This window comes from Magnolia sinica, chromosome 13 (assembly GCF_029962835.1).
Source record: "Magnolia sinica isolate HGM2019 chromosome 13, MsV1, whole genome shotgun sequence".
Lineage (NCBI taxonomy): Eukaryota > Viridiplantae > Streptophyta > Magnoliopsida > Magnoliales > Magnoliaceae > Magnolia > Magnolia sinica.
Window position 1 is genome coordinate 61,069,789 of NC_080585.1, and position 131,828 is coordinate 61,201,616.

The 131,828-nt window shown below is 41.1% G+C and overlaps 1 protein-coding gene and 1 long non-coding RNA gene across 4 annotated transcripts; one reads left to right on the plus strand and one right to left on the minus strand.

Annotated features, from left to right (window-relative positions):
* Positions 1-9,657: 9,657 nt before the first annotated feature.
* On the minus strand, positions 9,658-13,568 carry LOC131223806 (uncharacterized). 2 transcript variants are annotated; one of them, XR_009160704.1, is made up of 4 exons: positions 12,823-13,568; positions 12,525-12,625; positions 10,864-11,675; positions 9,658-9,904 (listed from the first exon to the last, which is right to left on the minus strand). It is a non-coding gene; the product is annotated as an uncharacterized LOC131223806 (long non-coding RNA). The 2 variants fall into 2 exon arrangements; XR_009160705.1 differs by lacking the exon at positions 9,658-9,904 and having other exon boundaries at positions 10,740-11,675.
* A 14,375-nt stretch (positions 13,569-27,943) lies between these two features.
* LOC131223807 (uncharacterized) lies at positions 27,944-105,075 on the plus strand. Of its 2 annotated transcripts, XM_058219316.1 has the most exons (9): positions 27,944-28,199; positions 28,330-28,392; positions 28,476-28,531; positions 52,614-52,707; positions 52,878-52,938; positions 64,249-64,330; positions 86,603-86,658; positions 89,597-89,660; positions 104,777-105,073. In XM_058219316.1, exons 1-9 carry the CDS (start codon positions 28,062-28,064, stop codon positions 104,838-104,840), a joined length of 678 nt encoding a protein of 225 aa, XP_058075299.1. In that variant the 5' UTR covers positions 27,944-28,061; the 3' UTR covers positions 104,841-105,073. The 2 variants fall into 2 exon arrangements, with proteins under 2 accessions (XP_058075299.1, XP_058075300.1); XM_058219317.1 differs by lacking the exon at positions 89,597-89,660 and having other exon boundaries at positions 27,945-28,199; positions 104,777-105,075.
* The last annotated feature ends 26,753 nt before the right edge of the window (positions 105,076-131,828 follow it).

Sequence of the window (131,828 nt, forward strand, 5' to 3'; positions counted from 1 at the left end):
GATGCAATGCAATATGCAGTGCGAATGAAATAACCAAGCTAGAGTGTGAAGTCAGGATATAGTACGTAGTATCGCAAGGTATGGGATCCATCATAAGGGACTTCTATCCAAACCAATCACATACCTAAATTTAGATAGTCAAACTCAATGTGGTAAACTCCTAATCTCAGGTTAGTCGTACGCCCCAACTGAAATCCTAGTCATTGCGAGGGTACACATAACAAATTAGTTGCACACCACTAGCCTGAATGGATAGTGAATGAATGAATGAATTGGTAAAATACTGAGTATGCAACTCTTACTCAATAAGTCCACATATCAGTACCATACATCTCTGGGATCATCACCAAAGTTTAGTACACCCTACGCCACCTGCAGCCCCATCAAGCGCACAACTGGGTAAGTGGAAGAGCCCTCACTATCCGCCTACCAATATCGGCCCGACTCGTCGATAGCAGACCCATTTATGAGATGGTCAGACTCAGTCTAACATTGCCTACTCCCTCGGGCAGGTAAGGCTACACTCCCTTCCAACCGACCACAACACAGTAGGAGACGCGACCTACTGGTTTACGGCCCTCATGTGCTCATGTATTTCTACTCGGTCTAGATGTTGGAGCATCCTCTGGTACCAAAAAGGTTTAGGAAATTTCACCCAGGGACATCTATAGCACCCCATGTAGAAAAAAAATTTCGGTGTCCCATCTGGCCATCCACAATATGCGTATAGAGGCTACGGCCCTAATGTCGTTAAGGCTTACAGTGGTCATATCACAAAATACGAGATGCATGAGTCATACCATCCAGTCGTGCATTAAACCTGCGCGTACCGCACGCTCATGTGGGGCAACTCCATTTCACAAGGAGTCTCATAGTAAACCAACCCAATGGCATATGCTATGATCAATCGCTCCTCATAACAAGCATATATATGATGCATATAGACATGTATCATGATGTAATAAAGTACATAGGCATAATTATCTGATAGGGCAGACAACAATAATCCACAATTGACCATCACCAGCATATCATATATAAAGAGTAGGAGCTAAACGACATGCCCCTTCTACAACCATAGGAGTCTATGTGGTATGTCTTATGTTAGATTAGCCTCCCAAAGCACTAATATATCATATATCCCAAGACGGGGCCCACTGGAAGGGCGACGGGTCTAACCCATACATTAAGATAGGCTCTACATAGTAGATATACTAAATCGGGTACCACATATTCTCCCATATACGGCAAGAGGCGGTGTACTAGTGTCAAGGATAGACCTCACACTTGTCCCAAAGAAGTAAATGAACGGTGTGGACGATATATACGTGACACCGAGGTCCTAGCAACTAGAGACAAGGATAAAATATGTCTCATGGGGCGAGTCAAGTGAGTATACAATAAGTGGGCTTCCTCACTCCCTTTATCATGACAACTGGGCTTTCCTATGATGGCCTGATACGAATACAAGGTGGCCATTAGTAGGATGCACACATCCAGGACTACGTAACCCTACAAACAATCCTACTCATCATCTACGTGGGCCCCAGGTTTGGGTTTCTAAGCTTGGACAAACACATGCATCTGGGTGAGCCACATTCTTTATGGAAGGCTCGGTACGAACACAAGATGGGCTCCAAGGCTTGGGTGGGCCTACAGGGTATGGTGGAAAGCATCATTATCCAATGGGGGCCCAACGGATTGAGATAACCTAATTAAGGAAAAGATGAGTAATATAATCATCAATGGGGGCCCAATGATTTGGGTTAGCCCATTAAAGGGAGATGAGAATGGGCCTAACAACGGGCCCTAGGGAGAGTTACAATGTGGACATTTAACCGTCATTGCTCTTACAACGTGGACATTAAACCATCATTCCTCCCAAGGCATGGCCCATTTAATATCAACTAGGAACATGGATGGGCATCATAAACATCTTTACATACATCCTGGTGGAATCACACATCACAATGGGCCTTATATACATCACCTTGGGCCTCACACAAGGGCTTTATATACATCGCATTGGGCCTCACTCATGGGCCTCATACAGATCAAATAGGCCTCATACTTGGGCCTCAAATACATCACAATGGGGCGCATCACATGAGCCTAATACACATCATAATGGGCCGCATCACATGGGCCTAATACACATCACAATGAGTCGCATCACATGAGCCTGATACACATCACAATGGGCCACATCACATGGGCCACAAACAAATCATAATGGGCCTTACCAGATGGGTCACAAATACATCACATTGGGCCTCCTAGGGCGACCCATAATCCAGCAAAATAGATGGGCCAAAAGTACAACATATACCTCAAGGTGGGCTTGCAAGATGGGCCTTAAATACGTCATATGTGGATCCACGGGTTGAACAGTGCTGATAAAACACGTACATCATGTGGGGGCCACAAGGATGGGCGGTGTGAATATACAACACATCACAAGGTGGGCCCCACCCATCCAGAAATTAGATGGACGGCGTGGCTGAAAACATATACATCATGTGGTGGGACCCACCATCCTGTAGTGTGGACTGTGTGGATATAGAATACATACATTAAGGTGGGCCCCACCCCCACACGTGCAGCACGTGTGGGGTGGGCCCCACACTACAAGAAAATGGGGTTTTACCTTCAGCTCAAAACTGTGGCTAAAAAGGTTAAAAACTGAGGCTAAAAGCCTTTAGCCATAGTTTTGCCTCAGTAATCCAAACCGAGGTTGAAACCCCCGTGACTAAAGGCTTTAGCCTCAGTTTTAGCAACCGAGGCTAAAATAACTTTTATAGCCTCGGTTTTTCAAGTGAGGCCAAAAGAACCTTTTTAACTTCAGTTTTGTCAAAATGAGGCTAAATCAAAATTTTAGCCTCCATTGTTTCTAACTGAGACTAAATCCAAATTTTAGCCTCAATTGCCTCCACCGAAGCTAAATCTATTTTTAACCTCGATTCTTAACAACTGAGGCTAAAGCCTTCAGCCACTGGAGTTGTAGTCTCAGTTTAGGTAACTAGGCAAAACTGAGACTAAAGATAGATTTAGCCTTCGTTGGCATCAACTGAGGCTAAATTCAATTTTTAATATCATTTATCAATAATTGAGGCTAAATCTAGTTTCTATCAACAAAAGCTTATTATAATCAACCAATGATTAAACCTGTACATGTTTCACCCATTTAACATCCATCAAGACAACAATCAACAAAACAATTAATGGTCCTATTTAAAGTTTTCAGAACACACAAACTGCCACATAGCCTTCTACATGAACTGTTTCAGTAAGTGTCACGCCCCGAACCCGGAAATCGAATTCACAGGAATCCCGATCGCCAAATCTAGTGCCGACAGCCTCCGTAGTACCCCATTCTCGGCTCCCAGCACTCGTATGCCCGGTTCCGATCCTGAGATCCTATAAGAAGGATTTTCAACATGAATTTGTCTCATAAGAAGCATAATCACAAGTATACGCAAATCATAAGAACAACATCATCACTACATATCCATTAATATAATCATTCGAGTACAATATTGAAAAGGAAATACATGCATATAATAAAATCTCCAGAAGTCAGCTACATGTTCCAAGCTCCACGCTGCTGCAACCTAACATCACCTGCACGCATCTATTGTGTATAAGCTTATATAAAGCTTAGAGGGTGATGTAAGTGTGTGCACAAGGTAAGTGCCAAGTAAGCAATATCAGAGTAATCAGCGTAAGCGAAAATACTAACAAGCCCATAAATCATACGCTATCAAAAATGCTAGCAAATTCATAAATCATACAATATCAGAGTAATGCGAAGACATGCTAATAGACCCATAAATACCGTCAACCTTATCCAGGCTATGCGATGCAAAAATATATTAAACCAATATCATATACTGAGGAAGCAATATACATCAGCTATGTAATGTGGAGATAGTAAGCCTAAATACTATGTACTAAGGATGCAATGCAATATGCGATGCGAATGAAATGACCAAGCTGGAGTGTGACGTCGAGATGATAGTACGTAATATCGCAGGCTACGAGGTCCACCATAAAGGACTTCTATCCAAACCAGTCCCATACCTAAATTTGGATAGTCAGACTCAACGTGGAAAACTCCTGATCTCAGGTTAATCGCGCGCTCCAGCCGAAATCTTGGCCATTGTGAAGGTACACGTAATAAATAGTTGCGCGCCACCAGCCCGAGTGAATAGTGAATGAATGAATGAATGAGTATGCAACTCCTGCTCAATAAGTCTACATATTAGTACGGTTCCTCTCTGGGGAATTACCGGGGTCTATTACACTCCAAACCAGATTGTTGCTCCATCGCGCGCAACAAGGTGAGTGGAAGAGACCTCACTATCCGCCTGTCAATATCGGGCCCGGTTCGTCAATAGCGGACCCATTCCTCGAGCTAGTCAGACTCAGCCTAGCATTGCCCCCTCCTATCAGGCAGGTAAGGTCGTAGCCCCTTCCAACCGACTACGACAAAGTGGGAGACGAGCCTAACGGTATACGGCCCTCATGCGCTCATGCATCCACTCGGTCTAGACATTAGAGCAGCCTCTGGAACCAAGAGGGTTTAGGGACTTTCACCCAAGGATATCTATAGCACCCCATATAGAACAGATTTTCGGTGTCCCATCTGGCCATCCACGAAATACCTATGGAGACTACGGCCCTGGTGTCGCTAGGGCGTACAGTAACCACAGTACACAATGCAAGATGCATGAGTCATACAATCCAGTCATGCATCAATCCTGCGCATACCGTGTGCTCATGTGAGACAATCTCCGCCTATCAGGGAGTCTCATAACAACCGGCACTATGGCATATTCAATGATCAATCATATCTCATAACAAACATACAGATGATGCGTATGGGCATATATCATGATGATATGCTGTCACATAATCATAATCGGTATCCATAACCGGTATCGACAATCAACCTCGACAATATGGACATTTAACCAACATTACCCCCAAGGAATGACTCATATAGAGTCAAACATATAATGGATTCATGGCCTCACACAAAGGCCAAATATACAACACCATGGGCCTTACTAAAGAGCTTAACACATCACGATGGGCCTTTCACATGGGCCTAACATACATTACAATGGGCTACATCGCCTAACCCTTAAATGCATCATAATGGGCCTCATCACATAAGCCTCATATACATCACATTGGGCCTCGACAATCGGAATCGGTATCGACAAACGAAATCGGCCTCGACAAATGGAATCGGCCTCGATAAACGGAGTCGGCCTCGATAATCGGAATCGACAAATCAGTCACGTCAATCAGAATCGGCAATTGGCCACAACAATCGAGATCGATCGATAATCAGAATCGGCAAATCGGTCAGGTCATTCGGAATCGGCAATCGGCCACGATAATCGGGATCGATAGATAATCAAAATCATTAAATCGGTCACGTCAATCGGAATCGACAATCGGCCACGACAATCGGGATCGATCGATAATCAGAATCGACAAATCGGTCGAGTCAATCGGAATCGGCAATCAGCCACAATAATCAGGATCGATCGTTGATCAAAATCGACAAATTGGTCACGACAATCGGAATCGGCAATCGGCCACGACAATCGGGATCGATCGATAATCAGAATCAGCAAATCGGTCAAGTCAATCGGAATCGGCAATCGGCCACGATAATCGGGATCGATAGATAATCAGAATCGGCAAATCGATCACGTCAATCGGAATCGGCAATCGGCCACAACAATCAGGATCGATCGATAATCAGAATCAGCAAATCGGTAAAGTCAATCGGAATTGGCAATCGGCCACGACAATCGGGATCGATAAATAATCAAAATCGACAAATCGATCACGTCAATCGAAATCGGCAATCGGCCACGACAATCGGGATCGATCGATAATCAGAATCGGCAAATCGATCGAGTCAATCGAAATCGGCAATCGGTCACGACAATCAGAATCGATCGATAATTAGAATCGGTAAATCGGAATCGGCAATCGGCCACGATAATCGGGTTTGATTGATAATCAGAATCGGCGAATTGGTCATGTCAATCAAAATCGGCAATCGGTCATGACAATCAAAATCGATCGGTAATTATAATTGGCAAAGCGGTCACATCAATCGGAATCGGCAATCGGTCATGATAATCGGCCTCGATTGCTAATCGGCATCGGCTTATACAATCGACCTTGACAAATTGAAATTGGTAATCAGCCTAACCAAAGGCCTAAGGGAAGTTCACAATGAGAACTTTCAACCATCATTGCCCATTAATGTGGATATTTAACCAACATTGCTCCCAAGGAGTGGCCTACATATAAAGCCAAAAATATAATGAGCTCGTGGCCTCACATAAGGGTCATATACACATCAAGTGGGCCACATCGCATGGGCCTCGAACACATCACATTGGGCCTCGAACACATCACATTGGGCCTCGCCCACAGGCTTTATAAGGGTCTCATACATCGAGTGGGCCGCATCACGTGGGCCTTGTACATTACATCGGGCCTTACCAAATGGGCCGAAGATACTACACAATAGGCCTTACCGAATGGGCCGGGAATACATCATAATGGGCCTCATCAAATGGGCTGAAAATACGTCATAATGGGCTTCATCAAATGGGTCGAAAATACCTCATAATGGGTCCTACACATGGGTCTCATATGCATCAAATGGGCTATGTATCTGAGCCTCGAATACGTCAAATGGGTCACACGTCATGGGCCTAATATATCACAATGGGCCTTATCTTATGGGCTAGAAATACATCACAATGAGCCTCACTCATGGGCCATATATACATTATAATGGGTCGAATTAAATGAATCAAATCAAATGGGCCAAGTCAAACGGGCCGAGTTAAATGGGCCCAAACCAACCACACTATTCATTTATAGCTAGAGATCATTTTAAAGCATTATCCTAACAATGAATGAGATCAAAAGATCATTTGGACTATATCACAAACAGCCGTGGTGATAATGATTCCCATGGTTAAAAATTTAGAATGCCCGCCATAGCATTTATTTCCCATCCAAACTGTTCAAAAGGTCACAAGGACTTAGACTGGGAGGAAAAAAAAAACAAATATTATATTGATTCAAAATTTCTATAATCCAAATGGATTTTAATGGTAGACATTCAACGCCTCTGTTTCTGCAGTATTATTTCTGCAGTGTGGTCCACCTGACAACTGGGTCTGTCTCATTTTTAGTCTCAAGCCTGGAGGCAAGCTTGCCAGTTAGATGGACAGTATGGTTGCAACACATGCATCATGATGGGGTCTAGGAGCGTGGCCCATTACCACAATTGGATGGACGGTTTAGATGGAATACAAATTCCAGCGGTGAGTCCCACCGTCCAAACCTCTGGATGGTGAGGATCTGCCCTCACATCAGTGGTAGCTGACGTGGATACAACTGCTGTAGGTACGGTGGTCCACCATAATACTACTAATATAGTATATATTTATATAATATAATATTATATATTATATATCCATACAATGATAAGGGACTGCCCAAACTCACCGTCCAGAGTGCAGATGGCATATTAAAGGTGGGTCCCACGAAAGAGTAGCCCACCATATAGCATTTTTAATATAATATATATTATGTAATATAATATTATATATTGTATACTACACAAAGGACAGGAGGCTGCCCAACTCACTGTCCAGATTCAACTGGACGGTGCAGATAATATAATAAAGGTGGGTCCACGTAAGAGTGGCCCACCATAGCATTGTGTAATATAAAATATTATATTATATACTAATATATATCATATAAGTATATATACACGTGTTGTGAGAGGATGGGAGTGTCAGCGTCCAGAAGACTGGACGTCCCTCCAACGGACGGTCTGGATCAATAGCACATATATCAGGGCATGGCTCACCGTCCAGCAATCTGGACGGTGTGGACCAGCCATTCATCACGTTGGATCCAACCGTCCATCAAGGACGGTGGATGTAACACATATATCACAGTGGCTCCATACATCCCGTATAAGTGTTGGGGCCCACCTCAGATGGACGGTGTGGGTGAAACCCACTCGTCAGTGCATGCTACACAACATCGTCCAAATGGACAATGCAAATAAAAATTAATTTCATCAAGGTGGGACCCATGCAGGGCCCACCCTGCTATATATACATTTTAGTCATTTATTACTATTATTATAATTTTTAAATCAAGCTGTTGCTTGTATACCCAGGACCTGCAGCTGCTGGACAGTCAGTCCAACAGCATGCCGCAAGAGATGGACGGCGTGGGTGAGCTCCATACGTCAGGTGGGTCCACATGAGCATGGCCCACCTTCTGATCAGGCTCCTATATGCGGTTTGCCCTCATCCGGGTCTGCCAAAGGCAGCAGCAAGGTGGGTCTCACAATCGGTCGGTGTGGACCATCATACATGCTCATGGTGGGCCATCACCAGAGAGAGAAAGATAGAGAGAGAGAGAGACATGCGATGGAGATCGGAGTAACGGAGGGACCTCGCCACTATAGGTCCCTCTTGATACAGCACATACATCAAGATGGGTCCCACATATGTGGGCCCTTAAATCATAAATCAAGAAAATAAATCACCCACCTTTGATCTTCTCGGACTCCTTCCACCGATGCACTCTAGAGCTCCAAGGGGTGAATTTTAACGGTTGGGATTAATTTTGGAGGGTGGGATTGAGTGGTAGGGAGTGGACCACACCTAGTCCTCTCATGGAAGCCATGGACGTTGGAGTTGCTTGGGAGAATGAGAGAGAGAATGAGAAGAGAGAGGTGATGTAGAGAGAGAGGGGAATGGGGTGTGATGGGTGATGGATGTGTACTTAGTTGTAAAGGAGAGTTGACTTTAGGTGAGAGGGATGAGTGTTGGTACTTGAAATGATGTAATATGGTAGTTGATTGATTGATTTGATTAATGAGACATTTCTCTTGGGATTGCAACACGCGGTGTTTTCCTCGAACTGAACGCGGACCCACATCTCCTAGCCCGGGTATCGCCTCGGCGAGCGAGACGCGGCGTCGGAACCACGGCGACGATACGGTTGCAAGGATATAGGTCTCGCGTCGAGCCGACTCTGGAAAATGGGATACGACTCAGGGTCGCGGAATTCGACCTGTAGGACCGCGGAAGCCTATGGAACAATACAGGCTAGGATACGGGCCTCACAGTAAGGTCCCCTTCCACGTGACTATTTTCTCTCGGATCGGATCAATCGGTAGGTTTGTAACCTGAGCAAACATCTGCTTAAAATACTCAAATGTAAGTTTCTCTCTGTTGGACATTACAGCCAAAGGAGCATCATTTCCCATTGAGCCAAGAGCCTCAGTACCATCTTTTGCCATGGGCAACAACAGCATCTCCAAGGCTTCTACAGTGTATATGAATAAGGAAACTCAACAAAAGCAATTTCACCCATCAACAATAGAATAATGAGAAAACATTTTCCCATGATGCTAAAGCGGCTAAGAATTGTTGCTATTTTAATGAGAAGAGAGTACTAACTCACAATGTCAAGAGACCAGTTAGTTGTCCACCAAATTGGCCACCCAATTCGCCCTGAAGTCGATTGCAACTCACGTTTCTACACTCCCCGCCAATACCGCTGCTTAATTCTCAGGTTTCCGATATAAATTCTTAATAGAATTAAACAAAAAAGGTGCCAAACTTACAATCAGTGTTCGAAGTATTAACAAATCTTCCAAGACAATTGTTTAGTCATGCTAAAATGACGTTGAAGAGAAAATATTAGCAAATCTTCCTTCCTAACGTAGCGATTTTCTAAACTGCCTGATCATATCTGCAGTAGTGCCAGTCCCTGCCCTTCCGGTACAAGAAAGATTATGAATTCATCTTTTCTAGGCCATTGCTACCTATAAATAGTTACATACAGATCAAGCACAGAAATATGTAGCCATCATACCAATCGACTAACTACATTTTGCACAAACATAGAAAGTAACATTTAGGTGAATGCCAACAGAACACCCAACTGCAATTAAATTGTGTCGTATGACATCGAACCTACCAATTTAGGTAAGAAAATATCCATTAGGCAACATGCATTCGAATTACATTTCGGCAACTGCCATTATGACAAGAAAATCCAATGAAACATTCAATCTACCATTTGTCAATACATAATCACTGAGACTTTACCCTGATTTGAGTTTAACAGCTATATTTAAGTACTGATACATTTTGGTTTACTAAAATAACAGGAATGGAAAATGAAAGAAATTGATAAAAACAAAGCCGAAATGTGGGAGTTACAACAATAATTGGATAATAAAATCACCACCTCAGTGCCATCAAAATTACAATGACCAAGAAACAGGAAAAATTGGATTCCTGTTGCAACTAATCTTTATCTGTGAATTTACAGGAAAGAGTACACTGACATTGCCAAGGTTTGGAAGATTAGACTGTCAATAAAGGGAGGGACAGAAGGAGAGACCATCTAAATTGTAGACAGAGATAGAGGCCTGTTGGTGGTGACATTCACCCAAATCATAGAGAAAAAAATAGCCATGTTGAAGGTGACATTCAACCTAACTGTAGAGAGAGAGAGAGAGAGAGAGAGAAGAGACAAGGTTTGTACCAAAGATAATTAGTTATCAGTAATTACCCACAACTACAAACAGGGATGACAAATATAGATGAATTCCTATACTATTTGTGATATTCATATAGTCACCATTCTACTATTTGTGATATTCATATAGTCACCATTCAATGTAACGGCAACTTCATAGGACTCAGTTGCATATCAGCCAATATTTTAGATTCTCACAGAATATTGTTAAGAAAACATGATTCGAGAGTCCCTCACCTCGGTTATCCAGTTCACCATTAGCAGCCGCTGCTGGAGCACGACATCTCCGTACTCTGTTGTCGGGCCGTATTCCTCGGCATAGTCGTGCCGATACTCGTGTCTCCTCTCCCTGTTCCTGAGCTTTTTGTAGCACTCTTCATGCTCTTCATTTTCGAACCTCAAAAGCTAAAAATTACAATATCAATTTAGACAATATAAATACAAAACAACTAAAAAAATTAAGAAATTTTATGGAAATTGAAGATCTGACCATAAATTCGTCAGAGTATTCGTCTTCAATTCCATCAAACGCTCCAAATTCCAGACGCGAGCTCGACCTCAACAACCGCTTCGTGAATTGTAAAAACAGCGAAAAACAGACCGACAGAGTGGAATTACAGCCAGATGTTTCTGAATCAACCGGTGACTCTCCAGGATCGACAAAAGCGACGACTGAGAAAACTCGACATACTCTCCGTCTGAATTTTTACAGCGACTGAACATCTCTGACCATCCAATTGTCGCGAGTTTTGCAGCTGAATGGAGACTGCTGCTCATTATTTGAGCTAACCATCTCCCTTTTAGGCAACTAATCAGATGACTATGAGTCTGATCGAGTTACATTCTGAGGTCCAGCCATCCATGATCCATGTGGTAGCCACCTAGCTGATAGTCTCGGTTGCCCTACACAAGTGCTCTCATTTTTCAGGCCACTAAAAGGATGACCATGACAGGCAATCAACTTGCTTTCTGAGCTCTGGCCATCCACAATCCATGTGGTAGCCCATCAAATTGACAATCTACATTAACACACATAAATGTCAGGCAACCTACAAAAGTAAAAGAACATGAGAAGAAATCACATTATCAATATGTAAGGACTATCTCATTTTAATTACTTCACCCCATGTATGTATGAACTAGAAAATCCAAATCAAGAAGATGTATGTACAAGAAAGGGGTTTTCTAACATCCACCATGCAGGTGAACTACATTAATGTTCATGAGACAACATGCTCATTCATCTGGACCATCCAATATCAGTTTGCTTCTTGGATAAGGCTTGCGATTCATGCAATTTAGATGCCTCTTAACTATCCGATCAGTGGTCTTTTGTGGATCCTTATTGAACAGCCAGGAGTTGGGTGAATGATAAATATGATAGTCCAGCAATTGCCACATTCAGGCTACGATCCATCAAGAGGTGACCTATGAATTGGACAATTAAAGCTTGAAATACATTCGCCCATGTCAACCCAATTTTGACGCATCAGCAAAGCACAAGGAAAAAAGAAAAAAAAAAAAAAAAAAAGAAGAAGAAGAAGAAAGAAAGAAAGAAAAGAAAAGAAAAAGAAAAGGAAAAGGAACAAACAAACAAAAGAAAAGTTCCATTGGATAACTTCAATCAAAAAAATACTACATGGCTAGTGATGACTAGTCTAGGTTAGGATAGTTAGCATTTTTTTTAAACGAAGGATTAGTATATGTTTTGGTTCTACCAAACAGACCATAAACAAATGGAATATCATTCCTATGACATTTCTATCATCCGTATAACCGTTTATGGTGTTTCACTTAGCCAGTGCAAAATCTATACAATAAAGATATAAGAGCCAGCCTGTCCTTTACATCCTCAATTCAACTGAATGGTAACACAATGATAATCCCATAAGACTTACCTGACATTTCCTGGCAATGCAATAGAACTTTATCAGGTATCACACTCTGGAAGACGAACTGAAACCCACTCCAAGCTCATGAAAACCCACACCAATCTACGCTAGAAAAAAAAAACAATAGAAGCAACCAAACAAATGTTCAAATGTTAATATTATAATAATAATAATAACAAAATCAACACAGCTGTTGAATGACTAAAAAAACCAAAGAAAAAGAAAAAGAAAATAAAGAAACGAAAAAGAAGAAAACAAAAACAAAAACAAAAAAAAATGCCAAAATCCACACGTCTTTTTGTACCGTTTAACAAGAGCAGGTCATCCAGAAGAAACATCACACTTCTTTTCTTTCATCAGTTCTTTTCTACCGAAAATTGTGTTTTTATTTTCTATCAAACCAGGGGTTCCAAGAAAATTTTAAAAAGAAAAAGAAAACAAAGAAAAAAAAAAAATTTGTTTTCCACAGATCCAAACCTACATCTTCCAATCCAGCAAAAGATTCAAACAATAGCCAAAGGAATCAAACATACCTCGTCAAAAATTTCATGATCCAGCAAATATTGTGAACAATCCAACCCCGAACCTGCATTTCTCAAATGATTACTCAGATCAGCTCACCATTAAATAACCATAAACAGAAGGCATTGTAGTTGTTAACTCTCACTAACTCTTATAAGATTGGATGATTCTTGGCAATGAATGCATAAAAATGGTTTAGCTGTGCGTTTCCTTTTTTAATCAATGTGTCCTTATGCAAAAGCATTATCTCAAAAAAAAGTAGAAAAAGAAAGAGCATATCCATTGGGCGAATTCAAAGCCAAATTTCAAGCAAAAGTAAATAAGTATCACGACATCAACAAGCATCCCAAAAGGCTAATTCCTGCAACCAGATATTGGAGCTAAACCTACAATACAGCAGTAGTAAATCATTCAAATGTAGTGAAAATTTAAAACACTACTCAAATCCTGGCTACATTTTCTTAAACTTGGAAATCACATTATAAATTTTGCTAATTCTATGATTTTTTTTCCGTCAAAACAAATACAACAGTAAAGATTCATATATCCCATCCTACAACAAGATTGAAAAATGAAAAATATTCCATCAAAGAAGATCTGAAGCTAAATTCCAAGCAGAAACAGAGAAAAAAATACCCTAATTCAAGTGTAGAAATCAGCAATTTCCGAACACAAAATCCTCCAAACCCGCGCTTTCTTCCCATTACTAGACATTATCTTTCCAGAAACAGGAATTGCATTAAAATTTCCCAAACTCCCGCAAAATCCATTGAAATCTCGGCATTTGAATCCTCTAAAAACCGAGAAGGAAAAAAAAAAGCAAGTGCAGATCCGCATTTAAGTTCTCAAATCGAAAAAATCTCCTTTAAAAACGAGCAAACCAAAAGAAACGTTTCACAAAACCCGAACCCGAGAGCAGAAACCCCGATTCAGGAGCTGAAACCCGCAAATTAGATCTCAAAAGTTAGAGAATCTCCACAGAAAAGGGATTCTGGGCTAACATCCGATCAGAAAAGACAATTGTTTGAAAGAAACCTCTCAAAAACAAAATTCTGAGAGTGGAATCGCCGGTTCCAGAGCTGAAAGCGGAAATTCGTCAGAAAATGCTCCAAACCGGTTCAGATCCGCATTTAAAGATGTCAAAATGCGAGGAATCTCTGCCAAAAAGAGATCCAGAGCTAAATTTCGAGCAGAAACGACGAGAATGCGAAAGATACCTCTCAGAAAAGCAAATCGAGAGCTGGAACCGATTCCGGAGCGGGATCTGCAGCAGAAATCCTTCAAGAACGAAGATCACAGGCTCTAAAAGAGGAAAGGTTAGAGAGAGAGAGAGTAGGAAAAGGGAGAAGATTTTTCTAATTATAGGACGTCCTTTTTAGGTTAGCATTTTATCAAGGGTTTGAGCAGTGGGATGTTGAGAAGCGGTGGACTCTCTCTCTCTCTCTCTCTCTCTCTCTCTCTCTCTCTCTCTGTGGAGAGGAGATTCGAAGCTTCCAGCGCTTTTGATTTATCAACGCCGCTCTATTTCGTTTCTTTCTTCCGGTGCTTTATATGTACGTGTCCCTTTTTTCTTTTTTTTTTAATTAACATTTTCTAGAAAAACCGCTTTCAGCACGATCGGGGTACTTGGACTTAAACGTGTAACCCGGGGTAAACAGAATCGCCTGCTACCCCAAGCTCTGTAGGCCCATGTAATGTTTTTGTTATATCCACTCGGTCCACAAGTTTCATCATATTATTTTATTTCATGTTAACAAATGATAGAGAAATAAAGAATTCAAATGGGCCACACCAGTAGTGATTGAATTTTCACCATTTAATCCGTCTTCGAGCGGCTAGATGAGTTTTATATTAGTATGATGTTTGTGTTTTTCCTTCATCTATTCTGGATTCACCTTATGAACGGATTGGATGGAACATAAACATCATGGTGGGTCCCAAGATGGTTTGAACAGTTCATGTTTCCATCTCCACTGTTTTCTGTGGTGTGGCCCACTTGAGTTTTGGATATCCTTCGTATCTTGTACCATGTACTAAGATGACCTATTGAGACGGATGAATGGAGTGGATATAAAACAAACATCACGGTGGGCCCACACATATTTTGGGGTTATTGGGGATTCCTGTGTAACATCAGAAAAGTCTCGTCCCAATATCGGGTGGATGATCGCAGAAACCGCTGAGTTATTAGGAGGAATGTGGGGAGTATTTAGGTTCTGTAGTCCGCACGGTACTAAAGTAATGAAATCGGATTGCGTACTTAGTTACTCACTGTGCTCTTATGGTACTGAGTAAACGCTGGTGAGCCTACCGTGATTTCATTTGGTTTATCCATGCCATCCATCCATTTTTTCAAATCATTTTAGGGGTTGAGCCCAAAATCGAATCATGTAAAAAGCTCAAATGGCTCATACCACAGGAAATGGTGGAAGTATTTATTTGCACCGTTAAAACCTTTCCAAGGACTCCAATGATGTTTATTTGTCATCCAACTTGTTAGTAAAATAAAAAAAAACATGGATTAAGTGAAAACAAAAACATCGGCTCGATCTAAAACTTTTGTGACCACCAAGAACTTTTCAATGGTAGATGTTAAATTCACACTGTTTCCAATGGTGTGGTCCACTTGATCTTTGAATATGCTTCGTTTTTGGACTAACCACTTAAAATTAACTAATAAAATGGATGGACAGAGTGGATAAAATGCATAAATGACAGTGGGCCCCACAAAGTTTACTCAATACGCTAAGTGTACGGAGTTACTCAGTACGCAATCCACTTCCTAAAGTAGTATACTTTTAGCCTCAGTTTCTATGCAACTGTTGTTAAAAAGTTGACTTTTGGCTTCGGTTTCTATGCAACTAAGGCTAAAAAGTAGACTTTTAGCCTCGGTTCCTATGCAACTGAGACTAAAAAGTAGACTTTTTGCAACGATTCTTATACAATTGAGGCTAAAGAGTAGACTTTTCGCCTCGGTTCCGATGTAACTAAGGCTAAAAAGTAAACTTTTGGCCTTGGTTCCTATGAGATTGAAGTAAAAGGTAGACTTAATGCCTCGGTTCCTATGCAACTGAGGCTGAAAGGTATACTTTTCACCTCGGTTCCTATGCAACTGAGGCTAAAAGGTAAACTTTTCACCTCGGTTCCTATGCAACTGAGGCTAAAAATTAGACTTTTGGCCTCGGTTCCTATGCAATTGAGGCTAAAAATTAGACTTTTGGCCTCGGTTCTTATGCAACTGAGGCTAAAAATTAGACTTTTCGTCTCGGTTCCTATGCAACTGAGGCTAAAAAGTAAACTTTTCGCCTTGATTCTGATGCAACTGAGGTTAAAAAATAGACTTTTGGCCCTGGTTCCTATGAAATTGAGGCTAAAAAGTAAACTTTTCGCCTCGGTTCCTATGCAACTAAGGCTAAAAGGTATACTTTTCGCCTCGGTTCCTATGCAACTGAGGTTAAAAGGTAGACTTTTCGCCTCGGTTCCTATGCAACTGAGGCTAAAAATTAGACTTTTCGTCTCGGTTCCTATGCAACTGAGGCTAAAAAGTAAACTTTTCGCCTTGATTCCGATGCAACTGAGGTTAAAAAATAGACTTTTGGCCCTGGTTCCTATGAAATTGAGGCTAAAAAGTAAACTTTTCGCCTCGGTTCCTATGCAACTAAGGCTAAAAGGTATACTTTTCGCCTCGGTTCCTATGCAACTGAGGTTAAAAGGTAGACTTTTCGCCTCGGTTCCTATGCAACTGAGGCTAAAAAATAGACTTTTGACCTCGGTTCCTATGCAACTGAAGCTAAAAAGTAAACTTTTCGCCTCGGTTACTAAGGAATTGAGGCTAAAAAGTAGACTTTTCGCCTCGGTTCCTATGCAATTGAGGCTAAAAAGTAGACTTTAGCCTCAGTTTCTTAACAACTGAGGCGAAAAATGAACTTTTAGCCTTAGTTCCTTAGCAACCGAGGCTAAAAAAACATATTTACCCTCCTTTTTTCAACTGGGGCTAAAAAATTATGGCTAAAGGCCTATTTTCTTGTAGTGTCACATGCTGCCCAATGGGTAGACAGTGGGGATTTAAACCCATACATCATGGCTAGGGTCCACACGTCCCAAAATGGAAGGATGGTATGGATATACAAATACATCACGGTATGTCCCACAGCACCATGAACGGATAGTGTAGATACAAAATACATACATCTAGGTGGGCCCCACCCCTCACATGTGCAACACGGTGGGGTGGGCCCTACGTACAAAACAGATGGATGGCTCGAATATAAAACACGTACATAGAGGTGGTCCCACCATCCAGTCCCCTGGACGGACGGCCTGGATATAAAATACATGCATGCAAGATGGGCCCCACTCCCACACGTGTAGTACGTGCGGGGTGGGCTCCACATCTAAAAAATGGATGGGTGGTATGGACGGTCTAGAATAACACATGCCTCATGATCAGACCCCTGTCTGCTGACGTTAAACAACTGCTATATATCTGGGGCCCACCGTCCAGTAGGCTGGACGGTGTGGATATAACACTACATCATGGTGGGCTTCCACTATCCATAACTGGATGGTGGATGGGAGGGATGCAACACATACACCCGGTGGGTCCACACGTGTGGCCCACCAGCTTGTATCAAGCTGATATTTGAGTTTTCCCTTCATCTGGGCCTGTCAGGACGGACAGGCAGCAATGCGGGCCCAATTCAAGGGGGGCATGGATAAAATACATGCATCATGGTGGGCCATATAATTAGAGGAGAGAGAGATAGAGAGATGTGTGTGTGAGGGAGGAGCTCCGCCACTATGAGCTCCTCTCAGTTTACAACGCATACATCAAATGGGTCCCACCACAGCCCTCAAATAAAAATAAAGGGTGGAATTCCCAATATCACCCACTGATTTTACTCCTTCTTGGCTCCTTGGAATGCTAAACTCCTTACTTCAACTTTGATGGAGGATGATGGAGATTGAAGGGCTAGGATGAGAGATGAGAGGGATAGGAAGTGGGCCACACTTAGCTCTCTTGGAAGAACTTGGATGTCCTCTCCTTAGGAATTGCTTAGAATGGACGGAGAAATGAGAGAGAGAGGAGTAGTGTGTAAGAGATATGACATGGAAAGCATGGGTCTCATTGACTTTTTGGATGAGAGGAATGGACTAAGCATGGGTTGCTTTGACTAGTTAGTGGGAGAGGCATGGGTGAGTGATGGGTTATACTTAACTTGTGATTGATTGATTAATGTGATAGATGGTAGAGATTCTCTTGAGATTAGCAATGTGCGGCATTTTTCTCGAAATAAATGCCGGCTCACAACTACTAGCCTGGGTATCGCATCGGAGTGCAAGTCGCGGCATTGGAACCGCAGCGAGGACGCGGTCACTAGGGTATAGATTTCGAGTTGAGCCGACTCAGATCTACGGGATGCAACTTAGGATCGCGCGTAAACACCAATTATAAGTCGCAGGTTACTGGAATCAACAGGAAGGATTGCGGAAGTCTAAGGAACGGTACGGGGTAGGATACAGGCCTTACATCCTAACTGTAGATGGTGAGTGAAACTTTGATCTAACCATATAATTTACAATTCATGGTAAGATCCGAGTTTAAGGGCACATGTACTTCCTAGCGACATTGTAAGATGTTCAAACTATAAGGTGCTGACTTTTCCCATTGGGCTTTCCTCTTCCATATTACCTTAAGTGATAGTTCAATTTTAATTTCAGCTGATAATTGATATCGCTAATTCATGATTACTTATGCTAGTTATTGAATCTGATTTTTAAATTATATGCTCAACATTTATCTTGTATGAACATTTATATGTCGTACTTGTATATCTTCTTATGCATGTGGATTGTTTATAGATTGCTTATGGAACTTGAATTGCTACATCTATTAGTGAAAAACCTTACTTATATATATACATCTAAACTTGGAATGTAACTTGACTGATTGTGATTTTCATGGACCCTTGACCTAGTGAATACTTTTTCTAATGGATTAAATGGAATATTAATGTGGGCTTATCATTCATGGATTGTTGTGCCTATGTGGCTTTTGGGGTTGATTCATTTTTATTGCATTGATTTGATACTTTGCCCATGTGGCTTTGATTTGATATTTGGCATTTATAGCTCAGATTTGATAATTACCCAATGTGACTTCAATTGTATATTTGCATTAAGTGGCTTGATTGATTATTTTGGTGTAACTATGCGATGGCAAGTCGCACTTGTTAAACTTTGATTGGTCACTGGTTAATGATGATACCATTAATTATCCTAATGTTGGGGTCTCATGAGCTGGGGATGGTGATATGAGATACTATGCCCGAGCTGTCGGCTTATGTTGGGTGACCAGCAACTCATAGTGACCTTTGAGCTTTCTTAAATTAGATGCTTCTAAATTTAAATAATAATGGTTAGGCTAATCATGCATTCATGACATTTGGGCGTTATCGAGTGCATGGTCAACTGTTTGAAAGATCAGTGCACTGTTCAAATGACCTTTTTTGCATTTTGAATAAGCCGACTATTTAAAAGGCACATTCCCTTACATGAATGGACTGACTGTTTAAAAGGTCTATTCTTTTACATGATCGGGTCGACTATTTGAATGACTTGTTCCCTTTGTAAGTTAAATGAGTCGACTGTTTGAAAGATCCGTTCTCCTTCAAATTGAATGAGACGACTATTTGAAAGACCAATTCTTTTGCTTAAATGGACTGACTGTTTAAAAGGTTCATATTGTTATCGTGAATGGGTCGATTATTTGAAAGACCAATTCCCGTGCATGAATAAGCCGAGTATTTGAAAGACCCATTCTGTTGCATGAATGGACTGATTCTTTGAAAGGTCTATTCATTTGGTCAACTGGATGTGCATCCCAGTTGATGTGCATTCACGCATACATGCACTTAAATAAGATCACATCATAGATTATTTTGTATGTTTTCTTGTTAAAAGTATGCTTGACTAATGCGGTGGTGTGTAATCTTGAGGGGAATTCACACTGAGCTGGCCACTCATCCTTTGATTATATAACCATTCAGGTAGTGCAAGTGGTTTATGTGATTCTCATGTTTAGGTTAATGAGGAGCAAGGTACAAAGTCTACCTAAGAGTTGCTGCGTGATCTTGCAGTGCAAGACTAGTTGTTCACAACCCCAAGTGTAGGGTCGCGATGTAGTAATAATCTCGGTAAGACCGAGGTAGACTCCACAGGGAATGAACCTTGTACGTAATCTGAAAGTAACTAGAAGTAGAACTAGAACTAGAAAAAGATGTAATCTAAATCAGGAGAATGTAGGAGAATAATGGTGAATTATTAAACTAAAACTTGTAAAATTTAAAGGTGGGAAACTAGGGTTTCCAAGGATCCACTTGTAGAGATCAGGGAGATCTATGCTTGATTCATAAACACAACTGGACTCAAAGTCTCATCTTCATCCAATTGGAAGATATTTCATTAAAAACCAATTCTGAACTTCCTTTGATCTAGTCCTCGATAGATGAGAGGTATAAGAACTAGCATTGATTCCATCACAAAACCATGTCCATGAGACAAAGCAAACAACAGAATTTACTAATCCACAGACACTCTGAGATAATTATGAAGATTAGAAGGATTCCATCATCCAACCATGTCCAAGGGGTGATGGTGAACAATAGGGTTCCTAATTTCATAATCACAATAATGCAAAGAACATACTCAAAGCTATCGCAGATCCATTTTAATTTAAGTCACAACAAACCATTAAAAACTAAAAGCTTTCCTTATAATCAAACTAGAAACAAAGATAGTTCAACTTAAACATGAATCAAAACCATAGAAAGCATCCCATCATGCTACAAGCTTCACCTCTTAGCCCTAGCTAAGAGGTTTAGCTAAGAATAATCATGATTAACCAAAATCTCTTAAGAAACATTAAAAGAAAAAAAAAACGAAAAAGGAAAGAAAACACCAGTCGGCCGTCCACGCTCTCTCTCTCTCTCTCTCTCTCTCTCTCTCTCTCTCTCTCTCTCTCTTCTCTTGCTCCTCCACATCTGATAATACCTCTCATGTCCTTCTCTCCCTCTCTTTATAGTCAACATAGGTCGGCTGAGCTTATGCGCAAGGAATTACACAGCCAGGGTAGGAAACAGTCTGCGCAGCGAAACCTCTTGCGTTTGGAACAAGTTTTCGGGGCGGCTGAATATCTCAGCTCCTGATTTTCTCCATGGATAGTGTTTGTTTTGGCCTGGGCTCCATCTAAACAGTTAGGATTGGCCATCTGATCAAAGGTGGTGCGCTACAACATCCCGGAATGTCCGATTTTTTCGGGCGGGCGTCCCTTACGCACAGCGAGCTACGCTGAACCCGGTGGGGCCCACTTGTAGTGATTTTTTGGTGGATCTGGGCTGCTCATTAGCCTCGTAGGGTCGATCAGGCCACGGGTAGAAGTTTGAACCATATTAGAGTTTTGAGTGGGCCACATCGCTGATCAACGTGGTGTTACCTTCTCCTATCGTTGCGAGCTTGTTCTTGTGCATGGCTAGTCCCAGCGGACGTACGTGCGCACGGAGAGGAGAGAAATTCTCTCTCAGTTTTGGAAAGTCGAGTCACACCGACTTTAAAAATCGGGGGTTGAGCAGGAGCCCAACTCTCAAGTTCCAACACATCGCTTATGCAACATAGATAATGATGATTAAATGTTGTCCGTATTAGTGTATTAAACATGAGTGAGATTATACCAAATCAGCATATCATACTCCAGAGACAGTTAAGTTACACAAGCGGAAGACTGTGGTAGTTGTATAAAACATATAAATGGATGTAAGTCCCCCAGAGTATGAACATGTCACCAGGTCAAATAATTACATGTAAAATTCCCAAAATAACAAAATGATAAAATGTGATATCATCTATCCATATCCCTGTAGCCTCGATGCGCAACTTTAGGTCTACATAGACCCGCTAAAGAGTTGCATGTAGGAGAACTCCTCCTCATCATCATAAAAGTCAAGCTTCATCTCGTAAGCCTCGACGTCACCTGCAACTACAATAGAGTCTAGTTGGTGTTTAAAACACCGTCCCAGAGTGGGAGTGAGTGGTCAACTCAGTGGAGCTATAAGGCAAATGTTAACATGTTATCAATTCAGTCAAGCAGTAATGATAAAGGAGTACAACACTCATATCATAAGTACTCTTATTAATGCAAGAATGGTATGTTGTAATGATGCATGTCCTTGCCTACACTCCCTCAACGACATCATCTCACGATCAAGCATGACAAACTCCCTAAACGTGCGCTTACTCGCCAAAGCACATGCAATGCGGTGCATGGTCGTGTTAGCCAAGTAATTTATTTAAGTTTATTCATACAGCAGACTCGGGAAACTAAGGTACCTCCCTTTATATCGTTTACCTAAACGATGATCCATCTAAGGTCATCAATCCTAGTTAATCATATACGATAGGCAAGTCTAGGTCACTACGGAAAGGCTCGTCACCTCAGCATAGGCCTAGTTTATACTCAAGGTCACTACGAAAAGACTCGTCACCTTAGCATAGTCCTAAGGTATACTCGGGGTCACTACGGGAAAAGCTCGTCACCGTAGCGTAGGCTGACAGCTCGAACACAGTATCCCATACCACCGTATTCAGCTCACGAGTTTAGGTTGCTCATTGGTCACTATGGGGAGGCTCGTCACCCCAGCGTAGGCCAACAGCTCGACCACAGTGTCTCATACCACCATGTCCAGCTCATGAGTCTTAGTGGATCGAGGTACCAAGGTTAAACGAACTTTTTACTAGTGAGTTTAGTACCTTAGATTCAAGCAGTAGCGTCCATACATGGTGAACATACATTGGGCCAATCGGGTTGCTTGACAAGCTCGACTAGTACGAGCGTACGTTGAATTGATTGACATGGAGTGCATAAGCATTCCGCGTGGCCTAACCTCTGTCGACAAACGGTGTACGACTCAGATTCATCGAACGTGGCTTATGTGGCGTAACGATCTCGGCCACTAATTCGGAAGTTTATTACCGATTGTCTGGAATACATCGTAGCCCCAATCATACTCTAACCAATAGTATTCACATGTGATAATCCAAGACAGCACGTGACAACCAAATCTAAACATAAATCTCATTTGAGCATTTCAACAAACATATACTACACATGTTATTATACATAGGTATTTCATATGTAAATCACATAGTAGTAAGATAGGTTATATAAACGAAACTGTAACTATGTATAAGGGAATTGAGAATCCTATCTCGACACCCTCATTAAGTACATTACATCAAGCATTTTCTCATCCAGACATTTTATCAAACACTTAGACTACACATATTGCATGTAATAACTCAGTTAAAACATATATTATAGCAAATCTTTCATCAAGGAGTTATCACACGTACAACAATCAAGTATTCCCAAACATCCATCATAACAAGCATAATCATAATTCCATATTCATTCAAACATTTAAACAAACACATGAATGCATTATTTTCAACATAGTTCATATATATGTGTAATACGCGGAAACATCGTATCTGAGCATATGTGATAGCAATCGAGTCAGTCATAAATCATTGACTGACTTTGAAAGCTTTGAAAACCATAACCTAAACGTTTATAGTCCTCACCTTTTGCCGGTAGACTCATAACAAACTCAGTTTAAACACTAAGTCTTTGTCTACGGCACAACGACAACCTATAGCATGAAATAGGTTAGCTATTCCACCATCTGTTCTATTTGAATCCCTAAAACAGGTTAGGGTTAGAATTTCTTACCCAAGAACGGAGTCGGAATCACCGGAATAGCAATACGGGAAGGCTAATTCGGCACGTGGAGCGGTGGGATCAGATGCCAGCAACGATCTCCCACTTTGTCTCTCTTTCCTTCTCTCTTTGCTCTCTTCCCTCTCACAGGGTTTGAAATTCGTATGGAATGAGAGAGGGGTGGGTTAAGGCACTTATATAGGCTCAGAACTGGTCTCAATAGTCCCAGGGCCATGATATACTTAGGTTATTGCCAAAAGTTGGCTGTTTCGGTCCAACGGAGCACATCTGGAGGCCCTTTTTCTGCGTACAATCCGGAGTAAGATTCCTGACATTGGATCTAGGTCAAGTTAAGTTTTTTGTTGGATCGGGCTTACAGATTGACCGCGGAGGACTAGTTTTAGTTCAATGGTCATCGACACTCGATCAAGGCCACAAGTACATCGACCTGTGTTGGGAAATTTCCCTGATCCGAGGGTGTAGTTGGGTCAGAATCTGACGGTCTGAAACCTTAAATTTGGCCCACAAGCGAACGGCCCAATTCACTTAAGTTTGAGTTCGTTTTCTAAAGATATTCGTGTTTCTCATACACTTTGCTCCGAGCTCAAGTTGTGCGTTTCTGGATACTATTAGGACTTGATTTCCGAGATGGTTGTCAAGCCCAGTAAGCCGGTCGTAACTGTATAGTTTCGCAGTTATTAGACTTTCAACGCGTGGTCCAGGTCCGATATGGAGCTTCGGTGTGCTCCCAAGAGCGACTGGGTTTAGAGATTAATCATAGGTTTCTAGGTAATGTAGCGTTAGCGATTCTGCTAGTTTTGGGTTTTGCAGTTCGTATTAAAGTGGTTAGAGCTAATTTCATAGATAATCTAGTATAACACTTAGTTAATTATCGTTTAATTTATAAAGGATTTGGTCCTTAGTAATTTCTGCCTGAGGTGGTACTCGAGTCTTTGTATGGATTTTTCCGAGACGTTACAGTGGGCCACAAGTCTGGACAATTTTGATGGTTATGATGAATTGGGCATATCTTTGTGCTCAGGTGTCGGATTGACACGCAGTTTTTGCCGCTACAACTGCAGGGATGACGCGGTCCTTATGATAGAGGTCTAAAGGTCATCCGGGACTATTTGGACGGGGTTGCTAGGTGCACCGAGTCCCACTTGGTTCAACCGAACCTTGCTGTCCATGTTCTTCAAAATTCTTAAATTTCACTCGGTCGGGCAGTTTTGGTGAATTCAAAGTTACTCCTTTTGGTCCCAAACACGTGTGAACGCACACACACTGATATGCACTCAAGTCGAGAAATTAAAGGTAACAGCCAAGGATGTCCAGTTCCCAGTTGGCAAAAATCTAAAACGTTATAATATCCTTAACCTCGATCCAAACGTCGATCCATGTCCTTAACCCTAATCCAAACCGCAAACCCTAGAATCCTAGAAACCTAAAACTAGTCCCAAACCCAAACTTTAGGAAAAACCTAACCCACAAAGTCAACCCTTGAGTCAGCCTACTAAGTCAATCCATTGAGTCAACTCACCTAGTCAGCCCACATAGCCTACCTAGTCAACTCACTTTGTCAAACCAAGCCCATAACCCATTTTGGCCCAAGCCCATTCAAAGCCCAATTCAGAGAAGAGGGGAGACAACAAGGCAACTGCGGAGAGCCAAAATTGTCCACGTGCACAGTAGGAACCTCCCTCCAAAGCTAAAGTAAAAAAAGAAAAGGACGAGCGGCACCCAGGGCGCCACTTGCCATGTGGCACTGGCCGTACTTCGACTAGTTATTCACTCATGTGTTGCTGTCCTCCCTGTATATTTCATGCATGTGCAAGATCTGTAAGTTATTCCGATGCCCCTCTCTTAAGCCAAAATTGTACATTATGCCATTCAAACCAACATATGAGATCTTGCCACACAACAATCTCAAATTTCAACCATCCAAACCATTTTTATCTTAAGCTTTATAGGAATTATCAGAAAACGAGTCAAGAGGGCTATAAATACCTCCTTCCTTTCACACTTCAAACATCTAGGAAGAATCCACTCTCATTTGAAACCTTTTCACTCACCCCTTAAGCCCTTTGTCTAAGGCATTTCACCCCTCCACCAAGGCGAGGAAATAATTATAGGAAAGAGTCCAGTAATGTATAACTAAATCCAGTTAAATCTAAAAACACCTGAGCCATCCAAGTCTCGATCTAACCCCTCTTATTCTAACCTCTGCGACACTACTGTCCATCCTATTGTTTTATATTTATTTAAGCTTCATCTAGCCATAGCATTTGCATAGCGCAACATTCACCCTATTATCTAGCACACTTTGCACCAAATTGGTTCGGAAGTATGCTTTAAGGCTTGCTGATTTAAGCGGATCTTGTCCAACATAAAACTTGCCAATTACTTCACATTTTGTCACCAGCATTGCATACATTCGAATACGAGAACTGATTCCTCACCCTTATGAATAGTCAAATCCTGTGAAGTAGAAACCATACATTTGTACGAGCAGAGTGGGTGCCCAATACATTTCCTCTCTGTAAACTGTGGTTCCTTTCTTAGAATATTTGATAACAGAACCAAAGGGTCATTTTAGGACAGGAAATATTCGGATCCCTACCTTAATGTTTTTATAAGGTCTAGCCGACTTTTGAAACGAAGAAATTCGCTAGTGGAGACTCTAGTCACACCTAATCAAATCAATCAGCCCTCGAAAGAAGCAACTCGTGGAGTAAAACAGTTCCTCTAGTCAATTTCAGCCTGGGTTCCCAACATCCACACCACCAAATATCCAAACATGTCGATGCAAAAGTTTCATGGAATGTTGAATTCACCGGTGGGATCCAAACATGGCATCCCATATCCCATCTTAAAAGCACATCCCATGGCAAATTATGACACGATGGAATGATGACTCGTAAACAATTTTATCCCATCTAATTATGTTCAATTTGATGTTCCGAACTCCCCGTGAAAGTCACACCCTGATCCATAGCTCAACTGGTAGACTGAGTGGAGATACCTCGTTTCTTGCTAACAGTGTATTGTGCACTGACACCAAGTCTTTGTTTGTAGCTATATGAAGTGATGACACCAAGTCTTGTGGGCCCTGCAGTGATGTATGTGTTATATCCACACAGTCCACCTATTTGAAGAGATACTTTTAGGTCATAAGCTAAAGAAGGAGGTGATCCAAAGCTTAAGCAAACCTTATCACATAAAATAGTGGGGATTGAGCGTCTGCCATTAAAAATTTCTCAAGGGGATGAAAATTTTCGATTATGTTGATATTTGTGTTTTCCCTTCGTCCATGTACATGTGAACTTATAAACAAACTCGTGAACAGGCTGGCTGGAACTAAAGTAAACATCAGGGTTGGCCCTACAAACATTTCAACGGTGGGCGTGTCCGTCCCTTATGTAATAGGTCTACTTGAGCTTTGAATCTGCTACATGTTTTTTTTTTTTTTTTTTGGCTCATGCCCATACCTTACAATGATCCATCCAAATGGATGGTCGGTGTCGGGACAACACGTACGTTAGGATGCCCCACGTAACTTGGCGGATTGGCTGGTATAACACATACCAGCTATATAGCTGGTGTAAATACGTGTTGTGCCAAAGACTAAGCTCATTGGCCTCTGAGTTGCACCAAATGTTCAAAGGAGATCAAAATTACATGGGCTCCACGAGGATGTATTTATTATATCTACACTGTTCATCAAATTTTCAAGATTATTTTAGAGTATTATACAAAAAATGAATCATATCCATAGCACAAATAGACCACACCAAAAATAGTTGTGAGGATAATGATTTTCGCCGTAAAAAAATTCTGAGGGCAAAAAACAAATTTCATATTGATCCGGAACTTCTGTGACTCCCACAAGGGTTTATTTTCCACTGCTTCTTTATATCTGGATTATTTTTCCGCTCAAGCATTGAGACGGTCTCGCCGAATGGAAAAACGGTTTGGATATAACACAAACCCCCCGTGATGGGACTCACATAACTTGTTGACGTCGATACATCAGCTGTATAGCTGGTACACCAGCCAATCTGCTTCCCTAGTAGCTCATCCGCGACCGACGTAAACGACTGGACAGACCTTTTGAACGGTTGTGATATGGCACGTGGTGGCCACATTGGCACGTGACGACTTGGTGCGGGGATCGAGAGAACTCAGTGGCCTTTCTTTTCTCGGCTCAAAAATTCCCATGCCTCTCCCTCGCAACTCTCTTTTCCGCCATGGCCACATCAGATAGCTGGAGGTCTTCTCTTAAATCTCTGATCTCTCTACTCTTCCTTCTCTCCCTTCCATGGATCTCTCTCTCTTACAGGCCAGGAGACATCGTCCCCATGAGCAAGATGGGCCAATACCACTCTGTAAAACCCTAATCTCCTTCCCCGCTTCTCTCTCCCTCCCTGTTCCTTCTCATCTCTCTCTCTCTCTCTCTCTCTCTCTCTCTCTTTTCCTTTTATTCTGAGAATTTCCTTTCAATTCCTTTTATTTCAGTCGAGAACTGTCTGGTATGATGTCATCGGTCGCCACTGCCCGATCTTCGCCGTAAATCGTGAGGTATTTGTTCGCGTCAGATTCTCATATTTCATTTATTTCTGTATAAATCACAATTTTAAGTAATTCTGTTTCATGAATTATAGGTTTTGATTCCCATACCGAAGCCTACTGGTTACACTGGTGCAGATCCTTATAAAATGTAAAATGAATTCCTCTTGAACTGATTTGATTTATTATATATTTGTTTTTTTTTTTTTTTTTGATGATGATGTGCTATTACAATGCATGCTCGGTAGAAGTTCTATGAAGTGCAATCTGCAGTTTCGACTCTATATGGGGCAGGAATTCCTGGGGATCAGGACCAGTTATCTGGTGGGTCACAAGGATGATATACATGGAAGAAAAATGCAGTGATTGGTCCACTCTAACAATCCAATTGTCGTGAGTTTTGCACATTGAATATGGTCCCGTGCTCATTTATCTGGGGACAGGTCCGTTTTCAGGTTATTGGTTGGATGGCTACTGGAGTCTGATCGCATTGATTTTCAGGATATGTAATGCAAACCCCAAAAGGGAAAAATAAATAGATCAAAGAAAATAAGAAAGAGATTGTGGGAAAGGACCCAACAATCCTCTAGCCGAATGCTAGAGATCGCGAATGCATGAGTAAGCTCAATAGTCCTCTAGTCTTGAACTAGAGATCACTCCCCCCCAACAACGACCATAGAAATATGAGAATTACGTAAAGAAAATATCAATCAACTTGTCTTACTCCATAGGCCATAGGCCTTATTTATAATCAGTCCTCAAAATCTGCAATACAAATTATGGAATTTAAAAATAGAATTCCTAACTGGCCAAGATATAAAAAAATAGAAAACTACCTAAATGAGAAAGCACTATAATTAAGAAAGCACCTAAATAAGAAAGTACTTAAATAAGAAAAATCTAAAATTACTTCTTGCCTAATATAAAGATATGAAAGAAAAAGGAAATTTTCTAATGTAGAGATTTGAAAGAAAAGGCAAGTAGCGATGTGTTAAAAAGGGAAAGTGGTTATTTTCTTGTACACACGTGTGGAGCGTGCACATGTGGGATGTGGGGCAATTGCAACAATTCCCCCACAGCTTGGAAAAACTCGGCTTCATCGAGTTAATGGCAATATACTTCTCATAGTTTTTAGGGTTGATGTGCTTGAAATCATCTGCTGAAATCCACGTGTTGTCGGATTTTGGTCTGCCCTTCCATTTGACAAGAAACTTTTGATACCCTGCTTGTGTGCGGAAACTATCTGATCATTCAACACGTCTTCAATGATTTCTTTGAGTTGTCATGGTATCTCGGGTATTTGGATAGCCTGTTCTTCCGTGTTCTCGTTTGCGTGATGTCCAAGATAAACTGTAAGGTCTTCCACATTAAAAATGGGTATGATCTTTATTTTGGATGGAAGTTTGATTAGGTATCCATTATCACTTAGCTTCTTTAAAATATGGTTAGGACTTGCCTTTTTGGAGTGGAGCTTTGTATAAGAGCCTGCTAGAAACCACTCAGGCTTAAGTCACGCCATGACTCTATCTCCTTCTTGGAATTGTGTAGAACATTATCGAACATCTGCATGCCCCTTGTAATTTTCATTACTAAAGGTGATCTTTTGCCTAACTTCTTCATGCATCTCCTCAACTTATTGTGCAAAAGCTTCAACGTCTTGGCTCGATCGAGTTGCACTAGGAAGTGAGACTAAATCGATAGGTTGTTTCGGTCGCGTACCTGTCGCAATTTTGAAAGGAGAGAGTCCTGTAGTGCGGTTCACAGAAATGTTATAACCAAACTCAACTTATGGTAACACGATGTCCCATGAGCTGATATGCTCACTAACTAGATATCAAAGTAGATTCCCAAGACTACTGTTGACGACTTAAGTCTGCCCATTTGTTTGCGGATGATAAGTACTTGAGAACTTCAATTTAGTTCCCATCTTAGACCACAAGGTGCGCCATAAGTAACTCATAAACTTAATATCATGATCAAATCTAATTGGTTTTTGGAACACCATGTAGACGAACCACCTCTTTGAAGAAAATAGTGGCGATGTGCATGGGGTCTGATGTCTTCTTACAAGGGATAAAATGAGCCATCTTCGAGAATCTGTCAACCACAACATAATTAGAGTCATAGCCACGTTGAGTCTTAGGCAATCAAATGACAAAATCCATATTGATGTCCTCCCATGGAGCAGCTGACACAGGTAATGGTGTATAAAGACCAGTGTTCGAGTTGTCAGTATCGCTACAAGTTTCGCTGGCCGGAGATAAAGATATAATATCATTATCGCTGATAACTGGAAATGCGGGGAAAAGGGAGGGAAACATAGAGAAAATGGTGGAATTTTTCAGTGAAACTTCAGGACATGCCTAAATACACATATTTACATATTCAAGAATGCATTAAATTAGAAGTTTCCATTTAATGGGGGCCAAAAGGCATGTGTTGTCGCAAAAAATCACTCAAATAGTAATCAAAATGAATTTATATAATACAAATGCAACTATAGTACAATAATTAAGATATGTAAAATTAAATAAACTAACAAAGCATACCTTTTTTTGCCATCCCTCATCCCTACATGGAGTGATGAGGTGGCTTGTAGTCATCGTCTAAATCTTGATTGTAGGACCCACCTCAATGTATGCATTGTATATCCACGACGTTCATCTATTTTGCCGGCTTATTTTAGGGCGTGGACTAAAAAATAAAGCAGATACAAATTTTGTGTGGACCACGCCATAGGAAATGTTGGTTAATGACCGTGAAAAACCTTTTGTGGGCCACATAAGTTTTGGATCGAGCTGATATTTGTGTGTGTGTGTGTTTTTTTCTTTTCATTCAGGTCCGTTTGACCTTATCAATAGGTTAGATGGTCAAAAAATATTATCGTGGACCTTAGGAAAATTTTAATGGCAGGCATTCAACCACTATTTCCTGTAGTGTCGAAGACCAGTAATTTATATCTTCTTAATTTTTTTAATCACGACTTAACAAGTGGGCCCTATAGGCACGACGCCACTGGTTCTAGGGTCACACCCAAGTCACACGCTCTAATGAAGATTAGGTGCAAACTCACACGAGACGGTGTAACCCTTAGTGTGGGGACTACCTTGATGTATGTCTTCTATATCCATGCTGTCCATCCAATTTTTAAGATTATTTTAGGGCATGACCGCAAAAAATGAAGTAGATCCAATTCTCAGTTAGACCCTACCTTAAGGAAAAAGTGGCGATTATCCGTTAATGGGCTACAAAAAATTTGAATCAAGCCGAGATTTATTTTTTTCCCTTCATCTATGGTCACGTGACCTTATCAACGTCTTGGATGTCAAATAAACATCACAGAAACATTATGATGGGCCCAAGGATCACGTGACCTTATCCATAGTTGTATACCTTATCAACACGTTGGATGTCAAATAAATATAACGTGACCTTATCAACAGTTGTGTACCTTCTCAACATGTTGTATGTCAAATAAACATCACGAGATCTTATCAACAATTGTGTATCTTTACCGTCCATTCATTTTGGCAGATCATTTTAAGGCATCAGACAAAAAATGAGACAGATCCCAATTTAAGGTGGACCACATGGCAGGAAACAGTGGTTATTGAATGGCCACCATTAAAACTCATCGGGAGCTACAAAAATTTTGATCAAGCTGATATTTGTGTTTTCCCTTCATCCAAATCTGTGTGACTTAATCAAATAGTTGGATGGCAAATAACCGTTACAGTGGGCCTTAAAAAGTTTTTAATGGTAAGCGTTCAATCACCGCTGTTTCCTTTAATGTGGTCCACCTGAAATGTGGATCTGACTCATTTAACGGCTCGTGACCTAAAATGATCTTTCAAAATAAATGGATGGCGTAAATGAAACACATTACATCATAGTGGGCCCACAGAGCAGCGAGCACTTTATGTCTCATGTGCGGTCATCTCGTGTAAGGGAGCTTCGGATGCGTGAAACCATTTTGGGGAAAATCTTCTGAAGCCCTCGAATCCTTTAAATCCCTGAAATTTCTCAAATTCTCTCCAAAATTTAGGAAATATCCACCCATCTATGAAAGATTCTTTGCCGAAATTGCCGCTTCTTTGAAATCTTTCATTTATTTGAAGAAAAAAGGAAAAATCGAAGTTTTTTTTTTTTTACATGCGGAGGAACAACGCACGGATTTCGACGATCGATCGATTGGTGTGCTACCTCCAAATTCTGAATCCTCTTTTAAAGGTATCGAAAATATCCTCTTACATGGATCGAAATGATTTTTCATCTTCTTCATTTTTTTTTTCAATTTTTTTCATATTTACGCACTCCCGAAATTTTCGGTGGGTTAGCTACAGCGAATTTATCGCCAATAACTTTATTTATCGTCGATAATTTTATTTATCGCCCAAAAATTGCAGACAATTGGAAGAGATACGAAACTAGGGGGTTTCGGTATCGCTGGCTTGGCGACACCGATAATATCGGCGACATTATTGATTTTTCGCCGACAATTTGAACACTGATAAAAACCAATATTTTGCTGGCTACCTTTACCCAACTAGCATGCTTGACATTGACGAACAATGATCCCAACATCTTTCTTCAATCGTGACCAATAGAAATGGTCCTCGACTAGGGCTGTCATTTTATCGTTACCAAAGTGACCATCCATGCCATCTGAATGAAGCTCACGTATAACAAGCTCTCGCAAGGAACTTTTAGGAAGACACAAGCTCATATCATAGAATAAGTACCCATCGTGCAAGCTAAATCTTGGGTACTCGGTGCTTGTGCCGGAAATGAGTGTTGAAAATGCCTTTCCAAATTCATCATCCGCGATATAGTCCCTTTTAAGTTCTTCAAACCCAACAACGGAAACTAATAAGGTAGAAAATAGGTGTAATTTTCGGTTGAGGGCATCCGCTACCTTATTTTTAATGTTGGCGCAATGTTTTAGGTTGAATATGAACTTTTGCAGATAAGCACTCCACTTAGCATGCCTATCGCTCAACTTCTTCTGAGAATTCAAATAGTGTAATGCCTCGTGATCATAATAGGGCACAAACTTTCGATGAATGAGGTAATGATTCTAATGCTTCAGGGCTTGCACAATAACATAAAACTCCACATCATATGTAGAATACTTCTTTTGTGCCTTATCGAGTTTTTCACTGAAAAGGGCCACTAGATGTCCTTCTTGGCTAAGGACACCTATGCCTATGTGGGATGCATCCTAAGCAACTTCAAACACCTTTTCGAAATCAGGAAGTTTAAGAACTGGAGCTTCTGTCATTTCTACATGATTTCTTGAAATGCCTTTGTTGTTGCTTTAGTCCACTTAAATGGACTAGACTTAATACATTCAGTAATGGGTGCTATGATGGAACTAAAGTTTTGAATAAACCTTTGATAAAACGTCGTAAGCTTGTGAAAATTGCAAACCTCATGAATGTTTATGGGAATAGGCTATTCAACATTGGCCCTTATCTTTTCAGAATCAGCCTTCACACCTTATGCTGAAACGACGAACCCCAAAAAAACTACGCTAGAACTCATGAAGGTACACTTCTTCAAATTGATGTAGAGTTTCTCGTGGCGTAATACTCTCATCACTTGGCTAAGATGGTCCAAATGATCTTCTCGTGAACGACTATAGATGAGGATATCGTTGAAGCATACGACGATAAACTTGCCAATGAATGGCCATAGAATTTGCGTCATCACTTGCGTGAACGTACTAGGTGCATTCGTTAAGCCGAAAGGCATGACTAACCATTCATAAAATCCATCCTGCCTTGAAAGCAATTTTCCATTTCATCTCTAGGACGAATTCTTATCTGATGGTACCCGCTTTGCAATCAATCTTCGAAAAGATTGTGGCAATCGCCAATATGTCTAGCATGTCATCTAGGCGTGGAATGAGAAAGCAACACTTTACTGTTATCTTGTTGATGCCGTGAAATGGGAAAGTGACACTTTACTGTTATCTTGTTGATGACGCGATTACCAGAGCTGAAATTCTATAGAACAAGCCCTAGCGGATGCCATTTCGTGAAAGAACCTTGTATTCTTGTCACCCTCTTTTAGCCAAAGAGCCCGCAACCGTTGCCTCCATTTATTTTCCTCCATTCTTAGACGTTTCTCGTACTTGGTTGCAAGGGAAGAATGTTTCTTTAGCTCTTCAGGAGTTGGCTCCCTCTCTTCTTCCTCCAAATCTAGATGATGTAGGTCATCCAGGATTGCAACCATCTCAGCCTCTTTAGCCTAAAAAACCATCTCTATTCCAAACCTTCAATTTGCCCTCCAAAAGCTTCATCCTTTTATGAAGTTTGGAACTAGCTGACCCCTTCAATTGCCGAGACCTCCAGCAGTTCTTGACCAAAGTAGCAAAGCCCTCTCTCTAGCCATGCCAATTCAAATATGAAGGGCTTGGGGCCGCAACTATTTGCCTGCACTCAAAGGAGAATGGGTTTGTGATAAGTCTAGGCAATCCAGAGAGCTGAACCATGGGGAATCTGTGCATCCTTGTCAGGGAAGCAAGGAATCTGTCTAGTTTCGATAAAATGGGGGTCCTTGCCCATTAGTCCAAGTGCACTTAGCCCTAGATATAGGAATGTCCACCAAATTGAATTTGCGAATCCACCCTGCAAATTCTTTCATGCTTTTGGATAAGTGAGTAGGAGGAGATTTTTCATAGGTGAACTGAGAGATGTTAAAACCCTCCCTAAACACCAAGGAAGATCCCATTTTGCAGGAATTAACTTCATCTCTTCGCATAAATAGGCCCTTTGCTCATTATTACACGAACCATACACCCCCGAGAACAACCATCTGAAACCGTTAGAAATCTCGATGAAAACTATAAAAATAGAATACTGACCGCACCAATGTTCCTCTTTTCTCCAGATATCCTCATTCCATGCCACCAGAATACCTCTCGAGGAGCCTCGCGCATCCAGAGAAAAAATCTTTTGATTTTTGACCCCAAATAGAATCAAGATTTGACTTGATGAAGGATGAGGGCTTGGTTTGTTGTATTTTAATGATTTGGGCTTTAGATTTCTTGCGAATTGCCTTGATCTAGAGATGCTTCTCCCTACCTCCCAAGCCCCCCCACGTTCCAGCTGAGAATACTCATTGGGAAATGAACCTCGCCCTTTTGCCCCTGGCAGGACCTGGAAGCCTGCTCCCAACCTTGTAGTTGATCGCAGAGGCCAACCTAATCAATTCCTTCTAGCTTCTAGGAGTATGCCTCTGAGAATGTTTGATGACCGAAGCACCTCTCCGCTTAATAAATTGGATTAGGGCGACTGCGTCATCATTGTTCACCTAGAAGGACATTCCCAACTTCCTCCCCACCCTCTCTATCACATCTTTCGTCCAATCAAGTTCTTCGTCTAATAGACCTTTGTCAATCGATACACCCTCAACCGACAAAGCCTCATCGACAAATGGTCCTTTGTCAAAGACTTTGGCTTGCCCTCTTTCGATTGTGGCCTGTAGCGGGGTCACGTCCAACATCTCCATTACCTCATCCCCAAAGGGTTCCCCTTCTTTGATACACGGATACTCTTCTTGTGGTAAGATCAACGCCATATGATCTTCTTTGGGGCAATACCCTTGCCCATGAGAGTCTTTCTCGCATCGAGAGGTTGGCGCATCCCTCACCAAATCTGGAGTATTCTGATCGCAGTGGTCTGCCTTCTTCGTCGATCTCAGAGAATAGGAGGAAAGAAGAGGATCTTGTCTGAATAGAACTACACGTGGGCCTCCTTTGTTACAGGGGAGAACTACTTTCTTTCCTAAACGAAGTAAGTTATTATCGAAGGCTGAACTATGTGCAAAAGTTGTTACTTGTGTGGGACTTAAGGCACCAGATAGGACTACTGCAAGAGGTTCTACACATGCGGGAGTATCAACACGTGGGAACTCGTTACGCACCATCACAATATCCCCCATCAGAATCATTCTGATCTTGACAAGTGGTTGAAGATGACAATGCTTCTTGCTCCTCGAGCCCGCAAGGAGGTTGTTCGATGCTTCTTGAGGAAGTAAAGATGCCTTGTAGAGTCCCCCTATCCCTGCAACATCGCTTAAAGGAGAGGTTCGGGTTTGAAGGTGGGTGCTTCCGAACCAAAGACATAACAGGAGCTTTGGCTTAAGGCTACTTCCGTACCCCGTTACTTGAAATCGATTCGAATATGTTGAACATGTTGGCAAACCTTTCACTTGCGAGGAATCTCTGTCGTCCAACACGCTATCACAAGGATCCACAGCCTTGTTTGGTACTCCCGCAGCACATCTGACCTCTCTCGATGGCTAGGGAGGCTCCACCTGTCCCGTCTCACTCTGCCTGGTCATCTAGGATGCACACCTCATTAACTCTCCATTCGGTCCTCCAGCAGGCCATAGAAGGCGCACGCCATCTTCCCTAGGCTCCCGCTGACAACCTTCTTTCCAGCTCCATGCCGTCCCTCTACTTGCATAGCAAGCCCCATGCAACTTCTTTCTCCACTTTCAAATGGAGCGAGATCTCTCCCACCCTGAGGGGAATGAAATCTGGCGTCAACGTCACTCATTTTTTCTTGATAGACTCCGTCACTTCATCGATGGCCATAACCTCTCCTAAGCATCCCCCAAGCACCAACAAAAACTCTTTGTTCCACAGTTTTATTAGTATCTCCTAGATCAGAAACCAACCGATCTCGCATCCAAGGGGAGATCTGTCGTCCCGTCTTTGAATGGATACAATCGGACTATCATTAAACATCATGGCTGCCATGATCATTTGGTCAATATTAATTTCTGCTTTCATAGAGATCCACAGGTTGGTATCTGAGATCAGTTTGATCTTGTACTCCCAGTTGTCCAATCTACATCAGGCTTTTAGCCAAACGTTCACCTAACAAAACAGAGCTCCTTGCTTCGTTGGCACCAAGACGCTCCGATGGAGCTAGGATTTTGCATTCTCCATCATAGATGGGTCAACGCAGACCTCCTCTCCCTCTCACAAGGGATTCTTCGATACCCATCTTTCTAGAACCAGGGCCTCCTCTTCCACCCTTGCCGCCTTAGCATTTTTATTGATATGGGCTCAGGCATCCTTTAACCAGATGTAGCTTCTGCATACGAGACGGGCTTTGCCTGTACTCCAGACTCATCATTAGCTACCTTCGGCAATAGCTCCGATCTCTTAGTATCCCCCTAGTTGATTCCTTAAGATCCGCCCCTAGCCTTTTTGAACTCATCATTCCATTTCCAAGTTCCTTTATATGCATGACTTTTCCCTCTAGTTAACCTAAAAGTTCTTTTGCCACTTTCATAATGCACTTGCCTATATCGTTTCACACAACATTAACTTTTTCCTCAACGTTCTACTTTTCTTCTTCCATCAATTAATTACAAATAACAATGTTTTTTTTTTTTGTTCTTCCCCTTTTTAATTCCACCACCTCGTTCTTGGATACCTATTAACGAGTAATTAGTATTAGAAACTAACTTGGATTCTTTTTCCTTTTTTAATTAGTGATTTGGGCTTGAACCTTAGACATATTGAAGCGACAAACTCCTACCATTGAGCTACAAGCTCGAGCTTATAATGAATTAATAAAGCTACTAACTAAAACTAGTCCAAATGTAATGACCACAAGGTAAACACACGAGTGAAGCCCACAAGCTGATCGAATCATTGTCTGAATCTCCTTGTGGGTTTACTAGGTGATTGGATCATATTCATACACGACTAATTTCTTCTACAGGGGTCCCATTAGTAAGTTGGATTGTGGTGCACACTTTTTTCTTACATCTCATTCTCATTTCATACCTTGTCCCACTTGTTTGAGGTCGTTTTTTAAGTCTTGTTTCACTAATCATGCCTATCTAAGGCCCTAATGATATATGTATGGGAGTTTATGACCCCTCTCTCCTTAATACAATCCTTAAATTTCTTGTACAGACAGAGATAGTTTGGGGTCCCATTAGTAAGTCGGATTGTGGTGCCCACTTTTTCCTTGCATCTCATTCTAGTATCATACCTTGTCCTAGCAATTTGAGGTTGGCTTTTTTAATATTGTTTTAGTAGTCATGCCCAATGTTTCAAATAGTGCTCGTAACATAGCTAAATAGTGTAAATCCCCTGTAGTGTATGCTACAGGGGTCATAGCGTATGGTACAATTATGTAGCATGTAGCTTTTGTACTATATGCTACAATGTTTTTTTTTTTTTTTTTTCCGTTTTTAGCTTTTGTTTGTTAAAAATGGTGTAAAACTCATCTCTAAAAAAAGTGTAAAACTCACATCATGAAAAACTTAAAATGTGAAGTTAAAATTAAACCTGTTCTTTGTTTACTTTCACTTAAAATGGTGGTCGTCCTTTGTTAAAATTAGTGTGAAACTCACACATTAAAAAACCATTAAAACTAAACTTAAAAGAGAGGGTTTCGAACGGGGGCTTTCGAAAATCCCTCTTTGTATTGATGACATCTGTATTGTACTTAATATTCTTAATCTATGGGATTTCTATTACTTTTTCATACTTGTGAGTTGTGACTTGTAGTTTCAATTAGACTAATAATTAAATTAGTTTGCTTAAAATCTTGTTGACGTGATGATTATTTGATTTGGTTTATAACTTTATATATCTGGATTGGCTTTTGATAAGTAATAATTAATAACTTTTTCGAACATGCTTATACTTAAAAAAAAAAATCATTTTTAGTCATTTTACAATTTTTGTTTTTTGTTTTTCCTTACTATTTATCATGTTGTTCCTATATGTATGGGCATTATGACCCTTCTTGCTTCCTCAATACACTCCTTTTATTCAGGGCTATCTAGTAAAACTTAATTTTGGGACTTATCATTGAAAATTGCCATTTTCAGTGATTTTAGGAATTTAGACCGTTTGGTAAAGATAAAAGATTAAGCACTTAATGCTAATCACTTAAAATTGGTATTTTTTTTTTCAGCGACTGGCCTTTCACTGATCACTTATCGCTAAATGCGGATGGTGGTTTTCCTTTAAATTTTTGGATCACTAACTAGGTGCTGTGTTCTACACTGCGCAATCCAAGTTCGCAAGAGCAGAATAGGTGTTATTAGGTAACACGTTAGTGGGTGTTGTGCTGACCGTGGGGTCCACCTCGATGTATGTGTTGTATATATTCCAAGCTATCCATCAATTTTTCCAGATCATTCTAGGGCATGGCCCAAAAAATGAAGCAGATCCAAATCTCAGGTGGACCACACCACATGAAAACAAAGGTGATTGAATGCTCACCATTGAAACCTTCCTAGGGCCCATCGTGATGTTTGTTTGCCATCCAACATGTCCATAAGGTCACACAGACCTAGATGAAGGGAAAACACAAATATCAACTTATCCAAACTTCTGTGGACCTCAAGAAGTTTTCAAATGGTAGGCATTCAATCCCCACTATTTTTTATGGTGTGGTCCACTTTAGCTTTGGATCCACCACATTTTTGGGCTTGGGTCCTAAAATGATATGAAAAAAATGGATCGATGGAGTGGATATGTCACACCCCAAACTCGGAAACCGGGCTCACAAAATTCCTGATCGCCGAATCCAGTGCCGATAGCCTCCGTAGTACCCCATTCTTGGCTCCCAGCGTCCATACGCCAGATTCCGATCCTGGGATCCTACAATGAGGATTTTCCAATGTACATTTAACTCATAATAAGCATAACTACAAGTTTACCCAAGTTACAAAGGCAACATCATCATCACATATCCACTAATATAAACAGTTGAATACAGTGCTGAAAGGGAAATATGCATGTCAAAATTCAAAGCTCTATAAGTCCGCTGCACGCTCCAAGCTCAATGTTGTTGCAACCTGACGCCACCTGCACGCATCTATCGTGCATAAGCTTATAGAAAGCTTAGTAAGTGGTGAAAGTGTGTGCACAAGGTAAGTGCCAAGTAAGCAATATCAGAGTAAGCGGAAGTACTGACAAGTCCATGAGTCATATAATATCAGAGTACACAATGCAAATCAGTTAAACAAATGAGGAGTCAAAGCGAGCCAAATATTAGATGTCGAGGATATAATGCCATAAATCATACAATATCGAAATAAGCGAAAATATATTGATAAGTCTATGAGTGCCATCAGCCGTACCAAGGCTATGCGATGCAAGGCATGAATACTAATGGCCATATCAATGCAGAAACATGGCAACCCAAAATGCTAAGTACTGTGGATGCAATGTAATATGCGGTGCGAATGAAATGACCAAGTTGGAGTGAAGTCGGGATGATAGTACGTAGTATCGCAGGCTATGGGGTCCATCACAAGGGACTTCTATCCAAACCAGTCCCATACCTAAATTTGGATAGTCAGACTCAATGGGGTGAACTCCTGATCTCAGGTTAGTCGCGCGCCTAACCGAAATCCTGGCCATGCGAAGGTACACGTAACAAATAGTTACGTACCACCAGTCCGAGTGGATAGTGAATAAATGAATGAATATGCAATTCCTGCCAAATAAGTCCACATATCAGTACGGTTCCTCTCTGGAAAATCGCCGGGGTCTATTACACTCCAAACCAGATTGCCGCTCCATCGCGCGCAACAAGGTGAGTGGAAGAGACCTCACTATCCGCCTGCCAATATCGGGCCCGGCTCGTCGATAGCGAACCCATTCCTCGAGCTGGTCAGACTTAGCCTAGCATTGCCCCCTCCTCTCGGGCAGGTAAGGCCGTACCCCCTTCCAACCGACCACGACACAATGGGAGACGCGGCCTAACGGTATACGGTCCTCATGCGCTCATGCATCCACTCGGTCTAGACGTTGGAGCAACCTCTGGAACCAAGAGGGTTATGGGACTTTCACCCAAGGATATCTATAGCATCCCATGTAGAACAAATATCCGGTGTCCCATCTGGTCATCCACGAAATACCTGTGGAGGCTACGGCCCTGATGTCGCTAGGGCGTATGGTGGTCATGTCATACAAATGCAAGATGCATGAGTCACACAGTCCAATCATGCATCAATCCTATGCATGCCATGCTCTCATGTGGGGCAAATCCGCCTATCAGTGAGCCTTATGAACAACCTGCCCTATGACATATGCAATGACCAATCACATCTCATAACAGACATACAGATGATGCATATGGGGATGTATTATGATGCTATGTTGTCACATACTCATAATCGGTATCAACAACCGGCATCAACAATTGGCCTCGACAATATGGACATTTAACCAATATTGTCCCCAAGGAATGGCCACATAGAGCCAAACATATAATGGACTCATGGCCTCACACCAGGGCCAAATATACAGCACCATGAGCCTCACTCAAGAGCTTAATACACATCACGATGAGCCTCACTCATGGGCCACATATACATCAAGTCGGGCCTCACCATATGGGCCGAAAATATATCACAATGGGCCACGTTCCATGGGCCTCGAATACATCACAATGGGCCTCGACAATCGGAATTGGCCTCAACAATTGGAATCGACACTCAGAATCGGCCTCGACAATCAAAATCGGCAAATCGGTCACGACAATTGGAATCGATCAATAATTGGAATCGGAAAATCGGTCATGTTAATCGGAAATCGGCAATCGGTCACGATAATCGGCCTCGATCGCTAATCAACAATCGGTTACGACAATCGGAATCGGTCAAAAATCGGAATCGACAAATCGGTCACGACAATCGGCATCGATAATCAGTAGATAAACAAAGCGGGGTCCATAGGTGATCAACCGATCAACCATAGTATAAAGATCGACACTCAGCCGTGGTTATATCAATTAGATAGCATGGAGCCATCCGTCTACGGTGAATGGGGCCCACTTATTTGGGTTAACCCACTAAGGGAATGATGAGAATGGGCCTAACAAGGCCTAAGGAAAGGTCATAATGTGGACATCCAACCATCATTGCCTATCAATGTGGACATCTAACCAACATTGCTCCCAAGGAGTGGCCTACATAAGGAATTCATACACAATGTAACGGCCACACATACATCACATTGGGCCTCGCTCATGGGCCTCACATATATTGCATCGGGTCGATTGAGTGGGCCGCTCAAATGGGCCAAACCAAATGGGTCGCTTTAAATGGACCGCGTCAAATGGGCCCGAGTCAAATGGGCCAAATGTATTTCAAATCGGGCCCACCCTTATGTATTTTGAGATCCGACCTATTCATAAGTTAACATAGAGATAAATGAAGTGAAAATAATTGTCAGTTTTAATTGGAACTACTGCGGCCCTTAGAAGTTTGAATGGTGGATGTCACGGTCCACTATTTAAATGGTGGGGTCCACTTGAACTTTAGATCTGACCCATTCTTTTGCTCACACCATAAAATGATATTTCAAATGGTTGGACGGTTTGTATACAGCACATGTATCATGGTGGGTCCCATAGATAAACGGCGTGGATGGAACGGGTGGGACCCACGGAGATTGCTGCCGTGTGCAGCGACTGGTGGTGGAGCCCACTCTCCTGTATAAATATAAAATATATAATGAATATAATACATGTATATTATAGCTGCTGCAACTGCAGCTTGCATTTAAAGGTAGAGGTGGTCCCATGTAGGGCCCACCCTTTTATATATATATAATATAATATATAATATATATAATATATAAAATATAAAATGCATTGCCGCTGAAGTGCAGCTCTCAGCATTAAAAGGGAGAGGTGGGTCCCACGTAGGACCCACCACAACATTAAAGATATAATATTATTTTATATTATAATAAACTATATAATATATTAATATTATATTAAAATATAGACAACGTCCAGGCCCTGGACGGCTTGGACGGTCACATGCATTAAGGGAGGCCCCACACGTGGGGTGGGTCCCACCGTCCAGGGACGGTGGAGACCACACAGCACGGTGTGGCCCATCAACGTGAATGGACGGCGTGGGTGGGACCCATGACCCCACCGACCACAGCGTTGAAATGAGGTATCTTTCACTCCCTGGCAGCCACCTGCACTTGAAATAAATGCCAAGACGTCAGCGTTGAAATGAGGTATCTTTCACTCCGTCTACCAGTTGAGCCGTGGATATGGGTCCCACCGTCTGGACGGTCTGGATCTCTCGTGGGACCCGCAAAAAAACTATTGACGTCAAATGGCAGATGGGTCCCACCATCTAGACAGCTTGGATGTTGACGCCAAGAGGGGCAATGCCCTGCTGCCGGTATAAAGAAATTGATGGACAGTGTGGGTAAGACCCATACACCACGTGTGGTCCCCACACCTCGTGAGATGCTGGGTCCCACCAGATAGATGGACAGCGTGGGATCACTCCCATGCACAAAAGCTGCCAGTGGGTGGGTCCCACGTAGCAGTGGCCCACCCATTTAATATAAGATATTATATAATATATAATATATGGAATATATACTATATGTATGGTATATACACATGTGTGTGTGTGTTAAAGTAGGTGGCAACGTCCAGCGTCCAAGGACGCTGGACGGCTTGGGTGAAAGGGGCTCACCTGTCAAGTAAGCCCCACATGAATGGACGGTTTGGATGGCCTTTCCCAACACGGTGGCCCCACGTCAGGTGGGCCACACTCTTGGATCAAACTGATATTGGTGTTTTCCTTCATTTGGGCCCGTCCAAACGGACTTCCATGTGGGCTACTCAGTGGACGGCATGGATAAAATACATACATCATAGGTGGGCCACGATCATAGAGAGAGAGAGAGAGAGAGAGAGAGAGAGAGAGAGAGAGAGAGAAGAACGTGTAGGGGAGGGACACTATTGGGCCCTCCCATGAGCAATACATACAACAAGTGGGTCCCACAACAAGTGGACCCTTAAATCAAAAAAAAAGAAGGATGAGGGTCCAAGATCACCCACCGTCTTCTTCTCGTTCCCTTGGCTTCCTTTGCTTCTTAGCTTCGATCCTAATGGAGGAGATGGAATTTTGATGGTTGAGATAGGAGATGAGAGAGTGGGAAAGTGGGCCACACACAAAGTTCTCTTAGAGGTTAGAAAATGCTTGGACGTGTGATCTTTTGGAGTTGCTTGGGAAAAATGGTTTTGAGAATGAGAGAGAGAGAGGGTTGTAAAGAGAGGGAGAGAGAGATGGGTGATAGATGTGGTGAGTGATGGGTGTGTAAGAGCTTTTTGACTTTTGAGGTAATTTGTGTAAGAAATGTATGGGGTGTGTAAGGCTTTATTGACTTATGGGGTTGCTTGGGGATGGGTGTGAGGTGATGTGTACTTGACATGTACTTGACCCTTGATGGGATTGATTGATGGATTGAGGTGACAAGTCGTAGAGATTCTCTTGGGTTTTGCAACGCGCGGTGTTTTTCTCGAACTGAACACGGGCCCACATCTTCTGGCTAGGGTATCGGATCGGTGTGCAAGACGCGGCGTTGGAACCGCGGCGACGGTGCGGTCGCAATGGTACAAGTCTCGGATTGAGTCAACTCAGGTTTGTAGGACTCGGCCTAGGATCGCGCGCAAACGTCGGATAAAGGTCGAAGGTTGCCGGAATTCGACCGAGAGGACCGTAGAAGTTGACGGAATAGTACGAACTAGGATACGGGCCTTACAGGATATAACACACACCATGGTGGGGCCCACAAAACTTTCCCACGTCAACACGGTACCAACCTAGGTGCCATACTCTACACTACACTATTGAAGCTCTCTGGAGCGGAATAGGTGTGATTGGGTAATGCATTAGTGGGTAATGCCCTGACCATGGTGCCCAACTTAATGTATGTGCTGTATATCCAAGCCGTCTATTAGTTTTTTTAGATCATTCTAGGGCTTGGTCCAAAAAATGAAGTAGATCCAAATCTCAAGTGGACCACACCACACGAAAATAGTGGTGATTAAATGCCCACCATTAAAAACTTCCTAGGGTCCATTGTAATGTTTATTTGCCATCCAACCTATTGATTAGGTCACATAGATCTGGATGAAGGGAAAACACAAATATTAGCTCAATGCAAAACTTTTGTCATGAAGTTTTTAATGGTGGGCATTCAATACCACACTTTGCTGTGGTCCACCTGAGATTTGGATTTGCCTCATTTTTAGGCTCATGCCCTAAAACAAGCTGGTAAGATGGTGGGACAATGTGGATTTCACATGGAGATCAAGGTGGGCCACCTCATTTTTTTTGGATGGCATAGGACCCTATTCAACACTGACAGGGATGATCCAATCCATCGATTATTTGGCCTTATTTTCTATGGCCATTCCCTTTCCTGGCCATCGATGGGATGGTTGTGATTGCCTTAAAAAGTGATTCTTTAGAATCATAAACCATCCATGATGGGCCGTAAACAAATAGGTGGATCAAGTTGTTGCTTGCGCGGGGTCTCTTCTCTTGGCTCAATGGTAGACACTGTGTCTCATATCTGAGGTCAAGGGTTCGAGAACCCATGCCTGCGTGGGGTGGTAGTGTGTGTGTGTGTGTGTGTGTTTCTCACCTTTCAAAAAATAAAAATAAAAATAAATGTTGCTTGCGCCTATTTTTTTAAACAACGTGGACCATCCATGTTAAAGACCATTGATCAAACAATTAATATTTGTTAGATATGGTGGTGCATGAAATGCACGTTAGATCTAATGAACGGTCTGGGTCAAAGCATTGGGCTGTCTCAATGGACAACTGAATTGCAAATCTGGCAATTATGATTATAGACTCAAATCTGGCCTAGACAAAAGATGTTAGCTACATACTGTGGATGTAGGTAATTGTTGTATGCCTGTTCAGGCTGTCCAAGCTGTGGGTTCTGTTGTAAATGGATCATAGCCTCAAAATCAAAAGTCATCTATAGATCTAACAATTCGATTTGTGGCTGTCAAATGAATGGCTAAAACTAAATTGGTTAGGGTACAATATCAACAGGCTAATTCAGATGGATTAAAATCATCCAATCAGTATGATATTTGAGTTATTTCTCCATCTAAAATGGAGTCCAATGGTGTGGCCTGTGTCACCAATGTGCTTGGACTACAAAACTAAAGGCCACATGTGTAGAAAAACTAGAAACTGGAAATCTGAACATACAATGCATATCCTTGGGATGAGTATCATCTACTTGCCTCAACAGAATCAATTCGTGTTACTGTACGTGACAAACATAAAAGATCCAGACCATTCATTTACTTGGCTTTATTTGGTGGGAAAAGTATTAAAATTTTATAGGAATGGGCATAGGTTTGCCAAATTTGGAGGCATGGCAATGACAGGTTTCTTCTCATACTCTGCAAAAGATAGAAATTAGGGTCCATATATTCAAATATAACAAATTGCCAATGTTCAGACTTTTGCAGTTTGTTTACCAAACAAGTTTTTTGTGAAAAAAGTGCTTGTTTTCGATCTCAGGAATTTTTCCAGACAAATTACCAAACAAAAATTTCAGCACTTATAATTCAACACTTCAAATTTTCAGCACTTACATTGATATTCAGACCTTATTTTTTAGTTTACCAAACGACACCGTAGTCTCATCCTCCTTTAAGGCCCTTCAATCCTAATCAAAGTTACTGGCCTTGTCAACAATGTTTTCAGTATCGGTATCAACCAGTGATCGAAATATCGATACTATCGGCCGATATATCGGCCGATATTATCGGTATCGCACCATTGCGAGACGAAACTCCTCCGATAACCCCCGGAAGATACCAAAAATCCAAAACTTCAGATATCGCATGATTTTATCGTCAATATCGTGCGATATATCGTCGATATCTGCGATACATCGTCGATATCGCCGATATTATCGGTATCGCAGTCCAACGATACGAAACTCGTCCGAAGAAAGTAAGAAATTTTTTTGTCGTGCGTAAATGTTCCGAAAAAATCGGAAAAAAAAATGGGGAACTTTCAAGAGGGTGGATTTCCGTACCTGTAGAGGAGATTTCCCTGATTGGAAGCCACATTTGGTGGGCCATTCGAATCGAAGCTCACCATTCGTAGGTTAGGGTAAAGAAAATCTCCGATTCCTTTTTTTTTTTTCCTTTCTTTGAATAGATTTTTGCTTGAAAATGGAAGTGATTTTGGAAGAAAATCTGAAAAAAATCAGAGAAATCCGGAGATTTGGGGAGAGAATTTCGGGGTTTTAGCGTTCTGGAAGGCCGGAACCCTCTTTCCGGAACCTCTCTGCAATTTTTTTTAAAAATGGCTTTCGAGCCTTTTTTTATTGGGCTAAATGCGCGCGCATGAAGTTTCTGCGTTGGGATGATAGGTGGGGCCACCGTGTTGTTTGTTAGAAATCCGCCATGTCCATCTGTTTTGCGAGCTCATTTTAAGACATGTGACCGAAAATGAGGTTGATCGAAAGCTTAGGTGGGCCGCACAAGAGGAAACAATAGGGAGTCGGTGAGACCGTTGAAACATTTTTATGGCCACAACAGTTTAATATCAGGATAATTTTTTCGTGTTTTCACTTCATCCCAAGGGAATGACCTTATAAAGGGTTTGGATGTCATATAAACATCAAGTTGGAGCCCAGGAAAGTTTCAACAGTAGGAAACTCTTTCCCCAGTTTCCCTCTTGTATGGCCCATTTGATTTTTGGATCTACGTCATTTTCAGTCGCATATCCTAAAATGAGCTTGCAGAATGGATGGACGGGGTGGATTTCTGAAAAACATCACAGTGGGCCCCATATTGCATCCCAGCGTAGGAACTTCTTCCAAAAGCCTTTCCCAAGAAGAGGCATCCTCACCTACGCATCTAGGCACGTGCGCACCTTTGCACACCTGTCATGGGTCTCCAATCTGAACAGTCCATGTGATGCGGCATCTCATGAAACTTACAAGGACCAATTTTCACCTTGATATAAAACTCTGGTAGGCCATAGCAAAGAAAGATGTAAATCAAGGGAGTAAACTGTTTTCTTTTTCCATGGCCAACCAAAGTTTTGGATTAAAGTAAAAGTTGCGACATAGGGATTTCATGGGGTACTGAATCACGTGGACTGTTCAGATTTTGGAATAGTATCACTTATGGTGAATTATCAGAAAGTTCTCATGCTAACCCGTGCGCAACTGAGCATTTTGGTTGGCAGGAAATCCGCTTCCGGCACGGATTGGGAGCTAGAGACAGATGGCGGTCCTGTCAGGGGCTCTATATGGCCCACCATGATATATGTGTTTTATCTACACCATCCATCCATTTTTTATAGGTCATTTTAGTGCATGATCCCAAAGTGTAGCCAGATATGTGGCTCAAATGGACCACACCAAAGAAAACAGTGGTTTCAATGGTGGCATCTTTATTCCCACTGTTTTGTCGTGATGTGGTCCACTTGATCTCTGGATCTGCCCCATTTTTTGGCTTATGCTTTAAAATTATCCGAAAAAATGAATGGACAACATGGATACAATAGATGGGGCCCACACAATCTGCCTCTTTTTTTGTGCCAAGACCAATAAAAAAGTAAAGACGTGTGTATTATAAAAAAATAAAATAATAATAAAGTACATTCAATTATCGAGTGAACCATGCTAGAGGAAAAAGTGGTGATTGACTATTAATAAGCCATGAAAGTTTTGGATCAACCGTATATTTGTTTTTTCCTTTCATCTAGCTCATGTGAACTTATCAACATAGTGGATGGTAATTAACACTACAAAAACATTAAGGTGAGCAGTAAGAAGGTTTGAATGGTAGGGACTTTAATCAATACTCTTTCTTATGGCATGGTCCACTAGATAATTGGATCTGCTTCATTTTTGGGATGGTACCGTAGATTAAGGTGGCAAAATAGTTGGACGGTGTGGATATACATGTCTTAATACATTTATAAATGTTATGCATTATATTTGAATACAGTTGCCTTAGTTCAATCAGACAACGCAAACTTAAGATCCTATACAAAGGAAACATATTGTGTGCACTTGATTTTAAGATGTTATGGTTTAAAAGTGTGTATTAATATCTTTTTTTAAGAATATCTGAAGTTTCATTGAAAAATTCAATCAATTTTCTAATGTTTCCCCATGTTTCCCAAAAAGTGCGATAAATTATGCGATACAAACGATATATCCCATGCGATAACCGATATGTATCTGTATCCCAAGGGTGCGATACATTGTGCGATACCGATATTTCGAACACTGGTATCAACACATGTATCACACCCTTAAGATATGTAAATATACGGGTATTGCATGGGAAATATTGTATGTATTGCATGTATCACATAATATATTGCTGTTTTTAGGAAACATTGGGAAATTGGTTGAATTTTTGAATGAAACTTTAAGGGACATTAAAAAAGTCCTCATTACACATTTTTTTTTTTTTGAGAAGCAACCAAGTTTTATTGAGAAGAGACAAAAAGCGGAAAAGAATACAACAAAAGAGAAAAGGAAAAGAAAAACTACAGGCCCAAAAGGGCAACAATGATGAAAGGATGCAAATCCTTCAAGCCCGAAGTCCATTCAGTGACCCACACTAAAGCTTTTTGGAAGATCTGCTCCACTGACTCGGACTTGTTCTCAAAACACCTCCTGTTTCTCTCTCCCCAAATTTCCCACAAGGCAGCCATAGGCGCCAAATGCCAAACCGCCTTGCCTTCCTTGCCCACACCACCTTCGTCCCATGAAGCCAAAAAGTAGGGAATGGTGGCCAAACCATTCCACATGATAATTTCCTTACACACTTATAACTCAAAAGATCATAAAAAATGATTCTACACAAGTTTCCTTTGTATAGGGTCCTAAACTATGTGCCTGTCCGACAAAAGTGATGCAACTATATTTGGTTCATATAATTTAACTGAGGTTCCTCCTAAAATGTCCTATCAGCCTTTGTTCTCACTAGCAACCTTAAAAGATGAATAAGTTCGGGATTGTAATGAAATTTTAGGGGATGGTGTGGTCTGGAGCTTAAGATTCAGAAGAAGCCTATTAGATGAGGAATCGGTTATCTTTGCAAATTTATTAATCAGATTGAATGAATCCCAATTGATATCTCGGCTGAGGATAGGAAGAGGTAGACACCAGTGGCAATTTCTCGCTGAAGTTGCTCTATTCGATCTTGATGCTCGAATTGGTGACCCCCCTCCTCGTGTTCTTATTTGGGGGGCTCGTGTGCCCCTAGGATCATGGTGTTTGCATGGGTCACCATGACAAATAAATTATTGATGTTGGATAATTTAAAGAAATGAACATGTCATCAATCTGTCTCATGTGCAGAAAAGAGGAAGAATCTGTTGACCACTTGTTCACTCACTGGGGTGTAGCGAAATAAGTTTGCGAGTTCCTCCTTGATCGTTTTGGGATATCGTGGATTTTCTATAGATCCATTGGGGACTTGTTGATGGAATCTAGGAGCAGCCCACGCAACAAAAGAAAAGTATCCTGTGTATTAGTGTGTTTTTTGCAATTATATGTGGATTGTGGAGGTTGTGGGATGAGAATAATACCCTTTTTAAAGAGTCAACTTGCAATGATAAAAAAAAAGAAGTCATTTGAGAGGATTCCAACTCCTCTCGTTTCTGATTCTTGGCTTTTTGAAGGGTTTTCAAAAAGTGAAGAGATTGAGCATCTGGATTCACCCAAATCCATGCTGCCAAATGCCCCTAGTTTCCCAATTCCTTTAAAATACATGCTGCCAAACAAGCCCTCATTCTCTCCCTTGGGTGCTTTCAAAATCTTGGAGACCAAATCCTCTTGCTTCTCTTTTGGCATTTTGAAGCTGTGGCCTGCTGGTAGGATGAAACGTTAAGCAGTCTGGTAAGCTTGGAGCTTATGCTTGCATTTTCACAAAAAAACATCACTCCAAAACTTTATTCTAGAACCGTCACCAACCACAAATTCCACCCTTCCATGAACTTCTCCCTCCTGCTTATCGCTGCCTTTCAAATTCCAGATGCTCTGCAGGTTGATGACACGAGTATAGTCCATCCTCCCTGGGGAGCCTCATACTTGCCAGCAATTATCCGTTTGCAATACCTATTCTACTCTCTCCTAGACCTTATATCCACTTTCCGAGTAGCGTGTGATTCATAATCTCAGGATCTTGAATTCGTGTCCCCCCGTGAGACTGTTGTTGGCATGCCTCCTTCCACCCTACTAGGGGGTGCTTCTTGACTTCCCTTGCGGAAGGAAATCTCTTTGAAAATTTTCAATTCAATTGATAACACCTGCTGGGCATTGGAATAAAGACATGTAATAAATTGGCATATTGGCAAAGCATCTTTTATCAGGGTAATATGACCACCCAAACATAACTACTTTCTATTCCATGCAGATAGTTCATGTTCCACTCTCTTCAACATAATCACATAAGCACTTAGGGGCCTTCCAACACACCATTGATGCCCAAGATACGATGCCAGGAGCTTCCACACCTTGCAGCCAAAGACACAGTTGAGGATGTTTCCAATAGAATTAGAGTTGGTTGGATGAAGTGGAGATGTTTCGCTGGAGTTTTGTGTGATTTCCGCATGCTGATGATGCTCGAGGAAAAAAAATTATAAGACCATTCATCTGGATGCTTTATGGGCAAAGTGTTGTGCAATTAAGAAACAACAATGAGCAGAGATGAGCATTGCAGAGGTGTTGAAGGTAATGTCAGGCAGCACACATACATATTTAAAGCAATTGTATGCATGTGCCAGCATGTTGTGTTTCACAAGGCCATTGTGTATGACACCTTGTATGCATGCCTGTGTTGGTCACTGACAAATACTTACGCGTCAAAGATGCATAGGTTCTTCAGTTGCGAGGGTTGAAGTTTAGAGGGCTTTGTGCCTTGGAATGATTTTGGTGAGGGAGCCAGGTGATGATATAAGTTATCATTCTCCAGGATGGATCTTTTGTTACTCTCAAATCTCAATTTGGTGTGTAATTTAGAAGTCATACATTGATTAACCAACAACCAAAGTACTTTTGGACTTCTCTCTTATACCATGAGAAATGTCAAAAGTGCTGTAAGTGAAACTTTTTTGCCTTTGAAATAGCAAACTAGTTATGGCAATGAATCTTTCTGGAATGTTGTTAAAAGAAACGATGAGATCAATTTTAGACTCTACTTACTCGTGCACAATTCAAGATTTGTCAGAATTCTCTTTTATTTTCCCTTTATTTTGTTATTGCTTTACATGACCAAGTTAACACTGCTTTCCTTTGGTTGGCTTCTGAGCTTTACTGGTACCATTGAATTTTGCTTTTCATCGTTTGCCCATTCTGTTAAAATTTTCATGTGGATCTATTTATCATAACAATGTCATTCGTGCAGATCATTTCAAGTTGGAAGGGAGAAATTTCTTATACCATGGCTTCTCGTGATAAATCGCAAGAGCTCTGAAGTTCCAATGATTGATGTCCACTTGGTAAGACTTGCGACTAGTTTAAGTTTCTAAATGTTTCTTTGATTAATATTGTTCTCGGTAGTTTTGTTGATTGCAAACACAATTAAGTTCAGCTACATCTTTAAACATCTGAATCTCAATTTTTGTTATGTTGGATGGAAGGCTTAATGTTAAGGTTGGATGTACTGCAGAGGTACTCGGGAAGTGATTTACATGGCGTCACGGCTAGAGTTATAGACATGCCTCACCACTGTATGCCATATCACTCTCCATATGTTATTCTTTCACTTCTTTATCTGAATATTAGCATAGTGCCTTAGGCTACTACTCTGTTTGCTGCTTCTTTTTTTGATCAGTTGCTCCACCTGCTTTTCTAGCACTGCAAAAAACCTAACAGTTTGGTTAACTAAGTTTAAACCATACCAATTATAAATTTTGTGTAGGATGAACCTAGTGAATATATCCGGCTTGGGGGTTCTATATGAGGCAATTGATTTCACAGAGAGAGGGAGAGGAATGGCTAGGGCAACAACTTGTTGTGTTGTGCATGTGCTTAGTCAAAAGACTAACACACACACAGAGATATTAGTATGAAGGAAAAGTTACAGTGCTCTGTTGGGGTACATTCACATGTACACACAACTTACATATATTTCCACTCCTCCTCAAGCTGGAGCATGTATATTGATCGTGCTTAGCTTGGAATACATACAAAGATAATGGAAATGATGGGTATGGATTATAGTCCAACCCCCCAACGCACAACATGTTAGAACATAGACTGAAGGTTGGACTTCCTTCATCTGTAGAATCTTCTCTTCGAGTACACAAATCATAACAAAACTCAACAAAAATTGAGTCAATAACATTCTCTCAGAAATATGAGCGTGCATCGCATGCTACACTTGAGAGAACAAACACAAGGTGAGGGTGCATCATGTGCAACTACACTCACAACCATTGTTCAAAGTATCTATGATATTATTGAAATATCCCTGATATTATCTCTATTTCCAGCTCAGCAATACCGACAACACTGGTAGCGATACCGATAATACTGGTAGTATCAGAAATTCTAGGTATGGGCGATGTATTGCCAATGTATTGCCAAAATTTTTTACTGTGTAAATTTCAGGTGTCGCTTATATTGCCAATGCATTGATATCGCCAATATTTTTTACTGTGCAAATTTCAGGTGTTGCTTGTATTGCCAGTATATCAGCGATATTTCGATATTATCGCCAATGTATCGATATCACTAAAAATTTGTTTATTATAAAATTTTCCCTTTTAAATTTTTTTATGGGCACATGGTTGTATACATTGTTCAATTTGTCAATGATAATATCGTAATATTATCATTATCACAACATGGGCGACGTCGAGACCACAATCTTTCGTTTTCTTTCTAGTTGTCGACGATTTCTTGATGAAATATCGTGTGTTATCAATATTCTGAAATATCGATGGATCTTTGGATGGAAGGTTAGATGGTTGGATTGATTTCTTACCACAACACATGCTTTTAGGTATACATTAAATGGAAACTTATTATCTCTGCATTCTTTTTGCAAATTTTTTATTCGTAAATATGCAAATGTGTATTTTAGCATCTCCTGAAGTTTCATTGAAAAATTCCACCGTTTCCCCATGTTTCCCCACATTTCCGGTTATCGGCAATATTATCGATTATATTGATATTGTTTCCATATCCCCGGCCAATGAAACTTGTAGCGATACCGATACTTCGAACATTGCTCACAACAAACAACAGGGTGGAGGGACACTCACACCATAAATATGCTTAAGAAAGGAATGGAAGATAAATTGTAAAGGAAAGATCCACCATTTGTAAAGAACCCCCATGCAAAGTTGGGTGAAGCATTTCATCAAACACCTTGTGTGCTTCCGAGCCTTCTAAGCACCGTGACAAGAGTATCAACATTGATATCAACCTTCAAAATGATTTTACAAGGTATTTTGCAGCCCCACAACATCAAATCATGAAGAACAAAGAAAAAAACCAGTAACAAAACCTGCGAAATAAGAGACTTATGGCACCCATCTCTTGCAAAAGATGTCGTAGTACCCTCAAACCTCGATGAAACTTCATGAATCTTTTCCCTGATGATCGCTCTTGATCAATCACACCTACCCCTTGGAGAAGAACTGCTTAAAAACCTTTCAGAAAAACACTATATCAATTAAGAAAGAAATGCGAACTTCTGATTTTTTCTTCATTTCCTGCAGAAACACTACAAAAAACCACTCCAATCTACGCATAAAACTCTTCCTCTAATATCCAGATCTAATAAATCTAACAACTTTTGCTCCACAAAGACGGGCTGACCATACACTGTTGACGCCATCCGGATGATGTCAGCAGTGGGGCCCACTATCGCAGGTTGCGGGCAGATCCCGAATCGATGATCTAATACCAAGTAGAAATTTAATAGAGAAGAAATGTAGAGAAGAAAGGAGAGGGGAAGAGAAGAGGGAGAGGAACGGGTAGCGCAACAACTAGTTGTGTTGTGCTTAGTCAAAAGACTAACACACACACATATATATTAGTATGAAGGAAAAGTTATAGTGCTCTGCTGGGGTACATACAAGCACACACACACACACACACATATTAGTATGAAGGAAAAGTTACAGTGCTCTGCTGGGGTACATACAAGCATACACACACAAATTACATATATTTCCACACACAGATGGTAGGAGGTTGTGCCACTCATGTGTCATATTCAAGGTGTTCCATAACGGTAATGGTGGCCGTAATGGCCACCATCGTTACCTTTACGGTATGGGGCATAACGGCTATTACGGCCCCGTTACGGACGTTATGGTTTCACTTTTTTATTTTTTTATTTATTGAAAAACACCCGAAAAACCTGTATCTGCCCCATAGTGTTGATTAAAAAGAATGAAAAACCTGTGTCTGTCCCGTGATAGATCATTACGGGGCTATTATGGCCTTTATAAGGGATGTAACGTGCCGTTGATGGCAATTACGGGTCAATTTTTTTCCATAATGGCTGTTACAGTTGTTACGACCTTGTAACATGTAACGGTTGCCACCGTTACGGCACACCATGACTCATATTCCTATTCTTTTTCCAAACTTTGAAGGAAACAAACTGGAAACAATTGCGCTTTTTTTTTTTTTTTTGAAAATTACTTCGGCTCTTATATTCGTGTTGAAATCAGTTAGTGACTTTCTTGAGTTTTTGATTGAATTCATGGAATGCAATGATTATTTAGGTATTGATCACAAATGAGATGACCTCGATGACATATGTATGAGTCTGGTATATAACTAGGGTTTGCATTTTTTTTAAGATAATGATTTTTATTAAAGCTGACAAAATTGGCAAATTACACCAGCGAGACCCAATGGAAATGGGAAAGACTGCAATCATCGAATGACTCAATGCACGAGGCCTACCCTATAACATCCAACTAGGCCCTTCTAAACATTTCTGACATTGAGGCACTCCGATTTCGAAAGCATGGATTATTTCTTTCTCCCTGTAAGGCCCATAAACCTGCTAGGAATGCAAGCCTCCAAACCACCTTCCCTTTTTTTCCCTAAAGGATGCAAAGAACCTCTCCCACACTTTAATGAAAGAATAATTAATAAAAAGGTGGACGACCGATTCCTCACTCTGCATACACATAACACATATGTTAGGGAGGACCATCCTCTTCTGAAGGTCGTTGACTGTTTGTACACATGCTAACTTTAGGCCATCACGTTATGGCAAAATCTTTGTTGATTCAATTGCTGCTACTTAGTATTGAATTTTGGAAATGGATTGATTTTGAATTGATCTTAGAGTTGTAAAATCATGGTTGAAGATTTAACTGGATTCTAGGATGTCTTAGGGTCTACTCTTAAGTCTTACCTTCTAGGAGGTAGATGCATTACAATTTTTTAGTTCTTTGAAGTTCTTCCTTGAGTTTTTATTTTTATTTTTAATTTTTAATTTTTTTTAATGATTTCAATTACACTTAGTCATCTCCTGTTTGAATATTCTTGTATGGTGTGTTTACTTCATTTATTCTAGCAAGACGGGTATTGAATTCTCATTTACTTGATAACAATTTGCAAAACTTGCCACAAGGAGCGTATACTGCTTTAAAAAAAAAAAAACTCCACCTTTAATACCACAAGGACCTAGGATGCATACCTAAAGATTTGGCTGCTATAAACTTGTGGCTTCCAAAGAATCAAATCCCCGCTGCAATGCCATTTGAAAAAAACACCCATTGAATTTGCCCCTTTCGAAATCTAATAAATAATATCATTAATGAGCGAATCAATTTTGGATTTTTAACTTAAAACTTATTTGAACTAAAGATTTTGGAGTCTTTACAACAATGCATTAGTGACAACAATAACGAGTAGCCTTTCACTTGTCATGTATGCAATTTTTTTTTTTTGTTTTGTTTTGTTTTTTTGTTTTGTTTTTTGAAAGATGTTCTCATGTATGCACCAGTATTTCAAATAGCGCCCGTAGCGTATGCTATGTAGTGTAGCGTGGCTGTAGTGCTATGTAGTGTCCTAAATAGCGTAAATCCCTGTAGCGTACACTATAGGGGTTGTAGCGTACGCTATAGGGGTTGTAGCATACACTATATCTACGTAGCGCGTAGCGTACGTAGTGTAAGTTACAATGTATTTTTTTACTATATTTTTTATTACATTTTTCATGTTTTCTTTGCATTTAATGTTGAGGAATGTGACACTTGTATTGTACTTGATACTTTTAACCTATGGAATTTTTGTTTCTTTTCATAATTGTGACTTGTGATTTCAATTAGACATTATTAATTAAAGTGGTTTGCGTAGATAGTTGTTGATGTGATAATTATTTGATTTGGCTTATATATGTGGATTGGCTTTTGATAAATGATAACTAATAAATTGTTTGAACGTGCTTATAATTGATAAAATGAATCATCATTTAAGCATATATATATATATTTCCTTTTTTTTTTCCCACTATTTATTATACCTGTCCTATTTTAAAATTAAAAAATGGAAGTATTGTGTAGCTTATGCTACACGCTACGTATTTTCGCTACACGCTATAGAGGGTTGAGCACTATGCATCATGATACCGCTATTTAAAACACTAGTATGCACTAAACAATCTACAATAGAAAAGCAAAAGTTGAATCCTTTATAATTGCTTATTTCAACCAGGAGACAATTATAGATACACGCTTGTCAAATACTTGGGTCTCGCACGTACCTACTAGGTTGGCATGTTTGTTGAGTATCTCGTCTTCAACCTATCCTATCACAAATTGCTTTGGAATTTTTCCATGTAATTTTGCTTGTAGCATTAACTAAGGGCCTGTTTGGATTTGTGTATAGTATTGTATTGTATTGTATTTGGGTACTGTTCATGTATACATTGGACGGTTTTCAGAATACATCCAAATCAAGCAGATACTAATCAATGTTTGGATTGGAGGTATTGGTTGGCATAGTATACAATACCTTATACAGATTAATGTTTGCATAAGAGGTATTAAAACTGGGTACTGTATAATCATACAAATTTCAACTCTACCAGTATGGATGGTCAACCCACGTTTGGGTAGCAACCCACCTGTGATATGTGGACCCCATGTGTAATCCTGACGTCATCCACGCCCCAAAAAACAAAATAACAAAAACAAAATACCAAAACATGCATTTTAATTTGAAAAAAATTAGAGAAAACAAGTAGATGATATTGACGGCTCCAGAAAACAAAACAACAAAAAACAAATTTAAAAAATAAATAAATTTACAGACGTATATTGCAAATGATATTGAAAGTTCCCAGTACTAGTCTTTCGCTAACCTGCACTGGTTTTTCGCTCCTAGTATCACCCTTGTTTGGAAGAGGGAGATTCATACCTGTAGGATTTCCGTGTGAAACCACGATCAGGTTTGCGATTGCCCGATTGGTAAGTCGCAACGTCGCAAGCAGAGAATCCTGCCCACTGAACGGAGTAACCTGCGTGTGGAAGAGAAGATTTTCAACAGCAAAACGACATGCAGAAGATCGATGTTAAACGAAGGGGATGATGGTGTAGAGATATCTCCTTCTCCCGTTGGAGAATAGCCTCTGGAGTTTTGAAAAACTCGTCCGTTGCCGAATACAACGCAATGAAGAATGCAGTACTGACGGATTGTGAACATCATGACAATACTCTACCGTGATGAGGACATCGTGCACATGCACGCCCGCACACCACCACCCCTACGCATGTATGTACGCAGGAGGACCCCACCATTGATCTGGCTCGATGACGACGTCCATGGAGGGCCTCCTAGCTAGAAGATAAGTTTTGGTTTAGAAAAGTGGGCCCGATAGTTAAGAAAAGCCCATCATGGGATCTCATGATTGTGGCCCACTCGTCGGATTGATTTCATATTTTAGGTTTTGCTTATTGTTATTATTTAGAACATTGTGAACGCTTTAGGTTTTTCTGTTTGGTTTTTATTTTAGTTTACTTCATCGCCAAGTAATAGGTTGCGCACATGGTGCGAGTTTTGGGGTATAGGATTTTCCTTATAAATACGCACCCCATGAAGTTCTTTTGATTCATTGAAGTTAATAAAAAATTTCTGCTTTATTTTTTTGCTCTCTTCGTGAGTTGTGGAAGAATTCAAAAGTGGGTGCAAAACCCTCCCTTTTCGATGGGCTAACTACCGTGGTGTGAAGCCACATCAATCCTAATTCACCCCCATCTTCCATCATCTTTTTTTCCATCTTCTCCCACCATCCGTATTTTAAATTTGTCCTTTTGTTGCATCAGATTTCTTCATTACAGCAGGTTTTCAGATTTCGGCCCTCAGGCGAGCTGAAACTTCGGCGGAGCACCACACACAAACCGTACATCGGATCGAGCTGAGATTTGGGGGTTTTGGAGTCCATCCCTGGCCAACCAGGGCCAAGGTGGCCTTTTTCTAAATAGTGGGCCCCACACACGTGCTGCCGGGATCACACGCACGTCCGTCTGGGCCATTGTTGCTGTCCACACGCGGGATCATCTTTTGGCTCAGGTTTTTATCCTCTTTTATCCTCTCATAGCCGTTTTTCATGAATCCTAATCTTAGATTACATGATCCCTAATTGATTTGCCCATTTTTATCACCTTAGGGTTCCTTGAATTGAAATTAGGAAATCCCTTGGATTAGGGACTGATTTTTATGCATGAGTAGTTGATTTTATTTCCCTTTGACATCGTTTGGTTTATAATTTTTATTGGTCCAGTCCTAGCCTGTGTCTGCTTGGACCCACATAGATTCCCCTTTTTAATTGAATGTTTGGATTTTCATGTGGGACGTGGAATTTGTGTGATTGTTTTTGAATTGGTAGGATTTATGCCTGAAATCTTGCATATCATATTTAATTTTCCATGTCCTGCATCATACTGCCTTTTGGAAATTTTGGCTCTCGGCTGTATTCGCGCGCATGGGATTCAACTCCTATTCACTCTAATCCAAACACAGTAAACGTCACATCATACCATCTAATACGATACAATACAACCGAAAATGCATATCCAAACAGGCCCTAAGGTAATCACTTCAAATGAGCTACGTTTAAAGTTAGTTTTCGTATTATTTTACAAAATTTAAAAGTAATGAAATAACTTTAAAATCCATGGTGAATGGTGGACCATGTACAGGACTGACTACGAGGTTTTACAGCGGCTGGCTGTTCGTGTGCTTGCACAGACAGTCTCATCCTCACCCTATGAAAGAAATTAGAGCACTGTCTCCCTCTTCCACATAAATAAGCGCAATAGACTAGGGTATGAACAGCTTCAGAAGCTAATGTGTTGCCACTACAATATGAAGCTACAAGAGGTTGCTCTGATTCGAAGGAAGAAGAAAAGCACAAGAGGATCCACTAGACCTGCTGGCGGTTGGACTGCCTTCATTGATTCAGGACGAGGATGGGGACCCAATTTACCAGTGGGTTAAGTCGGATGACTTGGATACTTTAGATGGGTGACCTGAGCTGCATGTTGCATTGAGGATGGGGTAAGACAAGGGATCGATGTTGATGCGCATGTGAAGCAGCAAAAATCTCTTGATGAGGCATTCGACCCATTAACGTGGAGTTCGATGGGCAATCCACGACAGTCATTATCATGCCGGATACATGGTGGGGAGACATTGTCCAACACCGAGACAGAGTGTGATGCAGCAGGTGGATCTGGTGATGGTGATAAGTTTGATAACAGTGATGGGGGTGATGTGACTCTGACGACAGTAGCGATGATGGTGATGATGGTGACGGGGATGGTGTCGACAAGGGTGTGAGTTAGTCTTAGAGGTCTCTTAGCCCTTTCACTGAGGATGAGGATTTTGATCATGCCACACAGGACCTTGACCACAGTTCTCGTCTAAGAGGACCGCAACCTCATCTTATCTACAATTAGGCATATAAGCGTTATAGGTTTCAAAAGAAAAAACAGACAAAAAAGCTTTCTGATTTTGGGGAGGAGCTACTGGCAAAATGCATGAGGGACACAAGCTTTCGTGGGAAGCGATGTGACTCTAGTTTTGGTTCACGGATGAGGGAGGGGAGCTCGAGTTACAGGCCACAACATGGATATGGATCACAGACACATGAGAGTAGCTCGAGTTCTGTGCCACAATATGGGTATGGATATGGAGCTAATGGATATGCAGGGAGTGACTCCAGCAATTACGGATCATCATCATTTTACTACAGTCAAGACTTCACTTCTGCATATGGTCAGGTATATGGGCATCAATATGGATATGGAGGGAAGTATGGATACCCAATAGCTCCATCTATGCCCATCCCAGATCCATATCAGCTGTAGACTGTGACTATTACACAATACCCACAGATGGGCTTATTAGTTCAGTTCGAAGAGGATGAATACCAACGCTATGTCAGGGAGTATCTTAATTGATATTATTCTATTATGACTTGGGCATAGTATTGTTGATTTGTGGCGGAGCAGTATTCTTCCCCAGCCTTGTCGAGATGGAGACAATGATTTCGAGCCACCGCATAACCTTATGGGGGTCTAGGCCATAGCCAGTCATATAATTGATAGGCATGTTTTTTAAATTCTACGATATCTTTTGCTTTTGAATGCATTGGTTGTGTTTTCATACATGTCTTGATACATTTATAAATGTTATGCATAATATTTGAATATAGTTGCCTTATTTTAATCAAATAGCGCGTAGCTTAGGGTCCTATACAAAGGAAACCTATTATGTGCACTTATTTTTTGAGATTTTATAATTTAAAAGTGTTTTTTAAGATCTTTTTTAATAATCCCTGAAGTTTCATTGAAAAATTCAACCATTTTCCTAATGTTTCCCAATGTTTCCCAAAAAGTGCTATAAATTACGCGATACAAACAATATTTCCTGTGCGATAACCGATATGTAACTATATCCCAAGGTTGCGATACATTGCGCGATACCGATATTTCGAACACTGCTACAAATTATCATTCAACCACTTACCCTTCAGAAAAAAAAAAGAGATTACATTCAACCTCCTAATCAAGTTCCCTCTTGATGCCACTTGTCCATCATCTATGAATTTCTTGCCCTTTAGAAGGCCACCTGTATTCCTTAAAGTTACCACTCAGACATCTTAGATCTCTACAAATTTCGCCTTCTATCTCAGAAAGAGAGGTCTTACCTCCCTGAATTCCTAAGCTTTAAGCCTAAGAGATCATTCCTCACAGCCACTCAACACCTCTTGGCTAAAGCTACTGCAACAATAAGGAGAATTCAACAGCAACAACAAGAATTCAACACCCCCTCTGATACCAAACCTCTTGGCTAAAATACCGGCAACAATAAGGAGGATTCAACAACAATGAGAAGAATTCAGCACATTCAATGACTAACCGCAACAATAAGGAGGATTTAACAACAACGATATGAATTCAGCACAATCAGCGAAGAAAATTGAAGAAATCTAAGTACTTGGTTTCAGATCTAGAGACTTAAGAGACTTTCAGATCTGAGAAGGCTAGGAGTATGCCCCAGCCTTTGGGCTTTGAGATACATCACCAGTAACCTGTTTCTAATCTCTAGTAAGGGAATCTCCTTGATCTCTTGGTTTTCCCTTTCCTTTTTGCAAATTCAAGTTCAAAAAAGAAACAAGCAAGCACCTCTGCCGTAGCTCAAGTTGATCAAAATAGGAGACATTCAAGGACAATTCCACATGCTAATAAGCTTTCTTTCCCCTCTGTTGCCATTTTCTATAACTCTCCTTCTTTTTCTTAGATCCTTGAAAAACCATGTGGAGATTCATTTTGGCAGAATTTCACTTCTGAGAGAGTAGAGACTGCAATTTTGCAGTTGGAGAAGGGTGACTAATACCTTCCTTCCCCGTCACCAGGGCTCTTGAACAATCTATTGTGCCTGGACCTTTTGGTGTCAGTTGGTAAGAATTTTGGGTTTCTAACTGGCCTTGAGCAGATGTTGCCCAGACTTGGTGGCGACGACTCCATTTTCTAGCGTTTTTTCTGGTCTACTGAGATTGCTGGATCCATATCCACTCACACAAACACAACTATTTTGCATTATTACCATGGCCTGGCCTGACATGGACCAACCTGTTACCTGATGGATCAATGAGCTTTACCTCAAGCAAGTACGATTACATATTAGGTATGGACTTTTAGACCTGACCTGAACTGACACCCTCAAGTTTGGTCACTAAGGTGTAAAACTTCAGACTTTCTTCAACCGTGTATACAATACTTTCAAGATGTCTCTATGAAAATTTGAATTTAACCACATTATTCTTTGTATGAAAATATTCATTTCATAATGTTTGAGTTGTCCAGTGAAAGTATGGGCAGGATGCAAAAGATTTGCTGCTAAGGCCTGTGAACTCAAAAAGTTCATAAACTTCCAGTTAAATTAAAAGCAACCTACCCAAATTTTTACAGGGTAAGTTCCCTGTATGCAAAATACCCTTTTAAGAAAACTAACACAAGGCTCTACACAATGGTTCTGTGGCAGACACGTATTCATCTTGTGTACAAGCAATTTATACTAAGGGAGCAGCAACAACACTACAAATACAAACTAAGCTCTGTTGACATAATACTAATTGTACTTCTCCTCCAGTGATGTGGGAACACAATTGAAGGTTGGAAATGCCTTCGCCTAATTGCAGTGTGCAATCTGGTGATGTTTGGAAGTGTTGGGAATCATGTATGGAGTTGTCAGTGACTTCAAACACATTGTTTTTTTTTAATTGTATATTATGCAATTTGAAGCAAATACTATTTGCTAGTGTTATGATCCAGAAAGCATCAAACTATTTCAAACAAACTACTAGGATGTGCATTGACTGCACTTGAAACTTTTTGAATTTATTAACATGTTTGTTTGTGTCATTTTCCTATTATCAATATAAATGTTGATCTGTTCCTTCACTTTTAAGTTATAATTCTGATTCACTAGGTTGAGGTGAACCCATTGGCATTATATTCAGATGTTGAAATTACTGTGTTTGTTGTGCTGAGCAGATGTCGAGATTCATCAAGACATACATAAGAACTTCTGGAATCCGGAACATTGGCCGAAACACGTGCTTGTTAGATATACATGGTTAGTTTTACTAGAATTGCTATCATACTTTGTTTAGTAGAAGGTTACAGCCTTATCATCGAGATAAGTTATAACAAAAAGATAGTTTGCATGATTATACAAGTGTAGTTTGAGTGGTAATTTCTGTTATCTTCTAACAATCATATGAGAACATTTCTAGTAAATGTGGGCATAAGGAAATCTACTCATTCTAGTACTTGTTCCTCTGCATAAGAATCGTTTGGAGATTTGATGATTATAGTTGATATTAGCACTACCATTGGCAAGAAAAGAGAAAGTATAGTCTTACAATTTACATTTCTTTGGAAAACAACTTTAATTTTCTTTATTTGTTTGGGAATCCGGCCATCTTTCTATGAAACATTGAGCCAGTTGTACTTTCATATATACAGGGTTGTTTTAGGCTTTTAGCAAGGTTTGAAAAAATATCAAAGAAAAGGGATGTGGTGAGGGAAACTGTTGTAGTGGATCCTATTGTATTATCGAAACAGCATTTCTTGGAGAAGTTTCTCATGACAAAAACATTTAGGCTTTAGTTTCAATTGTGGATGTTTAGGTTTGGATATTGTTGTAGGGGTTGCAAAGAGAAGATGGTAATAGGCTGCTTATTTTAACTTTGTTTACCATTCCATTGAATCAAAGGCTACATGCAATGTTGTCAAAAGGGATATTGCAAATCATATTAGGGCTTGATTTGTGATACAATAATGATTTTGACAACATCGTCTGTCTGTAAATCTCAACAGAGATCACACTTTCTCAACAGTGTTCATGTCCCGTTTAGCAATGTGGCTACTGGTCTTGGACTCTATCTCCATGGAGACACTTCTCATGATTTCCATATAAGCTAGCTTGAGAACCTCAATTTCCCCTCGAGTGCATTGCTTATGGATTGGACTCTTTGATCATGTCATTGGCGGTGATCCTACTTGAGATTTCTTTTCTTAAAATTCCTTTCCCAAAGCCATGTTTGGATACCTGGGATTACATGCCAAACAATGGAAAAGGAAAAGGATCTTCCTTTGATATGACAATTTGTGTTGTTTGGATAGCAAAGAAAACGGTGGATTCCACACAACAACATTACACTTTTCCAGAATTTGAATTCTTGGCCCAAGAAACCAGGTGACTGCTGTGAGAGGAATATGAGGTTTACACTTGCTACCCAAACAAGACTCTAAAATTGTAATTCATGCTTCTATAGTTCTCATGGAAATTATCATTGGATAACTATTATTTCTTTCTTTTCCCTTGAAATCTACAGATCCTGACATGCTTCATAATTATCTTTACTCCGCTCTTTCAATTTCGTCATGAGAAATACAGTTTCTTGCCTGGAAGAAAACCTGCCCATCCCTCGATGTGAAACTCAGGCCACCATGACGATTTCGACTGTTTGAACTCCTCATAACTCCAACCATCACTTCTTGAACCAGAAAGGGGCTGGCTATCTCGAGTCAAAGTGTTATCACAGACAAATAGTCTGTGACACTTCTTGGAAATATGTCCGATTTGACCAACAACAGAAACTGGTTGAGATTACACGTCACCAATCTTTGCCGATTGTTGGTCCAGGAGAACACACCACACATGAAGGTGATATAATGAACACATTCAGGAAGATACAAAAATTGGTGAAGCTTCTCATACTAGTATTTAATTTGCATCCTCCAAGTTTCTCATAAGAGGAATTGATGACATTGGAGTTGCCTCACACACCACAGAAGATTCCATATTCTATGCACCACATAAATATGTCCAATTTGACTTGCAACAAAAAAACCGGTTGAGATTACACTTCACCAATCTTTGCTGGTTATTGGTCCAGGTGAACATACCACCCATGAAAGGGATATAGTGAACTCATTCGGGAAGATACAAAATCAGTGAATTTTCTCATACAAGTATTTAATTTGTATCCTCCAAGTTTCTCATAAGAGGGCTAGATAACATTGGAGTTGCCTTGCACACTAAAAAAGATTCCATATTCTATGCACTGCATTAGCTCTATACAAAATTCAAACCTTTCCCTAGCTTCACACTTTTGGCTGACGGCCATAAAAATCCATGAAAATTTTCTACAATGAGCAAACGAATAGTGGATCGACATTGAGAATCACCTACCCAAAAATTCTCAATTATTGGGTGGCTGACTGTAGAGAGCCTCATGTGCAGATACAACACCAAGAGTGCGAGACAGTAGCATATTGATAACTTGTACCACAGAGTGAGAAGCTTCTAGTCGTGAGAGGAATGGAGTTCCACTATGCGAGCAGCCCTTAGAGCAATAGAAAATGGCCTACTTATAGCCCTATTTTTCTTATTTAGGTGCAACATCCAAATTTGGATAAAAGTAGATGAGCAGGGACGGGCTTTGCCTTGCCATTCTATCCAGTCATAGAACATGAAATGCTAAGTTGGGGCAAACAAAGCCATCCAGCCCTACGGACAAGATTTTAGACAGGCTTGTTCATGGGATTCAAGCCCCACTATACAACTATGGGATTTTCGCTTTGATTGTAGACAAGAAAGACCTACATTCTTCCCGGGTGAAATTACCATTTCTACCTTTTGGTAACGTGCTCGCTCAAAATGCTTTTCTCTTCTTTTTTTTTTTGTGATTACGTCAGAGGAGACTCGCAACAGTTTATTGGCTTTGGTCGCTCTAATGCTTTAAGATGCTTTTCATTTTTTTGTTCTTAAAACTGATGAGCTCGATCAACTCCATCAACTGGATGAGCAGTGGTTGGGCCTTCCTTGCCTTCCTTGCAAGCGAATTGACAGGCTCTGATGGGAGGAATGAAGAAAATAAGGAAATGAGATGACTCTTTCTCGAACAATTTCACAAACAGATCTTCCCTTCCATAACAATCACCAGTTTTTATCCATTCCTCTTGTATATCGTCGTAATAGGTTGAGAATGCCTCATCGAAAGGGAGATCTTTGGGAGTCGAAAGCAGGAATCAAATCGACTTGAAGATGGATGGAGAATTGAAATTAGGTGAAAGAACACCCGATTAAAGAGCTTAGATAAGATAATACCTCAACTAATGACAATAGTCGTAAAAGGCAAGAAAATGACATATGATGTAGGACCAATGCATGAATTCGAATAATGTGAGAGTTCAATCAACAAATTTAAATTAATTAATGAAAATTATAAATCTTGCTACCATCATCACAAATATCGCGATTCAAAAAGGAAATGATACATAGTTTAAGCCTAGGTTACCAAGCATTATCCTACAAGACCATTAAACATGAGAAACTAAGATTTAATGGATGTAGAAACATCCACATAGCATAGGGTTAAGCCTATTTTAAGGAGGGAGGCCTAATACTACCTAGGGTTTACTAGATTTGGGTGTGGTTGAGGCTAGGGTTTAGGGAAATTGGGGAAAACTTGGAATTAGGGTTTAATTGGATAATTTGGGTAAAGGGGTTAAAGGGTTTAGGTATTAGGAGATGGGAATTAGGGTTTTGGATGTAGGGAATTTAGGGATTTAGGTTTTATTAAAGGGTTTGAAGATCTACGGTTTGGTAATTTGGGGAAATTTGAAAAATTGGGATTTTTAGGTTTAGGGTTAGGGTTTTGGACAAAGGAATATAGGGTTTTAGAGGAGAATGATGAAGAAGAAGAAAGGTGTGGGAAGAGGTTTTGAATGGAGAACTAAGGAGATTTCAACAAAGTACCTTGCACGAAGAAGTGAAAACTCAAAGATGGATAACTGGAAGCCTCGCATTCCTATGATTGAAGATAAGCATCACACCGATCTTCGTTCCAAATCGCATGGAACAAGTCTTCACATTGCATGAAGAAGAAACAAATGAACTTTGCTTCTTTTTTTTTTTTCTTTTCTTTAGAGTGAAAATCCCCCCCATATAGTTTCAAGATTTCTCCAAATTACAAATTAAACCCTGTTTTAATGACTTTGACCAAAGTTATCCGAGTCTAATGAAAAATAAAATAAAATCACTCGTAAGGTGTCCAAAGCATAAATTAATCATAAACTAAATCCTAAAATATAATTATGTCCTATGATGATGAGAATGGTTCGCGATCAATGGCCCGATCATGTAATCCATGCGATCCAATGGCCTAATCATCACGTCCCTCAAACCCAACAGTCCAAATCGTTCCCTAAAGCAACCCATGTGCATATTCCTAGTGTGAGGTCTTCTAGATGCTCGCACATGCACATGAGGTCTTCAACATGAACATGGATACTCGCCTAGCTACAGAAATCGGTGTGGTCCGCCCCCTCTGATTTCTTATGCAAAGTTGTATGTGATGTGATGTCCTCATCAACTCCCCTCGGCTGAGAAGAGTTTGCTTCTGGCGGACTAAAACTCCTGTAACTCTCTAGGGTGTCGGGATCCAAAGTCTGCAGCTTTGCCTTTGTAATCCAGGTGTTATTTGAAATTGGCCTTTGCTTCCACTTGACAAGGAATTTCTGAAATCCCCCATGACGAGTGGAAACTGCTTGCGCATCCAGTATATCTTCGACTTGTTCACTTTGAGTAGGCAAGAAGGGTAAGGGTAGTAAAGGTTGGGATGATTGGTCAGGTAGGGGCCATAAGTTAGGGAGTGGATCATGGTCTGCGGGAGGGTCTGAAAATGGATCAGAATGTGAAGTAGCATGGCCCTTGTATCGTACTAGATCTTCCATATTAAAAGTAGAGCTTATTCCCATGATAGGTGGAAGGTTTACTACATGCGCATTACTACCTAGTTTCTGTAGTATTTTGTATGGTCTTGCACCATGTGCTTGCAATTTTTTAATAGCCCCATGTGGGAACCGTTCAGGCCTCATACAAATTATGACATAATCTCATACATAGAAATCTTGAAATTTTCTATGAGAATCAGAAATGCTTTATATTTTTCATTACTTAAGTTAATCTACTTCTTGATCTCACTATGCAACTCATGTATGTGACACGCAAACTCATGTGCCGACTCAAACGACCTATGGGACAGACATAGGTATGGGATCTACAGGTTTCCTAGGTTTGTAGCCATGCACAACCTCAAATGGACTCATGCCTAAGGACTTATTAATGGAACTAATATATGCTAACTTGGCTGTAGGTAAAAAAATATCCCAAGTTCTGACGTGATCACCCACAAGGCATCTAAGCAAAATTTCAAGACTCTTATTGACGACTTCGGTCTGACTGTTGTTTGATGATGATTGGCAGATGAAATTTGTAGCCTTGTCCCCATCATGTGCCATAATTTCTTCTAAAAATAGCTCATAAAGCATACATCACGATCAGACACTATGGTCTTAGGTAGACCATGTAAATGCACTACCTCTCTAAAGAAAAGTTTAGCCACATTAGATGCATTTGACATTTTCGAGCAAGGAATGAAATTGGCCATTTTGGAAAAACGGTCCACAACCACAAATATGAAATCACGTGTCTTGATAGTCTTATGTAAACCCAACACGAAATCCATACTAATGTTAATGGGGACATCAGAGGACCTACTTGGGTATACCAGAGATGGAAATGACTACCCATATCAGCGCAACTTTCTTTTTGGATGGGAGACGAATTCCAGATGGGGCTTGCTAAACCATTTTGAAAACCCCACATGCATTGAATGTGCATTAGGAAGACCCCACTTTAAGACGATGCATGCGGGCTACTTAGGAGACCATTTTAGTCATAGGATTTTTATTTCGTGTCGATCCGACCGTCGAATCTTGTCAATCAAGCCATCGGGCCACCAGATCTTCCTGATCTGGAAGATCTGGGCCCCTTGGACTATGATCTTACTTTCTTTATGTTTTTTGTTATTTTTAAGATTTATTTGATAGTTGAGATTAATAATAAATGTTTTAGTTTTCTTATTTTGGATGATGGATCATTTCACTTAAGTGAGCGACATAGTTGTAATTATTACGAATTTTTAATTATAAAAGCATAGGGGGTTAGAGGTCTAACCTAGTGGTGTTATTGAGAAGAAAAAAGAAAAAGAGAGAAGCTCTCTTGTGTGAAGGAATTTTCTTCCTTGTGTTTTAGGGTTTGTGAGAAACCCTCCGTTCCAATTGAATTATGGAAGGGTAGAAGCTTGTTCGGTGGTGGATTCCCCAAGGTACATCGTTCCTCTTTCTCTTTTTCAAAAGGTATTATTCTTCTTCTCTTGTCTTCCTCTTTCCCCTTCCATTACAACATTCTAAACCCAGTAAAACTCCACTCAATCCTCCCTCTCTTTCTTATCCTTTCCCTAGACACATGTGGGCCCCCATTTGGGGTTTTCCCTCTTTGATTTTCCTCCAACACACCCTAATCCGTAGATCTTTTGAATCCTAAAAACCCCATTCCTAAATCTCCATCTATGAATGCAAAACCCAAATGAAAATCTGAATTTTTGTGAAGCTTTCCCCAAACCAGAATTTTGCTTCCATCTTTGTCTATCCATGTGGTTGTTGCACTACCCACGCTAGAGTGGGAGTCCATACTTACAGTAGGCCACTATTGAATTATTTTATATTTTCATGCACCGTGTATGTGCTAACCTAGGACTTTTGTGTTATAAATATAAATTTTCGAATCTATTATGTGGTTATGTTTAATTTTACATGTTGATTGCTGAAATTAATGTGTAAATTGATCTCTCATCTTGCATCATAGGGTAGTTTCCATCATCCCACATCAAATTTGGTATCAAAGCCTAGGTCTATCGTAGGGTAGGTGTTCAACAAAATTTTTATACCCATAGTAGAGCATATAGGTCACATATAGCTTGCTGAATTTTCTGCTTGGGTATTTTCAAAGTCCTATATTGTTGGTATTTTCATATTTAGTGACTTTAAGACACCTAGTTGCTGAATTTTCAGTTTTAGCCTTATTAGAATCATTTTAGGGTTGTCCATAGAGTTAAAGGTACTTGCTGAATTTTCAGTTTCAGCCTTATTAGAATCATTTTAGGATTGTCTATAGAGTTTAAGGTACTAAGGGTCATTATCCATATAACATGTGCATCATATAACATCACATTGATCGCCTTCAAATTTGATCTTTTTCCACCGCATTCATCATATAGTACACATTCAGCAAGGTTGTCTCTCATTAGGGTAGTTTAGTATATGCAAATGCGAACAGGTCGTAGTTTTGGTCTATTCCCCACCATGAACCCGGATTAGATTGTCCAGGTTCTCGAAAAGATTAGCCACCGTTTGACGGCCATTGAGCCGCACAATAAGACCACTGCCGCACAATTCCAGTGGCAAGGTTGCTCCTCAAGGAGCCAAACCTAACCTTGGGAGCCAGACCAAAGCCCCAATTGGTGATCCCACCTATAACAGAGATGTTAAAGGTAAGGGTCTAGTTAGCACTAGTTCGAAGGGAAGTGAGCACATGCAGTGTTTCCGTTGCAATGGTTATGGTCACCTCGCACAAGAATGCCCAAACAAATAAAGAGGTAAAGCTCTTATGATAGATGAGGCAGATGAGGATGACGAGGACAATTGCGACGTAGAAGAACATGAGCCTAATATTGGTGCTAGTGATGAGGAGTCTGATGATCAGAAGACCCACACTCTCGCAGTAGCCGGATGTGCCTTTGCCTAAGCTAAAGAAAATGATGATTGGTGCAGGAACACAATCTTTTACACTTATACCAAGTGTGGAGAAAAGAATTGTAAAGTGATCGTGGACAGTGGCAGTTGTGTGAACGTGGTCTTTACTAGCATCGTGAGTTGACTGGGCTTGAAAGCCGAGTCTCACCCTTAGGCCTACAGAGTGTCGTGGGTTAAGTCCTTCATTCTGGTCTCACAGCGATGTTGTATCCCCATCCATTTTGGGTCGTATAAGGATTTGCTGTGGTGCAATGTGGTTCCCATGGATGTCGGCCACATCATCTTAGGTAGGCCTTGGTTATTTGACTTGGGCGTTACAATATTCGATCACTCGAATATTTGTACATTCATGTTTGAGGGTAAGAAAATTAGATAAGTCCTCTTCCACCCAAGAGCATACCGGGAAAGAAGGAGATCACCAAGGAGGGTGATCCTGGAACTTCGAGAATGCCTAAACCTAAGTCTCTTCATATTATTAATGCAAAGAATTTGAAACAGAGACTATGGAAGATTCAGAGGTGTATGGCCTCGTGACTAGAGAGGCTACCTCCCATGTTGGTGTAGAGTTGCCTAGTGAGGTGTTTTCGGTGATGGATGAGTTCAGTGATGTTTTTCCTGACGACCTCCCGGATGAACTTCCACTTATGAGGGACCTCCTGCATGCCATTGATCTTGTCCCCGGGTCGACTCTCCCAAACCTTCCTCATTATAGAATGAACCCTATGAAGCATGCGGAACTCAAGAAGCAAGTTGATGAGCTTCTTAGGAAAGGGTTCATTCAGGAGAGCATGAGTCCATATGCCGTGCTCGCCCTTCTGACGCCCAAGAAGGATGGCACGTGGTGTGTGTGTGGATAGCAGGGCCATCAACAAGATTATCGTTAAGTACTGTGTCTTGACGATATGTTGGACATGATGGCCAATGCCACAATTTTCTCCAAAATAGACCTCAAGAGTAGGTATCACCAGATCTGTATTCGCATAGATGAGTGGAAAACAACCTTCAAGATGAGGGATGGGTTGTACGAGTGGCTAGTCATGCCTTTGGGGTTGACCAATGCCCCAGGTACATTTATGTGGGTGATGACCCAGGTGTTGAGACCCTTCATGAGGAAGTTCCTAGTTCAGTACTTTGATGACATCCTTATTTATAGCATGACTAAGGAACAACACCTCCACCATCTGAGGCAAGTGTGTGGGATCCTTAGGGCAGAGAGGTTATATGCCAACCTCAAGAAGTGTTCGTTTTTGTCTAGTAGTGTCTGCGGATCCCAAGAAAGTCAAGGCCATGGTCAGTTGGTTTGAGCCACGTAATATTCATGAGGTGCGTAGCTTCCATGGCTTAGCCACCTGTTACAGACGATTCATTAGAGGGTTTAGTTCCATCATGGCTACCATTACCGATTGCATTAAAAAAGGGGAGTTCCAATGGACCAAAGCAGCCTCAGGGTGTTCAAGGAGATTAAGATCAAGATGATTGAAGCTTCTGACATGCGACTTCTAGATTTTTCCAAGGCTTTTGAGGTCACTTGTGATGCGTCTGTACATATAAGTAGAATGCTTAGTTAGGAAGGGCACATTGTCACTTTCTTTAGCGAAAACTAAATAAAGCAAAACAAAAGTATTTTATCTATGTGTAGTGCAGTCCTTGCGCCATTGGCGACATTATCTATTACCGCATGAGTTCGTCTTATTTTCTGACTATGAGGCTTTGTGCTATCTCAACTCGCAAAAGAAGTTGAACCTGAGGCATTCCAACTGGGTCCAATTTCTCCAATAGTACACTTTTGTGTTGAAGCACAAGGCCGAGGTTGAGAAAAAAGCTGCCGATGCATTGAGTCGTAGTGTTGTGTTGCTCCACTCTATGAGTGTCGAAGTCACTGGGTTTGAGCATTTAAAGGAAGATTATCCTAGTTGCCCAGATTTTGGAGATGTGTACGTATCGTTGTTAGATGGTCAGTCTCGGGGTATTAGTGAGTTTGTCCTGGTCAGTGAGTTTTTGTTTAGAGGTGATAGATTGTATATACCCCTTACATCCCTCCGTGACTTTCTTATTTGGGAGCTTCATGCTGGAGGGATAGTTGGTCATTTTAGGCGTGACAAGACTATTGCCCTTGTAGAGGGGCGCTTTTATTGGCCAAGTCTTAAGCGAGACGTGGCTAACATTATAGGGCAATATAGGACTTGTAAGTTGGAAAAGTAGAGGAAGCAGAACACCGGTTTATATACACCTTTGTCAGTCCCCTACATCCTATGGGTTGATATTAGCATGGATTTCGTGCTTGGGCTCCCCAAGAAGATTAAAAAGCACGATTCCATTTTTGCAGTTGTGGACAGTTTTTCGAAAATGGCTCACTTTTTCTCATGTTCTAAAATGTTTGATGCCACTAACGTGGCGAAGATATTCTTTGGGAAGATAGTTCGTCTACATGGTTTGCCGAAGACCATTGTGTCAGATCAAGATGTGTGGTTTATGAATTATTTTTGGAAAACTTTATGGCACATGATGGGGACTAAGTTACAATTCTCTTCGGCATACCATCCTCAGACTGATGGTTAGACGGAGGTTATCAATCGAAGCTTAGGGAATCTGTTATGGTGTTTGGTGGGAGACCATATTAAGACTTGGGATGCAGTTTTGCCCATAACCGAGTTTGCATATAACAATTCCAGCAATTGGTCCATAGGAATGAGTTCATTTTATATAATATTTGGGTACAAGCCTAGAATGCCTATAGAACTCATACCCATGTCCGTTTCACATAGGCCATATGATTTTGCAGTCGCATTTGCACGGCATATTCATTTCCATTGTCCTACATCAAATGTCCTACCACGGAGTATGTGGCACTGGTAAAGGTGTATACAATCCTGTATTTTGCTTTATCTGCTTTGCCAATTGACAAGTCCTGCACTGCCCAACTATCTTGGCTACATCTCGCTTGATACTTGGCCAATAAAACCTATCCTTTACAAGGGCAATGGTCTTGTCCCTCCCCAAATGATCGGCTAATCTCCTGCATGAAGTTCCCAAACTAGGAAATCACGGAGGGAAGTACGGGGAATGCAGAGTCTGTCACCTTTAAATAGGAACTCATTGATGATGACAAACCCATGACTATCGCTCGATTGATTATTTCGTAGTGACACGTACATCTCACCAAAGTTTGGGCATGTAGGATACCCTTCTCTCAGCCAATCAAACACAGCCACTTCCACACTCAATACTTTGGAGTAGCGCCACATGACGACTAAGGCATCAATAGGTTTGTTCTCGATCAGAGCTTTATGTTTAAGAATGAATGAATATTCCTAAAGAAATTGGACCCATTTAGCATGCTTAGGGTTAAGTGTCTTTTGGGAACTGGGGTAATGTAAGGCCTCGTGGTCAGAGAACAAGACATTCTTTCGGTAATAAATAATGTTGCCAATGGTGCAAGGATTGGACGACCGCATAGAATTCTTTGTCATATATGGAATACCATTACTTTGCCTCATTCAACTTCTCATTAAAATAAGCAACGGGGTGCCTTTCTTGACTAAGTGCTCCACCTATACCTACCCCATATGCATCACACACAACTTCAAAGACTTTAGAAAAGTCTGGAAGGTGCATGATGGGAGCTTCGCTCATCTTGCCCTTACTCTCCTTAAATGCTTTAGAGGCAACTTTAGTCCATACAAACTCCCATTACTTTATGCAATCCATGATAGGAGCCATGATGGAACTAAACCCTCTGATGAACTGCCTATAAAAAGTTGCAAGCCGTGAAAGCTTTGCATTCGTGAATATTGCGCGGTTCAAGCCACTCAACTATAGCCTTAACCTTCTCGGGGTCTGCTCTCATGCCCTCAGATGATACGATGAACCCTAAGAAGATAATGCTCTTTGACATGAATGTGCACTTCTTAAGGTTGACATAAAGCTTTTCAGTTCTGAGGACCCCACAAACTTGCCTTAGATGGTGGAGATGTTGTTTCTTTAATGTGCTATAGATAAGAATGTCATTAAAATACACCATAAGAACTTACCCATAAAAGGGTCTCAACACATGGGTCATCACTCTCATAAATGTGCTTGGGGTGTTAGTAAAGCCAAATGGCATGACTAGCTACTTTTATAGCTCATCATACGTCTTGAAGGCTGTCTTCCACTCATCTCCTAGGCGTACACGTATTTGGTGATACCCGCTCGAGGTCAATCTTTGAAAAGATGATGGCACCCACTATCATGTCTAACATATCATCAAGACACGGTATGAGAAACCGGTAATTGATCGTGATTTTATTTATGGCTCTACTGTCCACACATGCGTCACGTGCCGTCTTTCTTAGGCGTAAGAACCGCTGAACAACACACGGACTTAAACTTTGTTGAATGAAACCCTTCCTAAGGAGCTTATCTATCTGCTTCTTCAACTCTGCATGCTCCGTTGGGTTCATTTGATAATGAGGAATGTTTGGTGGAGTCGCTCCAGGGGCAAGATAAATGGCATGCTGAATGTCCCTCATGGGTGGAAGCTCATCTGATAACTCCTCTGGGAATACGTCATGAAACTCATCCAAAATTGGGTTCCCCTCAGGGGGTCCCTCTACCCTAACATCAGGTGTAACTTCTCTAGCCACTAAGGCGTACACCATCAAAGCCACCTTAGCTTCTCTCCTGAACTCCTTGGCACTGATAACATGGAGAGACTTAGGTTGGGATCTCCTCGTATGCCTTAGATTACCCGACTTCCCCCAAGCTTTCTTCTTCGCATTGCTTTTTAGTGGGAGAGGAACTGGAGTGATCTTCTTGCCCTGATGCATGAATGAACACACATTCGAGCGGCCATATATCATCACATTGCGGTCAAATAACCAAGGATGCCTCAAAACGATGTGTCCAACATCCGTAGGTAAAACATCACACCACAACGAATCTTAATAAGATCCAAAATGAATAGGCATAAGACATCGCTGGGTAACAGGCACGGAAGATGCGTTAACCCATGAAACTCTATAGGGCTGAGGGTGTGGTTCGGGTTTCAAACCCAAATGGGATAATGCGCTAGTGGAGACCACGTTTGTACAACCACCTTTATCAATGATCACCTTGCAATTCTTCTCCCCACATTTTGCATTAGTGTAGAAAATCGTAGTCCAACGCTAGTTATCATTCTCCTTAATATTGGTCAAGGTGCACTTAACTACTGTAAGTGGTGTGGTTTCTTCTTCCTCTACTTCTTCATCACTAGCACCAGTGATATTAGGCTGATAGACTTCTTTAAAATCGCCCAGTTCATCTCATTCTTCCTCACCTTCACCAATAACTAGGGCCTTGTTCCTCTCTTTCAAGGGACACTGATGCGCGAAGTGACCAAATCCATGGCAATTGAAGCATCGCGCTTGCTCATCTCCCCTAGAGCTAGCACTGGCTATTCCTTTTCCTTTGACATCTCTAGGGTTGGACTGGGAACCAACTTGGGGCTTAGATTGACTCCCCATGTTAGACTTAGTCCCTTGAGGATAAGTCTTAACACTTGGATCCCGAGAGTCATAGTGCCTACCAACTGGTCCTTTGAGATAATATTTGATGTCTTGCACCACTTGGTACACATGCTCCAATGTGCCAACATCACGAGAATAAAGTTCTCGTTGGATCTCGATTGGGAGGCCCATCCTAAATTTGGATAATGTAATCATTAGGTCCTCAACATCACATCGCATCTTGTATTCCTTAAACTTGGCGATGTAGTTTGACACAGTCATGAATCCTTGGCGCAAGGCCCGCCACTGGTTTAGGAGCCTCTGGCGTTAAGAGAGAGGGAGATACTTTTCTTTAAGGACATCTTTCTTCTCAGCCCAATGCGCAACTGGGGTTTCTCCTCTCCTTTCAATCTTACGCTCTATGTTGATCCAAAAAAGTTTGGCCTGACCCACCAGCTGCTTCCTGGCAAATCTCACTTGACGAGCATTAAACATATTATACTACTCAAAATAGTGGTCTATGCTGCCACCCAATCAAGGAATGCTTTGAGGTCCAAGTGACCATCAAAACCGGGGGCTTCAAATTTTACGCCCTTCATGACTTGCGCGTCTGGATCATGACGGTCATGATGTTCCTCACGTTGTGGTTGCACTTGTACTCGACCACTGCCAACACCTTGGCCACGACCAGACCCTCGCCTATCTTCTCCAACTTGAGATTGAAATCTTTCCCGGTGTCGGGGTTTGCCTGTAGGGAGGCCTCAAGTTGATTAACACGCGCATTGGTCGCGGTCAATTGAGTAGCGGTGGTTTTATTGTGCGCTGCAATGGTTGTTAGATGGTAATTGATTGCGTTAAGGGCCTCAACAATATGCTCTAGATTCATTGTGGGATGTATACCAAGACCACATCTAGAACAAGTGGGCGTACACAGGGTAACTCTTAGAGGAAAACCCAGATCGTAGGGTAATGTTATGACAAGGACACAACCAACCTAGAGATCAAATTGGACATACTAGATAACACTAATCTGAAAATTCAGCAAGCCGTTGCCCTCAAATATTATGTTGAAAATTCAGCAAGGCAATAATCTAAGAGTACCAAACTGAAAATTCAACAAGAGTGTAATAGGAAAATTACAAACTGAAAATTCAGAAAGGTGACAACCTGAGATTACTATGCTAAAAATTCAGCAATGGTATAAGTGGAAAACGCTAGGTGAAAATTCGTCAATAGGATACTCCAACCTATGAACAAAAATAAGCAATATTATTTTATATGCAATGTATGCTCTACTAACCCTAGATGCGACTCTAACCTAAGTGCAACACAAAGATCATATGCTAAACCTATGGTCTCTGATACCAAATTTGATGTAGGACCAATGCATGAATTCGAATAATGTGAGAGATCAATCAGCAAATATAAATTAATTAATGAAAATTATAAATCTTGCTACCATCATCACAAATATCACGATTCAAAAAGGAAATCAGGCATAGTTTAAGCCTAGGTTGCCAAGCATCATCCTATAAGACCATTAAGCATGAGAAACTAGGACCTAATGGATGTAGAAACATCTACATAGCATAGGGTTAGGCCTATTTTAAGGAGGGAGGCCTAATATTACCTAGGGTTTACTAGATTTGGATGTGGGTGAGTCTAGGGTTTAGGGGAATTGGGGAAAACTTGGAATTAGGGTTTAATTGGGTAAATTGGGTAATGGGTTAAAGGGTTTAGGTATTAGGAGATGGGAATTAGGGTTTTAGATGTAGGGAATTTAGGAATTTGGGTTTAATTGAAGAGTTTGAAGATCTAGGGTTTGGAAAATTGGAAAATTTGGGATTTTTAGGTTTAGGGTTATGGTTTTGGACAAAGGAAGATAGGGTTTGAGAGGAAAATGATGAAGAAGAAGAAAGAAAGGTGTGGGAAGAGGTTTTGGATGAAGAACTAAGGAGGTTTCAATAAAGTACCTTGCACGAAGAAGAGAAAACTCAAAGATAGATAACTGAAGCCTCGCACTCCCGTGATTGAAGATAAGCATCGCATCAATCTTCATTCCAAATCGCATGGAACAAGTCTTCACATCACATTAAGAAGAAGAAACAAAGGAACTTTCCTTTTATTTTTATTTGTATCTCTCAAAACTTTTCAAAATTACAAATTAAACCCTGTTTTAATGACTTTGACCAAAATAACCTAGTCTAATGAAAAATTAAATAAAATCACTCATAAGGTGTCCAAAGCATAAATCAATCAAATACTAAATCCTAAAATATAATTATGTCCTATGATGATGAGAATGGTGCACGGTCAATGGCCCGATTGTCACGTCCCTCAAATCCAACGGTCTAAATCGCTCCCTAAAGCAACCCATGTGCATCTTCCCAGTGTGGGATCTTCCTGATGCTCACACATGCACATGGGGTCTTCAACATGAACATAGAAACTCACCTAGCCACAGAGAAATCAGTGCGGCCCGCCTCCTCTGATACGTACGCAAAGGTGTACGTGATATGATGTCCTCGTCAACAATTTTAGTCAATGATCATATAATAGATTTCCCAAGTTATCACTGCAAACCCTGAGATATTATTACTACCAAGGTCGAAGAAAGATCCAGAGCTCTAATTCAAAATTATATTGATTCATCCCCCCACGAGGAATTTGCAAAACATTGATTGTGGATTGACACTGTTCAAGAAAATCAAAGTAGGAGTGGTCTTCTCCAAAGGCAACAAGCAGGAAAGGGATATTAGATCACCAACTAGAGAGTCATAGATAGCCCTCAAAACCCCCGACGGGAGAACCAACCACCTTAAAGCCACTGAAGCCATTCTTATGACACGAATGAGTATAAGAATCTTCTTACTATAGCTAATTCATAAACATCTCATTTCTAAACACCACTAGGTCCTTTTTTTTTTTTTTTCCAGGAGTTGATGAAGGCATACGATTTCCGGTCCTTAACTTTCGTATTTATAAATCTCACAATTGAATCTGACTACCCAAGTCAATACTATTGGCAATGGAGCAACATCTCAACTCGGGCATGGCTAGCATAGGTACTCACCTTCTATCAACCAACTAAACTACCAACCTGTGGCCTCATTAATTATTCATTTGAGCCCTAATCAATGAACCTACAAAATCCCTCAAATTGTATTTGACTATATCTAGGTATTATAGACATTCCCTCATTTCCATCCTGGAGCAATATTATTTGTATCACATTCACACCACCCTGGTACGAAATACAGATGTATTCAGGAAGTTCCCTTGTGTCAGCGATGTTATTGTCGATACAAACTAATTTATTTTTTGGGAAGACAATGAAATTTATTAGAAGAAAAAGCCAAAGAGGAACTCAAAGGTAAAATACAACCATAATGGCTAAACCAAAGCAAGAAAAGCAACCTCGTCAAGAGACTTTATACAAGAAGCCTAGCCCAATACATCAAACTTAGCCCTTCCAAAGACCTTCACCACTGACTCACTCCTATTTCAGAAGCACTAATTATTCCTCTCCCCCCCATGGAGCCCAAATTCTTGTTAGAAGAGCTAACCTTCAAATCACCCTCCCCCTTTTCCCCACCCCACCCTACCCTCATGCCACTCTAGAAAAAGACCTTCAGTAGACCCCATGTCACCCACGATATTTCAAAAGCTTCAGGGAAAATCACCAAACCCCTCTAGTAAAAGAGCAGTGGATAAATAAATGGTTAATCGACTCCACATCTTGCATACGCATCACATAAATATTGGGGATCACCATCTTCCCCTTTCCTACACACCAACCAAGCAAACACCACCACCTTGGGGGGTGTCGTTATGCCAAACATGAGAAGTGTAACCATGATGCTCCCCAAAGAAAGACCCTTAAATCAACCTATAGAATGGCCGAATCGAAAACTGACTATTCGATTCCTTTTGCCACACTAACGCACCTCTCTCACCCAAAGGACTATGATGTTGAAGTTGCGCCAAAAGCTGAATGAACTAATCCACTTTCATATTTGACAAGTTCCTCCGACATGGGCGAGACCAAACCACTTCATCACTGAAGCATGAGAAGCAACAAATAATGAGGAGGTTCACTTCTGGACATAATCTAGCTAAAGTCAGAAACTTGGCATTGAGCACCCTATCTCTGATCCAGACGTCCTCCAAAAAATAGATCCTCCTACCATCCCCTAATGAAAACCCAATACCCTTCTTAACTTTGTTGGCAACCTACCAATTCCCTTCCACAACATTGAAGTCCTATGTAGGGATTAATCATTTGTCCACCATCCCCCCCCCCCCCTTAAACCCATATTTCTTAGCAATCACTTCTCTCCATAATCTACCATCTGTTGTACTGAATACTGATCCTCCTTAACCACTTGCCTCACAATGCAAGATTCATATGCTCTAGTGTTCTTAGTATTAGTATCATTACATGTATTGCTGATTGGGGATACAGAAACGTAATATTATCACAGATACCGGGAAATGTATCGTTGATCGAGGGAAACATGGGGAAAATGGTGGAATTTTTCAATGAAACTTCAGGAGATGTTAAAATACACATATTTCCATATTTATGAATGAAAGGTAGTAAAATAATAAGTTTCAATTTAATGGGAGGCCTAAAAGCATGTGTCGACGTAAAAATATTAGTGCAATAGTAACAAAAATGAGTTCATATAATACAAATATTGGTATCAAACAATTAAGTTAGGCATCTAAAACTAGAGGAACCAAAAAATATACCTATATCTATATGGCCATTTCTCATACCCATATGGAGTTACGAGGTGGCTTGAAGTGGTCATCTCCATCCCTATTTGGTCCACCCTAATACTATTGTTCATTGTATCAACAATATTGTGTGTCCAAGCCATCGTTTGCTCGTATTAATAGAGGAACTCTCATGTATTTATGCTATTTATCCTCTCCGAATGGTATGAGTATGCCTAGACATGGGTACTGAGTGATGGTAATCGACTGTGACCGAGTAGGGTCATGAGGGAACAAACTGATTCCAATCTAAACTCCTGGATAGTATCGAACCGTAGTCATATAACAGGTACCTTAAATATCCCACTTCGTACTCGTAATTATTAGTGCTTACCTGTGGCTACTCGTGTCCTAAAAGTGGAGCTCCCTTGCTCTGAAATGATATCCATCGATGACAAGCTGCATGTAAGAGATTCCTCGGTTGGAAATATTGATTGGGCTTTGCTGTTCTCTATGAGGATGATGGATGAGATCCATGTTCTTTGTCCTGATTGGCATGATCAAAGTGGGCCTTCTCAGTAAACAGGCTAACGGTTGCTGACTTTGACTTGCCATGTAACCCCCACCACTGCTGTTTCCACCCTGCCGCTACCACCTCCACACATACCTTTGTCACCACCAACCCCACCATCACCACCATCATCAACTCTGTTGCTGTTATCGTCTGCCCCATCACCATTGCGTTAATGATGTTGAGCACCCATCTATGTGAATAGGGGGGACGCAATCCGTATCTCCTCTCTCATCAATCACATAAGCTCATAAATGGAATCGATCGAAGGCCACGTCTCATTATCGACAGCCTTTAGAACCATGTAAATCGATTGCAGGATGCCAATGACATCATGAACTCTATCCTAAAAGGAATCACTAAGCATTGTTCCTGCAACCCTCTATGCACTCTAGATCTTTCTTTGGTTCTACTCCAAATATCTCTCAAATCTGAACAAACTCCTCAGCCCCGCCTTGTGCCTATGCAAGTTGTTGAGTGCGATAAAGTTTGTGGCTAATCGTGTCTCATTCGATTGGGCAATATTCCCCTAACACTCATCAATGGCCAACAACTATGAGTGACTATTGATGGGGACATCACGCGTGCATGCACACGCACGCCGTCCCCCCTACGCACATACGCGAGGAGGGCCCCACCGTCGATCTGGATAGATGACGACGTCCAGGGAGGGCCTCCTAGCTAGAAGACCGAGTTTCGGTTCGTTGGAGTGGGCCCGATAGTCAAGTAAAGCTCATCAGGGATTCTCATGATCGTGGCCCACTAGTCGGATTAATCTCATATTTTAGGTTTTGCTTATTAATGTTATTTAGAGTATCATGGACGCTTTAGATTTCTTTGATTAGTTTTTATTTTGGTTTACTTCATCGCTAAGTAATAGGTTGCGCACATGGTGCGAGTTTTAGGGGTATAGGGTTTTCTTATAAAGATTAATGAAGATTAATAAAAATTGCTGCGTTTTCTTGCTCCTTTCCGAGTTCTGAAAACCTAATTGGGTGCGAAGCCCTCCCTTCTTTAAAGGGCTAACCACCGTGGTACGAAGCCACATATATCCTGATTCGCTTCCATCTTCTACCATCCAACTTTCTCATCTCCCACAATCATCTGCGCTACAAATTTGTCCTTTATTGCAGCAACTTTCCTCTCTTCAGCAGAATTCCGGAATCTGGCCCTGCAGGAGGGCTGAAACTTCGGCGGAGCACCACGCCCAGACCGTACATCGGATCGACTTGAAACTTGGAGGTTTTAAAGCTCAGCCCTGACTGACCAGACCCAAGAGGGCTTTTTTTGGTTGGAGGGCCCCACACACGTGCGGCCAGCCATACCGCACTTGCGTCAGGCCCAACTTGCTGTCCACATGCGTGGGTTGGTTACAGGTTCTCTCTCTCCTCTCTTTCACTCCTCTCTCACCTGATTTCCGTAATCCTAACCCTGGATTGTCCTAAATCCCCAATTCCTATCCCTTTTCTTTAACCCTAGGGTTCCTCGAATTGAACTTGTGAATCCCTTGGATTGGGGAAATATTTCTGTGCACGTGTGGATGAATTTACTCTCCTTTGAGCATTGTTTGGTCTATAATTTTACTTAATCCAGTCCTAGCATGTGTCGGCCTGGACCCGCATAGATTTCCCTTGTTGAGTGCTTAACGTTATGTGGGATATGGAATTATGTGTGATTGTCTCTGAATTGGTGTGATCTAAAGCTTGAAAATCTTGCACATCAAATTTGAATTTTATGTCATCAACTATATATGAAGTTTGTCACCCTGGTCGTCTCAATGGTTGTCCTCTTGACAGACTCTCTTTTGCCTATCAACTCGAGCATCAAGTCAATACAATGAGTTAAAAAAAGTCAATACGGGGTCCAATATCTACTATACTTCTTCATTAGCTTCTTCCCTGCCTTGACGAACGTACTGTCGTTGTCAGTCACAACTTGCACTACATTTTTCAAGCCCACCTCTTTAATCACTCCCTTCAAAAGGATGTGTGCATGTGCGTGATCTTTTATAAGGAAGATGCATCAGTAGATTTAAGGAAAATTGACTGCCCTATATAGTATACCATGAAATTGATAATGGACAACTTCATGGCTCTTGTCCACCCATCATACATGGCTGTTACCCCAAATGTTTCCTAGTTTAGCTTGAGTTCTTCTACCTAAGTCTGCATGTCCTTGTACTCACGATCGAGGTCATGGTGTGCTGTAAAGGCCGTTACATAAAGGTAATGGTGGCAACCGTTACACGTTACGGGGTCGTAACGGCCGTAACAACCGTTATGGAAAAAAATGACCTGTAATTTCCATTAACGGCACGTTACATCTCCTATAAAGGCCATAATAGCCCCTTAATGGTCTATTACAGGACATATATAGGTTTTTCATACTTTTAAATCAACATTACGAGGCAGATACAGGTTTCTCGGGAGTTTTTTCAATAAATAAAAAATAAAAAAGAGAGACTGTAACGGCCGTTTTGGGGCCGTAACAACCGTTATGCCCTATATCGTAAAGGTAACAGTGGTGGCCATTATGGCCACCGTTACCATTACGGAACACCTTGATCGAGGTAGACTCCCAATATCTACTATGTTGGAGGCTTGATGCCTTACCCAACACGCTGCATGGTGTTGAATCTGTTGATCGTATTGTGAAAGTGGGGGCTTGACACTATATGTGCTGGTATGAGTTTGAAAATGGACCACCTGGCCATGGCACTCCCCATCCTCTTCCTGAATCTCCCCCTTGCTTGATAAGTCTTTCAGCCTCCTCTATTTTGGACTTGCAATGGGTGCATCTTTAACACAAGCGCTCTTGCTGTGCTATTATAAAGCAGGCCAACTTGAACCACCCCCCCCCCCCCACAAACTCACGTGTAGAAGCCCCAATCGACAGCCTACTCTCCTCAAGTTGTCTCATCTGCTCCCTATCCCACCTCAATGTCAAGGACTCGGGTATTGCCTGTTTATACTCCCTCTTATCCCACTAGAGGTTTCATAGGATGGCCCCTCTACTGTTAAATTTAGTAATGGTGCTTGTTAGTACAGTGCCCATGCATGTGCATAAAAATTCACTAATGGACTTCTAATCAAATCTCACTACCGAGATTCATGGATGAAACTACATTATATATATATATAAAGAACTTAGGCTTATATATCCAGAACTGAGTTTCCATTCCTGTTCGTTGGTTAAACAATGGCTCAGTTCCAATTTTCGCGACTCATCTAAGAACACCAATTACAAATATAAAGTCTTAATAACATTTGAAACACAGCATTCGGTTTGTAATGGTAGCTTCCTATGGGGGTACCAATAGTTCTTCAAAATTACTGAAACTCATTGCCATTGTTATCCATACTGTTTTGGTGGGTTTAGGCTTGCTCAACAGAATGGAATGCCATCCATTATTTTGGCATTGCACTTTAGAAATCTGAAACAAGAAAGAGAGGGGTAGGACTTTTGAGATAGTAGAAACCCTCTCATTTCCATAAGAGAGACATTTCAACGTGGGAACTTTCACCTGAAATGGCCACAAAGCACAAAACAAAAAATGCTAGAACCAACTCCTAAAAACCAGTCAGTTTTTTTTTTTTTTTTTAAATCAGTCCAACCGAAATGCCACCCGACTGATAAAAAGTAGCAAGATATAGACTTTTGTGTTTCAAACTGTTTCTGTTTCAGTTTCTATGCTGTTAAAAATGGGCGATATTGACAACTATGATGTTGAGTGGTTATGCCACTAGCATCTGCCTGTTTACATGGAAGGTAGCGACTTGCTCTGGTGGCTATGTTTTGTCTGAACAAACCTGAGCACTGTAGCTAGGATCAACTATGCATGCACTATTTCGAATATTTGTCTATAGGTTTAAATATTTTTTGGACATGGATTTAATAAAAGCTGTGATATTTTTGACAGGGAGGAGCAGTCGGAGATAGATGTTGCTGGTGGCTTTTACGTCCTATTTGGATCAGGTAAAAAACATGATCTTTAAGGGCTGTTCAGAAAACAACATTTGTTTGGTCATAATGCAAATGTTAATTTTCATTTCATAACTATAAAACATCCATGTCTCTGGTGAATCTATACCTGGTTGTGATAAGAAATGCAAGTCAGTCAGGGCATCCAGTAGGAGTTGACCACCACCAACCCCCCTCCCCCCCCCCCCCCGTTTTGGACAAAACTTGTTCCCTCCCATCTTTCTTAATCTACCTATCATGGAAACATAACTGTCAAAGTTTTTGCTCACTCTTTACATGGGAGCTTAGCTTCACTGCTCCCTCTCAAAATTGGAGAATTGGAGTAATCAAAATAATTATATTTAAAACTAACAATCCCTTTCCATCCCACCTCTCTCAATCCATCCATATAAATAACACAATTAACAGAATTTCCACAATTATATCTTTGCTTGCTCTTTACTTGGAAGCATCTTCCGCTTTATATTATTTATCCCTCTCTGAAAAGGGACCAGAGCCAATAATTGAGAGGCTAGTACTCGTACACCAGATTTCTTCTCTTATAATCAAGAAAGATGGTGACATATCTGCAACTTTTTTCAGTTTGGATATCCCAGAAATAATAAATGATTTATCTCAAGATATTATTCTGCCTGGTATCAATGGGCCAGCCACTCCCCGCCGAGCGAATGGAGGGTTAATGCTAGGTAGGCAGTCAGTTCTTGAACACTTGCTCAGCAATCATGGGAACTCCCATTTTGAATCTTCAGATTCCAAGATGAAACCAAATAATTGGGATGAGGCTATGATGACTATGGCATTGATGATCTCAAGATAGTTTAGACTTCAATGAAGATGCTACTTGATTTGAATGATTGTACACATACTGTTGCTGATGAATTAGCCATATAAAAAAAACGTTGTTGAAGTAGATGACTACTATTCTTTAAATAAAAAGGATAAAGAGGGTGAACTATATGTTGGCCAATGTGCTAACCTCGATCTCTCCTAGTAGTAGGGAGCTTTGTCACTCGATCTTAAGGTTGAGGGATCAAGGTTGGCATGGTATTTAATTATTTTTTATACGTTGGCCAATGCTTTTCTTATGAAGAAAATTATTCAACTTTCTTTAATAGCTATGCTGATTATGGCAGATTTTCAGCAGGAAAGGATCTATTATGAAAACAAAAAAAGACAATAGTTGAGTGGTTGGTGTAGCTCCTTGCTAATAGAAGATCGTATGGATCTTACATAATGATCCATACTCTTCTCTTTCACTTGTAATTGGAGTAAATCACCGAGGCAGCAAGAACTGGCAGTAAAGTATCCATGAGAGAAAAGTACCATTACACATTATATTCTTGTCTTATATACAGGAAGAATTTCCAACTCTTCTACAATGGCCATTTCTTTATTCAAATGAGAATATTCTAAAAATAGTGAAATTGGTCACTCGTCTTAAATTTTCTTGAACGTTGACTGCTATTCCCAAGAGACTTAAGTTCTTGAAATTTCCAGTTTTCCTAGGACATGACCTGATCATCTCAATCGGCTGCTCTCCACGATTTCAATAACTTCACTCTTGATTCTATCTGTCGTGGCCTTACCACACATCCATCTTTATGTCCTCGTTCCTCAATGGACCAAAATAAAAAAATAAAGTCATAATAGTTTATTTATTTATTTTTTAGGGGGGGGGGAGAAGAGGCAAGAAAGAACTGACTCTCTTATTTCTTACCCAGGGCGAAGCCTCTAGGAAAAGAAAAAGAAAAGAAAGTCATACAAGTAATTTATCAGCTTTATAATAATCAATCCTTTTTCACCGAAATCTATTAGAACAGAAATACTAAAGAAGTCCAGTAATTCTCTTCATTGGTTATGCATTTATCAATATTTGAATCTCCCTCTTTAACTTTTAAAAAAGGTCATCCATTTAATCAACAAAACCATTTGCACAGTCATTAAATTTGAAGTAATTATCTTCTAATAAATTGACATTTGTACATGACCAATGAAAATTATTATAGAACTTCAAATAATTTTCTTGGTTGGTTAACCATGCACCAACATGTGATTCTCCCTCTTTAACTGAAAAAAGAGTAATTGATTACATCGATGATTCTCCCTCTTTAACTGAAAAAAGAGTAATCGATTACATCAATGATTCTCCCTCTTTAACTGAAAAAAGAGTAATCGATTACATTGACATGATCATGGGCACATTCATTCAAATTGAAATAATTTTCTAATACACATTGCCATGCGTACGTGGTCTGAACCATCTATTTATCGAGAACCACAAAAAATGAAGGGGAACTGTCTATTTGTCAGAGTCCACCTCGGGTGGGTCATGGACCAAATCTGATCAAGGGACCACTTCATGTTGAATTCACTCCTACTACTGAAAGTGTTTTCCCTGCCATTTTCCTTCATGACTTCCCTGAAGTAAAAAAATAAAATGAATCCATTTTGAAGTGTTTTCCATTGTAGGAAAATTTAAATACAGATGGTACAATGACACACAAGGCTTGTTAGTTGGTAGTGCTTTAGTAGTTGGCTGGTTAGACTTGGTTTCAACTTTCAAGTAACATTGAATGTTGTTTGTGCGTATTTTTGCACCAAAGGGAAGGGAAGCAGTGGTTCCATTAAATTAGATGCCTGTCTGGTTTAATCAGTAATTGGATTATTTGTGCGCTTTGGTACTAAAAAAAAGTGCTAAACGGTTCCTTCTGGTTGGGTGGACCACCTAATGTCTGGTTTCTAAACATTGCATGTATAGTCTTCGCCAAATATATATATATATATATATATATATATATATATATATATATATATATATATATATATATATATATTCTTGTTTTTGTATTCAATGATAATGTTGTTGACATTTACATACTATGAAGTTCCCACATTTATTCTTCTCATGGTACTTTGTGCATTTGGGAAACAGGACTCTTGTTGTCATTTATTCTCGCAATTTATGTCTTGCAGTCTTCTCAAGACAAACTAGCAAGGTATGATGCTTCTTTATTGTCAGTAGAATCTGCACAATTTCAATATACCAGATGTATTATATGTGATGCTCGAATGAAAGAAATAGTGCTTCTTTAGTTCAACCTAACAATGTTGTGGGTTGGGCCTACCATTCGGTCCTACCATACAATAACCCAATATGTTGATTTGGTGGTCCCCATTGTAGAATAGACCATGTCCCAATATCTCCCCAATTGAAATTTCCCAGCCACCTGGTGAAAATGGAAAATTCCAACTAATGGTGATGAGGCTTCCAAATGATTTAATCCACAATTAATGATAGAAGTAGCACGTTGGAGTACATCATGCTAAATGAAGGGTTTTCAAGCCTAAAATCTTATCAAATCTTAGTCCTAAAGGTGTGGGAATTGTGAGAACCCAAAGGGATAACACAAGTGGCTGCAGGGGCCCTTTTGCACAAGAGAGATACATATATCTTTAATAATGCAAAAGCCATCCCCTCTTCTCCACCAGAGGGAGCTTTTATTGAATGAAAACTCCTACAATGCCATGTCACATTCTCCAATAAAAATCAACTTCTATCTCAAACATCCAATAGGAATTGAGCATAAAACTGCCATCTAATAAAATCCTAGATAATATCTAGTAAATCCTAAAATTTAGCAAGAAAATAAGTGAAGGATATAGAGTCTCTGATTTGTAGGGGGCTTTGAGCGCAACTTTTTTAAGGGAGGATGGGCTCTCATTTTGGTAGAAATGTGTGGAACCCACACACTTGTAGTCGCTGCATCAGACTCCCAAAGTTGGAACGTGGAAGAAACTCACCCTTGAGTCTGAATTGTTGTGAGCTGTTGATAGCATGCATCTTTATAGGCTACCCTCTTTGACTTGCAACGGGAGTTGATGATGCAGCCATCCACCGTGTGTGATTGGCTGTGATTGCATAGGATGGTGTTGGTGAACCTTCCTCTCTTCTCATCATAATCCACATGATCTAACCATGGTTTAGTTTTCTCTGAATGATACAATTGTTTTTGTGATTGGTCCTTATTAGATTCCATCAATTCGATTGTTGATCGCCCATCTTGGTTGCAATTGTCAGAACCACATTTATTACTAGTCATATCAGTCGATCCAACCATTGATGGATCATTAAATCTTTCAGTGGGTCTATCCAAGGTATTTTGTACAGTAACGGCTAGCGTATCGGTTAGCTTGTTGACCAGTATGATATGGGCGGTATCAGCCAGTATGCCCTTGTAACGGCTGGATTTTATTATTATTATTATTATTATTTAGGAAAAAATCTCAAAAAATATTGGTAAAAGTCTAAAATATGTGAGGATCCCAAATATAGTCTTTTTTACTTTTTATTTTTCGGACAGGTATTTGATGGTGTAACGGGCCACTCTTTGGCAAGAATGTTATTTGTTGGGCCGTGTCAACTCGGCTTGTTGAAAGTCGACCAAATAGGCCCTAATCAAACACAATTCAAGCTTGATTTGGTGGATTAGGGCTTGGTATATATAAGTACAATGAAACAAAGATGATAAAATTGTTTAAACTAGGTCGCGAACTCAAATTGTTGAAAGAAAATATCAATCTGGAAGAAAGAAGTCTTAGGCCCTAGGGAGACTGTTTTTATCCTTTCAGCCCTCTCTTCTTCCAACAAGTGAGCAACTTGTTGGAAGAAGAGAGAGCTGAAAGGATTGATTTGTCGGCCAAGTACAATTCTTTATCTAAAGAAGATCTAGGGTTTATGGCTGAAACATGGGGGATAAAAACACTTTTTTTTTTTTTCACAATATGGAAAGTGCTCGAGGTCGGGTTAATCAAATCAGCAACTTGGTGGTGAATGGAGTCAGAACTTCGGATAAAGAGAAGATTTCTGAAGCTATTGTTCGATATTATAAAGACTTACTTTCTTGTAATGATTGGAGAAGGCCAACTCTTGATAATCTTTAGTTCTCATCGCTCTCTTTACAAGAGGTTGAGTCTCTTAAAATTCCTTTTATGGAAGAAGAAATCAAGCTTGTAGTCGATGCGATGTGCAGTGATAAGGCTCTCAGCCCTGATCGTTTCCCTATAATGTTCTTCAAAAATTTTGGTCGATAGTGAGAAAAGATATAATGGACTTCATTTCAGAATTCTATGCAAGAAGTTGTCTTTCTAATGACCTTGGTGCTACTTTCATTGCCCTAATTCCCAAGGTAGAAGGGGCAAAGTCTTTGAAAGATTTTAGGCCAAAAAGTCTTATTGTGAGTCTTTATAAGATTCTAGCTAAAGCTCTCTCAATGAGGTTTAAGGGTGTTTTACCCAAGATCATCTCCAAAAATCAAGGCACATTCATAGCTGGTAGAAAATTCTGAATGCAACCCTAATAGCCCACGAATGTATCGACTCAAGGCACAGGGAAGGGAAGAGCGGGTTGGTTTGCAAGCTCGACATTGAGAAAGCCTATGATCATGTTAATTGGAAAATTTTGGACTATAAGCTTCAAAGGCTCGGATGTGGTCTTAGATGGAGAGGTTGGATCCAGGCCTACATTCAATCCCCTTCGTTCTCAGTCCTTTTATATGGATCTTTGTTCACATATTTTAAGACCTTCCGTGGTATTAGGCAAGGCCATCCTTTATCTTCGTATCTATTTGTTGTCATTGGGGAAGCTTTCATAATGATGCTTCATAAAGCTAGAGATAATAATCTTATTCGCGGCTTCAAAGTAGTGGATTCAAGAGTGCAAGTTTCTCACCTTTGATATGCAGATGATGTGATTCTTTTTTGTGATGTGGATACAACATCCGTTGAATGTCCGCAAAAGCGGAATGCTGGGTATCCATGTTCAATGAGGTTCTCTCGCAAGTAGCAAGCAACTTGAGCTGCAAGAAAGGTTCCTTGACCTCCTATCTCGGGTTACCTCTTTGTATTGGAGAACCAACGAACCACTTATGGGATAAAGTCATTGTAAGGATCGATAGTAGACTTTCTACTTGGAAACGCCGATATCTTTCAATGTGAGCTAGGTTGATTCTTCTTAAAATGACCCTCTCAAACTTGCTTGTTGATTTTACGTCTTTTTTCAAGTGCCCGAAATCGGTATTGGACTATCTTAATAAAATGAGAAGAGACTTCTTGTGGAAAGGGGTAGAAGAAAAGAGAAAATTCAATCTAATTAAGTGGAAGGATGTTTGTAAGCCTCTCAAGGAAGGAGGGACTGGTTTGAAGGATTTGGGCCTCATGAATGTTGCTCTTCTCAATGGAGATTTGGCTCCAAAGCGGGTAAATTATGGAGAGATCCCATTGCCGCTAAATACGGTATCTAATCGGGGTTTGGAGCATAAAATCTTCATCTCTCTATCGTGCTTCAAATGTTTGGAAAGCAGTGGTGGCAATAGAGCATCTATTTCGTGAAGGAATGTCCTTCTCTATAGGTTGGGGAACTGAGTCTATTTTTGGATTGATATTTGGTGTGGGGACAGGCCGTTGCAGGAGATTTTCCCAAGATTGGCTAATCTTGCTTCGGATAGGTTTGTTACGGTGCATTCTTGCTATTGCAATTCTAGTGGCTCCATAGTTTGGTCTCCTCCATTTTGGATGAGGAATTTATTAAATTACTTGATTATGTTAGGTTCTACATGCCTTCCCCTCAGGAGGAAGATTCGATTATCTTGAAAGTTCACAGATCTGGTATTTTCTCGCTGAGATCGTTTTATAGCTTCATATCCAGGCCGCAGTCGCCTACCTCATTTCCTTTTAATCATTGGTTGTATAGAGCTCCCCCGCCGTCCCCCCCAAATGGATTGCCACATTTGTGTGGCTCGTTGGTAGGAAGAGAGTTCTCATGATCTACAATCATCAAAGAAGATACTTTGGTTTCACCCAATATCTGTTGGTATGAATACTCTCTTATTACTTACCCAAGATAAAGCCTGAAAAGATACAACAAGTGGGGCTCACCCCTAAAAAAAGAAGAAGCAACCCACACCCTGGGCGCAAGGGAGAAAAAAGGAAACAAAGATAAGAAAGGAAAGAAGGCAAAAAGTGCCACTAGGAGTGCAGAAACCCACAGCCTAGGCTAGGCATCAAATCAAGCCATCAATCTTAGCTTCAATGATAAAGCGAGAGGTGGAATGCACGGAGACAGAGGCCAGCTTTAAGAGAGTTGAACGGATGTGCCCAGAGACGATCCCATCATGGCTCCTAGTAGCAACAATATACGTGCCCTCCACGGGCAAAGAGGCACATCTCCTACGAGGAGGAAGGATCCGTGATGGTTGCAAGACTTTTGACTATTATGCACAAGAATGGTAGCACCTACAAAGTTTACATGACAAAAATTAGATATGCCTTGAAATAAAATTTAAAGGAATTTATCCAACATCCCTTGCATGCTAGCATTAGAGACTTTCCCCAGATTGGATGAGCGGTAGGGGGAAAACAAAGGAGACCAACCTTAGAGATAGAGATCTCAGTGCAAGCTAGAGTCCAAGATGAAGCATGTCGTTGAGATTGAAGATGCAGTTTTGGAGATTGCTCCATCCGTACAGCTCTAAAGGTGGAGTGAGTTGATGGACCGGGTTAATAATGTGCTCGAACTTCCATCTTGCAACATCATGCGGCGCAATCCGGTGCACCTCGAGTGCACCTCCTCTGGTGCACACACGAAACGATTGTGGGGCCCACAGAGATGTTTTTGAGAAATCCACTCGGTCCATGATGCTCCATGGGCTTAACTGGGGCATCTTGACTGGAGATGTGGCAAATCCAATGCTTAGGTGGGCCATACTAACCGAATCACGGTCTTTAGGTGTCGATTACATCAATCTAACGGTCGAATCGATCCCCAATCTGACCATCAACAGTCAGAAGGTCCTAATCGGTCATTTGTATGTTCAAGACTTGTTACCATCCAAATAATAATATTCATATTAATTTAATTTAATTTTATTATTATTACATGTATATATATATTTTGTCATGTTGTGGTCCCACTCTGTAGGTTATTAGGACTAACCGTCTCATAATTTTATATTATTAAATATTTAACTATTATTACTATTATTATTACCTATACATTGTTATTTATTTATCATTTTATTCTACCTATATGTAAGATGTAGGGCTACTTGTTATGTGTCATTTAGCTACATATCCTAATATTAGGGTTACTTTGCATTAAAGTGAGCCACACCACATGAATATCTAATTACCAAATCACGGTTTACTGAGCATTCAATCAATCCAACGATTGGATTGACTAGCATTTAATTTATCAATAACCCTTGGGATCGTAAATAATTCTTTAGGTGTGATCTGGGAGTTGAATATGAATCTAGATAATCTGATTTGTGCTTTCAAGGGATGAACCGTACAACAGAAGGTTGTAAACCTGATGAACAGTGTATCTTTAGATTTAGATCTTGCAATCAATGATGAACGGCTTAATTGGTCTATAAAAGTGATTGAGATCCTAAAAGAGATGTCTCTGAAGCTATGATGGACTATTTTGAAAATCAATCAGATGGATAGCTTGTTATACGAATGAATGTTGTACTAGACAGTTGAGATGGATAAATTGAGAATCATTGGATATTGCTGTGTAAGGGTAGCTACGTGTGTTTCCACACACATTTAAACTGATTTAGGTAGCACCCGAGTACTAAAAAGTATGAGGTGTTACAGAGACAGAGAGAGAGAGAGAGAGAGAGAGAGTTACACTTACACGCTTAGTAGTAGAAAGGGAGAGGGAAAAGAAAAGGAGAGATTTAGAGAGAGAGAGAGAGAGAGAGAGAGAGAGAGTTACACAACACAATTACAAAAACACAAATTACACAATCTAAAATTCGAAAATCGGAAATATATTCTTCACTTGACTTCTCTTCAGTGACTTGAGTCTCGAGTCTTGAGAAAGTTGTAGACTTGTACTCTTGTAAGTTGTAACTTTTAATTTGTGAGTAACAAACCAAAAAAAAAGTTTTGAGTCTCTCGATTCCTGAATGCAAGGAGAGAGATAGAAAGAGAGAGTGGTGGGTGTATGAATATGATTATGAAATTTAGAACTTAAGAAGAAACTAGAAGGAGATAGAATAAAAGTAGAATTAGAAAATGTAATGTGAGACTTGAGTTGACTTGAATTCAATTTCGATGTCTTCTTGAATCTTGCTTGCTTTATTTTCTTGATTCTTGAATCCTGAATCCTTGATTGAAACTTCAAACTGAAAGAAATATGGAGCTTGGGCCTTGGAATTATGTAAAAGAGAATGAGAGATTTGAGACTTTGAAGGTGAGAGAGAGAGAGAGAGAGAGAGAGAGAGAGTGCAAATAGGAGTGTTTTGAATGCCTTTTTATAGGGAAAAAAGACGGATTTTATTTATTTATTTATTATTATTATTTTTTAAATTCTAACGGTCAGATTTCTGACCATGGGCGAATATGTGATCGCATATTCTCGCACATGTGGCATATGCGATTGCATATGTGCAGAAATTGCATATGCCACTGTCACATATGTGATTTCTGCTGCACTGCGCGCATATGCCACGTGCAATCGCACATGACAAAATTGCATGCAATGCAACAAATTTATCCTCCACGTAGATGAACCGCATACTCTTCTTCTCGAGTCTTAGCTGCACAGAGTATACTAGGCTAAGCCAACACGAACGACTCCTGTAACATACTAGTTTTAAAAGATTTCTTCACATGACCAATGGCCTTGTAAGACCCCTTTCTGAGAGTCTCTAGGCTAGTTATCCCTCCTTCCATACATTGTAGGATGTAAGACTTCTCATACCAAATCGCACACTCTATGGGAGTCTTCTCCTTGTCTTTAGGGACATGAAAAGTCCAATTGAGCACTTTATACCATATTTCAATAGCAACCTTCACCTTCTTCCCACAATCCATCAGCTATTAAAACCACTTATTTGCTGCTTTGACTTCCAACTCTGTAAAATGCACAAAAGTGAAACCTCGACCTATACTCGTTAGCCTGCAATGAAGGATAACAACATCCTTTATCTTCTCATTGTCATGCCCCAAACTCGGCGAACGGGCTAACAAATTCCCAAGCTCCGAATCTAGTGGTGACAGCCTCCGTAGTACCCCATCCTCGGCTTCTAACTCCCATACGCTAGGTCCGGATCCTCGGATCCCATGAAGAGGATTTTTAGGGTGATTTTTTGTACACATGAGCATAACCATAAGCGTACCAATACCAAAGAAAACATTATCACATAAATATATGATATAACAAAAGTCCAAAAGACCAAGCACATGATTTTGCCTCAATGCTGCTGTGGCCTAGCTTAACCTGTACGTAAACAACGTGCGTAAGCTTACCACGAAGCTTAGAGAGTGCGTGCGTGTGTGCGCAATGCATGCGAGAAGCATACAGATATCCAAGTAAGCGGAAATGATGGAGGGCTAAACTGGAAAGTCCATAAATGCTATCAGCCATACCTAGGCTATGTAATTCATGGGCTTACATGGCTAAATGTCATATGCTAAGGATGCAATGCACACGCCAATCCTCCACTAGTCCACATCGCACGCAAGACCAAGTGAGTGCAAAGACCTCACTATCCGCCTCGTCAGTAGTACACGAAAACCCACCCGACTCGTCGATAGTGAACCCATTTTACGAGCTGGTCAGACTTGACCTAGCATTTAGCCCTCTGCACCTAGGAGGGTAAGGTTAAACCCCTTTCCAACCGATCCCGACACAGTGGGAGACGCGGCTTACCGATATCCAATCATCATGCGCTCATGAATTCACTCGGTCTAGATGTTGGAGCATCCTATTGGTACTCCAGGGTTTATGAACTTTCACCCAGGGGCACTTGTGATGCCTTGTAACCTAAACAGTTTTCGATGTCCATAAAAGCATCCGCCAGCCACACAAGATTGCGATACTACATCCCTGGTGTTGCTGAGTAGATGCGAAGTGTCATACATAGTGCATAATGCATGCATCACACTATCCAAGTCATGCATCAATCCTGCATGTACCGCACGATCATTGCGATACTACATCCCTGGTGTCGCTAAGGAGTAGATGTGTGACGTGTCATACATAATGCATAATGCATGCATCACACTATCCAAGTCATGCATTAATCCTGCATGTAAAGCGCTTTCATGCAGGGTGACCCTATCTCGTACGGGTCCCCTAAGTAACTCAAGCCGAGAAGGCGTATGCTATGATCAATCGTCATTCATAACAGGCTTACAGATGATGTGTATGGGTATATGAATGAGTATAATATCCGTTACACTAAGCATATTATCGGTGTTGACCATCAAGTTAAGTACCCTAGCATTTTATCAAACATATCATGTGATGTTCGGCCTTGAATGGCCTGAAATATAGAGAGCGGACTCGATTAGTGGGCCTCTCTAGCAATGCAAAGGTCTACATGGCATGGCCCACTTGAAACTTGAATCGGTCCATCACACGGTGCGAACATTAAAATGATCTAGGAACTAATGTTTGGTACGGATGAAATATAAACATCAAGGTGGTACCTACAGACAGGTTTGGTGGCGAATAAACATTACAACACGTGCGTAGGATTTTTTTAATGGTAAGCACTTAATCACTACTATATGTTGGTGGGGCATAGGACAGTTCCAACTTTGGGCATTATTGTCCCAACGTACTATGATATGGCCCACTTGTGATCTGGAACTACCTCTCTCTCTCTCTCTCTCTTTTATTTTTTTAAACCAATCTTAAAATTAGCTAGAAAAAATTGAATGGATGGTGTGGATCAAACACACACCAGGTGGGCCCCATGAGGTGGCCCCTGCTGGACAACGTGCGCATGCACGCTATTTACATAGGTTCAGAACTGTGGCCACAAGAAACTCTGGATTGAGTTGATACTTGTGGTTTCCCTTCCTCAATATGGCCCACTTGTGGACCTATTGACAGAACTATTGAATGCGAACTCGGCTATAGTTATTACGGTGTCCCATGTCCTGGTGTGCTCTCCCACTAAACATCTGAGCAAACTCCCTAGGCTCCTATTGACCACCTCAGTCTTACCATCGGTCCGAGGTTGGTAGGTAGAAGAAAATTGGAGCCTAGTATTCATCATTTGCTATAGTGTCTTCCAAAAGTAACTCATAAATCACACGTCATGGTCAGACACTGTGGTTTTTGGTAACCCATGCAGTTTGACGACCTCACTAAAGAACAGCTTGGTAACATGAGATGCGTCGGAGGTCTTAGAACGAGAAATGAAGTGGGCCATTTTAGAAAACCGGTTCACGACAATAAATATGGAATCATGTTTCCGAATAGTCTTGGGGAGTCCTAGCACGAAGTCCATACTGATGTCTTATCAAGGGATGAATGCAACTGGCAAAGGTGTGTATAATCCTATATTTTGCCTTTTTCGCTTTGCCAGTTGACAAGTACGACATTGCCCTATAATTTTGGCCAGGTCTCGCTTAAGGCTTAGCGAATGAAACCTATCCTCCACTAGGGCAATGGTCTTATCTCGACCAAAATAACCTGCGACCCCTCCTGAATGTAACTCCCAGACAAGAAAATCGCAAAGGGAGGTGCGAGGTATGCACAAGCGGTCACTCCTAAATAAATATCCGTCTAAAATCAAGTACTCTCTACTAGCTCCTGACGGACTCTCTAACAACGATGCGTACACAACTCCAAAATCTGGACACTCGGAATTATCTTCTTTGATGCGCTCGAGGCCTGTGATTTCGACACTCATGGAATTGAGTAACGTGACTCGACGACTCAATGCGTCGGCATGCTTATTCTCTATATTGGCCTTGTGCTTAAGCACAAAAGTGTACTCTTGAAGGAATTGAACCCACTTGGCATGCCTATGGTTTAATTTCTTCTGAGAGTTCAGATATCTCAAGGCCTCGTGATCTGAGAATAAGACGAATTCTTGTGGCAATAGATAATTACGCCAATGACGCAATGATTACACTACCGCATAGAACTCTGTCATAGGTGGAATATTTTTGTTTTGCCTCATTCAGTTTCTCACTAAAAAAGGCGACGGGGTGCCCTTCCTGATTAGGTACTATTACGCCGACTCCTGATGCGTCACATGCGACTTTAAAAGCTTTTGAAAAATTCAGAAGTCACGTGACTAGAGCTTCGGTCATCTTGCCCTTTATCTCCATGAAGGCCTTCGAGGCTGCCTTTGTCCATTGAAACTCCCTTTTTTATGCAATCTGTGATGGGAGCCATAATGGAACTGAAGTCTCGAATGAACCGCCTATAGAAGGTGGCTAAGCCGTGAAAGTTGTGCACCTCATGAATATTGCGTTGTTCAGGCCAATTGATGATGGCCTTGACCTTCTCGGGATTTGCCGATATGTCCTCATTTGACACAACAAAACCTAAGAAGATAACATTGCTAGACCAAAACGCACACTTCTTTAGGTTGGCGTACAATTTCTAGGCTCTAAGGATCCCACAAACCTGCCTCAAATGGTTGAGGTGTTGTTCCTTGGTCATGCTATAAATCAAGATATTATCAAAGTATACGACCGGAAACTTCCCCATTAAGGGTCTCAACACTTGGGTCATCACACGCATGAAAGTGCTTGGGGCGTTAGTCAGCCCAAAAGGCATAACTAGCCACTCATATAACCCATCCTTCGTCTTGAAGGCCATCTTCTACTCATCACCAAGGCGTATACGGATTTAGTGATAATCACTTTTGAGGTCAATTTTTGAGAGGATAGTAGCATTGGCCATCATATCCAACATGTCATCAAGACGCGGTATAGGAAACAGATACTTGACTGTGATTTTGTTGATGACCCTACTATCAACACACATCCTCCATATGCCATCCTTCTTCGGTGGAAGAAGAGTGGGCACGGCACACGGGCTCATGCTCTCTCGAATGAAACCCTTTTCTAGGAGCTCGTCAATTTGTCTCTTCAATTCAGCATGCTCCTTTGGATTCATTCTCTAATGAGGGAGGTTTGGTAGAGTCGCCTCAGGGATTAGATCAATGGCATGCTGTATATCCCTCATAGGGGGAAGCTCATTCGGTAGATCATCAGGAAAGACATCACGAAACTCATGCACTACTTGAATGGCCTTAGTGGGTAACTCTACACTAGCCTCTGGTACACTTTCCCTAGCCACAAGAGCGTATACCATCGAGTCCGCCTCCGTTTCTCGCTCAAAGTCTCTAGCATTTAGAATATGGAGAGGTTTGGACTTGGACTTTGACTCCTTCAATTCTTTTGAGCCGCTCACACCACTGTGTGGTGGACTCCTTTCCGGTCGTGTTCTTGGGTGGCAGTGGATTTAGCTTAACCTTCTTGCCCTCGAACCAGAATGTACACACATTTGAACGACCAAATATGGTAACATCCCTGTCATAGAGCCATGGTCTACCCATAATGATATGGCCAACATCCATGGGAACAACATCACACCAAAGTGTCTTTATATGATACAAACTGAATAGGAACAAGACAACTGTGTGAGACTGGAATGGAAGTTTCATCAACCTAGGACACTCTATAGGGTTGATGATAGGCTTCAAGCTTCAAGCCCAAACGGCTCACAGTACTAGTCGATACCACGTTGGCACAACTACCACTATCCACGATCATCTTACAACTCTTTTCCCCACATTTTGTATAAGTATAGAAGATCGTGTTTTGGCGCCAATCGTTAGTGATCTTGGTTTGAGTAAAGGCACAACGCACAATTGCGAGGGTCGCAGACTCATGCGCTCCCTCTTCCTCATCACTAGGGGTTTCTACTGGCTCATATTCTTTCTCCTCGTCGTCACTCTCTGGGGGCACTACTTTTACTTGTCCATCAATAAGGAGTACCTTGGTGCATTCTCTCATGCCGCATTGGTAGGCAAAGTGACTAAACCCCTGACACCTAAAACACCTATTTGCTCCACTTTTACGCGAGCTAGATCCGACAATCTCTTTACCCTTATCATCCTTGGGCTTGGACTGAGAACTGTTGGAAGGTTTGTTTTGGTATCCAATGTTAGGTTTAGCCCCGGAAGGGTTGGCCTTAGCATTGGAATCACGAAAGTCAAACCGTCTTCCCACAGATGTTTTGACATATTACTCAACCTTTAACACCACTTGATACAATTGTTTAATAGTGTCTATGTATTTGGCGAGCAATTCTTTCCTAATGTCAGAACGAAGGCCCGTTTTAAATCGAGCAAGGGTGAGTACAGGGTCTTCATCAACCTTACAACAGGTCAAGTACTCTTTGAACTTCTCAATGTATTCAGCAACACTCATGCAACCCTGTCGAAGAGTCTGTCATTCCTCAATCAACCGTATGCGATAAGAGAAAAGGAGGTACTTCTCCTTAAGAGTATTTTTCATTTCTCCACAATGGACTATTGGGAGCTCCCTCGCTCTTTCTTTATTTCACTCTACAGTAGCCCAAAACCTCTTAGCTTGGCCCACAAGTTTTCATCTTGGCGAATCGGACTCGACGAGCATCCGACATGTCATACTACTCAAAATAGTGGTCCATATCCGCCAGCCTGTTTAAAAAGGCTTTAGGGTCCAAGTGGCCATCAAACGTAGGGGCATCTACTTTAACTCCCTTGAGGAGTTGCGCATCTAGGTCATATTGATCTTGATGTCCCTCGCGGGGTGGGTGCACAAGTGCGCGCCCATGACCAATTCGTTGGCCACCTCCATTCCTTGGTCTAACCTCCTGATCACCTGTTTGAGATTGGGCATCTTCCTCAATAGTGGGTTTGCCCCGGTGGAGGCCTCTAGTTGGGTAATGCGCACATTAAACTGCTCAAAGCGTTGGTCCATACGTTGTTTCAAGCGCTTACCCAAAGGCTCAAATTGCTGGATCAGCTTGTTCATTGACTCTTGTAATTGCTCCATGTTTAGTGTAGAGTACAAGCCAAAACCATGACCCGTGCGTGTGGGCATACAACTACTAACTCAATTTAAGGACCTAATATGACAATATGCACCTAGATGGGACTAAATGCTCCTATGAGACTCTATATGGGGGAAATGACACAATACTACTCAATTTCCAGCACCTTATCTGTCCAAAAAATCTGTCAACAGAAAATCCAACAAAGAGATGCGGATTTTCTGATTGCAAAAAATTTAGCAGCTTATATCAGAAATTATGGACCTCTAAATAGCTCCATAGGATGATACTTAATGCATAATGGACACAAATAAACTAAACCCTAACGTGCAATGCATTCCCCTATAAAAACCTTGTGCTCTGATACCAAATTTGATGCAGGAAATGAAATTAAATGTGATGTGCAAGATTGTCAGGCTTTAGATCACGTTAGTTCAGAAACAATTACACAAAATTCCATATCCCACCCAAAAGTTCAAGCATTCAATTAAGGGGAATCTATGTAGGCCCAGGCCTACACAAGCTAGGGCTGGATCAATCAAAATTATAGTCCAAACAATAATTAGAGGGTAAATTCATCCACAGATGCACATAAATAATTCCCCAATCCAAGGGATTCACATATTTCAATACGGGGAACCTTAAGGTTGAAGAAAGGGCATAAAATTGGGGATTCGAGTAATTTAGGGTTAGGGATTTGGGATGAAAGAGGGGTGAAAGAGAGGAGAGATAAACCAGAGACGTGTCACTTGTGTGGACAGCGGTGAAGGCCTAGACGAACGTGCGTTGGAGGCGTCCCGCACGTGTGTGGGGCCCACAAATCAGAAAACGGCTAGCTTGGCCTCGATCGGCCAGGGGTGGGCCACAAAACCTCCAAATCTCAGCCTGATCCGATGCATGGTCTGTGCGTGGTGCTCCGCCGAAGTTTCAGCCCTCTTGCAGGGCTAGATTCTGAAAATCTACTGTAGAAAGAAAAACGGCTGCAATAGAGGATGAATTGGAAGCGTAGATAATTGTAGGAGGAGAAATATAGATGGTAGAAGGTGAGGGTGAATCGGGATAGGTGTGGCTTCGCACCACGGTAGTCAGCCCTTCGAGGAAGGGAGGGTTTCACACCCAATTGGATCTCCACAACTCAGAAATTTAGAGCAAAAAAATGAAGAAATTTTATTAATCTTTAATTAAGAAAAAGACTACAAGAGGTGCCTATTTATAATAAAACCCTATATCCCAAAACTTGCACCATGTGTGCAACCTATTACTTGGAGACGAAGTAATAAAAAATAACAACTAATCAAAACCATCTAAACCGTCCATGATATTCCTAATAACAATAAATAGGCAAAACCCAAAGTACTAGATTAATTAGAATAGTGGGCTACGATCATGAGAACCCATGGTGGGATTTACATGACTATCGGGCCCACTCTAACGAACCAAAACGCAGTCCTCTAACTAGGAGGCCCTCCCCGGATGTTGTCATCGATCCAGATCGATGGTGGGGCCCTCCTTGCGTATGTGCGTAGAGCGGGGGGGGAGGGGTGTTTGGGGGTTTGGGTAAAAGAAAATTTTCAACCGTTACGGTGGTCGTAATAGTCGTTACGCTCCCGTATCGGTAATGGTGGTGACCGTTATGGCCACCGCTAATGGCCGTTATGGTCTCTTTTTCTTTTTGGAAAGAAAAAACCCAAAAAAACTTGTATCTGCCCGTAACATTGAAATAAAAAAAAATCCTTAAAAATGGTATTTGCCCCATAACAGATCAGTAGGGGACTATTACGACCTTTATAGGGGGCTTAATGGGCCGTCAACGGCTGTTACAAGTTAATTCTTCCATAACGACCGTTACGACCCCATAACGTGTAACGGTTGTTACAAGTCAGTTCTTCCATAACGACCGTTACGACCCCATAACGTATAACGGTTGCCACCATGGTTCAAATCCCGCTTCCCAAGCTCATTTCCAAAGAAAACTGCTCCGTGCCTGTGTCCCATTTTTTCAGATTAAGCCACATGTAGCTGTATTCCATTTTATATGAGCCGTCTCTTAGGGTGCAGGAGATGCATGTACATGTTGACATGAACATCCCCTCTTGTCTGTGTTAACTGGTTGTGCTTCCTATTACTTGTTTATAACACGTTTATCTGTATAATGGGAAGTTGAAAGTTTAGAAATTCCATTGCTACTAAACACAAGATTGATGTGGGATGCTAACACCATTTTCCCCAAACGGATGTTTTGTACTTCAGGTTTGTGAGGGAGACTGTTGCAGAAAGCAGCATACCTGGGGGAGGAGTGGCAAAGGTTGAATGATGAATTTTCAACAGGATCGAAGCTGCCGCTATCCGGGCTGTGAAGTGGCTCAGCATGAGGAATTTCAAAGATGCATGCAGTGATGTCTCAGCTTGAGGAGTTTCAAAGACGTCAACTTGTGCAATACTTGTGACGTATACCTGATTGAAGATGTCATTTTCTTCTTTTCCTTCTGGAAATCGAGCAGGGGAGATGATATTCTGTTTTTCCCCCCCTATTTTAGTATGCTGGTGAGTTGTGATTCTCTTACTCATGTTACAACAGAGGATATGATTCTTGTATCCCTCCTGTTTTAGTAAGCTATGGTGAATGAAGTTCCTTTGTCCATTTTTTTCTTCTATTTTCTTTTTTCATACATTTTTAGGTTTTGGTAAGTTTTTGCAGTTCTTGTGATATACCGAGTTCTACAAGCTCACGCATGCTCGTACACCGGGCGACCTTGCTAGTGTGTGGTGCATCAAGCGGCCTGGTATCATGGCCCAAGATCAGCCCGGTGTGCTCATCAGGTGAGCCACACAGAAGAAGACAATGAACTGTTTAATGAACTGTTTTAAAGTCCCAGCAGTGAGAATTCGTGCCCATGCTTGAACCACCTGATCGTTGGTTCAGGTCATCTACATGCTGTGGCCGAACTGATTACTTGCCCAAATATGGCATCCACATGCCAGGCTTAGCACGTATGGTTGTGTAGAGATGCTGGTATGTTTAACACATGCCAGTTGTAGAAGCATTGAATGAGGTTCCGTTGCCTAGTTCTGTTTTTTGGAACCGTGGCAATCAGACAATGCATTGCATCGATGAACTGGGAAAAAGGGGTCATTTTGGGGATTGGTGGCCAACCCAGAAAGCAGTTGGACCACTTGGGTGGGCCGTCATCTTAGTAGCCATTCAAATCTATAAAAGTGGGCAGTCAGGGTCTTGGATTCCCTCTTTTTTTTTGGTGGTCCTCATCTCGTTGGTTGTAAAAGTTTTAACCAGGAACTCTCCTTGGAAACGTTTGAGTTTCTGAGCCAGCCTCCAAACAGGCAGCTTGCATAATGCGTGGTGCTGGGCTGAAAACTCCTACTTCCGTGATAGCTGAGCTGAAAATGGATGGAAAAATATAGTCAATGGTCCAAACGCAACTGGAAAGACTCCTACCATCTAGAAATCAATGACGGGTGGGCCCCACCTTTACTGGCACTGGCCAAATGATCCAGCTGACCATTTATTACACTTCGTTGATAAAGAAATATGAAGAAACCATTCTTGAGCAATAGATGAATCTCAGTGATTTTAAGGGCCCAAGGGGTGAAATGTTGTGATTTTCAAATGCAGAATCTTCCTTGTACTAGGATTTTCTCCCTGGAAAGTAATATTGCCTTCTTGTAAATACTGGAAGATCCTAACCAACCAAGCCTTTCTTTCTGGAATGCTCCTATAAGTTTTTTTTAAATTTTTTTTAATTTTATTTTTTTATGACTCGACTGTTGTAGACTTGTAGCAAGTGATCAAAATGTTTGGGATCTTCCAACGTGGGAATTTTTTGCCACCATCCACGACGGAACCAAACAAACCAACGTTCATCATTGCTGAACCATGGGTCCTACTTATACGGATTGGCCAAGATTAATTAACATCTTCGTACATCTGGACCCCGTACTTTCTACCACGTGAAAGGTACAGCTTGTTGTAGGGGCCACTGCTCAATGGTTGCTGACGTATTTTCCTAAAAGCTACCGCCGTGAGAAATTGTGGGGCCATGTCTGTAAACAATATTGGATCATACATTCGCTTCACCCACCTGATGAGCGGACCGCCTCGCCTGACCTTTGGCCCAAGGCATGTACACACTAGGTCCCACTTGATGAGGATAGCCCTGACTCGCACACTTGCTGTTAGCAGATGTGCCCCAGATTGCCTCTTCAAATGACCTCAGCATCCCATGGACTTTAAACTCTGTTAGTGTATTTATTTGTGCACTTGTTTGTCAATCATATGAATTTGTGTGTTATATAGTTGGTTGAGCCATTGGAAGCTGAAGACCTAAGACACAAGAGGACGATCATCAATGAGCAAAGAACAAGTAAATGAGGTGCCTTATCGATCATCCCTAACCCTTGACTTAAAAACAACTCCTTGAACTTCTAGATGATTCTAACCCTATAAGTAAACCTTCTTAATCATCTTATGGCCTTAGAAGTTTAATTGGAACATGATAGGTACGGCTAGAAGAGGTGTTAAACTTTTGTGAAATCGTATGTCCAAAACAATAGTTTTCGGGTGTTCTTCGATCATCGATAGCCTATTGATGGGACTCGATCCAATCGAAGATCCACTTATTCAAATCGAAGAATGAGTTCAACAATCATTAGAAAAAAATTTTGACTTTGCTCAATGGGATTGACACATTGTTCGAACCCATCAAAGGTCATTCGATCCCATCGAAAGAGCTGTTTTATAGCCGTTACAAATCGGTTTCTTATAAAAGGGCATTCGGTTCTTTGGCATTTTGATGAGTTTGTGCTGCAATATAAGTTTAGGTGATTTGATGTTTATATCTATCATCCTAAGTTTCTAAACCAATGAGTTCTTAGTCATCTTCTCTAAAATTAATACTCTAATGAAGATTCCAACATCCACCTTGAAGATAAACTTGAACTCCACCATTTTCTAGAGATTAGACCCAACTATATTAGTATACCCTTTGTTTAAATCCTCTATAAGACTCATCTAAGTGAATCTTGTAGGAACCATAATATTTCATTAGTTGTAGGAGAATCACTCATCCTCTTATCACATTGATCACTGCATTGAAGCAACACATGCAATGTGTTTGATATTAGAGCTGAAGCATTAACAACACATTCACATCATGATTGAGGGAGCAATTAAGGAGCTATTCAAGCACGACAGAGCTTTGAAGAAGTGACTCAAAATCAACGCATCAACGGGGCTCATCCGACAAATAATGTTATCATTTTTAGAGTTCATGTACGCTCATTCCTTGTGTAGGATCGAATGTAAGAGTTTAATTGTCAAACTTGATTAGGTTCTTATGTAGGATCTAAATCAAGTCCTTGTGTAGGCCATTGGACATGGGTGTGTACGTGTCAGTCTCCAAGGGAGCTTCCGATTGGAGTAAACATAAGTATTTGGACTAAGACCGAGGTTCATGGCGAGCCTATAGAAAATCGCGTAAATCTTTGAAGGATCAAGTTTTTGTGTGGGATTGTAAAGGTTAGAAGTGAACCTAATTTAAAACTTCCAATAGTGAAATTTGGTATACTTATGGGTTAAGTACATTCGCTGGGAGTGAAATAGGGAAACCGAACCACTATACATGCTTATGTTTGGGATTGTTCTTTGAGCAATTTTCTAATTAAGCTTATATGATTGTTTATATGAATTATATGTATGCATAATTAGATGATGGCTAAGAGTTAATAATTAACACATCTTACACACACATGTACACTATCATATATAGACTAGTTGCTTCATTAACTTATCATTTATAGTGTATATGATTGGACCCTCTATTGGCTTGAAAGCCTTAGAGTTAATGGTCATACTTAGTTTTAATTGAAAATTAGTTTAAATAAGCAATTGTACGTTGAATTGACAAAACAATTATTTAGTTCTAATCCCCCCCCTTTAGGATATAGCCTTCATTTTATAGATCCGCCAAGCTTCCTCACATATAGACCACATGCCCATCGCCTCATGCAATTTCAATTAGTATCAAGGCAGGTAGCTCTTGAAGGGTTTAACCTCCTTAAGTTGATCCAATGGGCTTAAGAATGATGTGTACCATAAGGGAAAAGATAAGATAACCTAAGGATGTTAAAATATTTGTAAATCTAGTGTGAGTAAGCTTACTGGGGAGAATAGATGATTTGAACTTAATGTCACATCTTTGCCTCTACCCCTCCGGTAATCCAAAGGGACTCATCTACTTCAAGAAATAGCTTTATAGTCTCTCTTGTGTGCCTTGCTTGTGAAGATATTAATCACTTTAAATTTGAATGTACAAACTTAAAAATGGCCCAATTCACCTCAGTCCCAAACCGAAGTGGAGAATTCTTCATGAGTGAGAAATTAACACACCAATGGAGAAACATCCTTAAAAGATCGCCAGAAAAGAAGAGAGTTTCTAACCCTTATGTATCATATGTTTTTAGCTTAGGCTGTCATTGGTTATTCCTATTTCGATTGATATATTAATTGAATGACTATAATAAGCATGCTTCATGTTTTAACGTTTATATGCACCATTCAATCCCATATTAGTATGTGCCTTATAATTGGTAAATCAATGACTTATAGAGTTTTCCAAATTACATTTTTATTGGTATATCTATAGAACTAACTATTTGTCAAATACTGACAAAAATGGGGAGAAAGATCAAGTTCCATCAAAATAATAAATTCTATTTTGTGGGATTTGTTTGTTATAGGTAGGGATTGATGAAAATAGGGGGATCAATTATGATGAAGTATTGCTAGTGTTACGTGTCTTGAGTCTTCTATTTAAATTTGTAAATCATGGTAATATTGGACATGTAATATTTTGGTGTTTTTTTGGTACATCATTGATATGGACCATGACATTGTTTAAGTTAGATTTTTATTACGTAATTAACAAAGGGGGAGATTGTAAGTGCACTTATTTGTGCACATTGTTTATCAATCACGTGAGTCCGTGTGTCAAATAGTCGGTTAAACCCTTAAAAACTGAAGACCAAAAACACATGAGCACATGAATATTAAGGAGTAAAGAACATATAAATGAGGTACCTTGTTGATCATCCCAAACCCTAACCTAAAACAACTCCTTGAACCTCTTGATGATCCTAACCCTATAAATAAATCTTGTTGATCATATCTTAGTCTTAGAAGCTTAATTGGAACACGATAAGTAAGGCTACAAGAGGTGCTAAGCTGCTGTGAAATCATATGCCCAAAAAAGAAATTTTCAAGTGGTCTTCGATCACATCGACAGGTTGTTGATGTGACTCGATCATATCTAACAATAAGTCCAGTAACCATCAAAGAAATTCTTAGATTTTCTCGATGGGATTGACAAACTGTTCAATCACATTGAAGGGTCATTTGATCTCATCGAAAGAGTTGTTTACTAGCCATTTTATAATTGTTGCAAATTCGTTTCTTATAAAATGGTATTTGGTTTTTGAGCATTTTGATGAGTTTTTGGTGCAATAGAAGCTTAGGTGATTTTATGTTCATGTCTCTCATCCGAAGCCTATAAACTAATGAGTTATATGTCATTTTCCTTGATATTAATACTCTAATGAGAATTCCAACCTCCACCTTGAAGATGAGCTTGAACTTCATCATTTTCTAGAGATTAGATCTAAGCATATTGGTATACTCTTTGTCTAAATCTTGTAGAAGACTCATCTAAGTGAATCTCATAAGAATTACAACATTCCATTAGTTGTAGGAAATTCACCCATCCTCCTATCACCTTGGTCACCGCATCGAAGCATCGCATGCAAGGTGTTTGATCTTGGAACTGAAGCATTAGCAATGTATCACCATCATGATTGGGGGAGCAATTGAGGAATGAATTTAAGCACATGAGAGCTTTGAATAACGGCTTAAGATTGGTGCATCAACGAGGCTCAATCCAACAAGTAAGGTAATCATTTGTAGAGTCCATATATACTATTTTCTTATGTAGGATTGAGTGTAAGAATTTAATTACCAGACTCGATTAAGTTCTTCTATAGGACCTTGGTTCTTGTGTATGGCCTAAATCAAGTCCTTGTGTAAGCCACTGGATGGGTGTATACATGTTAGTTTCTAAGGGAGCCTCTGAAAGGAGTAAACATAGGACCTTGGATTAGTACCGAGGTTCGTGGCAAGCCTATAGAAAACCATGTAAGTTTTCAAGGGAGTCGGTACTTATGTAGGATTGTAAAGGTTAGTGGTAAACCTATTGATTAGTCTCCCCCCAACCTAAAATCTACATTGTCTTCAATGTAAAAGAGATAAGCATGAAATGCACATGAGGCAACGAAAAGAAGGGAGTAGTGATGGAAAGATAGTACTTGGAGGAAGGAAATTTGAAGCTTTTCCATGAATCTCCACATAAAATGGGTTAGCACAAAAACTAAACAATTGCAAGCAAACTATCTTAGTCCTAAATCATATGAAAGCAATAAACCTAAACTAGGAAAGCAGGGGAAAGCTACTCAATCATACAGCAAGGTTCCTCATTCGGCCAGTATCTTGATAAATTCCTCAGTAGGTTCTCAACAAGACCATCCAAAATCTCCTTTTGCAATAGGCTCGGATGCCCTGGAGCATGAATTTTCAGAGAAATTTATGGACCTCAACATAAGGTTTCCTTTTAATCTTCTGAGGTGTCTAAAGTATATATGATTCACCTGTGACAGAAAAAGTTTCAATGTTAGTACACCATGGTAAATCAGAGACTACAAGTAGATGAAATTCAGAAAAATTCTCAGTAATTGGTGTATTTTCAGCATATTCCAAAGTTTTAGACTTCGATTCAATTGTCAGCTCTCCCTCATTTGATGATGAATGTTCGGGATCTGTGGAAGGAGAGGCTTCCGAATAATGGTTCTCTTGGTCAGGAACAACTACCGAGGTATTATCTTGCAAGGCATTCACTATGTCATGTATCATAGCATCTATGAATCATATTTCACATTGTAATGATCACTATGTATGATGAGCCGCATACACTTTGTTAGGCATGCATCTCGTGTAGGTTGTTTATGTATGCTGATACCCCTTGTAGTAGTGGAGTACGAGACGTATCAGAACCCTTATATTTCCTTTATAAATCTCTTAAATTATTGTGAATCTTAAATGATAACCATCACTATGAGTAGGGCGTTGACCCTCTCCAACAGTACAAATAATGTAGGTGATGCACAGATTGAAGACCTAGAGGATCATCTCCCTATGAAAGATTATACTGAAATAATAAGAAGATAGTTCTATGATTTAGTTTTATGTTTCCGCTGTGAACTCGATAAATGTAATAAGCTCCCATTGAGAGGGCATTTGATTATTTACTGAATTCTTTTACTCTGATGAAATAATTAATACAGTCAATTTTATTGTCGTGAATGTTACCTTTATGAATATATCTGGATGTGATAAAAAAATATAATAAGGTGTGATTTTTTAAAGCATCCAATTTATATATTATTAATACCCAGTTTTCTCGGGCACAAGTATAAACTCTGGCTGTGAAATTTTGGGATGTTACATCGGGCAGATAGGGTTTTCAAAATCCTAAATCTATAGCTATTGAGGATCTTAGTTTCGAATCCCTAAACAGGATATTAGGGATTTCTGATCCCAAATCCCAATTCGGGATTTTCAGATCCTAAACCCCTTATTCAGTTGCTTATTAGGGTTTTTGAAATTCCTAAATAAAGAAATCAGGATTTAGAATTCCCAAATCAGCTAGATTAAGTATTTCAGTTTGAAATCCCAAATCCATTCGAATAGGATTTCGGATCTCACATATCAGATCTAACTGGATTTTTTGCCGGAAACCTCGTGCATGTGATCAAACCTATGCCCCTATCGCTTCAAAGCTACCTTGCATCGACCCAATTGAAACCGTCATTGGGTTAATGCACCAAGGTTGTTGGATCTTCCTTTCCAATGCTTTACAAGGTGGCCACTGTTCGTATCGTAATCATGCGGCTTCCAGAATCATCCCATGATTCATGCCTGGTCACTGGATTCTTCCTTCATACAGTCGCTGGACTCTCCATGCCCAAAAGGAAGAAGATATCAAGAAGAAATTCTCAGACCACAAGGAGACCTCAACCCCTGCAGTCGCTTTTTGTGGTTTTATAATAGGGTCAGGAGACCCGCGACTGGACCCGATTACTATTAGTTCTGGGTCTAGCTTCTAGAACCGAGATGAGACCCGATTTCTGCTACCCCATGCAATTGGGTTGGGCCTGAAAGTGCCCTTGTTTGTCAATATACATGAGTGTTGAGTCAGTTAGTCAAGTAAGCACATAGATGATCACATCAAGACCAAGACTTTGCAAGATGAAGGCACATGATTAAGCTTAACTGGTAAAACTACAATCTCATCAACCCACAACAAACCCTGACAGGTATATGCCCCCATATAAAACTAACTTACCCTAAAAATGAATTGTTTCAAAAACATCTTCTGGTCAAGTTAGAATAAAAATGCACATGGAGTATAAATGGAAGAAAGAAAGAAAACTGGAAAATCACAAGTCCTTGTCGAGTACATCGAATTGCAATCGAGCATATCTTCGATATCATCGAACTTCGTTCAATGACATCGAACGCACGCCCATTCTGTCTAGCAATAAAATGAAAGATATGTTGGAATCATCAATCGCATCGATCGGTGTTTGATATCATCGAAACCCATGTTTCGATAACATTGAATGTCCTTCGATTACTTCAACCTTGAACTTCTTCCAAAATCAGAAAAATACTAAGTGCTCCTCAATGAAATCGAACCCTTATTGATGGCATCGAGAGTAAGTTATCAATGACATCGAAGTCTATTCGATGACATCAAAACTAACTCAGTTTGTCCAGCAAGCTTTCAAAGAAGACTTATTTTCTTCAAGTTCATCGAAAACCATTCAATACCATCGAAATTCAAACTTCGATTGATCGAAGGACTCTTCGATGGCATCAATCATGGACAAAACTATCTAGCAACCTTTATGTATTAACAAGAGAATCTCGATGGCATCAAGTCATTCCTCGATGGAATTGAAGTGCACATCGATGACATCGAAGTATGCTCGATACTACAACCAAATGAAAATCTTATGTAGGAAGTTAATGCAATCGAAGATGGTTCGATGACATCAAAATTCAAATTTTGATGACATCGAACAGCCTTCAATGGCATCGACAATATCATATTTCTGCCCTTTTTTTATTGTTGGGATTTCAACTCTATAAATACACTAGTGATTGCTTGTTTAAAAATGAGCTATAATCCAAGAGAGTTTGAGCCTGTTATTCCAAGATCTACATACCTTCTTCCTCACTCTCTTTCCCATTAGAGTTCATCATTCATCCTTTGCACAAGCATCAACTCACCATCATCTTTGCTTAGATTGAATTATGAACTCTAGCATTCATTAAGCTTCCAACTAACCTCATCATAGGTATATCCTATTATTTGAACTCTTGAATGCATAGCTCATGGGAACCTTCTCTAAGTATTTAAATCTTATCATTTAAAAAGAGAAGATCAAAACCCTAAACCTCACAATCTCGGAGCATTCATTGTAGCATCACAAGCAGGGTGCGGTTCAAGGGGAGGTGAAGACTCTTCATCATTATTAAAGATCTTCATATTGTGCGAGAATGAGATAGTCGAGACTCATCCACTTACTTGTAAGTACTTAGAGTCTATTGTATCTAAAACCATTTCCTTGTGTAGGATTGGGATTCAAAGTTTGAGTGACAAACTCGCCAAGTCCTAGTTGTAGGCCTCTGACGGGAGAATATGTAGTCTTTGTGTAGGCTCTCAGTTGTGTCCTTATGTAGAACATGTCACCTTGTGTAGGCATGGGCTGCCTTGTGTAGGGTCCTAAGTGTGTCCTTATGTATGACTCGTTGCCTTGTGTAGGCACGTAGGGAACCTTATGTAGGTTGTAAAGGTTCATGGTTAAACTGATTTAAAACTATTGGATAGTGAAACTTAGTACACTCTAGGAGAGAGTGTGTCTGCCGGGAGTGGAGTAGGCAAGTAGCCGAACCACTATATATGATTGTTTTTGGGATTGCCTTAAGTACATCTATCTAGTTATGCTTATGTTTATCATATGATCATTATGATGCATGATTTAGTTAATGTATAAGTGTTGCTAGGAATCACATCCCACACACCATCACATACACTATCCTTATAAGCTGGTTTCTTACTTGTAAATCTTGTGAAAGCCTATGTGAATTGGACCATCTATTGGCTTAAAAGCCTTAGAGTTGCTTTGTCTTATTCTTCTAATTAAGAGTTAGGCATTGTTTGTACTTATTAGAAAATAATTTTTTGAAAAGTCCTATTCACCCCCCTCTAAGACATTTGGTCTTAATTCATACTTCAGTACTAGAGGTTCTACCACAATTTCAGGGCCTGACTCAATAAGGGATTGATTGCACATAACTTTAGGCCCAACCCTCACCACTGTAGCAGGCCACTTTAATGGGTTATGTGTACAATATCTATGTTTGTTTCGTTAAAACTAATTCATGCACATTAATGATCAGACCCTTTTTTTGGGTCCCAATTTGAGACTTGTTTCTTAAATCTGAGCCATCTATTTAGCTTAAAATGAGTGTATAATGTGGATCGTTCACTTAATGGATAATAAAGAATGTGGACTTTTCATCATGTGGAGATTAAGAATTAGATTTGATCCATCCATATTATGAACACTAAAGTAAGGATCTAACCATTCATCTGAACTGTTCCATGTCAACTGCCTATCATGTGAATGTTGAAACGCTAGACTAAGAATGCTCATTAATGATGACTAGATCATACAAAGTTTTGATTCGACCCGATTTGAGCCCATTACCCATCTTTTAGAAGTTGATATATATAAGACCCGTATCCTAGTCCATACTGTTTCGTCGACTCCCGCGATCCTTCCCGTCGAATTCCGGCAACCTACGACCTATAATCGACGTTTGCGCGTGACCCTAAGTCATATCCCATAAATTTAAATTGGCTTAATCCGAGACTTGTACCATTGCAACCGCACCATCGCCGCGGTTCCGACGTTGCGTCTTACGCACCGATACAACACCCTGGCTAAGAGATGTAGGCCAGTGCTTATTTCAAAGAAACGCCGCGCATTTACGAATCCAAGGGAATCTCTACGACCCATCTCATCAATCAATCAATGCTTTCTTTCTCCCAAAGTCAAGTAACCACCAAGTCAACTCTCTCTCACCCTCTCTCTTACACACCCATACATGTCAAGTACATCACTCACCTCACATTCATCACTCCTTCACCCATCACTCTCTCTCTCCTTACATCCCATTCTCTCTCTCTTTCTCTTCACACTTTCCAAGCAACACCAAAGACGTAAAAGGGTGTGGATGTCCATGGTTTTTCATGAGAGAAAAGAGTGTTGTGTGGCTCACTTTCCTATCTCAAATCCTTCATCCTAGCCATTCATCCCTCATCATCTTCCATCAAAGTGAGACACAAGGAGATTGGCTTTCCATTAGACCAAGAATATTGAATGGTGGGTGCTTCTATAGGCTAGATTTTCATATTTTTATGATGGGCCAAGTGAGGCCTACCGATTGATGGTATGGATCTCACTTTGGACCCTTGATGTGGCCAATGGCACACCTTGATTTTCATTATCATTTTATGATGGGGCCATTCTCCATGGACCCCATCATGATGTCTACCTTCCTAAGATTTAAAGAGGTCATCTAGACCTTCTATTTTGGTGGAGAAGTAATCTCCACTGTTGATTTTTGATTTAGTGGGCCCACATGTATTGGGACCCACTTAATGTATGATTGAATGCTTAAAAAGGAGGGCCCATAGTGTCGGGGTCCCTCCATCACACGTGTGTCCCACTTTTTTTTTTTCTCTCTCTCTCCCTCTCTCTTTCGTTTCTTCCTATTGTATGTGATGATGTGGCCGTGTGGCCCACCCGAATGGACCCCACCATGAAGCATGTATTTTATCCAAGCCATTTATAGGTGGGGCCCACTTTACATATGTGTTGTAACGACACCATCTATCATTTGGTGGCCCACCTGAGCAGGGCCCACCTTATGTATATGTTATGCCAAACTGTCCAACGTCCACGGACGCTGGACGTGTAATGAAAACAAAAATATTAGCTTGATTCACAAGCTTTTGGGCGGGCCACTCATGCAAGCCCCACATTGATGTATGTTTTTAATCCAAGCCGTCCATTCCATTCCTTAGATCATTTTAGGCATTAAGCCGAAAAATGAAGTTGATCCAAATTTCTGGTGGGCTGTAGCATAACAAATGGTGTTTTCTACCGTTGAAATTCACCTAATGTTTCTACATGCCAAAACACATCGAATATTGGGCTTGTTTGGCTTGTCTTGAGCCATAGCGACCAATGGTTGGGTCAGATCCACCTGATGCGGGCCCCACCTATGAAAAACCTCAGAAAAACTCCGTTTTCAAATTTTATTTTTTTTAAATATAAGTGTGCAGCGCCTGCTGCTGTTGACGCTGCAGCAGGACGCTGCTGCTTTTTGGTGGGCGGGCAGGGACCATGGTCTGAGCCGTGGGCCCCACCGTGATGTGTGTCATCATCAACACCGTGCATTTGGGTGGGCCCCCTCAAGGCTGTGGGCCACCCCAAACATCAGCCTTGCCAGGACTCAGGTGGCCACGTCATAGGAAATAGTGTTGAATTGAACGTCTGCCATTTAAAACCCTTTTAGGCATCCAGATGTTTTGGGTCAATATGAAATTTGTTTTCCTTTCCATTCAGGTCCGTGTGACCTTACCAACAGGTTGGATTGCAGATAAACATTATGATGGGCCCCACGTGGAACCCATAATGATGTATGTGTTTTATTCACACCGTCCATAGCAGTGGACGGTGGAACCCACAATGAGGTACGTGTTTTATTCACACCGTCCACACCTGGATGGTGGGACCCACCATGATGCATGTGTTGCATCCAAACTGTCCAACCATTTCGGCAGATAATTTTAAGGCTTGAGACAAAAATAAGCTAGATCTATTTATCAAGTGGACCACACTGTACAGTGAGGATTGAATGTCCACCATTGAAAGCCTTTGGGAGTGCAGAAGTTTTGGATCAGTAGGAAATTTGTTTTCCCTCTTAATTCAGGTCTGTGTGACCTTATGATCAGGCTGGATGAGAAATATATGTTATGGTGGGCCTTGGGAATTTTAATGATGGAAATCATTATCACCACTTATATTTAGGTGTGGCCCATTTGATATACATTTAGGGCCCATTGGTGTGGCCCATTTGATGTATATATGGGGCCCATTGGTGTGGCCCATTTGATGTACATATGGCCCAGGTGAGGTGGCCCATTTGCTATATGAGGGCCCATTGTGATGTATTCAAGATCTGGCCCATTTGCTATATGAGGGCCCATTGTGATGTATTCAAGATCCATGGGTTATGGCCCATTACAATGTACATAAGGCCCATTGGTGCAGCCCATTGATGCGGCCCACTTGATGAATATAAGGCCCATGTGATGCGGCCCATTTGATGTATCTAAGGCCCATGGGTCGAGGCCCAACGGGATGCCCTTAGGGTCCATTGCAATGTGTGATTCCCAAGGTTTGTGTAATGATGTTTTATGGCGGGCCATGCCTTGGAAGCAATGTTGGTTTAACGTCCACATTGTAAGAATAATGTTGGTTAAATGTCCGCATTATAACTCTCCATAGGGCCCATTGATAAGCCCGTACTTGTTGTGTGTAAGCCATCTAGGCCCATCTTCATTGTAAGGACAGTTCATCACTTTATAACATGCTTAGTATAGCTTCATGATTCATGCCATACGCATCATATGTATGCTTGATATGAGGAATGTTTGATCATAACATAAGCCGTTGGGCTGAGACATTTACGGGACTCCTTATGAGACAAAGTGCCCCACATGATCGCATGGTACATGTGAGATTGCTACATGATTGTATGATGTGACTCATGCATCTCGCATATGTGTGACATGATCACTGTACGCCCTAGCGACATCAGGGTTATGGCTCCACAGGTACATCGTGGATGGCCATATCGGATACCGAAAATACTTGGATCTAGCACTGTGGGCACTTAGGATGTCCTTAGGTGAAAATCCCAGAACCTTTTTGGTACCAGGAGCTGCTCTAATGTCTAGACCGAGTAGATACACGAGCGCCCGAGTGCCGAATACCAGTAGGCCGCGTCTCTTACTGTGTCGTGGTCGGTTGGAAGGGGGTGTGGCCTTATCCGCCTAAGTGAGGAGGCTATAAGATAGGTTGAGTTTGACCAGCTCGTAAATGAGTCCGCTATCAACGAGCCGGGTAGGTATTGGCAGACTACTGGTTAGGCAGATAGTGAGGTCGATTCCGCTCACTAGGTTGTGCGGCTAGGGAGGCGGCAGTCAGTGTGGAGTGTACTAAACCCCAGTGATATCCTAAAGAGAAACTGTACTGATATGTGTACTTGATGAGTATTGGCATGCTTGCTTTGCATCTAGCATATGACATTTGGCTACATAGGCCTCACATCACATGGCCATGGTATGGCTGATAACATTCATGCCTTGCATCACATAGCTTTAGTACAGGTGGTAGCATTCATGGACTTACTGCATATTTCCCCATTACTCTGATATTGTACACTTGGCGCTTGCCTTGCGCACACACTTACACTACCCTCTAAGCTTTTGTAAGCTTATGTAAGACCGTTGCGTGCAGGTGGCCTTGGATCGCAGCAGTACTAAGGTAGGAGCGCACATCAGATCATTTTGGAGTTTTTGATCACCCTGTATTTCCCTTTCCGCATTGTACTTAAAGTTTTTGATATAGTGGATATGTGGTGATGTTGTTTTGTGATTTGGTTATGCTTGTGGTTTTGCTCCATTACAAAAAAAAAATCATACTGAAAATCCTCCTTGTAGGATCCCAGGATCGGAATCTGACACATGAGTGCCACGATCCGAGAATGGGGCACTAGGAGGCTGTCAGCGCCAGATTCGGCAATCGAAAATTTTGTGAGCCCATTTTTCGAGTTTGGGGTGTGACAATATAGACATTTGAAATGAGGAAAGGTGAAACACAACCGTCCGTTACCCTTTAAAGTTCCTCATTTTCAAACGATCAATACCAACCGCCTTGTGGGCCATATCAAACTGATTTAAATATAATCCGTTGAAGGCAAGATTATAATCACGATCCTAAGTCTGTATTTGTATTCGGTTGTGTTAGCCACCATAGTGTCCTCAATTGGTGAAAATTTTACAAGTACAGACTTATGACATTGGGATTAAGAGGATTGCATGCAGTTGCATTCGCGTTTCATGCAGATGGTGACGAAAACATAAATGATCACCGTCTGATAGGAATATGAACAGGTGGAGTAAATGGTGTCAGTGATGTAAAGCTGAAAGACTCATTTTACCCACAGGTATTGAGTGTCTTATATTTACGTAATTGACATGTCTTAGCTTCATGTTCAGGAGGGTCACTAACATATTATCATTACTTCCCACAAGAGGAATGATGATGATGTTACATATTCTCGCCAGGATTTAATGGTTGGGCCCATCTTCGTCCTGGATAATTCAGATAATGCCCCTCCCTCAGCAACAGAATTGATAAGTTTTGCCTGATATTTGTTTATGCTCATGAATTGTTTTATGGAATAATACAGTAATGTGAGTATATATCTCTTTTTTTTTTTTCAGTCTCAATTCCAACTCTAACATTGAAATTATCCTGGGTTGCCTACAATTAGACCTTGCCTTGGTAAAACCAGAACCTCCAAGACCATCTGATGATGCCCCTGAATCGTAGGTTGACCGTTACAAGGCTTGGTCTAGATCTAATGAAATGTACTTCAAAATTATAAAGTATTCAGTTTCTGAGTCCATGAGAGGTGTCATGCCTAATGTAGATAAGGCCAAAGTTCTTCTTATCGAAATGGGGAACCGATTCAAGAATAGGATAAAGCTGAAGTAGGTTTTCTTCTAAATAAATTAACCCGCTCATCCTACGACGGAAAAGGAAATATTCGTGAATACATTATAGAGTAGATCAAAGTTGTATCTAAGATCCGCTCTTTGGGCCTTGAAATTACAGATGACCAACTGGTTCACTTGGTCATGAACAACTTACTTCCTCAATACGGTATGTTCCTAATAAACTATAATACTCTAAAAGACAAGTGGACGTTGGACAAACTGATTTCTCAGTGTGTTCAAGAGGAGGATAGGATTAAGCAAATAGGTAAAGAACAAAATATAAATATGGTAACTTCAGGACAAGGACATGGACATGGGCAAAAAGGGAAAAGGAAAATGAACCAAGGTTCTAATAATGGATCCACAGGTCCTCCAACAGGAAATCAAGAAAACCAACCTAGGAATGGATCTAGCCGCAAGTGGGCTAAAGGTAGCAATTACTTCTTTTGCAAGAAGTCAGTCCATCAAAAGAAAGACTGCGTAAAATACAAGCAATGGCTCATAAAGAAGGGCAATAATTTTATTCTAGTCTGTTTTGAATCTAATCTAACTGATGTGTTGGTGAATTCTTGGTGGATAGATTCGAAAACTACTATTCATATATGTACTTATATGTAGCACTTACTACGGACCAGGCCACCAACTGATGCAGAGCATTCAGTATACGTAGGTAATGGTGTTAAAGTTGATGTATAAGAAATTGGAGTCTATGGGCTTAGGTTAGAGTTTGGTTATTTGTTGAATTTGGTAGATACATTTTATGTGCCTTCTATAAGGCATAATTTAGTTTTCATTTCTCGTTTGGATAAATTGAGATATTCATTTCAATTTGAAAATAAAGGATTTAGTATTTACTTTAATTCAATTAAAGTTAGAACCGGTTCTATGGTGAACAACTAATACCACTTAAACTTGATTGCCTCACACATCTATAATGTTAATGTCTTATATGGAAATAAAACAGGATCTAAACGTATAATAGACTATGAGAATTCCTCCATGTTGTGGCACATGCGATTGTGTCATATATCTCGTGAGAGATTGGACACGCTTGTGCGAGAAGGGATTCTTCATCTCTGAACTTCTCCGACTATACAGTGTGATTGATTGCATAAAAGTAAAACAGACTAAAACTAGAAAGAAAGGTACAATGAGGAGTGTAGGACTCTTAGAGGTGATACATACAGACATTTGTGAACCATTCTATCACGCTCTAAACCCGAAAATTGGATTCATAGGAATCCCGATCGCCGAATCCAGTATCCACAGCCTCCATAGTATCCCATTCTCGGCTCCCAGCGCCCATATGCCAGGTTCCGATCTTGGGATCCTACAAGGAGGATTTTCCAATGTACATTTTACTCATAAGAAGCATAACCACAAGTATACCCAAATCACAAAGGTAACATCATCATCACCTATCCACTAATATAAACATTTGAATACAGTGCTGAAAGGGAAATATGTATGTCAAAAATCAAAGCTTCAAAAGTCTACTGCATGCTCCAAGCTCAACACTGCTACGACCTAACGCCACCTGTACACATCTATCGTGTATAAGCTTATAGAAAGCTTAGAGGGTGGTGAAAGTGTGTGCACAAAGTAAGTGCCAAGTAAGCAATATCAGAGTAATCAGAGTAAGCAAAAATACCAACAAGCCTATAAATCATACAATATCAAAAATACCGGCAAGTTCATAAATCATACGATATCAGAGTAATGCGAAGACATGCTAATAGGTCCAGGAGTCGTACAATATAAGAGTATGCAATACAGATCAATTATGCAAATGAGGAGTTATAGAGAACCAAATATCAAATGCCGTATTTAGACCATATAAATGCAGAAAGACAGTAACCCAAAATGTCATATGCTGCGAATGTAATGCAATATGTGGTGCGAATGGAATGACCATCCTAGAGTGTGAAGTCAGGATGATAGTACATGGTATCGTAGGTTATGAGGTCTATCACAAAGGACTTCTATCCAAACCAGTTCCATACCCAAATTTGGATAGTCAGATTCAATGTGGTAAACTCCTGATCTCAGGTTAGTCACGCGCCCCAACCAAAATCCTGCCCTTTGCGAAGATACACGTAACAAATAGTTGTATACTACCAGCCCGAGTGGATAGTGAATGAATAATGAATGAGTATGAAACTCTTGCTCAATAAGTCCACATATTAGTACAGTTCATCTTTGGGATCATCACTGGGGTCTAGTACACTGTACATGCAACCGCCGCCCACTGATGCGCAACCATGCAAGTGGAAGAGACCTCACCATCTGCCTGGCCAGTAGTCAGTCAATATCTACCCGGCACGTCAATAGCGAACCCATTTACGAGTTGGTCAAACTCAGCCGAGCTATGCCTCCTCACCTCGGGCGGGTAAGGCCACACCCCCTCCCAACCGACCACCACACAGTGGGAGATGCGGCCTCCTGGTATTCGGCACTCAGGCGCTCATGTATCCACTTGGTCTCGACATTGGGGCGTCCTCTAGTACCAAGAGGGTTTAGGAATTTTCACTCAGGGCCATCTATGGCAGCCCGATGCTAATAATAGATTTTCAGTGTCCCATCTGGCTTGTGGAGGCTACGACCCTGATGTCGCTAAGGCGTAGAGTAATTACATTGCAAGATGCATGAGTCATACAATCCAGTCATACATCAATCCTGCGCATACCGTGTGCTGATGTGAGATAACCTCTGCCTATCTGGGAGTCTCATAACAACCTGCCCAAGGTCATATGCAATGGTCAACCATATCTCATAACAAACATGCAGATGATGCGTATGGGCATGTATCATGATGCTGTGCTGTCACATACTCATAATCGATATCAATAACCGACATAAATAATCGACCTTAACAACGTGAACATTTAACCAACATTGCCCCCAAGGAATGGCCTACATAGAGCCTAACATATAGTGGACCCATGGCCTCACAAGAGGGCCAAAAAAATGCAACACCATGGGCCTCACTCAAGAGCGTAATACACATCACGATGGGCCTTTTACATGGGCCTAACATACATCACAATGGGCTCCATAGCCTGGCCCTCAAATACACCACATTAGGCCTCATACATCATAATGGGCCGCGTCACATGGGCCTCATATACATCACAAAGGGCCTCTAACACGGGCCTAATATACATCACAAAGGGCTCTATAGCCTTACATACATTACATTAGGCCTCAACAATCGAAATCGACCTCGATAATCAGAATTGACCTCGATGATTGGCTTCAACAATTGGAACCGCCCTCGATAATCGGAATTGGCCTTGACAAAATGAATTAGCCTCATCAAATGGAATCGGCCTTGACCATAAAAAATCAGCCTCAACAATGGAATCCTCCTCGACAAACGGAATCGGCCTCGACCAAGCAGAATCGGCCTCGATAATCGGAATCGGCCTCTTCAATCGGAATCGAATTTGGCCTCGATAATCTAACTCGGCCTTGACAATTGGCCTCGACAAATCGAAATCGGCCATGATACTTGGCCTTGACAATCGGGATCGACCTACGCAATTGGCCTTGACAGATCGGAATCGACCTCTATACTTGGCCTTGAGAATCGGAATCGACCTATGCAATCGGCCTTGACAAATCGAAATCTGCCTTGATATTTGGCCTTGACAATCGAAATCAGCTTATACGATCGGCGTTGACAAATCAGAATTGGCCATCGGTCATGATAATTAGCCTCGATCGCTAATCGACAATTGGCCACGACAATTGGAATTGATCAATAATCAACCTCAATGATTGAAATCGGCAATCGGCCATAACAATCGGAATCGATCGATAATCGACCTCGATAATCAGATGAACAAGGCCTAAAGGAAGGTCACAATGTGGACATTAAACTATCATTGCCCATCAATGTGGCCATTTAACCTACATTACTCCCAAGGAGTGGCCCACATAGAGCCAAACGTATGTGGGCCCATGGCCTCACACAAAGGCCTAATATACATCGCAATGGGCCTTATCGCACGGGCTTTAAATACATAACAAGTGAGCCTTGCATATGGGCCCTTAATACATTTCAATGGGCCATGACCCATGGGCCTCAGTACATCACAATGGGTCGTAACCCATGGGCCTCAAATACAATAAGTGGGCCACATCAATGGACCGCACAAATGGACAATGCAAAATAGGTGGATGGCGTGGAATATAATACATACATCAAAGGTGGGATCCACGTACACATGGGCCACCAACACATACATCAAGGTGGCCCCATATTCATCAGGGTCCACGTCCCATACATATGGACGGTGGGGGTATACAACACATCAAGGTGGGTTTCCACCATCCAAATAGTGGATGATGGAGATATAAAATATATACATCACGTGGGGTCCACGTGTGCAACAGATATACCAAGGTGGGACCCACACGGATGAACAGTTAGGATATAATTCATAAATCAAGGTGGCCCATACGGTGGACAGATGGACAACATGGATATATGGCACATGCATTAAGGTGGCTCACGTCCATGTAATGGACGGTGTGAATAAAACCCATACGTCAGTGGGTCCCACACTAATCCGTACAATCAAGGTGAGACCCACGGAACTTTGTGATGTATTATTATTATTATTTTTTTTTTAAAAAAAAAGAAAAACAGTCCAGCGTCCAGGCCTGTATCAGGGTGGAATCCACCGTTTTCAAACGGAAGGACGACTGGGATGTAAGACGTGTATTTCAAGGTGGGTCCCATGGAAATGGACAGCGTTGATGAAGCACATACATCTCGGTGGATCCCACATAATGGGCGGCTTAGATAAAACACCTGCCATAAGATCCAGACCCAAAGGCTTGCTGAGGTCAATCCAGCAGCTATGTGGATGGTTGGATATACAAATCCATCACGATTGGAGTCCAACCGTCCCAACCATGGGTGGTGTGGATAAAACATAAATATCAGGGTGGCCCCACCCCACACGTGCTGAGTGGGTCTCACTTGAAATTTAGATCTATCTCATGCTCTTTATAATGCCATGAAATGATCTCTACAAATGGCTGGATGGTAAGGATTTAACATGGAACTCATGGTGCGCCCCATAAGACTGTCCAGGAATGGGGTGAAGCAGCAGCTACTGCCGGGACTCGCATATGATGAATGGTTGGACATGAAACATATCTGATGGGTGGGTTCCACCGTCCAATGCCGTGGACGGTGTGAATAAACACATACATCACTAGTGGGTCCCACGTAGGGCCCACCATAACGTTTATTTGCCATCCAATCTGTTGATGAGGTCACACAGACCCAGATGAAGAGGAAAAACAAATTTCATAATGATCCAAAATTTCTATTACCAAAAAGGGTTTCAATGGCAGACATTCAATCACACTGTTCCCTGTGATGTGGGCCACCTAAGCACACATATGGCTAATTTTTGGGGTGACCCACCATCCTAAAGGGGGCCACCAAATGCACAGTGCTGATGTCCACACACATCACGGTGGGGCATACGTTTGGGGACCCACGTCCCTGCCCGTCCGTCCACAACATAGCAGGACGCTGCTGCGTGTCCTTTGGACGTTAGCAGCAGCACCTGCTGCTTTCGTTTTTTTATTTTTGGTTTTCTTAAGGATTTTTGTAGGTGGGGCCCTCATCAGGAGAATCCACCCCTCCCACTAGCTTCTACAGCTCATAATAGATCCAATAAGCCCAATATTGAGCATGTTTTGGTGTATAGAAATATCAGTGTATTTCAACAGTAAAGACACTGTTTTCTGTGAAATGGCCCGCCAGATAACCAGATCAACCTCATTTTTCGGCTCAACGCCTAAATTTATCCGGGGAATGGGATGGACGGCGTGGATTACATACGTCAAAGTGGGGCCTGCATGAGTGGCCCACCCAAAATCCTAAAAAAATCAAACTGTTGTGAGTACACCTCACTGTCCGTTCACACTTCACAAAATACGTCCAGCATCCCTGGACGCTGGACGGTTTGAATGTTCTTCAAGGTGGGTCCCACATGGACGTGGTCCACCTGATTTGAATCAATCTGATACTTGTGTTTTCCACCACCATAGGGTAGGTCCACATGACTTGGATGGTTTGGATAAGACATACATCAAGGTGAGGTCCATCCGAGTGGGCCACACATCACACAAAAATGAAAAAGAGAGAGAGAGAAGCACCCACTTCAAGATCTTCCCCTTCAACTTCTACCCTTATGCTCCAATGCCCTTTCGAAGCTTCCTCAACGGTGGAGATGATGATATAAAGGTTGGATTGGTGAGGATCTAAGGTGGAAGATGGTTGGATTTTTTGGGATGGGTTGAACGTCTATGGCTCTTGCAATGGGGAATGAGGAAGAAAGAGGGAGGGGGAGAGAGATAAGAGAGAGAGAGAAGTTATGGCTTGTCATAATGATGTAAGGCCATCATAAATGCCTAGGTAAGGGGAGGTGTTGACTTAAGAAGAGGAGCCATTATTACTTATGTAAGGACATGACATCACCCACCTAGGGAATGGTGTCATAGGGTCAGGTAGGTCCCGCAACGTGCGGTCCACAACTATTATAATGCGTGGGCCACAACTTATGATCTAAGCGTCACATTGCCGCACAAGACGCGGCATTGGAACTGCGGCGACAATGCGTTCATAACAGTACAAGTTTCAAGTCGACCCAACTCAAATATACTGGACACGACTCAAGATTGCATGCAAATGCCAATAATAGATCGCGGGAAGCCGGAATTCGACCGGGACGATCGCGGTAGCCTACGGAACGATACAGTATAGGATACGGGTCTTACAACTCTCACCACCTAATAAAAAAATTCCATTCTCGAAATTTACTATCACATAGAATGAGGCAAGGGGAGAGGAAGCATCGATATAAACATATACAAGGCATAATCAATCTACAAAAAGATGAAGACAGCGCTCTCTATTCTCACCCCTGCGCTCGCAAGATGCCTCCTTAATAGAATAGTGAACCATACTAATCTTCGAATCCCGGATCAGAAATGATCAAAATGGGAACACTATGTAGCCTCATAATCTCAATGGTTGGGAGCTATATCAGAAAATCTCTAAGTTATTCAAACTCGGGGATTTAGCCATTCCAAGTTCTTAACAATCATAGAGTGTAAGGTACCTATCAGCAGATATGTGATGTTATCTTCAGGTATTCCCAAGTTATGCTCTGATACCATCTTCTGTCACGCCCTAAACCCAAAAATCAGATTCACATGAATCCCGATCGCCAAATCCGGTACTGACAGCCTCCGTAGTATCCCATTCTCGGCTCCTAGCACCCATATGCCAGGTTCCGATCCCGGGATCCTACAAGGAAGATTTTCCAATGTACATTTTACTTGTAAGAAGTATAACCACAAGTATACCCAAATCACAAAGGCAACATTATCATCACCTATCCACCAATATAAATATTTGAATACAGTACTGAAAGGGAAATATATGTCAAAAATCAAAGCTCCAGAAGTCCACTGCATGCTCCAAGCTCAACACCGCTGCGACCTAAAGCCACCTGCACGCATCTATCGTGCATAAGCTTATAGAAAGCTTAGAGGGTGGTAAAAGTGTGTACACAAAATAAGTGTTAAGTAAGTAATATCAGAGTAATCAGAGTAAGCAGAATTACTAAAAAGCCCATAAATCATACGATATCAAAAATATTGGCAAGTTCATAAATCATACAATATCAGAGTAATGTGAAGACATGCTGATAGGTCCAGGAGTCGTACAATATAAGAGTACGCAATACAAATCAGTTATGTAAATGAGAAGTCATAAAAAATCAAATATCAGATGTCGTATCTAGACCATATAAATGCAGAAACACAGTAACCCAAAATGTCATATGCTACGAATGTAATGCAATATGCAGTGCGAATGGAATGAACATGTTGGAGTGTGAAGTCGGGATGATAGTACGTGGTATCGTAGGCTATGGGGTCTATCACAAAGGACTTCTATCTAAACCAATCCCATACCTAAATTTGGATAATCAGACTCAATATGGTAAACTCCTGATCTCAGGTTAGTCGCGCGCCCTAACCAAAATCCTGGCCATTGCGAAGGTATATGTAACAAATAGTTGCGCACCACCAGCTCAAGTGGATAGTGAATGAATGAATGAGTATGCAACTCCTGCTCAATAAGTCCACATATCAGTATCGTTCATCTTGGGGATCATCACCGGGGTTTAGTATACTCTACATGTAACCGCTACCCACTGACGCGCGATCATGCAAGTGGAAGAGACCTCACCATCCGCCTAGCCAGTAGTCAGCCAATATCTACCCGGCATGTCGATAGCAGACCCATTTACGAGTTAGTCAAACTTAGCCTAGTTATGCCTCCTACCCTCGAGCGGTAAGGCCACACCCCCCTAACCAACCACGACATAGTGGGAGATGCGGCCTCCTGATATTTGGCACTCAGGCGCTCATGTATCCACTCGATCTCGACGTTGGGGCATCCTTTGGTACCAAGAGGGTTTAAAAATTTTCACCCAGGGCCATTTATGGTAGCTCGATGCCAGTAACAGATTTCGGTGTCCCATCTGGCCATCCACGATATACATGTGGAGGCCACGGCCCTGATGTCGCTAGGGCATATAGTAATCACAATGCAAGATGCATGAGTCATACAATCTAGTCATGCATCAATCCTGCGCATACTGTGCGCTCATGTGAGATAACCTCCGCCTATCTAAGAGTCTCATAACAACCTGCCCAATGTCATATGCAATGGTCAACCACATCTCACAACAAATATGCAGATGATGCGTATGGGTATGTATCATGATGCTATGCTATCACATACTCATAATCGGTATCAGTAACCAGCATCAATAATCGACCTCAACAACGTGGACATTCAACTAACATTGCCCCCAAGGAATGACCCACATAGAGCCTAACATATAGTGGACCCATGGCCTCAAGAGAGGGCCAAAAAAATACAACACTATGGGCCTCACTCAAGAGCGTAATAGACATCACGATGGGCCTTTTACATGGGCCTAACATACATCACAATGGGCTCCATAGCCTGGCCCTCAAATACACCATAATGGGCCTCATACAATCATAATGGGCCGCGTCACATGGGCCTTATATACATCACAATGGGCCTCTAACACGGGCCTAATATACATCACAAAGGGCTCCATAGCCTTATATACATTACGTTTGGCCTCAAAAATAAGAATCGACCTCGGTAATCAAAATCGACCTCGATGATCGGCCTCAACAATTGGAACCGGCCTTGATAATCGGAATCGGCCTCAACAAACGGAATTGGCCTTATCAAGCGGAATCAGCCTTGACCATAAAAAATCAGCCTCAACAATGGAATCAGCCTCAACAAACGAAATCGGCCTTGACCAAGCGGAATCGGCCTCATCAATCGGAATCAGAATCAGCCTCGACAATCTGACTTGGCCAAGATACTTGGCCTTGACAATCGGAATCGGCCTCGATAAATTGGAATAGGCCACGATACTCGGCCTTGACAATCGGGATCGGCCTATACAATCGGTCTCGACAAATTGAAATCGACCTTGATACTCGGCCTCGATAATCAGAATCGGCTTATACGATCGGCCTTAACAAATCGAAATCGACCATCGGTCACGATAATCATCCTCGATCGCTAATCGGCATCGGCCACAACAATCGAAATCGATCGATAATCGGCTTCGATGATTGGAATCGGCAATCGACCATAATAATCGGAATCGATCGATAATCGGCCTCGATAATCAAATGAACAAGGCCTAAGATAAGGTCACAATGTGGACATTAAACTATCATTGCCCATTAATGTGGCCATTTAACCCACATTGCTCCCAAGGAGTGGTCCACATCGAGCCAAACTTATAGTGGGCTTATGGCCTCACACAAAGGCTTAATATACATCGCAATTGGCCTTATCGCATGAGCTTTAAATACATAACAAGTGGACCCTGCATATGGGCCCTTAATACATTTCAATGGGGCATGATCCATGGGCCTCAGTACATCACAATGGGCTGCAACCCATGGGCCTCAAATACAACAAGTGGGCCACATCAATTGGCCACACCAATGGGCCTCATATACAATAAGTGGGCCACATCAATGGGCCGCACAAATGGACAATGCAAAACAGGTTGATGGCGTGGAATATAATACATACATCAAAGGTGGGATCCGCGTACACGTGGGCCACCAACACATACATCAAGGTGGCCCCATATTTGTCAAGGCCCACGTCCCATACATATGGACGGTGAGGGTATACAACACATCAAGGTGGGTTTCCACCATCCAAACAGTGGACGGTGGAGATATAAAATATATACATCACGTGGGGTCCACGTGTACAACAGATATACCAAGGTGGGACCCACACAGATGAAAAGTTAGGATATAATTCATACATCAAGGTGGCCCATACGGTGGACAGATGGACGACATGGATACATGGCACATGCATTAAGGTGGCCCACGTCCATGTAATGGACAGTGTGAATAAAACCCATACGTCAGTGGGTCCTACACGTACGGACAATGGGATAAAATCTGTACAATCAAGGTGAGACCCACAGAACTTTGTGATGTATTATTATTATTATTATTATATATATATTTTTTATTATTATTTTAAAGAAAACCACTCTATCGTCCAGGCCTGTATTAGGGTGGAATCGACCGTTTTCAAACGGAAGGACGACTGGGATGTAAGACGTGTACTTCAAGGTGGGTCCCATGGAAATGGACGGCGTTGATGAAGCACATGCATCTCGGTGGATCTCACTTAATGGATGGCTTAGATAAAACACCTGCCTCAAGATCCAGACCCACAGGCTTGCTGAGGTCAATCCAGCAGCTATGTGGACGGTTGGATATACAGATCCATCACGATTGGAGTCCCACTGTCGCAACCATGGGCGATGTGGATAAAACATAAATATCAGGGTGGCCCCACCCCACACGTGCCGGGTGGGTCCCACTTGAAATTTAGATCTATCTCATGCTCTTTATAATGCCAAGAAATAATCTTTGCAGATGGCTGGACGGTAAAGATTTAACATGGAACTCATAGTGCTTCCCACAAGACTGTCCAAGAATGGATGGTGAAGCAGCAGCTACTGCTGCGTGGGACTCACATCGGATAAACGGTTGGACATGAAACATATCTCATGGGTGGGTTCCACCGTCCAATGCCATGGACGATGTGAATATACACATAC

Coding starts and splice junctions, on each gene's coding strand:
- LOC131223807 (XM_058219316.1), top strand. CDS start 28,062: ATGGCCACATCAGATAGCTGGAGGTCTTCTCTTAAATCTCTGATCTCT. Junction 64,331..86,602: donor GTGCTTGTTAGATATACATG/GTTAGTTTTACT, acceptor TATTTTTGACAG/GGAGGAGCAGTCGGAGATAG. Junction 89,661..104,776: donor TCTCAAGACAAACTAGCAAG/GTATGATGCTTC, acceptor TTTGTACTTCAG/GTTTGTGAGGGAGACTGTTG.